This window comes from Balaenoptera musculus, chromosome 20, assembly GCF_009873245.2.
Source record: "Balaenoptera musculus isolate JJ_BM4_2016_0621 chromosome 20, mBalMus1.pri.v3, whole genome shotgun sequence".
Taxonomy (NCBI): Eukaryota; Metazoa; Chordata; class Mammalia; order Artiodactyla; family Balaenopteridae; genus Balaenoptera; species Balaenoptera musculus.
The window spans coordinates 8400379-8543465 of record NC_045804.1 but is presented as its reverse complement, the minus strand read 5'-3'; the positions used below and the strand labels follow the sequence as shown (position 1 = coordinate 8543465).

Genomic DNA, 143087 nt, shown 5'->3' with positions numbered 1-143087 from the left:
AAAAAATAAATAATGGCATCTTCCTCACGGGGTGCCACGGGTACAAAAGGAGCTCAAGTCTGAAGCACCATCTGGTGGAATTCGGGACAAACATGATGATGTTGTGAGGCGTGGGGCTGAGGCCCCCGGTGGGGTGCCCACTGACCCCCTCCCCGCCTCCGCTGCCTCCCCCTCTGCCCCGGCACAGGGAGCAGGAGGCCCAGACCCAGTTCCCAGACAGGGCCTCGTGCAGGGGTCGCCCCTTCGAGCTCTGCGGTGGGCTCCCCATCAGTATTCTCTCAGATCCGCGTCCTGGGTAAGGGCTCGGAGTGAAAGACCAGCTGCTGAGCTGCAGCGATTTCCCCTGAGCCTCTGGCAGTTATTTATCACCTTCACAGCCCAGAGTGATTCATTCTGCACAGCCGGCTCTGCACTCCGGTGTGCAAACCGCCTGAACTTCCTGACCTCATCCCTCCAGGCTTGGAGGCCCTCCACCCTCTCCTCCCTGGCCTCTCCTCCCCCATCCAGGCCAGATAATGTCCCCCAGCGGTCAAGGCTTCATCCTGCTCTTTGAAGGCGATTCATTAAATGGACAATCATATGCGAATTGGCGTGCACACTTCTGCTGAGGCTTTTTATATAAGTAAATGGCTAAATCTGGAAAACATCTTTGGGCAGACCATCTGTCTCAATTTGAGCTTTGAAAAATATGGTCACCTAGCAATGTTCCCATGTCAGACTCTAAAAACGAAAACCGGGCAGGCAAGCGAACATCACTCGTGCTGTCAAAGTGGATCCTCGGCCTCGGCTTCATGAATCACCGAAGACCTCTTTCCAGCCACAGCTGACTGGGTCTGGGGCTGTCCAGAGGAGGGGCCAGCTGGGGGAGGGACTGGGGCTCTTTGTGGAGGAGGGGAGGTGAGCAGCCCCACATCTGCCTCTGGGGCCTCAGTCCGGCCACACTGAGAGGTGCATACACAGTGTTATCAGTGTTCTCCTGTTTTATTTTCTACATCTCTGTGGCTTTCACTGTGGCCAAACCGGGCTGGCCTTTGGGGCACCCCACCTCCCCAACCTGCCTATCCCTCGTGAAATCAGATGCAGCAGCTAGGCATCCTTTAGGGAAGCTGAGGCAGCTCAGGACTGAAAGATATTGAGGGATGTGAGAGAGTTGGGGTGGGTGGCGAGTGGAGGAGTTGAGTTCCAAGTATGGAGGTACGAAAGCATACAAAGATGGCCCCTCAGTGAGAACACAGGAGAGGAGATTCAAGGATGGAGCTTGGGTTGGACCAAATACTCTTTGATAATTTTTTCACTTCCATGACCTTTTCCTTTTTCTTATTATATAATCTGAATATCAATGAGGTCCCAAACAGGAAATAGAAAACACTCCAGGTATTAAAACTGGAGTGTATTTAATGTAGGGAAGGTTGGGAAAGGCAGTCACAGTTTGCCGTCTTTCCCCCTGCACCGTCGCATACGAACAGGCCTTGAGCCTGGAACGTGTCCTCACAGAGAGATAAAGAGCCTGTGAGGGCATCTCCCTTTGTTTGGGAATATCTTTCTCTGCTCTGGGTTTGGTTGTACTTCTTTGTTCTGCTTAAGCGGGTCCGCCATACAGCACGTCGCCAACCCCACTGTTAGATCCGCTCCTGGTGGGGAGGGGTTGGGGTCCCTCACCTGCAGCATGAGAGGGGTGCTTGCAGACCATCGCCCTGCGCTGGCTGTGGGGCGAGACCCACTGGCCATGGAGGACCAACACACTTGAAGCTGATCTTGCCTTCTCATCTCCGTGCACCTGGTGCCCGCGTTAAGTCGTGCCTTTCTTGGCGACCCTGACAGCTGCAAACCCTGGGGCTGCTACTGTTGGTGGCAGATCCCCCAGCAGGGAGCTCCCTCCCCTGCAGGTGCAACAGGCGCCACGTGCTCCAGAGTCAATGTTTGCACAGATGTCAGAGAGCTGAGGATCTAACCGGGGCAGTGAGGCGACCTAGAAGTTGGCATTGATAGGAAGTTGCTACCACCCTTAGGGCTGCAGGGACGAAGGGCAGACGTGGAGCTACAGGACCTCAGGACTGAGATCACTGTTGGGGCAACTGGGAGAAGACACAGCCCCTGCGGAGGCGCCCCCCAGGGCAGAGGAAGAGGGAGGAGCCCTCAGGTATTCCCATCCTCCCGTTTCCCTCCAGTGTCCCCCATGGCCTGAAACCAGTCAGAAGCCCAGGGACATGGAAGCCCAGGAAACAGCCTGCAGGGCTCAGACCCCCGGACCTCAGCCGCAGAAGGCGAGGAACGGATCTAAGTGCACACAGGTCCAAGACTGACCAGGTCATACATACATACTCAGGACAAAACTCAAAAGGTATCAGGACAAGGATAGTTTCCTTTGGCTGTTGTAACGAATTACACAAACCTGGTGGCTTAACGCAACACACAGTTCTGGAGATCAGAAATCCAAGATCAGTTTCACTGAGCTGGAATCAAGGAGTTGGCAGGGCTGCACTCCCCCTGGAGCCTCTAGAGGAGACTGTTTCCTTGCCTCTGCTGGCTTCTAGAGCTGCATCCCTTGGCTTGCATCTTCTCCATCTTTAAAGCCAGCAGGGTAGAATCTTCCAATTTTTCTCTGCTGAGGTTCTCACATCACCTTCTCTTTTCCTTATGGTCAAATCTCCCTCTGCCTGCCTCTTATAAGGATGCTTATGATTACATTTAAGTCCCAACGAGAGCATCCAGTATAATCTTCCCTTCGTAAGATCCTTAACTTAATCACAGCAGCCAAATCGCCTTTGCCATATAAGGTCACATCCATAGGATCCAGGGAAGAGGAGCAGGATATCTTTGGGGGCCATTATTCAGCCTTTCACAGGTACAAAATTGTACAGCCTCCGTAATACTTATCTGTTTCTGTATAACAAACTATGCCCAAATCCAGCAGCTCAAAACAATGAACATTTATTATCTCACACGATTTCTGTGGGTCAGATATTTTGGAGTAGCTTAGCTGGGTGCTTCTGGCTCAGGGTCTCTCGTGAAGTTGCGGTCAAGCTGTCAGCCAGGGCTGCAGTCATCTGAAGGCTTGACCTGGCTGGAGAATCCACTCCAGGGTGGCTCACTCATGTGGCTTCCGGCAGGAGACCTCAGGTCCTCACCGTGCTGGCCTCGGCATAAGGCTGCTTGAGTGTCCTCACAACATGGCGGCTGGCTGGCTTCCCCAGACTGAGTGTTCTGAGTGAGAAAATGGGCTGGACACCAAGATGCCCTCATGACCTAGCCTGTATCAGTTTGCCAGGGTTGCCATGACAAAGCACCACAGATTGGGTGGCGTGAACCACAGAAATATTTTTTTCACAATTCTGGAGGCTAGCTATCTGAGGTGAGCGTGTCAGCAGGGTTAGCTCCTCATGAGGCTTCTCTCCTTGGGTGGCCAACAGTCATCTTCTGTGCGTGTCTGTGTCCAGATCTCCTCTTCTTATAAGGACACCAGTCCTGTTGGATTAGGGCCCACCCATATGGCCTCATAGGACCTTAATTGCCACTTTAAAGGCCCTCTCTCCAAATACAGTCACATTCTGAGACACTTAGGACTTCAACATGCGCATTTGAGAGGGGACACAATTCAGCCCACAGCACAGCCTCAGAAGTGATTTACTTCTGCTGTATCCTCTTGGTCACACAGACAATCCTGCTACAGTGAGGGAGGTGGGAAATACTAGGAGGTGGGGCTCGTTGGGGGCTGTCTTGGAGGTCTCTGCCTTCACTCCAAGGGGAATTCTTGTTATTTATTTATTTATTTATTTTGGCTGCACTGGGTCTTAGTTGAGGTATGCAGGATCTTTGTTGAGTCATGTTTAGTTGCGCATGCGGGCTTCTCTGTTGTGGCATGCAAACCCCCAGTTGTGGCATGCATGTACGATCTAGTTCCCCGACCAGGGATCGAACCCGGGGCCCTGCATTGGGAGCAGAGTCTTACCCACTGGACCACCAGGGAAGTCCCCTTATTTGTTCTGGTATGTGTCTCTAGGGATATCCTACATATGTACAGCTGTGTATGTGTATATATATATATGTATGTATATATATAAACACACAAGTGTTTATATATATAAATATATATGTATACATATATACACACACATATATATACAAATATATATATATATATATATATATATATATATATATATATATATAAACAAATGAAGCGCATAAACCTGTTGTTCTGCTGCCCGCTTTCTTCGCTTAGCCAGGCCATGAAGAGCTGCCTGATTCCTTGCTATATTCCACTGTGTGAATTGCTGCCATTTATTTAACCAGTCCTCTGGATGTTTATGTTGTTTCCAATATTTTGCCATGGCACATGATGCTGCAACAAATATTCATGTACTTGTGTCGTTCCTGGTGCGTGCCAGTGTGTTTATAGGATAAATGCCTGTTGTGGAATTGCTGGGTCAAAGGCCACGAGCCTGTGATAGATGTTGTCTGGTCACCAAGTCGCTTTCTTGGAGGTGTTCCCATTTATACTCCTGTGAACAGTGTACGAGGGGGCCTGATTCCCCACAGCCTGGCTGACTGACACGGGCTGCCATCAACCCTGTTCCTCTTGCCAGTCTGACGGGTACAAAATAGTATCCTGGTGTAGCTTTTTTTTTTTTTTACACAATTGAGGTAAAATTCACATGACATAAAATTAACCATTAAAGGGACTCCCTGGTTGTCCAGTGGTTAGGACTCCACGCTTCCACTGTATGGGGCACAGGTTCGATCCCTGGTCAGGGAACTAGGATCCCGCAAGCCACACGGCACGACCAAAAAAAATTAACTGTTAAAAAAAATACTTTGAAGAGATTAACCAAGATGGCGGAGTAGAAGGACGTGCTCTCACTCCCTCTTGCGAGAGCACCAGAATCACCACTGGCTGCTGGACAATCATTGACAGGAAGACCCTGGACTTCACCAAGGAGGATACCCCGCGTCCAAGGACAGAGGAGAAGCCACAGTGAGACGGTAGGAGGGGCGCAATCAGAGTAAATCAAATCCCATAACTGCTGGGTGGGTGACTCACAGACTGGCGAACACTTATACCACAGAATTCCACCCACTGGAGTGAAGGTTCTGAGCCCCACGTCAGGCTTCCCAACCTGGGGGTCCGGCAACGGGAGGAGGAATTCCTAGAGAATCAGACTTTGAAGCCTAGAGGGAATTGATTGCAGGAGTTTGACAGGACTGGGGGAAACAGAGACCCCACTCTTGGAGGGCACACACAAAGTAATGTGTGCATCGGGACCCAGGGGAAGGAGCAGTGACCCTGGGGGAGACTGAACCGGACCTACCTGCTGGTGTTGGGGGGTCTCCTGCAGAGGCGAGTGGTGGCTCTGTTTCACCGTGGGGATAAGGACACTGGCAGCAGAGGCTCTGGGAAGTTCTCCTTGGCGTGAGCCCTCCCAGAGTCTGCCATTGACCCCACCAAAGAGCACCGGTAGGCTCCAGTGTTGGGTTGCCTCAGGCAAAACAACCAACAGGGAGGGAACCCAGCCCCACCCATCAACAGTCAAGTGGATTAAGGTTTTACTGAGCTCTGACCGCCACAGCAACAGGGAGGGAACCCAGCCCCACCCATCAACAGTCAAGTGGATTAAGGTTTTACTGAGCTCTGACCGCCACAGAAACAGTCAGCTCTACCCACCACCAGAGCCTCCCATCAAGCCTCTTAGATAGCCTCAACCACCAGAGGGCAGACAACAGAAGCAAGAAAAACTACGATCCTGCAGCCTGTGGACCAAAAACCACAGTTACAGAAAGATAGAGAAGATGAAAAGGCAGAGGGCTATGCACCAGATGAAGGAACAAGAAAAAACCCCAGAAAAACAACTAAATGAAGTGGAGATAGGCAACCTTCCAGAAAAAGAATTCAGAATAATGATAGTGAAGATGATCCAGGACCTCGGAATAAGAATGGAGGCAAAGATTGAGAAGATGCAAGAAATGATTAACAAAGACCTAGAAGAATTAAAGAACAAACAAACAGAGATCACCAATACAATAACTGAAATGAAAACTACACTAGAAGGAATCAATAGCAGAATAACTGAGGCAGAAGAACGGATAAGTGACCTGGAAGACAGAATGGTGGAATTCACTGCTGCAGAACAGACTAAAGAACAAAGAATGAAAAGAAATGAAGACAGCCTAAGAGACCTCTGGGACAACATTAAACGCAACAACATTCGCATTATAGGGGTCCCAGAAGGAGAAGAGAGAGAGAAAGGACCAGAGAAAATATTTGAAGAGATTATAGTCGAAAACTTCCCTAACATGGGAAAGGAAATAGCCACCCAAGTCCAGGAAGCGCAGAGAGTCCCATACAGAATAAACCCAAGGAGAAACACGCCGAGACACATAGTAATCAAAGTGGCAAAAATTAAAGACAAAGAAAAATTATTGAAAGCAGCAAGGGAAAAACGACAAATAACATACAAGGGAACTCCCATAAGGTTAACAGCTGATTTCTCAGCAGAAACTCTGCAAGCCAGAAGGGAGTGGCATGATATACTTAAAGTGATGAAAGGGAAGAACCTACAACCAAGATTACTCTACCCGGCAAGGATCTCATTTAGATTTGATGGAGAAATAAAAAGCTTTGCAGACAAGCAAAAGCTAAGAGAATTCAGCACCACCAAACCAGCTCTACAACAAATGCTAAAGGAACTTCTCTAAGTGGGAAACACAAGAGAAGAAAAGGACCTACAAAGACAAACCCAAAACAATTAAGAAAATGGTCATAGGAACATACATATCGGTAATTACCTTAAACGTGAATGGATTAAATGCCCCAACCAAAAGACATAGACTGGCTGAATGGATACAAAAACAAGACCCATATATATGCTGTCTACAAGAGACCCACTTTAGACCTAGGGACACATACAGACTGAAAGTGAGGGGATGGAAAAAGATATTCCATGCAAATGGAAATCAAAAGAAAGCTGGAGTAGCTATACTCATATCAGATAAAATAGACTTTAAAATAAAGAATGTTACAAGAGACAAGGAAGGACACTACATAATGATCCAGGGATCAATCCAAGAAGAAGATATAACAATTATAAATATATATGCACCCAACATAGGAGCACCTCAATACATAAGGCAACTGCTAACAGCTATAAAAGAGGAAATCGACAGTAACACAATAATAGTGGGGGACTTTAACACCTCACTTACACCAATGGACAGATCATCCAAAATGAAAATAAATAAGGAAACAGAAGCTTTAAATGGCACAATAGACCAGATAGATTTAATTGATATATATAGGACATTCCATCCAAAAACAGCAGATTACACGTTCTTCTCAAGTGCGCACGGAACATTCTCCAGGATAGATCACATCTTGGGTCACAAATCAAGCCTCAGTAAATTTAAGAAAATTGAAATCATATCAAGCATCTTTTCTGACCACAACGCTATGAGATTAGAAATGAATTACAGGGAAAAAAACGTAAAAAGGACAAACACATGGAGGCTAAACAATACGTTACTAAATAACCAAGAGATCACTGAAGAAATCAAAGAGGAAATCAAAAAATACCTAGAGACAAATGACAATGAAAACACGACGACCCAAAACCTATGGGATGCAGCAAAAGCGGTTCTAAGAGGGAAGTTTATAGCTATACAAGCCTACCTAAAGAAACAAGAAAAATCTCAAGTAAACAATCTAACCTTACACCTAAAGAAACTAGAGAAAGAAGAACAAACAAAACCCAAAGTTAGCAGAAGGAAAGAAATCATAAAGATCAGAGCAGAAATAAATGAAATAGAAACAAAGAAAACAATAGCAAAGATCAATAAAACTAAAAGTTGGTTCTTTGAGAAGATAAAATTGATAAGCCATTAGCCAGACTCATCAAGAAAAAGAGGGAGAGGACTCAAATCAATAAAATCAGAAATGAAAAAGGAGAAGTTACAACAGACACCACAGAAATACAAAGCATCCTAAGAGACTACTACAAGCAACTTTATGCCAATAAAATGGACAACCTGGAAGAAATGGACAAATTCTTAGAAAGGTATAACCTTCCCAGACTGAATCAGGAAGAAACAGAAAATATGAACAGACCAATCACAAGTAATGAAATTGAAACTGTGATTAAAAATCTTCCAACAAACAAAAGTCCAGGACCAGATGGCTTCACAGGTGAATTCTATCAAACATTTAGAGAAGAGCTAACACCCATCCTTCTCAAACTCTTCCAAAAAATTGCAGAGGAAGGAACACTCCCAAACTCATTCTATGAGGCCACCATCACCCTGATACCAAAACCAGACAAAGACACTACAAAAAAAGAAAATTACAGACCAATATCACTGATGAATATAGATGCAAAAATCCTCAACAAAATACTAGCAAACAGAATCCAGCAACACATTAAAAGGATCATACACCACGATCAAGTGGGATTTATCCCAGGGATGCAAGGATTCTTCAATATACGCAAATCAATCAATGTGATACACCATATTAACAAATTGAAGAATAAAAACCATATGATCATCTCAATAGATGCAGAAAAAGCTTTTGACAAAATCCAACACCCATTTCTGATAAAAACTCTCCAGAAAGTGGGCATAGAGGGAACCTACCTCAACATAATAAAGGCCATATATGACAAACCCACAGCAAACATCATTCTCAATGGTGAAAAACTGAAAGCATTTCCTCTAAGATCAGGAACGAGACAAGGATGTCCACTCTCACCACTATTATTCAACATAGTTCTGGAAGTCCTAGCCACGGCAATCAGAGAAGAAAAAGAAATAAAAGGAATACAAATTGGAAAAGAAGAAGTAAAACTGTCACTGTTTGCGGATGACATGATACTATACATAGAGAATCCTAAAACTGCCACCAGAAAACTGCTAGAGCTGATTAATGAATATGGTAAAGTTGCAGGATACAAAATTAATGCACAGAAATCTCTTGCATTCCTATACACTAATGATGAAAAATCTGAAAGAGAAATTATGGAAACACTCCCATTTACCATTGCAACAAAAAGAATAAAATACCTAGGAATAAACCTACCTAGGGAGACGAAAGACCTGTATGCAGAAAACTATAAGACACTGATGAAAGAAATTAAAGATGATACCAACAGATGGAGAGATATACCATGTTCTTGGATTGGAAGAATCAACATTGTGAAAATGAGTATACTACCCAAAGCAATCTACAGATTCAATGCAATCCCTATCAAATTACCAATGGCATTTTTTACGGAGCTAGAACAAATCATCTTAAAATTTGTATGGAGACACAAAAGACCCCGAATAGCCAAAGCAGTCTTGAGGGAAAAAAATGGAGCTGGAGGAATCAGACTCCCAGACTTCAGACTATACTACAAAGCTACAGTAATCAAGACAGTATGGTACTGGCACAAAAACAGAAACATAGATCAATGGAACAAGATAGAAAGCCCAGAGATTAACCCACGCACCTATGGTCAACTAATCTATGACAAAGGAGGCAAAGATATACAATGGAGAAAAGACAGTCTCTTCAATAAGTGGTGCTGGGAAAACTGGACAGCTACATGTAAAAGAATGAAATTAGAATACTCCCTAACACCATACACAAAAATAAACTCAAAATGGATTAGAGACCTAAATATAAGACTGGACACTATAAAACTCTTAGAGGAAAACATAGGAAGAACACTCTTTGACATAAATCACAGCAAGATCTTTTTTGATCCACCTCCTAGAGTAATGGAAATAAAAACAAAAATAAACAAATGGGACCTAATGAAACTTCAAAGCTTTTGCACAGCAAAGGAAACCATAAACAAGACGAAAAGACAACCCTCAGAATGGGAGAAAATATTTGCAAATGAATCAACGGACAAAGGATTAATCTCCAAAATATATAAACAGCTCATTCAGCTCAATATCAAAGAAACAAACACCCCAATCCAAAAATGGGCAGAAGACCTAAATAGACATTTCTCCAAAGAAGACATACAGATGGCCACGAAGCACATGAAAAGATGCTCAACATCACTAATTATTAGAGAAATGCAAATCAAAACTACAATGAGGTATCACCTCACTCCTGTTAGAATGGGCATCATCAGAAAATCTACAAACAACAAATGCTGGAGAGGGTGTGGAGAAAAGGGAACCCTCTTGCACTGTTGGTGGGAATGTAAAGTGATACAGCCACTATGGAGAACAGTATGGAGGTTCCTTAAAAAACTAAAAATAGAATTACCATATGACCCAGCAATCCCACTACTGGGCATATACCCAGAGAAAACCGTAATTCAAAAAGACACATGCACCCGAATGTTCATTGCAGCACTATTTACAATAGCCAGGTCATGGAAGCAACCTAAATGCCCATCAACAGACGAATGGATAAAGAAGTTGTGGTACATATATACAATGGAATATTACTCAGCCATAAAAAGGAACGAAATTGAGTCATTTGTTGAGACATGGATGGATCTAGAGACTGTCTGTCATACAGAGTGAAGTAAGTCAGAAAGAGAAAAACAAATATCGTATATTAATGCATGTATGCGGAACCTAGAAAAATGGTACAGATGAGCCAGTTTGCAGGGCAGAAGTTGAGACACAAATGTAGAGAATGGTCATATGGACACCAAGGGGGGAAAACTGCGGTGAGGTGGGGATGGTGGTGTGCTGGATTGGGCAATTGGGATTGACATGTATACACTGATGAGTATGAAACTGATGCCTAATAAGAACCTGCAGTATAAAAAAACAAACAAAACAACTAATACTAAACTTTCATTGGGTTATTTGTATGGAAATATGTTAATATAAATGTTTCAGACATTACATGAAATTTCTAAAAATCTTATATTTGTATTTGTATGGAAATATGTATGGAAATATGTTAATATAAATGTTTCAGACATTACATGAAATTTCTAAAAATCTTATATTTGTATTTGTATGGAAATATGTATGGAAATATGTTAATATAAATGTTTCAGACATTACATGAAATTTCTAAAAATCTTATATGTTCTGGTATAATGTTATAAGTAATAATCCTAGTTATTACTTTAAAATGTATATCTCAGAAATAACTAATTTTCTTGTCAACTGCATTATTATGAACTTTCATCAAATCTTTAACCGTGGTCATTTTTAAGTCTTTTGTCATTTACAGACAGTTCTGGGTGTACTCTGATGATTTTGCAAATATGTTCCTATAAAAGGGTTTCATCTTCAAGAAATTCATGGAAAAGACTCTGACAAGTACAGGTTTCTGGTAACTGACTGTACTGCTGAACTGAATGAATAAGCATTTTCAGAACTCTAATGAAAAACTGATGAACTCATAAAAGTGCTAACAAAAGATCAAGATGAAAAAAAAATTAATTACATGGGACTGAGTGAACTGATGAGGATGAGTATAATTTTTGTGACTTTCTGTCTGAATTTAAAAAAAAAAAAAAAATCCCACAAGGACTCAGAGGCAAAGAATATACAAATCAATTTTCACTGCAAAGTAAAGGAGCTGTTACAGTGGAGGATTACTGGACTGAATGTCAATATTATGACATAGTATGAGTGTGTTTCATGTTTGGTAATTGCAATCATTGTTGCTTTTGTTGTGGTCATCCATGTACAATGCTTGGTGTCAGTCTATTTATGTCTTGTAAAAATAAAATACAGTGTGTGTGTGTGTGAATAAAAAAAAAAAAAAAAAAAAAAAAAAAAAAAAACTTTATTTTTCAGAGTAGTTTTAGGTTCACAGCAAAATAGAGCAGAAGGTCCAGATATTTCCCATAAACGCTCTGCCTTGACTCATGCACAGCCTCCCCCATTATCAACCTCCCCCATCAGAGTGGCACATTTATGACAATGAATGAACTTCCACTGACACACCATAATCACCCAGAGTCCATCGTTCACATTACGGTTCACTTTGGTGTTGTACATTCTACAGGTTTGGACAAATGTTTACCAATATTTTCCTATCCCATCACAGCTATTGCAGAGATCTTGAAATATCACTTACACTTATCACTATTAAAAATTACAGTGGTTATTAGGACTTCCACTGGCTCAAGCTTTAATGTGCTAGTAAAAAAAAGTACATAGCTTTCTACTGTTTTTTTAATATTTTGATAAGTAGATTTCAATACAGTTGGAAGTTGCCGCTTCATGGGGCATTGGTAGTCAATAGTTCATTTCTACTATTCCTCAGTATGGGTCCAGGTGCCCATCTACCTAGCAGCACCCCCTCTCCCTCTGTGGGCATGATGCCCAAGAAACACAACTCACCTTCCACCACCCTCACCCCTTGACTCACCCACTCCATTTTCCCTTTACCTTTTCCCCTTGCCTACCAGAAAACTCCTACTCATCCTTCAAAACCCAGCTCACATATGACTGATGATCCCCCCCAAACAGTGTTGGTCCTCCCATGACTCCTCTGTGGGCACACCGTCCGACACCTCCAGAATAAATGTTATAAATGTATAGAGTTGGTTGTATAGAAAATTAACATAATACAGCCTGCAGTAGGCAAATAATCTGCTCTTCCCCTTTCTCAAATAAATGTGCCCTCTTTGATTCATTCGTCACTCATTTGGAATTTGGAGGAAATAAGAGAAGGCTAGACAGGCTCCTTTAGCACTGTCCATAATAAATGACTTAACCTTTCTAATCTCCATGTGTAAAATCAGAGTCATAACCCTCTGCACAGAGGTGGTGTGAGGATTAAAAGGGATAATGTGTTCAGAGTGCCTGGTACGTAGTAAGTGCTCAATAAACAGGAGTTGTTATTAATCCTACAAGACAGCAAGAAGTCATTGGCAAAAAAGTGAAATAAATGAGTTATGAGGGAGTTCACAGGAAGGAGAAATAGCCTCCAACAGAGGGATAGGAAGATACGGGAATAGATGTTTGGATCTGGAAGGTGCCTGGTGGAAACCGCAAGGCTGTTTCCTGTGAAAGCACTCTGCAGGGTTTGGGCTGGTGCATAGGGTACCACCGAGTGGAAGCAGAATTAACTTTCCATCCTTCTCTCATACATGATGGAAATGCTGATTGCAAATTGTCTCTTCCCGTTCACTCCAGCAAGAAATTTGACTAGGCAAATTCTATTTTGTGAGTTATGTTGCTGTGCGTATTTTAGAAGTTCCTGCAAAATCATCCAAAAATCTATAATTCAGTCTTTTCCCATAGTAAGACAGAGCTTGACCCCAGTTAGTCTAAATTAGAGCTGGTTTTGGAGGACGGAAGCCAGCAGCCACCTATAGGGACCACCTGCTGTCCCTGTTCTCTCCTCGGAGATTATCTGGGGAACACGTGCGGTGATGTCAACCTCCCTCCAAGTGTGGATGCTACGACTCCGTGCAAAGCACCAGTTTCTCCAGATAAATGGCTGTTCCTAAGGCTTAATGAATTGTTTTCATTCCTTTTACAAATTTCTGCCAGCCACGATTCCAGGTACAGGGATGTAAAGGTGTTGGCGGTTGGGACCTTGCCTCCTGGGTTGGCGGTCTGTGACTGGGTCAGTCCCCAGTCTGAGCACCCTTCCCCCTCCACCCCTCCTGCCTACTGCCTGCCCCTGCATTTCCTACCCCCGCTCCAGGGGGCGGGAAGCTGCAGCAATCCTGGGGCTCACGGGGCAGAGGAAAGTGGTGCTTGAGGGCACCACTCAGCAGCCTGTTTCTAGTCCTGGCCTCTGCCCCGTGCCTCAGTTTCCCCATCTGTAAAATGGAGACAAGGTAGCTGTGAGCATTTCATGAATTAAAAATTATAAAGTTCTAAGAGCTGTGTCCTGCCCAGAGGAAGCTCCCCCTAAACGTTTGTTAAATTACATTCATTCGGTCTTCATTTATCTATTACGACCCCATTCTTTCATTATTACTTTTGCTCTTATTATTCATTCAGTTATTCTTCTTCATTCATCCCACAGGCCCTGAGCGTGACTTCAATACTGGGGACACGAGGACGAACAGGGTGGATGTGGCTTCTGTCCGGGGAGCACGATCAAGGCCACTCCAGACCCATTCCATCTGCCCCATCCTGAACCCTGGAGAATGCCAGGCCTGGCTGAGGTTAAGTGACAGCCCAGGTTTCACAGCCGACAGATGGCAGAGGAGGATCTGACCCTTGGTGCGTCCACCTTGTTAGGCCCCCAGACCCCTGCAGCCACACACCCAGCACCTCCTGGGTTTTGGCAGGAGGCCTCTGAGTGCACCTGACACATTCCTGGCAAGTGGCAGCAGGAGGGAGCTTCCCTCTGACAGATGGCACCCAGCCCAGCGCCTGGGCGCCTCCCAGCCCACCTGTAGGGCTCCGAGATGTCCTAGGCCCCATCTGGGCTGCTAGCGGGGCATGGAAACCCTGGGAAGGAACACAGTCACAGGGAGGCTGGCCCGGCCCAGCTCCTGGAGTCTGTCCTTGGCTCCTGGTTCCAGAGATGCAGCTGGGAAAGTTATCCACAGGCACACTCTGGAGCAGCCCCGCTGGGCAGGCGTTGATGGCAGAAACACTTGACGGTGTCGGGAAGATTAACCGCCCTCCCTTTGGTATTCAACGCTGTAACTGCCTTGCAGAATCTTCCCTCCATGGAGAGCAGGGGAGCCAACCTCCATCAGAATCCCCCAAATCCCCAACAAGTGGCAGTCCTCATGGGGGTCCCTTGCTCCCAAATCCCTCCCCCACCGAGCTCGCTGAAGTCCCAGGTTTCCTGCAGACCCTTGTCCTGGGTGGATGGGAATGCTCTGGGCAGGCAAAGCTGCTCAGACTCTGAGTCGTGTGGGTGGGGAGCGTGTTCAGGCCCTTCCTGGGAGTCCAGTTTGAGGGCAAGGAGGGGAGAGCCTGCAGGCCCTGGGGCTCAGAAGTAGAAGGGCGAAAAGGTCAAGGTTGGAGACTGTGGGTCTGGTGGTCAGGCCTGCTGGCCCTGGCCTGTCCTTAGTGTGGGAGCCTCTGAGTCTTGGCTGCATTTCGGGGGCCTGAGGAACACCCATCACCTGGAATGTCAAGGATTTGAGCACTATCTTACTTCTCTTCGTACTGACCTGGGGAGGCAGACAATCTAATGATCCCATTTTACAGATGGGGAAAATGAGGCTTAGAAAGGAAGCAATCATCCCAAGGTGACACAGCTGGAATGCAGCAGGGGCAGGGCTGGACCCGTGCTCTGCTCCCTCACCCTCAACGCCCTGTCAATGAGCTGTGCTGGGCTCACAGGGGCTCAGAAGAAACAGGGAGTGCTCTTCGCTCCCCAGAAGCTTCTGCTCATGTGTTCAGCTTGGGACAAGCATTACGTTTCCAGAGACTAAGGTAAGATAATATTTAAGAAAGGAATGGGGAGGGAAAGGCAGAGGTTGTAGAAGCTCAGAAGAGGGCAGCTCCCAGGAAGGGGGAACTTGAGTTGGCCTTGAAGGCTGGGCAGAAGTCAGGAAGACAGAACTAGAAGGACGTGGAGTGTTGAGGGGCAGTTTGAAGAATAAAGGGTTCAGATCTGGGAGCTGAGGGGAACAAAGGGACGTAAAGTCAGAGGGGTGCCCTGGGGACTCGCTGGGACAATTACATCCAGATTTCAAGCCTGGGCACTGGTCAGGCAGAGCTGGGGGCCTCAGGCAGAGGCTGGACTCGGGAACGGGGAGGGGGTGGAAGACAGGGTCCTTGGTCCCCTTCACCCCTGTAGAGGGTTGAATAGTGAGTGTCCCCCTAAAATTTGTGTTCACTCGGAGCCTCAGAAAATGACTGTTATGAAATGAATTGCGTCCCCTCGAAATTCCTATGTTGGGGCCATAACTCCCAATGTGACTGTTTTGGAGATGGGGCATTTAGGCAGGTAATTAAGGTTAAATGAGGTCATAAAGGTGGGGCCTGATCTATTAGAATTAGTGTCCTTTAAGAAGAGGAGGATACATCAGAGTACTCTCTGCACGCACAGAGGAAAAGTCACGTCAGGACACAGCTAGGAGGCAGCCGTCTATGGGCCAGGAAGAGAGGTCTCACCAGAAACCAACTTTCGTGGCACCTTGATCTCAGACTTCCGTCCTCCAGAAATGCAAGAATATAAATTTCTGTGGTTTAAGCCACCCAGCCTATGGTATTCTGTTATGGCACCCCGAGCTGACTAATACAGTGATCTTATTTGGAAACAGAGTCTTTGCAGATGTAATGAAGTTTCAGATGAGGCTCACCTGGATTAAAGTGGGCCCTAATCCAATATGACTGATGTCTTTATAACAAGAGGAGAGGGCACAGACAGACCGACAGAGGTAGAAGGTCATGTGACAACAGAGGCAGAGATTGGAGTGATGCTACCACAAGCCAAGGATGCCAAGAAGTGCCGGCCGCCACCGGAAGCCAGGAGAGAGGAATGGGGCAGATTCTCCACCAGCCCCCAAAGGAACCAACTCTGATGACGCCTTGATGTCAGACCTCTGGCCTCCAGAACTGTGAGAGAGTAGATTTCTACTGTGTTAAGCCCCCCAGTTCATGGCGCTCTGTTACGGCAGCCCCAGGAAATGAATACAGCCTCCTTATCCGTATCGTATGTCACAGCGTGAAGCTTTCGCCAGCAGTGTTGGCTACAAGAGGGGTCTGCTTGTCCTATGGACACTCTGCTCTGAAGGATGAGCCCATCCAGGGCAAACTGGACTCACAGCTCAGAGTACAGGATGTCTGTGGAGTGGAGTGGGGTGCGCTGGGGAGGGGGGGACAGGAGGCCTCCCTTGGGTGCTGGCAGAGACGGCTTGTTCCCCTGGCCATGCAGAGTCTCTGCCCTCTGGACGTCGCTCTCCTAAGCTCAGGTACCAGTCTTGAGAGCCATTGGAGATGAGACTTGATTCCGGAAGAGGGGTCAGCGAGAGCTGTAGATCTGGGAGCCACCCACATACAGGCAGAACGCAGGATTCTGTCCCCTACAGGGCCTCAGTTCCTGCGGGAAGGATTTCTGTTTTGAGATCCAGTAAAAATGAGAGCTGTCTCGGATCTTTCTTGGCCTGTGACGCTCCTGCCGCTGAGTACATCTTTCCGTACATTTTCATTAAGAAATGTAGGAACTTAATCAGCACTGATTTCAACATGATTTAAAGCACTCCAGATTCTTGCAATTTTGATTGATGTGCATTTGTATATGTTAAAAATTAGTGAGATCAGTAGATGCACATTCCTGGCATGTAAATAAAAGCAGAATATACATTATTTTATCTAAATTTCTGTTTGTGGACTCAGTCTGCATATTTTGATTTTTGATCTCTGTACCTCCTTCCAAGATGCTAAAATTCCAGAATTTGTTTAGCTGTAGCCCAAGTTTGGGTGAATGCTTTTATTCAGGGGCCTTTCTGAGGCCACTGCTCAGAACACTGATTCCGGAAGAATACACCCAATGACAGCAGGACATGGAACGCCCCAGGCAAAGACTGGTCTGGGTCTGTGTTAACTAGTGCCCAGAAAACAGTTCCGATGAGAAATGGCAAACCGGATTTCCGGACAAACATTGGCATACAATAGCTTCATAATACAAAGCACTCTGATTTAATCAGCGTACATTTTCACAGTTACTTCTGCACAGTAGGTCACCTCAGCTTCTTTGGACATAGCCTACTCCAGCCCATCACCTAGCATATGGGCGCTTGAAGACAAGCAGTCAGTGATGGGCAGGAAATAATTAATGGGGACTAAGCAGCTGGCTGGGGCCTCTGCCATCAGAACACCTGAGGGTCCTCCTCCCCCCATCAAGGAGTAAAGACCACTAGCTAGGACAGGACAGACCCCAATAAAGTACCTAAATGCCACTGTTGGTGGGGTAGGTAAGTATGGTCCCAGGGAGGGAGCCTGGGGCCAGGAGGAACAATATGAAGGTCAGAAAAGGTCTTTGGGGGTTTTCTGAGCAACCTGATAACCCAGTTGCTAGAATAGACCAGGCCTGGTGAATCTGATGACATGGACCCCTTGCTCTAAACATCAGCTACCTGGCTTCTGGATGGTTCGATCTCCCCTTGGCCAGTGCTTACTCTCAGTCCAGCCGGCCAACGGCACCCCAACCCAGCCTCCTTCCCAGGCCAGGTTCACGGGAGGACCCTGTGCTGGGTTGGATGCTCTACTGTCACCAACTTGAAATACTTAATAATTTTTGAACAACGAGCCCCACATTTTGATTTTGCACGGGGGGCCAGAAATTATGTAGCTGGCCCTACTCCTTCTATATCGGAAATTTCTGTTCTCTTGTCTGTCTCTTCTTCTGGACTACAGACACATAACCCTCTCAGTCTGTTTTATTGACACCTGTGTCCCCAGAAAGGACCTGCTCTATAAGAGGGACCTATAAGTGTGGTTGGATAGATAAGGTTTCTAAGCAGCAGCATGTGACCAGCGGACTGGTCAGGTGGGCCCAAAGCCAGCGCTCTCCCCGCATTCGGGGCCCGAGAAGAACCCCAATTCTCGCTGCAGGTCAGCGCCTCTCCCAGTGGCTGCTGGCGGGCGCCACAACCCATTAGCTGATCTGGGGGGGCTGCATTTCATGGGCTGCGAGTGAGTGTCTGCTTCTGAAGTTCACTCCTGGGGAAGAACTTAACAGCTGGGTTGGCATTTAAATGTCCTAAAATCGCTGCTAGGAGTTTAGTCTAGGGTAGATTTTCATGCATGCAAATGAAATGTGTCTTTGCTTATGTAGAGAGCTTGGCAGGAAAATATTTGGGGAGCAAACTGGGGTGGGCGTGTGGGCAAGAAATGGAGCAGATCCAAATAGAAGGGGCAGCTGTGTGTCCCTTCCTTCGGCAGATGGGGAGGGTCTTTTCTTTTCAGACAAAGCAGGTGAAGGTAATAAACCTGTGCTCTGCTGGGCCTTGTGTGCCAGGTGCCAACAATAAGGTACACACAAGAATAAATTCTTAATTTTGGCACTTTAATTTCATCCTTTCCTCCTGCAGCTCCAGACTGAGCAGCTGTTTAGCAGGAAAGAAAATTCAGAGCAGGGTAATAAAGAAAATTCGGAGATGGGAGCAGCTACCAGCGTGTAACTGTATTAACCATGTTTCTAGTTTCTGTAAACTCGGTGTCTTCACATGCATATGCTGGACCCATCTTGTTCTGGACAACTCAACAATATGCCCGGGTCACGTTACCTTGGCCTCCTGCTCCCTCACCTGTTTCCACCCCACCCCCCTTCTTACTCTCCACCCTGCACCTCCCGCCAAATCAGAGGAAGTCCTCCTCCCTGAGGGCCACGCTTTTCCAATTCAAACCAACCCGTCCAAGAGTCCACAGCCCAACCACCTTCCTTATCAGGCTCTCAACGCTCCTGGCCCTAATCACCCCAGCGCCAGCCCCTATGCCCCAGGCCCAGCTGAAATTACTCAAAGTAGCCAATCTTAAGCCTGCTCACCCTGCCTCGCCCCCTCCTCTCCGTGGAAACCACAATAAAGACTCTTGTTCACAGTTCCTTCCTCTGGATCTGCCTCCTGACTGACCCTGCTGCTTCCCCACGTGACTCCTGGGGAATGCTGTGTACCGCTCTCTTGGGAACCGTGAGTAATTAACTATCTTTTCAGTGTCAGTCATCTCCTGATCTCTTGTCCTTACCATACCTCAGATTTTCTATTAATACACTCTTTTGTTTAATTTTTTAATTTTATTTTTTATTTTTATTTTTTCACAGTCCAAGATCAGCCCTCAGAGGTTTACTTGAAGGATGATTATTATTTCTTTTTTTAAAATTTTTATTGGAGTATAGTTTATTTACAATGTTGTGTTGGTTTCAGGTGTACAGCAAAGTGAATCAGTTATACATATACATATATCCACTCTTTTTTAGATTCTTTTCCTGTATAGGCCATTACAGAGTACTGAGAGTTCCCTGGGCTATACAGTAGGTCCTTATTAATTATCTATTTTCTATACAGTAGTGTGTATATGTCAATCCCAATCTCCCAATTTATCCCTCCCCCTCTTACCTCCAGTAACCATAAGTTTGTTTTCTACATCTGTGACTCTGTTTCTGCTTTGTAAATAAGTTCATTTGTACCCCTTTTTTAGATTTTACATATGGTATTTGCCTTTCTCAGACTTACTTCACTCAGTATGACAATCTCTGAGTCCATTCATGTTGCTGCAAATGGCATTATTTTGTTCTTTTTTATGGACAATATTCCACTGCATATATGTACCACATCTTCTTTATCCATTCCTCTGTTGATGGACATTTAGGTTGCTTCCATGTTCTGACTATTGTAAATAGTGCTGCAATGAAATTACACTCTATTTTATTTTTATTTATTTTATTTTTATGTACTTTTGGCTGCATTGGGTCTTCGTTGCTGCACGCAGGCTTCCTCTGGTTGCGGTGATTGGGGGCTACTCTTAGTTGCGGTGCACGGGCGGTGACTTCTCCTGTTGCGGAGCACAGGCTCTACATGCGTGGGCTTCAGTAGTTGTGGCACACAGGTTCAGTAGTTGTGGCTCGCGGGCTCTAGAGCGCAGGCTCAGTAGTTGTGGAGCACGGGCTTAGTTGCTCTGCGGCATATGGGATCTTCCCGGACCAGGGCTCGAACCCCTGTCCCCTGCATTGGCAGGCGGATTCTTAACCACTGTGCCACCAGGGAAGCCCTACACTCTATTTTAAACAGTAACAAACATTCAGGCTTCTTACCCATTTCCAGAATAGGCAGAAGAACTAATAAACGATTACTTCTCTTTTCACCCACTCATCCTTTCATCCATCCATCCATCCCTCCATCCATACATCCATCCGTCCAGTATTTATTGAGCAATATGGTGGTTTTAAAACATCTCCCAGAATGGAACTTGTCTTTTTACTTTGTTACATCGTCTTTTTAGTTTAAGAGCTTTCATTTTTACTGCAGTCAAATATAATTATCTTATTCTGTATAACTTGTGCTTTTTGGATCCTAAGAAGCTCTTCTCTATGTTAAAAAAGAAAAGATGTTCTATATTTTCTCCTAAAAGATTTAAAGTTTTCTTTTTCACATCTAGGACTTTAATTCATCTGGAATTGATTTTCATGCATAGCATATGGTAATCACAAATTTTATGTTTTTCTTTACGGATAGCCAGGTGTCCTAATACCATTTATTATATGACTCAGTCTTCCCAACACTGACTTGTACCGATACCTCTGTCATTTGCCAAATTTCCACAAACTGATCATCAGCTTCTGGTTTCCCTATTCTGTCTCATTGGTTTATTTGTCTTAGATCCAAACCACACTGTTTTCTTTTTTTTTTTAACATCTTTATTGGAGTATAATTGCTTTACATTGTTGTGTTAGTTGCTGCTGTATAACAAAGTGAATCAGCTATACGTATACATATATCCCCATATCCCCTCCCTCTTGCATCTCCCTCCCACCCTCCCTATGCTGTTTTATTTCTACATATCACTTTATAGTAAGTATTTACATCTGAAACGACAAATCTCTTATCCTTCTGCTTCAACATTGTCTTGGCGATTGTTGGACTTTTACACGTGGACATGGTGGCAGGTGTGGTGGACCTTGGGATGAAGACACTGTGCTAGGGATGGTAAAACAACAAGATAGATGGAGTCTGGGTTCCTGGACAACCTCATGAACCACAAACATCAGCCCTGGACCACATCCAGATACTCACGTGAGGAAGAAATACCCATTTTGCTTAAGTCATTATCAATTTGCATGGATGTCAATTAAGTGCAGGCAAATATTTATCTCAAGTAATAATATTTTTCTTATTTATTAACTTAGCTGAAGATCCTGGTAAAATACTGAATCGAAATGGTGGAGCAGGCAACCTTACCTTGTTCTTGGCTTTAGAGAAAATAATTCTAATGCTTTACCATTGAGTATGATGCTTTTTTGGTAGATGTTTCTTATTGGTTTAAGAAAACTTCCATCTATTCTGTTTGCTGAGAATTTTCTTTAAAGAATTATGAGTGTATATTACATTTTACTGAATGCCTTCCCTGCGTCTAAGAAGATGATTATATATGGACTTTCTCCTTTAATCTTTTTTTTTTTTAATAAATAAATTTATTTATTTATTTATTTTTGGCCGCTTTGGGTCTTCGTTGCTGTGCACAGGCTTTCTCTAGTTGCAACGAGCGGGGGCTACTCTTCCCTGCAGTGTGGCTACTCTTCCCTGCAGTGCGCGGGCTTCTCATTGTGGTAGCTTCTCTTGTTGCGGAGCACGGGCTCTAGGCGCGCGGGCTTCAGTAGTTGTGGCTTGCGGGCTCAGTAGTTGTGGCTTGCGGGCTCTAGAGCGCAGGCTCAGTAGTTGTGGCACACGGGCTTAGTTGCTCCGTGGCATGTGGGATCTTCCCAGACCAGGGCTCAAACCTGTGTCCCCTGCACTGGCAGGTGGATTCTTAACCACTGCACCACCAGGGAAGCCCTCCTTTAATCTTTAATGTGGTGAATGACTTTAACAGATATTTTACTGTTAAGTTTTCTTTATATTCCCGAGTTAAAGACTCTGTGCTCGTGATAAAGTATTTATATATAGATTGCTGGATTTGGTTTGCTAATTTTGATACAGGATTTGTGCATCTGTGTTCCTATTTTTCTTGTAGGTACTGTTCTTGTCTACTTTTGGGATCAAAGTTCTGCTACCCTTATAAAAGGAGTTGTGGGGGGGTCCGTTCCTCCTGCCCCCATCCCACGAAATTTCTATGGAACAATTTGTATCTGATAAGGGTTAAATGCTCCTGGAAGGTTTGGTAAAACTTGTCTTGGTGTTACTATACAAAACTTACAAGTACAAAACTTACTTGGTAATACTGTACAGTTTGGTGCTTTATTTTTTTTGCAAATAGATTTGTGACTATTGGTTTAATAGTCTTAATGCTTACAGGGTTTCTATTACTTTTTGAGATAGTTTTGATTATTTCTACTTTTTCTATGCATTTGTCTGTTTCATCTGTTTTTAAACATTTTGACATAAAGTTGCACTAGGGAATGCTCTCTTTATTTTTCTAAAGAACTCTACTGTGTAGTTATGTCTTTCTTTGCATTCCTGATAATATTCATTCGTGATTTCCCTTTTTTTCTTTCATGATCTTTACTTCTAAGAGTTTATCTACTTTGTCTTCTTGAAGAATCAATTTCGCATTGGTTAATTATTTCTTTTGCAGATTTTATTTCACTAATTTCTGTAGTTATCTTTATTATTTCCTTCCTCCCATTCTTTTAAAAACTTCTCTGGTATTTTAATTTCTTCTGTTGAATGCTTAATTAATTTTCACTCTTACTCGTTAACGAGTTTTTAAAATCACTCATTACTGCTTCAGCTATCTCCCCTGTTTGGAAATGTAGTCCTTTCATTGACATTCAGTTCTAAATATTTGATACTTTTTATTATGCTTTATCTTTTGAGTGATTTAGAAGTATGCTTTTCAGTTTCCAAACACTTGTGATTTCTCATTTCTTTATTTAGTGTCAGGAAGTGATCTAGATGATATCACTTCTCTGGTATTTGTTGAAACTTCCTTTTTGAGCCTAATATCTGATTAAATTTGTTAAGTGTCAGATGCATGTTTGAAAAGAATATTTAGTTCCTGTGTATGTCTAGATCAAGCTTTTATTAATTATGTGGTTCAGATCTTCTATAGTCTTACTAATTAAGCTATAATTTTTCTGACAGAGATATGTTAAAATTTTCCACTGTGATGGGTTTCTCCTGAAGTTTTGCTTTTTTTTTGCCACGCCAAGTGGCTTGCAGGATCTTAGTTCCCCAACCAGGGATTGAACCCGGGGCCACAACAGTGAAAGCGCCAAGTCCTAACCACTGGACCACCAGGGAATTCCCAGTTTTCCTTTCTATATTTGACACTAAATAGTTAGAGGCACAGAGGCTCAGGTGTGGCATATTTTCTTGAAGAATTATGTCTTTCATTATTGAGTAAAGACTTGCTTTCTGTCTTAATGACTCCTTTGTGTGGCAGTAGTACTCCTATACCAGCTTTCTTTTGTATACATATTTTTTTCAACCTTTATTTGTTTTCAACCTTTCTGTGTTGTTTGGGGTCAGTTGTATCTTAAAACATTTTGTACAGGTAGATTTTTTTTCATCCAATCCAGTTAGTCTGGATTTTTTTCATCAGGTTAGTCTGAGTCAATTAACAGGTAAGTGCAATACATTTACTACTATTGTAATTATGGGTATATTTGGATTTACATCTGTTATCTTATTTATCATGTCTCTACCCTAATTTTTCCCTCCTATCTTGCATGTTATTCTCAGCTAGCATTTTAGTTTCAGTTTGTTTTTAACCCCCTTGATTCATCATTATTTTTATTAATATTATGGTTAATTATAGTCAATGCGCATTGGGTTAATTATCATTTAAATCATTCTGGATTTAATTTCCACTCCAAACCTCTTAGTAGTTCATTCAGTGAGGATCCATGAATAACAAACTCTTTTTGTCTCTGTCTGAAAAAGTCTCTATTACAATCCTTACTTTTGGATGATAGTTTAGCTGGGCATATAATTCTAGTTAACAGATACATTCTCTCACTACTTTGCAAACACAGCTTTGTCTTCGGACGTCTATTGTTGATGCTGAGAATTCTGTTGATCAAATTGTCATTTCCTTTTAGGCAGTGAGTCTTATCTCTTTGGTTGCTTTTGAGATCGCTATATCTTTGATGCTCTCTTGTTTCTCCACCATGTGTCTAGATGCCTATTTATTTTTATTTGTCCTGTTTGAATAATGTGACTCTTCACCCTGATGACTCATTCTCTCAATTATGGAAAAACCCTATAATTTTTTCATTTTAAATTTCCCTCCCCCCATTGTCTTTATTCTCTTCTTCTAGACCATCTATAAGATGTGTCTTCAACATACTTGTTCCATCTTCCACATTTATGTATTGTGTTTTCATATTTTTGATCTCTTTATATCTTGTATTGCATTTGGGATGATTTCTATTTATCTTCTACTTCTCTAATTCTTTCTTTAGCATTGTAAACTTTGCTATTAATCTCACAAATTTAATTTATACTTTCAATGAATTTTTAAAAAATTTAGGTCTGTTTGATTTTTTTCATGTCTGCTTATTCTCTTTTCAAAATGTCCTATTCTTTCTTTATGGCTCTGATTCCTTCTTTTACTTCCCATGTCATTTAAAATATACTTTAAATGTATTTCAGATGTTCAGATGTTCTATTAAGTTTAGTTATAGGGGAGCTAATTCTCCTTTTATTATTTCTATTTTTTTTTTACTTTATTTTTATTTTATTTTTCCTTTTTTGGCTGCATTGGGTCTTCGTTGCTGCACGCGGGCTTTCTCTAGTTGCTAGGAGCGGTGGGGTGGGGCTACTCTTCGTTGCGGTGCGCGGGCTTCTCATTGCAGTGGCTTCTCTTGTTGCAGAGCACAGGCTCTAGGCAAGCGGGCTTCAGTAGTTGTTGCACACAGGCTCAGTAGTTGTGGCTCATGGGCTTAGCTGCTCCGCGGCATGTGGGATCTGCCCGGACCAGGGATCGAACCCGTGTCCCCTGCATTGGCAGGCAGATTCTTAACCTCTGTGCCACTAGGGAAGCCCTCCTTTTATTATTTCTAATGTCTCTTTTTATGGTGGTTTGTTTACATACAAGTTTTGTAATTTTTCTATTGTGGGTCCATATTCAGAGTGTTTGCCCCTACCCTGTAGGAGTCCAGTATGCTCTGGGTTGTGAAATTGTCCTTGAAGAGAAGTTTCATATTTGCTTCTGCCAGGGTGCAAGTGTTTAAATGGTTCTGGACCAGTTTTTATGTTATTCTCATGACTTAGCTTTCCTCCACTTCTCGGATTTCATAAAATTATAACTTTCCCCCATTTTTGGCAGAGGCCTGGGGTTTTGATTTGAGACAGGTGGATTTTTTTTTTTTTCTATCCAGGTCCCTAAGTAACTGGCCCAATAGGTGGAGTTTTTCTAGCCCCCTTCGTACCAGCTTCAGGGCAGTAATGGACAGCTCTTAAAGACTCTAGGCTTCAAACTGGGCTTCCATTCCAGCTACATCACCTCAAGTAAGCTCCAAACGTCACCTCTTCTTGACACATGAGAACCTCAGCCCCCATCCCAAAACCTGGGGAGTGTTGGGGTCAGCCTCTGCTATCCTGCCCCAGCCTTTAATGATCTATTTTCCACCCTGGGAATTTTTCTCTCTCTCTTTTGAGTATGAATACTCATTTTAAAAACCTTTTGGTAGTGGCATTATATTCTGTTCTGCTTATCCTTGTGCTAGAAGAGAGGAGAGAAAAGCCCCCATCCACTTGGTCTGCCATGTTGCTAGAAGCCCTTCTCTCCTTCCATTCACCTGCCCTCCACCTGCTTTTAACATAGACACAGACATGTTTCCAAAGGCCCTTAGATAGAGGAGGTAGGGGGGAGGGACATGGGCCAGCAAGGGAGAGGAGGATAAATGATAATGGAGGGATGCATGACCTGAGTGACCCCAGGGCCAGTCTCTACAGGGATGGATTTGGGGAGACCTGGTTTGGGGTCAGGGATGGGCCTATTTAAATAGGCAACTCCGTAGGGCGGTTGGAAAGAGTCCTCCAGAGTAGATGTCCTGTGTCTCACTCTATTACCTTTTCAACGGTAACATGACCTCATGGGAATTAACCCCATGGTTGCCCTAGGTCAGGGCCATGGTCCGGCCAGGTCAGCCACCTCCGTCTAGCAGAGGTCCAGCCTGCAGACCATCTCAGCCCTTGAGCGCCCTGAGACCCGTGACTCTAGCATGCAGGACGGAAAGAGGACACTGGAGGGAAAGCTTCACAGAGAGCCAAAAAAACGCTGGGGAAGAGGCATCAATCTCTCGTAAAATAGAAGCCTGCTCATTTCTGATCTCCAATCAAGCAGAGGAGACAGAAGGGGCAGCTGTCATCAAGCGGCCGAAGCTCCAGAATCACTGCTGAGTAATTGCTTGGAACTTCAAGTCTGGGATGGAGGCTCTTCAAGCCATATTTCATGGGAGAGATACTGAGCCCTCACCGGGAGGAAGAAATATGGTCGTTAAATGACCGCTAATGGTCCATTATTCATCTGGGGGCAAATCAGTGAGGTTCATTAAGCTGACCAGCCCAGCCTTGGAAGAGGGATGTAAAATTAGCTGGAGGATGGAAGAGGTAAGACACTGAAGGGAAGTCGTGTAGAGGAAGCTTGTCTTCCAGGTGGTGACTCTGGAACATGAAAGGGAAGGAGGTGGAGGTTCGTTTTCTTCCCTGCTCCTTGCAAGGAGTGTTTTGACTCTGCGGCACAGACTTCTGAAAAGAATCCCCAGTCCGTGCATCTGACTGGCCAGCCCCCTTCCAAGATCACCAACTTCCACTGTTAAATTCCCACCCCACGCCACCCCCAAAACCTTTCCACAAAAGGCTGCACCATCAACCCGACCTCTGAGTAATCAGAAAATGGAGAACAAACTCCCCTCCCAGGGAAAAAGCTGGAACCTACCTGCCCAGGGAAATCTATATGTAAATTCAGACAATCTGCAGTCTCCCTGGTGCAACACTTTTGGTCTCCAGCCAGGTCGCAAGCAAAGATAAAACAGGCTGGCAGCAGGTTTCTGGTCAGAGCTGGAACTGCCAGCATGAGGGGTTACTGTCTGGGCAGGGACCAGGGGAGGGAGGTCCGTGTCCCAAAACCATGTCAAAAGTTCTCTGCTTTGTCCCAGAGAGCCCCAACTGATAGCTTACTTTCAATTCTTAACATTGTAATTGATGCACTTGAAAAAAATAAAAGAACACAGATGGGAGAAAATTAAGTAGTTTCAGATATTACGAAGCAAAGCTTTCTAAAAGCCTGACACTCGGCAGGGTGTGCCTCACATCACTGTCCAAATTGGCCTGGTCACACTGGCCACACCTGCCGTCCATGCTTCGAGGCCCATGACCTCCTCGCCTGGTGTTACCTAATGTTTAGCATCACTCCAGCACAGGCCACGTGGTGCCGTGGTGCAAAGGCAAACAAGCCCCGAGTCTCAGGGGCTCCCTGTGAATAGTGTGGGTCATCTATGGCCCTGCTCTCAGTGATGACAGAGGCAGAGGTTGGAGTGACGTAGCCACAAGTCCAGGAACACTGGCGGCCGCCAGAAGCCGGGGGGGGCCAGGGCAAATTCTCCCCTACAGGCTTGGGACGGAGCACAGTCCTATGACACCATGATTTCTGACCTTTGCCCTCCAGAACCCTGAGAGAATCCTTTTTCTGTTGTTTCACATTGGTGGTACTTTGTTACAGCAACCATAAGAAACTGATACAAGTTATATCTTCACTCCGGGACCCAGGCTGACCAAGCAGCTTCTACCCAGACCACTAGAGGTTTTCCTGGAAGCAAAAGAAAGCAAGGCACAAAGTATGAGCTGGTTCTCAAAGCTTCCACACAAAAGTGACCCAGTCACTCTGCGGACATTTCATTGGTTGGAGCGGATCACCTGGACACCCCTGAGTTCAGAAAGCAGGGGGATCTAATCCTCCATCGCAGAGGTTGACAAACTTCTTCTGTAAAGGGCCCCGTAGTAAATATTTTAGACTGTGGGCTGCATGGTCTCTCTTACGGCCCCTAAGAGAGCCTTGAAATGTGTCCCCTACAGTTGAGAGATGCGAAGGACAGACACCCAGCCCAGCCCGAAGAAGCTTGCATGAATAGGGGCGGGGTCTGCACCCCCAGAGGCAACACAGCAGGGAAATGGGCTTCGGCTGTTCAGATGGCAGAGCCAGGAGAGGGCTTGGGAGATGAAAGGACAGCCCCCAGGCCCAGGTGTTTCAGTGCGAGCAAGGAGATGAGATGCTCTTTGTGGACCAGAGAGAGAATCTGCCAGGGGCCACACGGGGGCCTGTCCAACGGGGCCGTCTCATGGGGTTAGGGGCGGTGCCCAGCAGGATGCTGCAGGGGCTCCTGATGGCTGTTCAGTCAGAGGAAGGAGTCACATGGGGCCATTCAGAATTTGACGAGCACACCTGGGGTCACAGGTACCCCAGAGACAGGCAGGGAACGTTTAAGGAATCCACAGAAGCCAGGAGAGGAAACTTTTCTTCACAACCAGGTCCTGGAGTGTTATTATAAACTGGCAAAGCTCACTTACCATCCTGCCTGCCTGCCTGCAGGAACCTCCGTGAACCCCGCAAGGCGGCCAGCGGTTTGAGGCTCCTGGATTTCTGCTTTTGAGCTGCATTTGTTCTGCACGCACCCTCCCTCAAAGAGATGGGAACCCGGTTAAAGCAATATGAAGTGGGACTATTGGAGTCAAACTCAAGATAGTGGGAGAGCAAGAGAAGAATAACACCCCATTGTCTTTGAAATTTGGGTTAATTGCGGTGCCAGGGGATCTGCAAAGCACGTTCTCCCACGGTGGCCAGGGAAACTTCCCGAACACTCCTTAATTAATAGATGTCCTTTTCTGCAGTGGTTTCTGGGTCTCTCATCAGCCAATTGAACTGTTCTCCTGGAAACAAAGACCCATTTGGAGGTGCTGGACTTCCGGTAATTTCTTTCTTCCATCTCTTTGTCTGGAGAAGAGTGCACTGAATGGCAGGTCCGATGAATTCCATTTCTCAGTGACAAAATCCCTGGGGGGGGCGGTGGGGGGGGGGAGGAGGGCGGTTGCTATAGTGACTGGGGGTGGGCCACTCTATTAATTTGCAGAGGAACAATGAGGAAGTCACTGACCCTCAGCAGGAAGTCTGAGCTTGAAATGACCATTGTCTCCTGAGTTCTTCCCCATCATCTCCAGGTGAGGGAGAAATGGACCCACAGGGTTAGCGCAAGCGCACGATAAAAAGAACAAATTGGGAGAAACAGCTTCTCAAGGCAAGGGCTGGGAGGAGGGTGGGATGGGAGGGATTTCTTGGTATCATGAGCTGCATTCACAGTCAGGCAGAACTTGTGCTGAGTTTCCTTTTATCTGAGGATGAGGCAAAGCAAAAAGGGAAACTGCTGAGGAAGGCTGGGAAGGACCCCACCTCTGCTGGTCCTGATGCAGGACTGTGGTCATTGTACCCAAATGGCCTTCACCTCTCTAGCCCTCCCCATCCTAGGTCCTGGAGCTCGGGGCTCAGCCTTCCAGCAGGACTGGGGGTGCGCGGGCATGCCCTCCGTCCACAGAGCCTACAAAATTTGGAAGGCAGCTATGCTCACCACTATACCAGCAACACTGCACTCAAAATTTGAATCAGATTTCACTCCCAATTCAGGAGAGGCCTGAGAGCCAGTCACAGAGTGTCCTCAGCAGAATAATGGCTCTCAGAGTCGTCCACATCCTAATCCAGGGAGCCTGTGAATATATTACCTTACATGGTGTGGAATAATAAAATATATATTTCGTTTTTTGTCCCAGGTCCTAGGCACAGAGCTCCTAAGACCCTTGGAATTTCCTGAGTGTCAGGAGTGGCCTCTGTCATTCATAAGGAGCCCTCCCTTTTTTAAAATTGACATACAGCTGATTTATAATGTTTCAGGTGTACAGCAGATTCAGATATTTGTAGATATATATATATATATTCTTTTTCAGATTCTTTTCCATTATAGGTTATTACAAGATCTTGAATATAGTTCCCTGTGCTATACAGTAGGTCCCTGTTGTTTATCTATTTTATGTATAGTAGTGTGTATCTGTTAACCCCAAATTCCTAATTTATCCCTCCCCCCCATAAGAAGCACTTTTTGATCTCACCTGAGTTTATGCTGATGAGGTGACTTCGGGTGCCCCCCCCCAAAGATGGCTTCTGGATGGGGCTGGTCTCCAGAAAGACCAAGTGATTGGAGAGTTGGAACTTTTAGCCCCACCCACTGGCCTCCAGGGAAGGAGAGGGCCTGGAGATGCAGCTCAGTGAAAACTCTTGAAGGAGATTTGATGAGCTTCCGGTTGGTGAGGTTGGCTCATCCCACAGGGACAGAAGCTCCTGCTCTCAGGTCACTTCTGGACCTGGCCCTGTGGGGACCTCCTCATCTGGCCGTTCATCTGTATCCTTTATAATCAACTGGTAAACGTCAGTAAATGCTTCCCTGAGCTTTGTGAGCCATTCTAGCAAATGATCAAACCTGAGGAGTGGTGGTGGGAATCCTGATTTATAGCCAGTAGGTCAGAAGTACTGGTGACAATCTGTGTGTTGCGGGGAGTCCAGTGGGACTGAGCCCTTAACCCGTGGGGTCGGAGGCTATCTCCAGATAGATAGCATCAGAACTGAGTTGAGTTATAGGACAGCCAGCTGGTGCCTGCTTAGGACTGGAGGATTTCTTGATGTGGAAAACACCTGCCCGCTCCACACACACACATCTGGTATCAGAAGTATTGAGAGAGAAGAGAAAAAAAGTTTTCCCTTCACATGACAAAAAAGACTTTGCAGATGTGATTGAAGACCTTGAGATGGGGAGATTATTGTGGATTATGCAGGTGGGCCTAACCTAATCACAGGGCTCTTTTCTTTCTTTTTTTTTATTTATTTATTTATTTTATTTATTTATTTTCAGCTGTGTTAGGTCTTCGTTGCTGCGTGCGGGCTTTCTCTAGTTGCGGCGAGCAGGGGCTACTCTTCATTGCGGTGCGCGGGCTTCTCATTGCGGTGGCTTCTCTTGTTGCGGAGCATGGGCTCTAGGCACATGGGCTTCAGTAGTTGTAGCGCGTGGGCTCAGTAGTTGTGGCGCACGGGCTTAGTTGTTCCGCGGCATGTGGGATCTTCCCGGACCAGGGCTCGAACCCGTGTCCCCTGCATTGGCAGGCGGATTCTTAACCACTGCGCCACCAGGGAAGTCCCCCACAGGGCTCTTAAAATGAGGAAGAGAGAGGCTGAAATTGGAAGCAGAGAGAAGGACTCGATTGGCCATTGCTGGCTTTGGTGGTGGAGGAGGGGGAGCCGCGAGCCAAGGGATGCGAGTGGCCTCTAGAAGCTGGAAAAGGGAAAGACACAGACTGCCCCCCACCCCAGAGCCTCCAGAAGGAACTCAGTCCTGCTGACACCCGATTGAGTCCAGTAAGACCCATGTTGGACTTCTAACCCACAGAACCGTCAGAGGATAAACACCTGCTGTGTTAACCCACTCAGTCTGTGGTCATTTGTTACAGTGACAGCAGGAAACTCAGACACAGGGCACACTTCTGGAGGCTCTTGAGGACCTCAGCCAAAGCTCCAGTCCCTTCAAAGAAAGAGAAGTAAGACAAGGAAAGAAAGGAGCCACAGTTTGTAGGAGAGTAGATGGGCACCTGGTCTCTGAGTTCCAGCCTCCAGAACCATGAGAAATGCATGTCTGTTGTTGAGAATCCTCTCAGTCTATGGTAATTGGTTACAGCAGCCTGAACTAAGAGACGGCATCAGCCCACAGGAGTGGGAGGGGGGCCGCTCTCAGGATGAAGGCGGATGAAAGGAAAGAAGGTTCCCGGGAGGAGGGTTTGGCCTCCATCCTGTGCAAAGAATCCCAGACACACAGAGGCTGCCTGAGAGCACACAGCAGGCGGGACTTCTTCTGAGCAGACTGTCTGGGTCCCCAGAACGCGTGTCACATGGTATACACGGGTGTGTGTTCCCGGTAAGCAGGGAATGTGGTCACACCCACGGGCTGGGTGGGGTGCAGGGGCTGGAGCAAACACCCACCCGTGTCCACTGGGGAGAAGCCAGCCCGAGCTGGGAGAGAAGTCACTGCTCAGAGGGCAGCCGGGAAAGCCAGACCCCCTTCAGAGGGTGATTCTCAACTTGGGTCGGGGAGGGAACAGCCCTTATGCATGTAAACTTTGACGTGTACTCACAGCCAAGCGGTCAGAAAAGGTTTTTTTCTGGAACAGCTCATGTTAAAGAAGCACCAGGCAGGCTTTCGTAAACAGCCAAGACCTTGCTGAGGAGGCAGGGAAAGAGGGCCCGTCCTGCAGTGACCGGGTAACTAAGGGAGAGTCAGAGCCCTCAGGGGCATTAGTACCTTGGGTCCCAGACGGGCAGGACTGATTTGTTCCCTGCTGGGGCGGCTATAAAGAGAAGGCAAGTCCATCTCGGGAAGGCAGAGAACAGGCAGGAAAAATAAACTAAAGGGGCTTCCCTGGTGGCGCAGTGGTTGAGAATCTGCCTGCCAATGCAGGGGACATGGGTTCGAGCCCTGGTCTGGGAAGATCCCACATGCTGTGGAGCAACTGGGCCCGTGAGCCACAACTACTGAGCCTGCACGTCTGGAGCTTGTGCTCCGCAACAAGAGAGGCCGCGACAGTGAGAGACCCGCGCACCGCGATGAAGAGTGGCCCCCGCTCGCCGCAACTAGAGAAAGCCCTCGCACAGAAACAAAGACCCAACGCAGCCAAAATAAATAAATAAATAAATAGCGGTCCCTTTAAAAAATAAATAAATAAATAAATAAACTAAAGAACTTCTATAGTTTCTGAGCCAAAAAATATGCCTGGATTCCCCCCCCTTCACCTCGAGAATGCATTTCCATAAAAAAGATGACGATAGCCAGTTCTGTTCCCTGTGGGCAGCCCCATTCCAGCTCTCCCCAGCCCGGAGCTTCAGCTATTCCTGGTTCCCCTGCACGTCATTCCTTCCAATAACCCCATGACTCCAGGTAACCACAGTGCATCTGGAGCATCGACAAAACAGCCATAAACATCAAGTCACATTCTGTTATACATTGAACAACTCTCTTTTATGGAAAACAATAAAATCTCGTGAGCAGAAATAGAAAATCCTGCAAAAATATATAGCCGTTAATATAGTGAAATTGCAAGGGTTTTTGGAAACCGGGGAAGAATGATGTCTGTCGTCTTGGGGACCCTGCCCCAGGGTGCTGTCTCATGGGTAAGATGCAAACATCTTCCACCGTCACCCCCACTCACCACAAATCATCTTTGGAGTCCGGCTCCACTTCACCAGGCCAGTAGGTGGGGTCCCTGAAACCTGGGAGTGGGTCAGGATTTTGTGAGTTGAATTCTATTTCCAGTGCCCCAGGTGTGCTTGCTATTTGAAAGGGAAACTTTAGGTACAGTAAAAGAAAAATTATTATAAGGCACATCAGCCCTATCTATTCTATCCTTTTTTGGTAAAACTGATTTTGACTTCCGTGTTTAGATCTGGGAAGAGTGTCCATGAGGGAAAGTGCTGGGTGGCTACAGGAGCTTGTCAGTAATGGTCCAGCTGAATGTTCTAGGGCAACAGGCGGTTCACAGGGCATGGACGTAGTGAGAACTTGGCTCTTTTTGCACTTCCGCGGGGAAGGAGCAGCAAGGACTTTGAGCCCTAAAGCCTCAGGTCAAGGGAACCAGTTGGCTACTCTGTGGAAGTGGCCTTTTGCCTGTGACCCCAGGTGACCCCATGTGATGGTTTAGCAGAGCCCTGGCGCTCCCCTTGGCATTTCCTCATCTCTATTCTCAGTGTCAGGGCTATTACAGATGAAGCTGCTATGACTATTTTTGTGCAAGTCTTTCTTTTTCTTTTTTTTTTTTTTAGGCCTTTTATTGTGAATTTAATTTTTTTTTTTTAAATAGGAGTTTTGTTTTTTTTTTTAAAGATTGATTGATTGATTGATTGCTATGTTGGGTCTTCGTTTCTGTGCTAGGGCTTTCTCTAGTTGCAGCAAGCAGGGGCCACTCTTCATTGTGGTGCGCAGGCCTCTCACTATCGCGGCCTCTCGTTGCAGAGCACAGGCTCCAGACGCGCAGGCTCAGTAGTTGTGGCTCACGGGCCTAGTTGCTCCGCGGCATGTGGGATCTTCCCAGACCAGGGCTCGAACCCGTGTCCCCTGCATTAGCAGGCAGATTCTCAACCACTGCGCCACCAGGGAAGCCCCAATTTTTTTTTTTTAATTTATTTATTTACTTTTGGCTGTGTTGGGTCTTCGTTTCTGTGCGAGGGCTTTCTCCAGTTGTGGCGAGTAGGGGCCACTCTTCATCGCGGTGCACGGGCCTCTCACTGTCGCGGCCTCTCTTGTTGCGGAGCACAGGCTCCAGACGCGCAGGCTCAGTAGTTGTGGCTCACGGGCCTAGTTGCTCCGCAGTATGTGGGATCTTCCCAGACCAGGACTCGAACCCATGTCCCCTGCATTGGCAGGCAGATTCTCAACCACTGCGCCACTAGGGAAGCCCCACAAGTCTTTCTTGAGTAAACACATTTTCATTGGGGAATGGAATGATGTGTCACATGGTAGGAATACGTTTCACTTTTTAAGAAACGAACCAGGTGTTTTCCGAAGTGGTGGTTCCATTTTTCATTCCCACCAGCATCATCTGAGCGTTCTGGTTCCTTCACATCCTCTCCAACAGTTATTTTGAAAGGCAGGCAGTGCTATCTCATGATGGTTTTAATTTACTTGCATTTCCCTGATGGCTAACGATGGTGAGCAGCTCTTCATGAGCTTCTTTGCCATCTGCATATCTTCTTCGGTGACGTGTGTGTTCAAATCTTTTGTCCATTAAAAAAAATTGGGTTATTTGCCTTATTATCTCATGGCAACAGTACTTTATACATTTTGTCTTGGGAGTGGGTGGGACACGGTGGCTGGCTCTTCATCTTTTCACACCAATCCATCAACTTTATGTCCTAAGTCCTTCAAAGCTGACTTTTGAAATTCAAAATCCCAGGTCCTTGCCAATCAGAAGCAGACTCACCTCTGCTTTTCTGCTCTATCCTGCTGCCTTCCCTCCATCCCGATGGCCTGGTGAGGGTGGCAATGCCTCTTCCCAGGGTCAGCTGGACGGCTCATTTCCAAACAATTTTGTCTTTGCCCCACCCAGGATCTATGCCTGCTTCCCGAGAGCCGCTAACCACCCCATGATGTGCTTTATGAGCAGAACCTCCCCACATGTCCAGTTGATAACAGGAGAGGTTTCAACACAGGAAGCCTTTAATGTTCAAGCCTAGGAATTCTGGGCTGTGAAATTTGGGGCCGGGGTGGGGTGGGGGACCTGCTGACCCACTCTTGGACCCTATGATTCATCTGGAATCCTGTAATTCTTGCCTTTGCACAAAACAAGCACCTTTCTGGGTCGCATGTCAGCCCGGAAATGGGCAAGTAGGACCCTGTTTATGGGCACCTTGATACCCCCTTCCAAGATGGAGCTGCATTATTACTTCAAAGTAAACCCATGCTTCTCCCAATTGCCAGTACACAGAGCTACTGTTTCTTTTTCCATAACATCTGCCAGCACTATTTATTATGCATGTGCTGTGTCTATGGTAGCTTCTCTGGTTCCCCCACGAGGATGTAAGCGCCTCCAGGGCAGGAATCCGTGTCATACACGTCCATTCCCACATCTCCAGAAGAGCCCCTGGTGAAGAGAAGCAGCAGAATGACTATTGGTTGAGTGAGGATGATCCCAGGAGGCCGATCTCCTTGCGGTCAGCCTCCGGGCCTCTCCCTCCTGATGCCCAGCCTCCCCGACAGGGAGGGGTCTCTAAGGGGTGGGAGGCTGCTGTATCTCCCCATCCTGAACAGGGAGAGAGGCTGAAATTACACCAAGCTGCCTCCCCGCCCCCCATCACTGCCTTTCTCCTAGCACGATCCCCCAGTTCCCTTACTTTGCCAGCAAATGGTAGATGATGCCCTCTAGTACCTCCCTAGTCAGCCTAGGAGACACTGGTGAGGTCTAAAGCTGTTTCTATGGCAACATGATCAGAGATTTGATGCTGCAGGACTTGGTACAAGGGGGCTGCCTCCTGCCCTCCTGGTGAGGGGATGTATGAATTGGGGGGTGAGGTGGGGCCCTTGGGGTGGGACCACATCGTGAGGTAGAAATCACTGAGGCATCGATGCACCTAGATTCTTTTTCCAAATGTGTCACCTTCTTAACTTCCCTGACCCTCAGTGCCCCAACCCTAGAATTGCCACTGGGTCAGCAGATGTGAGGTGCCCAGCATGGGCCTTGCACATAGCAGGAGTCAGTAGATGTCACCAAGAGCCCTGGCATGGCATCAGGGAGGGGATGTCTGGGCAGGCCGTGGGTGGCACCACTTAGGGTCAGGGGCTCAGAATCAGTGTGAAGGACGTTGGTTATGGACAGTTCACCCTGACTCTTTCCATAGCCCGTCCCAATCTCCCAGCTTGTAGGGCCCTCACTCAACGACCCTTTCTTGTCCCAATCTCATCCTTGGCAGCCCAATTCCCCAGAGATATTTTATGTTCCTTCTACTCGCATCATGACAAAACTGCCCAGGGTTGCGTTCCTCTCGGGCCTGCTTTCAGCTGGAGAAAATGCACATGGGGATTAGTCAAGGCACCCAGGTCCCTGCCGGGGTGTTCCTTAGATGGCCTCTTGCCTTTCCCAGGGGACAGCAGGCTGGAATCTGTGTAGCATGTGTTGTCACCCCAGCTCTGAGGAGTGGCTCTAAGGTCAGGGAGTCCAGGCTCCCAACGGGCCAAGGGGCAGACTCTGCACAGGCTGGGGACAGACCTTGGGAGTAAGCCGGCCAGAACATTATTATAAATGTGAATGACACTAGTCTCGTAGGGCTACCTTTTAATCCCTCCCAAGTGGCATGATTAGCCATAGAAAACATCAGTACCAGAAAGGCCCGAAGAAACCACCAGATCTGAGTTCACAGACTCATACAGCTACAGAGCCAGTCAGGTGATGGAAATGGTCAGGGAACACCATAGGGCATGGTGCAACCTGTGGAAAACTGGAGAGCATGTGACCCCTCTAGAGGGGGGCTGCTACCCAGCTCACGAGGGGTGTCACCACATGGGCGCCTCCTAGCTGGGTGACCTCAGGCAAGTTACTTAACCTCTCTGAACCACTGTGTCTGCATCTGTAAAATGGGGCAGATGAGAGAACCTGCTGTGTCTCGGAGGATCCAATGAGACAACGGGTACAAATGGACTGTCCAGTGTCAATACATGGCAGCTGTCACTGTGACTGCCCCTGATGACCTGTCCCATCCTCACTCCTCCCTCTGGGCCTCTTCTGTGTTTTGCTTGCTTGACAAGTATTTATTGAGCACCTGTGTGGTGGGTGCTGGAGCTGCCCAGATCCCTACTCAGCAAGGAAGGACTGGGGGCCTGAGTCACCGACACTCAGCCCTCAGCTGGCAGCTCCTTTTGGGGACTGCCTCGGCTGAAGACAGCAACCTTGTTTGGATGACACCCCCTTCTCAGGGTGACCCGTGTCAAAGGACTAATCAACACAGGGATTTAAAGTCCGGGCCTCTCCTCCCACCTTGGGATGGCTCTGGGGGTCACCCATCTTCGCAAATCCCTGTGGGGTCAGCCAGGGCTTCTGTTGAGACTACATCACATCCCAGCTTTTTCCCCGGCCCAATCTGTTTCCTTCCCTTCCCTTCCACAGGCGTGATTCCAAGAGCACCCCGATCAACCTTGTGATGCTAATCTCTGACTCAGGGTCTGCCCCCTGGAGAATCCAGCCTGAGGTGTCAGAAGGGTCCAAAACACCCACATGGAGTTGGATTTTGGAGCTGGGTCATCTACCATCTAGTTGGCAACAAGGACCCCAGCAGTGGTCAGGGGAGCATAGATCTTTACACAGGTAGCAAACATTGTGAAAATTTTCCCCATGGTGACCTGGCATTTTCAGGGAGGAGAATGCACCAGCTGGCGTGGTATATCTGGCATTTGATAAATACGGAGGAAACACTTATCAAATGAGGACGGCGATGCTTTGGGAAAAGATAATGTAAAGCTGAGAGTGATTAATGGGCAATTAAAGGCCAAGTGTGAAAGATGGAGGGCCTTCCTGGGAAAAACATAAGAGGCTCTAATGTCTTGGGATGAGACCCCAGTTTTGGCCCAAGACCTGACCCCAAGAGTAGCAGAACTCCATAGAAGGCTGAACTCCTAATCCAGGAAGATCTGCCACGCCAAGGTCAGAGTCCTGGTTGGGAAGAATGGGACCCTGATACGTGGGATAGGAACTTATGGGTTGATATCCCCCAAATCTTGAATCTCAAGGTTTCTCCAACTCTCAGCTTTACATTGTCTGCAGAGAGGCCCATGTCGCACCCTCCTACTTGATGACCACCTGGAGGCCTCTCCCCTGCAAAACAACACGCATCCTTTTCAGAAACTGCCCCCTCCTCTCCGCTGGCGGCCAGGGCAAGTTGGCAACATGGCTCAGCTGGGGACACTCTGGGCCTGATGAAAGAGGAAGAAGACCACACTGCAGAGGAGCTTGGGAAGCAGCCGGCTGGTTCCTGCAGAAGGCAGACGAGTCCGCACGGAACTGGTGCCAGACGTGCTTGACCAAGTAGGTGGAACACAGGGCCGGCCAGGGGAGCACTCTTCTGGGCAGGGACCCCTGGAGGTGATGCGAACACCCTGTTAGGACAGCCCCCAGCAGCATAGGAAGGTGATGGCCCACACCAAGAGAGGTAGGAATGCCCGAATTCCATGGGGTCAAAAGGCCAGAGAAGTGGGTGGGTTCAAGGAGATCTACCAGGTAAGGCCAGAAAGCCACCAGATGAGCAGGCACCACGGGAAGTCCCAGAGGACACACCATTTACCAAAGCGTATGGAATGTGCTGGGGAGAGGGCACCAGCATCGCTAGAAGGTGCACCGGTGCCTCCTCTGTAAGCCCAGGCTGATGGTGGGAGGTAGAGTTGCCCAAAGGGCAGAGCTGAGAGCAGTGGGAGGAAGAGGACCCCACCCCACTCTCTACCTCCTCCCCTCCCTGAAACAACAGAGGCCACGTGGCAACACCAACCGTCAGCATCCCAATGGATGCAGTTATCACAGTGAGCAGCAGACTCGGAAGCCACCATATTGGTACCACTCCATGGGGCCTCCATGGCCGTATCCATGGAGATTACAAATGCGTATACCCTTGGACCCAACAAGTCTACTGGGAACGTATCGCACAGCTGTCCCATGTTAAGAAAAAGCATCCTAAACTGGTGGCTGCTTGTCCTTTCAGTGTCCTGTGAGGGTTTTGTCTACCAGACCCACACGAGGATCATCTAATTTCATAGACATTTGCACCTTGGTTTGACCTACTTTTTGCTATGCGTTAGGGTATTTTACAATGCTGAAGGGCAGATGTCAGCTTGTAGAAAACTGTTAGCTATGCAAATGGTGCTTGTCTAATAACAATTCAAATGAATTTTGTCTGGAAGAGATGCAAATAATTTCTATCCTGTAGAAGTACTAATCCCAAAGGTTACAGTTTTACTGCCCTGGAGTTTATACATGAACCAGTTTTCTATGTAACACAGCTGCCTTATTCCAGATTTCTTTCAGTGCCTATATGTATCCAGCCTCTTGAATTCTCTTTGAACCAATTTTGCCATCCTGCTGGTTCCTCCCTTAATGAGTTCAAGGTCTTTGACACACAGTCACTTTATAGTGGTGCAAGAATCATGCTTTTCACTTCTTGAAAATAAAACTTTGACCCCTAGCACATATACAAATAAAAGCATTTGTGGCGTTGTTTCTTGTAAGAGAAAAGTATTGGAAACTAATGTCAATCAGTAAGGAACAGGTTAAATTAATTATGGTGCATAGACACAAAGGCATATTGTACAGCTCGTACAAAGGATGAGGCAAGTGTGGATGTATTTATATGGAAGAATTTCTGAGATTTAACGTTAAATTAAAAAATAGCAAGGTAGGGGCTTCCCTGGTGGTGCAGTGGTTAAGAATCCACCTGCCAATGCAGGGGACACAGGTTCGAGTCCTGGTCCGGGAAGATCCCACATGCCACGGAGCAACTAAGCCCGTGCACCACAACTATTGAGCCTGTGCTCTAGAGCCTGGGAGCCACAACTACTGAGCCCGTGCACCACAACTACTGAAACCCGCGTGCCTAGAGCCCATGCTCCACAAAGAGAAGCCACCATAATGAGAAGCCCGTGCACTGCAATGAAGAGTAGCCCAATGCAGGCAGAGGACATAGGAAGGGGTGTTCTGTCCTGGGAAGGCCTCATAGGGTCCTGCTTGGTTACTCTAGGAGTGGGATGCTGGGTTTGCTTAACTTTGCAAGAAACTGCCAGATATTTTCCAGAGCTGCTGTCCCATTTTGCATTCCTAACAACAGTGTACAAAAGTTCCTGTTGCTCTGTATCCTCGCCAAAACTGGGTATGGTCAGTTTTTTTTTTCCCCTAAGCTTTAGCCATTCTAATAGGTGTGTAATGGTATCTAGTTGTGGCTTTAATTTGAATTTCTGTAAAGACTTATGATGTTGAACATCTTTTCATGTATTTATTGGCCATCTGCCTCTCTTCTTCGGTGAAGTGTCTGTTCAAATGTTTTGCCCGTTTTTTATTGGCCAATTGTTTGTTTTCATATTAAGTTATGAGAGTTCTTCACATATATTCTGGTTACAAGTTCTTTATCAGCTATGTGCTTCACAAATGTTTTCTCCAAGTCTGTATCATGACTTTTTAAAAACTTTATTGGCTTCCTGCTGTAAGCTTGAGGATTTAGCTCACTTCTTTCTCTTCCCCTCTCTGCCTCTCAAAGTTTGAAAGTTGTTGTTGTTATTTTGTTCTCTTGAGTACCTTTTAACTCTAACATATGAACCTCTATTTCATGTTGCCATCAACTTTTGACAGTATCTCCTGACTCCGACTTTGTAACGAGGATATATGCATGCCCACCCTTTTCCCTAACAATCTTTTCCACTCCTTCTGACAACCACATTTGAATCTTTACGTCGTCAAAGTTCTTAACATCTATAATCTGTCTCTGAACTACAACCAAGTCTTGTCTGCTTTATTGATAGTTTGACTTTAATCATATGTCTATCATACTGTAAATTCTATGGATACCCCTGCCCCCAGCAAACCTTGCTCTCAGGATCTTTATTCCTCCTGCTCCACTCTTGACTGGTTGGTCTCGAGGCCTGGGGTGAACAACCATCCTGATTTCTCAGCACATAAATAAGCCTATTAGTGCTAAAAAAATAAAACATCCTGGCAACCCGGAATGAGTTGGTCACTCGATCCTGAAACTTCCGTTGACTCCTAGGTTGAATCCAGCTTTCTGGATACTATATCATCCTCTTTCTTTGGTTATTTCCTGACTTCTCTGATATCCTCCAGCAATTTTTAGAGAAAGGGTGTGTTAAAGATAAACTGTGTCCTTCCATGTGTGAAATGTCTTTAATTCTTCCCTGAGGTTTACTGATGGATAGTTTAGCTAGATATAGAATTCTAGGTTGGAAATAATTTTTCCTTGTAACTTGGAGGAATGTTTCATTTTCTTCAAGCATCTGAGCCTAAGGCAGAGCTGTTCCCCATCATCCCCCACCTGGTCTGCAGGTAACACCACCTGAGGAGTTTCAGAGTAATAGCTACCATCTATTGAAGGCCTCCCACAGTCACGTGCATTAGGTACATCATCTCTAATTTTCCACTAACCCTTTCAGGTAAGGATGACCATCCCCATTCTTCTGATGAGGAAGCTGAGGCTCAGAGGTTAAGAGACTTGTCAAAGAGCAGCAGCTGGTAAGTGGCACAGACATTAACCGATGTCTGAAAGTTACTCACGGCCGTGTGCCCCATACATGGTGACAGGATTCCCACCTCTGCCACAGTCTGGAGTGGCCCAAAGGAGCAGTCAAGTCCCAAAGGCTGACCCCAAGAGGCCCATGGCCTGGGTGTTCCCAAAGCCACTGGGTTGGGAATTTTGGAGGCTGAATCCTGGGCGCCCCCCTCCCCATGGTCCTGTAGAAACAGCCACATTGTTGTTGGTCAAGATTCTGGATCAGTCCTCCCTCGCCTGCATGGCCAGCAGGCCACCCGACCCCGCTCGGCCGCCCACAGCCTTCAAGCCTTGCAGAACTTGATTCTGCCTTTCATCACCTGTGCAGAGCAGGAGGTGGCAGCCCTTACAGAAGGTGGAAAAAACCCAAGGAAGCACGCAGTGAAGGGGGTGTGATGGGAAGCAAAGGAAAGGAATCGGAAGTGAAATCTAACTTTTAAAGGGAAACCGTCCCCCAAATTGGTAGCTGGAGAGAAACTTTTGAAAAGCATCTGGTTCAGTCCCCGCCCCCTCCACTTTCCCAGCAGTAGGTACCAGGGCCCGCGGTGGGGGGCTGGTGTCTTGGCTCAGAGTAGGCACCGGAGGGGCTGGCGGGAATGGAGGGGGCCTGGGGGCAGCAGCCTTCTGGGCGGGGAGGGGTCACCCTGAGGCCCCTGGCAGGTGGGGTAGCAGGACAGAAAGGAGCTCCTGCTTCGTGACAGGCGCCGGCATGCTGAGCTCCTTAAATTCCCCCACCGCCCCCCCACCAACCCCGCAGCCTCAGGACAAGGTCTCACAGATGAGGAGGGAGAGGCTTGCCTCGGGAAATTTCCATTCTCACCCTCAACGGCTGGCCTTGGGCTTTGGCAATCGATCCTGCCCTCCGGGAACCCTCGCCCTGACCCCTCTCCTCCTTCCCCATCCGGGAGGCAGAGAAGGAAAGGGTGAGGGAGCTGCCGGCTGCTGGGCTCCCGGCGTCCCCAGGCGCAGCTCCTCGTGCATAAAGCAGGAGGAACCTTTTCCTCTACAGTTAATCAAAACCTCTGGGCAGAGATTGCAGATGAAGGGCCCCTGTCATTTCCCTTGCAAATGAAGCCACCGCTCCGTGTCTTTTCCTCTTTAAAACCTAATCAACTCAGCGGTCGACCCAGGAGCCCAGGGCTGCTCAGCTCACTGGTCCCCAGGCAGGTAGCTGGCACATTTCAATTAGCTTGACGAGGCCCCATTAAGCATACAGGGCACCTTCGATCCCTGACCACCCACCACCCCGCCCGCCCCGGCCCTGGCTGAAGCCCAGGGAGCTGGGGCTCCCGCCTCCAGTGGTAATTAGTGGATTTTCAAGGCTGGTGCCCCAAATCCAGGCCCAGCTGGAGAGGTCTGCTGCGCAGGTCAGGCTGGACCTGTCACCATGCCTCTCAGAAGTCCAAGGATTTAGACTTCGAGGTGGAGGTGGGGAGGTGGGGTCGGGGAGCCCAGGGACACACACCAGATCTTAAGGGAGACCCACAATGGGGCCCTGGTGGAGGGACCTCAGCTTGCAGAGCTCAGTCCCAGATAAACCAAGAGATGAAGACTCATTGCTCATTCTCTGGGTGCCTGGAGTCCCCCTTATCTGTAAAATGCGATAATACGATTATCTGCCTTGTATGGCCACTGTGAGGAGTAAATGAGATGGTCTGGGTATAGCCCTTGGCACAGTGTCTGGAACTTAGAAAGCATTTCATAAATGTTAGCCACGATTTGTATCAATGCAGTATTCTATCAGCACCAACATCAGACCACCCCTACTGTGGACAGCTGCCATTTTGTACTGATAGAATCAGCCATTCACTGAAGGAGCGGGAGCTTGGGTATGTTACTTAAACTCTCTGTGCTTTCCTGTTCTCATTCCACAAATAATATACCTATTTTGTGGGGTTAATGAGGGATTTACTCAGATAAAAAAGCTCGAGGACTCTCAGAGGCACGCAGACTCTAGAGCCAGGTTCCTGGGTCCAAATCCCAGCTCCACTTAGCTGTGTGACCTTGGGCAAACTACTTCACCTCTCTGTGCCTCAAGGTCTTCCTCTGTAACATGAGGGATGACAACAGTACCCACGTCAAGGACCGTGAGACATAGCTAAGGGATACTTTTTATGAGGGTAAAATCATGGCTCAAATGGAAAAGGAACATGTATCAAAGATTTTCTTGAACTCATTAACTCCTGAGGGAACCAAGATGTTACAAAGGAGAATTCAAAGAACACACACATGTGGGTAACTGGGAATGCTGAAATAAATTTACGAAGCGATGCAAACCTGGCCCCAGAACAATAATCAAGTGCATTCCATCAACTCAGCTCCTATGCATTCCTATGGACAAAAATTACGTGCATTATTATCAGTTTTCCACAACTTAGAGTCGTAGCTCAAAGACAACAAAAAGTGGAGATAACCCCAAAGGTGTGTGAGACAGGATCCACAGTAAGAGGTTTGGGTTTTTTGCCCGTGTCAGGGTCTTTTTCAGCAGAAATGAATCACTACACACAGTGCCCAGTATATAGTAAGTGCTATACAAGTTTTTGTAAAAAATAATGTGGAAATATTGATACGTAAATGAAGGCCAACCAAATGAGAATAAGCAAAGACCATTTATTCAAGGTTGCTGTAGCCCCCATCCCTTTTCTTTCAGCAGAAACTCAAAGGCAGGCAAGGGAGTGGGAAGGCTTTCTAGGGGTGCAAAGAGGAGAGCTCAGGTGTGCGCCGATTGGTGGCTGGAGGCCTGGGCAAGCTGGTGGGGGTCTGCTAGCAGCAGGGCATCCCACTGGTTAGGGGTGCATACTTGGCACTCTCTGGTTGGTCCTAAGTTGGAAGTGGGGACAAAAATTAGGGATGCTGCCGGTTATGAATCAAGTCCTAGCTGTTTGGGGCCAGTTGTTACAGGGCTGGTTGTTAGGCTTCCAGGATGTTTGCTGGAGATAGTGGTCTGAATTCCTCCAAGTCTGACTTACAGCCAGCAGGCCGGCTTCCTGGACTGGCTACTGTAGATAATGGGTTTGTTTCCTGGGCTGGTTGCTGCAGGTTGTGGGTCAGCGTTCTATTTTTATATACAGTCTGGCCGTTATCCATTTGTATATTGAGTCTCTCAATAACCCCAGTGCCTGACACCTTGGACCCGCCATCAGTGGCAATTACCATCAGCTGATACTCACTGATTGCACAAGATAGCCAATTCTGACTGGTTTAAGCAGAATCAGGAGTTTATTGCCTTGGGAGCTCAGAACATCTGCGGAGAGCCAGGCCAGGGAGGACAGGAACCGGAGTGGCTCCAGCCCCCTGCCTGATGCAACCCGTTTCTGCCCTGCATCACTCTTGGAGATAAGGTCCTGGGGGAGGATGGGGTCCTGTTGATCTGCCTTGGGTCATGTGCCACCAAGGGAGAGAGGTGACTATTCCCCCAAGGAAAACCAGGGTGCTGATACCATAAAAACGAGGCTTGGGGGACTTCCCTGGTGGCGCAGTGGTTAAGAATCCGCCTGCCAATGCAGGGGACACGGGTTCGAGCCCTGGTCCAGGAAGATACCACATGCCGCGGAGCAACTAAGCTTGTGCACCACAAGTACTTAACCTGCACTCTAGAGTCCGTGAGCCACAACTACTGAAGCCCGCACGCCTAGAGCCTGAGCTCCGCAACAAGAGAAGCCACCACAGTGAGAAGCCTGCCCACCGCAATGAGAAGCCCACGCACCACAACAAAGAGTAGACCCCGCTCACCGCAACTAGAGAAAGCCCGCACGCAGCAACGAAGACCCAACGCAGCCAAAAATTAATTAATTAATTAAAAAAACAAAACAAGGCTTGGTTACCGGATCACCAGAAAAACACCAGCATCCAATCAACAACCCCAGGACATGGGTGCCATGGAAACATCCACGTTTCCAGCTGGGGACACTGAGGCACACAGAAGGTCAGTCATTTGTGGGATTCAGTCTCAGGGTCTGCTCTCTTCAAAGCCCAGGCTCTTCCCCTGTGTGTCCCTTTGCCTTGGTGTGCGGTGAACTTGGTGTCTCCTGACCCTCAGGTACATATGAGCTCCCACCTGCCCGGCCCAGCACAGTGCACAGAGCCCTCTCCCTCCTCTGAACTTGGGTCCTTCTCTGCATCAACACCCTTTGGCCCATTCACATCACTAATTGCTGTGTGTGTGGCCTCCTTCCCCAGCAGGGTACAAGATCCTGGAGGTCACCTGTCTGTAAACACAGAAAAAACTTTAAAAGGAAATCTTGAAATCCAAGGGTCTCTGAGAGAGGAGCCGTCAGAGCAAAGGAGAGTGAGCCAGCTATCTGGAGTTGCTCATTTTCTTACTGTTGAGTTTTAAGAATTTTTTGTATATTTTGGGTAACAGTCCTTTATCAGATGTGTCTGTTGCAAATATTTTCTCCCAGTCTGGGGCTTGTCTTCTCATTCTCTTGAAATAGATGACACTTGGCTAACTCCAGTTAAATCTTACTCCAAATCCTGCTTCTGAGAGAGGCAAGAAGTTTGGAGTCAGTCATGTTTTCTGCCCCACACCCCACCCTCTCAAAGGTCATACAAGAATGGGGAAGCCCCCATCTTTATCCCTGCATGGTTCCCGTGGAGATGCTCCGCATCCAAGATGCTGGCGGTCCGTTCAAAGATGGGCAGCTCCATCCCTGGGGCAAACTTGGGTTTGGGGACTCCTTTGCCAGGGCTCCCGAGGCCAGAGCTCTTGGGACCTGTCTACATCTGTGCGTTATCCCTTCTGAAGACCTGTCTCCTGGTAAGGATCCTCATGGGCCTGGGACACAGGTTTCCCCACCCTCAGAATCATCCACCCTCAAAGCTCTGATCTTCTTCCTTCCTGGGGAAGCCGCCCCCCAGCCAGTGTCCCCATTCTGAAAGCCCCGAAACTGTCCGCCCCCAGTAATTCAGTCATCTGGACTCAAAGCCCACCCCATCTTGTTCTTCTGGGGTGGACAAGAAAAAAAAGCTCTCTGAAGTCGGATTCTTTTACAGGAAGGACAAATTAGACATGCCACATGGGAAATTATCCTGCCTCAAGTGGTCACCAGGAGCCCAGAATGGTGCCTTTATTCAAAGGGGGATTTCCTGAGTTCTGGAATTCTGCCAGGAGATTCTGCCTCTGGAAGCCTTTCCTTTCCCCACCTCCCAGCCATCCCTTGCCGGCTGAGCCGCACCCCTTCCCCCCCGCCCCCCCTGCCCCCTGTGTTGCCATAACACCGTGGCTGCAGCTCTGATCCCACAGTGGTGGGATGGGGAAGTCACCGGTCCATCTTCCTGATGGGCTGTGAGGTCCCTGAGGGCAGGGCTGTCTTATTTGTCTCTCCAGCATCTGGCACAGATGGAGCAACACATTCCCCGTGCCCGCCCCCAAATGAAGGTGCAAACTCCAAGTGTTGGGTCGGTGCAGGAGGCTCCCCACCGTCGGGAAGCTCCTAGGCTGATGGGGTTGGGGGTAGATGCTGGAGTCCTTGGCCTTTGCGTTCACCCTACTCTCCTAGACTCCTCTTTATGCAACTTTCCTCGCCCACACCCACCACCGCTGGTGAGAGCGGCTCCTTTGTGATTCCTTTTGCATTTTCATTAATTTCTATTGAATAATTGAAACCAGAAAATTAGTACTTTCAACCTAAACCTGAATTGCAGTGTGTGCGCTTTTTATAATTATAATTCCACTGCAGTCTGAAGCATCTGAGTGAGCCCGCCTTCTCCAGGGATGGATGGAACAAATCTATGTCTGGAGAGCTTAAAACACAGTGCTTGGCTCAGACAGCGCACCTGGACATTGCTTTTTAATTAATGGATGGATGGATGGAAACAAGGACCCCGAAGGTCAATCATCAAGCCAGCTGTATAGAAGCTTCCAAAATTAGGGATGATTCTCCTTACTTTCTGAGCTAAAACCAATTTTGTTTCTTTTATCAAAATGAAATGGAGGGACTCCCCTGGTGGTCCAGTGGCTAAGACTCCACACTCCCAATGCAGGGGGCCCGGGTTCAATCCCTGGTCAGGGAACTAGATTCCATATTCCGCAACTAAAAATCCCATACGCGGCAACGAAGACCCTGTGTGCCGCAACTAAGACCCGGTGCAGCCTAATAAATAAATAAATAAATATTTTTTAAAACATGAAATGGAAATTGCAGGACACCAAGGGGCTGAGAACCTGGCCAAAAAATTTTGCTTTTCCTTTCTGCCCTATCCGATGCCAGCCCACCTCACATTCTAGATGTGACCTGCTTCCAGCCTTCTCCTAGAGGCAGGATTTTTAAAGCATTGGCACCATCCTGGGCCTGGAGTGTGCTTACTGATGAGGGGGGAGCAGAGAGCTTTGGTCTGCAGCCCTCAGCACAGCCCCCTTTGGGGACAGCCAGGTGACCACTCTAGCAGGCATGGACACCCTTCTAATACCTTGTACTCTTCTCCCACTCCTGGCAGGAATCGGGGGTCCTCGGTGTCACCTCAGTGCAGTTCCCATCAGCCTTACTTGGGATACAGAGGGATAAGCATCTCTGATTTTAGAGAAACATAAAGAGCAAGCAGGCAGGGCAACTGCAGAGAGAAACGTTCATGTGACCGCTGATCTCTGGGAGGGGCCCTGGCCCCCTGATGCGTCCTGTTAATTCCGTTCTTTCCCCAGGAGAAGGGGAAGGACACAATCATCATCCAGAGTCAGCAGTGACTCATGGCCTCCTGGAGGGGGTTTTCCCAAGAGGGTCTCAACAGGAAAAGAATAAGGCTGATGTGGCCAGGGAAGCCAGGAGAGGACCCGGCTGGAGCGAGATGGAAAGCTGAGTGGGAGGCAGTCCCCAGGGGAAGTTACCTCCCAGGCTCCACCCATCCTTGTTCAAGGCTGGGATGCCCGGGCTCTTAGGGTGGGGTCCCCCACCTGGCTGATCATCACAGGCCCTGGCAGGTTAGGGTTCTATTGCTATATTTTTCACTGCCATCTAAATGCCTCTCCATTTGGGGGTTCAACCACAGTACCTCGAGGGTCTAGCCCAGGGCCAGGCACAGAACTGGAGTTTAGGACTCTCTGTAAAGTCTGATCACCACTCTCCCCATCCCTGTCTTTGCTCCACCCACACTAGCCTCTTTTTTCCGCCTTGCACCTGCCTCAGGGCCTTTGCACAGGCTGTTCCCTCTGCCTGGGACGCTCTTCCTTTTGACTCACTTCCTCCAGCTTCCTGGCCAAATGCCATCTCAGCAAGTGTCTTCTTATAAACCAATAGCCACCTTCCCACCTTCCATGCTCCCTCTCCTTCTTGCTGTAATTTTCTCATTTTTGTTTATTGTCTATCTTCCACCAGCTGCAATATATGCTCGATGAGAACAGGCGTCATTTGTGCACAGATCTCCTGAACAGTACTTAACACATAGTAGGTTCTCAATAAACACTTGCTGACTGAAGGAGTGAATCACAGTTGTTGGCTAGGGAAGGAGCACAGGGTGTTGGGTCTAAAAAGAGAAAGTCTTCACTTTGGGCTCAGCTGGCACAGAGGCCATGTGGTCCAAGCTTGGCACACAGGCTGTGTCTTACCCTTTCATGGAGGGCGGCCACCTGCTTCTAGGCCGTCTGCTTCCCTCCCCACTGGTGGCCACAGCTGCACCAGCCCTCATAGACTTGAGGGCACACCCTGATCTTTGGGGCCCCACTCCCCAGGGCCCTTTCCATGTTTTCTGGCTGCACCTTTATCCCCATGACCAGGCCCCTCACTCCTGCCTTCTCAGGCCCAATCTGCAAAGTTGGGATCACAGAGAGGTGTGGCGGCACTCACGCTGGGCAACAGAGCCAAGCTTTCTGTAGCAAATCAAAGTTTAAAAGATGCCACTTTTAATTATGTTTGAGTGCAACGTACCCTGAGGCTTTTGTGGTAAACGGCTCTCAATAAACAGTTTCTTCGTTAATTATTATTCATTAATTTCTTGAGCAGTGGCAAGGGGGAGGCAGGGCCCTGCTCAGCCCACAGCCGCATGTCAGCTGTCAAACCCTCGGATGAGTGGGGCTCTGAGCAGCTGCCCTGTCGGCTCCATCAGGCTCGCCTGGGCCCAGGGTGGGCAAAGGAGCAGCCTGAGTGGCGCCGGAGCCAGAGCTGGAAACTCCAAACTTTGGGAGGAAAGAAGGCAGGGGAGAGGGAGAGGGCTGTACTGGCAAAAACACCCCTTCCACCCGGGAGAGACCTCGCCTCTGGAGATCCCCTCCATGGGGTAGTGAGGACTTTTGTCTTCTGCAGAGCAGGAAGGAGAAGAGAATCACCACTTACTGAACAACGACGGAGGCGCCTTACACCTGGGATAAACCTGCTTTCTGAAAACAAAATACAAACAAGACCTTCAAAGCCCTGATCTGTAGCACATGCCAATTTCCAAGGTGTAAACACTCCCACCACGGCCAGTTTCAAGATACCAACAAGTTAACACTTGGCTTGTAAAATTCCTGAAAATTTAACAACCATTTCTGCACGTTAGTGGGAGCCAGCCCCTGCACCACAGTGTGTGTGATGGTACTCAAAACTTCCCTGCAAGAAGGTGTCATGGTTAGTTAATTTCATGTGTCAGCTTGACTAGGCCATGTGTACCCAGATATTTGGTCAAACATTAACCTGGGTGTGTCTTTGAGGGTGTTTTGGATGAGATTAACTTTTGAGTGAGTAGACTGAATAAAACAGATTGCCCTCCCCAGTGTGGATGGGCCTTGTCTAATCAGTTGAGGACCAGAATAGGACAAAAAGACTATGCTTCCCTGAGTAAGGCCTGACTGTCTTGAGCTGGAACATTGATTTTTTTTCCTGCCTTTTGGACTCAAACTGAAACACTGGTTCTTCTGGGTCTTGAGCCTCTGATTTTTGGACTGGAACATACTCTATTGGCTCACTACATTCTTAGGCTTTGGATTTAGACTAGAATTACACTATTAGCCCTCCTGGGTCTCCAGCCACCAGATGAAGATGGTGAGAATTGCCAGCCTCCATTTTACATATAGATAGATAGATAATCTCCTGTTGGTTCTGTTTCCCTGGAGAACCCTAATACAGGGGTAGTTGTGGTCACCAGAATAATGCCCCCCACCTACCCGAAGATGTCCATGTTCTAATCCCCGGAAACTATGAATATGTTACGTTACATCATGTGTTGATTAATTTTATGTGTCAACTTCACGGGGCCACAGTGCCCAGATGTGGTCAGACATTATTTTTGGATGAGCTTACCATTTAAATAAGTGGACTCTGGGCTTCCCTGGTGGCGCAGTGGTTAAGAATCTGCCTGCCAATGCAGGGGACACGGGTTCGAGCCCTCGTCCAGGAAGATCCCACATGCTGCAGAGCAACTAAGCCCATGCACCACAACTACTGAGGCTGCGCTCTAGAGCCCGCGAGCCACAACTACTGAGCCCACGTGCTGCAACTACTGAAGCCCGTGCGCCTAGGGCCTGTGCTCTGCAACAAAAGAAGCCACTGCAATGAGAAGCCCACGCACCACAATGAAGAGTAGCCCCCCGCAACTAGAGAAAAGCCCACGCGCAGCAACGAAGACCCAATGCACACAAAAATAAAAATAAAATAAAATAAAATAAATAAATAGGTGGACTTTGAGTAAAGCAGATTGCCCTCCCTAAGGTGGGTAGGCCTTATCCAATCAGTTGAAGGCCTGAATGGAACAAAAGACTGAGCTCCCCTAAGAGAAAATTCTGCCTTCAGACCTGAACTGCAGCATCAGCTCTTCCCTGGGTCTCCAGCCAGATGGTCCACTCTTCAGATTTTGTACTATCCCAGCTCCATAATCACATGAGCCAATTTCTTAAAATAAATCTCTTCCTATATATGTACATATCCTGTATATACACATACATACACATCTGTTTCTCTGGAGAACCCTGACTAATACACATGCCAAGGGAGAAAACAGGGGAGAATTAAGGTTGCAGATGGAATTAAGGTTGTTAATCAGCTGACTTTGAAATAGGGAGATTGTCCTGGATAATCCACAAGGGCACTGTGGAATCACAAGAGCGGGCAGGAGGGTCAGTGTCCAAGTGATGAGATGTGACAGACCTGGCCAGCCATGTAATGGGGCCACAAAGCAAGGAATGTGGGCAGCCTCTAGAAGGAGGAAAAGGCAAGGACACAGATTCTTCCCCAGAGTCTCTAGAAGGAACACAGCTTTGCTGACACCTTGATTTTAGCTATAAGACCCATCTCGGACTTTGACCTCCAGAACTGTAAACTAATACATTTGTTTTGTTGTTTTATGCCACTAAGTTTGTGGTCATCTCTTACAGCAGCCATAGGAAACTAATACCAATATGTATTGTCCGCAGTTAACTAGATGATGAGCCTAAAACTCAGAGAAGCAGGCTGCCCAGGTTGCCATAGTGATGAGCATCAGTGGGGTTTGAGCCTAGGGCTGTCTGATTCCAAGGGCCAAGTTTTGTTCTGCCTCATGAGAAAAGCCATTCTTTAAATGTAAACGCCCTTAGGAAGGTTACCAGCTTAGTCCTATTTCAGCCTAGGTAACTGGAAAGTTTTCTTTACCAAACACCAGAAAATAAACCACCACAAAGAGCAACGTCCAGGTGAAGACACAGCTGAGCTTGCTGGAAGGAGGGAACCCGCCCCCTCCGCGGGGTAGGTGTGGCCCAAATGAAGCTGGAGATGAAAACTACCAGGTGGTCAGTGTATGAGCCTGGCCTTTAAGCCTATGAGGCTGAGAGGCGTTTCCAAACCCTGCACCAAGGGGCTTGGATGTCAACCCCTCCTTGGAGGTGGGAGGCGTGGCCTGGGGATTGAGGTGGGGAAAAGCAACCTCTTAAGGACCACAGCTTCGGTGAAAGGGTAGAGAAGAAAACACCTGTCCCAGGGCAGGGAGATGAGGAGGCTGGTCTTTTTTCGTGGAAGAGGTGAAATACAAGGAGATGCTGGCTGAGCACTTTCCAGAATGGATGAAAACCAAGCGTCATCAGATCCAGGAAGCCCGGTGAGTCCCATTACCCCAGGCCCTGGATGCTGGTGCCCAAAACACAGGCACTAGATGGGAGACTTTGTATCTTCCAGGCCAAACGCTGAAACAAGCACTTGTGCTGGGCCAATGTTTGCTGGATGAATGAGTGATGGGAAATGAGGATGCCAGCTTTAGACAAGCCTGGGAATTCACAATCTCTACCCACTCCTCCATCCCCACCTTCTTAGGACCCCAGAATGGGGTGGACAGAGAGGGGTTCTGGGGGACCGAGGAGGGCCTAGGGAAAGGGTATCAATCGTCCAGGGATATCTCACATGGGTCCAAGGTGCCCTCCCATGACCTAGCCCCCAGCCTGAAACTCCAAAAGCCAAATGCCCAACCCCACCCAAGCCCTGGGGATCCCCGCTGGAGAAGACGCCCCCGAAAGGGTCTTGATAGGAAGAGGTGGCCGATGGTCAAGCCTGGGAAGCCAGGGACAGAGGAGGTAGCTGAGAGTTGAATTGGAAGAACAAAGAGTCTCTATTCCATTCGTTTCACACCCAACTCAGGGGACTCAGCTGCACCGTTTCTCCAGAATCACGCGTCTCTTGAGCCCAGTATTCAAATATATGCAGAAGTCGAGGCTGGGCTATATTTAGCAGAGTCAGGGGGAGATGATCTAAGGCTGAATTGAGCAGAGCCAACCTGGGAAGTCAGGCTGGAGGGACCGCCCCCCTCTTGCTGGAAGTGCCCAGATGCTGCTCCCAGGTGCCCTGAGGGCCTGTATTTGGGGGTTCTGGCGGGGAGGAGAATGGGCATGATCTACAGCCTGCCTATATCCCTGGGCACAAGCGTTGTTTTTCCTTTGGGGGCTTTTATTGAGCCAGCGCCACGCTTTTATGAGAAAAGATGGACTGAGCTGTGCGCTGGGGCCGACAGCCTGGCCAGGGGGCCATTGGGCTCACGACGGAGGGCACTCAGTCTGGTTACCGCTCTCCTGCTATTATCTTTAAAAGCAGCAGAAATCTGACCCCGTCTGTATTAGTTTCCTATGGCTGCTGTAATCAGTGATCACAAACTGCAATGGCTTTAACAACAACAATGTATTCTCTCATAGTCCTGGAGGTTAGTAGTCTGAGATCAAGGTGTTGGCAGGGCCGCATTCGCTCTGAAGCCTCGAGGGAAGAATCTTCCCTTGCCTCTTCCAGCTTCTGGTGTTGGAGGCAGTCCTTGGCGTTCCTTGGTTTGTAGATACATCGCTCTAATCTCTGCTCCGTCTCCAAATCGCCTTCTCCCCTGTGTATGTATGTGTCCAAATTTCCCTCTGTTATAAGGACTCAGGGCCCATCCTAATCCCAGTACGACCTCGTCTTAACTAGGCTTATGAAGACTCTCTCCAAATAAGTCACTTTCACAGGCACTGGGGGTTAGGACTTCAACACAGCTTTGGCGGGGGGATGGGGAGCGGTGCTCAACTCAATCACGACACCTTCCATCTCGTTCTACCCAAGGACAGCCATCCCCCACCCCCAGCAGCTGTGGCTAGAAGGCCCTCCAGGTTGGGGGTTCAGAATACCTGGTGCAGCAGCAGGCTGGGAGCAGCATTTCCCGCAAGCCTTACTGGTCTCACCTGCCAGGAAGGGGCGGTCAGCCCCTCCCACCTGGAGGCACCTGGAGGCGGCCCTGAGCCTTCACAGCCCACTTACTCAACACCCGCCTCATCCCACACATCGCAACCCGGCTTGTACCTGCCTGACCTCGTTTCATCTTCAACCCCCGTGTGTTCTGGGATCATTTTCCTCGTTTCACGCAGGAGAAAAAAAAGGACAAAATAAGGTGAGCCCCACGGCAGCAGGTTGGGTGCCCAGATGCCAGCCCGGGCCTGACTCAGCTCTTGTAAGAGCTGGAACAGGGGCTTCCACACCTGCCTGCCCTTCCGAGCTGGGGTCAGGGCTGCCCAAGCAGAGGCCATGGGGGGCAGGGGGAGCCTCTCCCGAGCGCCATCCTGAAAAGAGCCCCCCCCCAATTAAGGAAATGTTGTGACCACTTTAAAGGTTACTAGGATAAGATACTGGAGGAACCAGCGTGACCCCCGTGGGCCACCGGGACTTCCCTGGCGGTCCAGTGGTTAAGACTCTGTGCTCCCGGTGCAGGGGGTGTGGGTGGGCCTTTTTTCTTGAGACCTCACCCCTGCCCTGGGCTCATTCCCCCAGACATGGCAGGAGGAACACATGGGGTTTCAGGGGACTTTGAGTCAGCTAAAGGGAGGGGCTGCAGCTGCGGTGCCGGGACATGGGGGAGGCATATCTGCCAGGCCCAGCCCCAGCCCCAGCTAAGAGGGTCCTTGGTGACCGGGAGAAGAAACTGGAGTTGGGAATGCCTTTCGGCGCTCTGCAGAGACTAGAGGAGACCCTGCCCCTCGGCAGCCCTCCCACCTCCCTGGTTCTGGGCAAGCAAGCCGGTCAACAGCCTCCCTGCACTCTCTCTCCTGCCCTTGATCTCAGGATTCTGTCTTGGAGCCTGTGTGCGCTCTTGGCTCCAGGCCCAGGCTGGACCCAGCCTCTTCCCTCTTCATTCCCAGGCTTGGCCGCCTCCCGAGCCCTGGGCTGGAGGGAGGAGCTGCGTTTGGCCTGAGGGCTGCAGGTGGGGATTGGGGCGGGGGGCAAGCCTTCAAAGGAGGCCTCCTCCAGCGCCCTCGACCTGATCACAGTCTATGGGAACAAAGCTGGGAGGTGAGGGAGCAGGGAGGAGCCATCCAGGCATGATGGGGAAACCGGTGGTTCACGCTGGACGCACATTAGAAACACCGGAGTGCTTTTTGGTTGTTTTGTTTTTTTAATTCTGATGCCTGCCCCCGCCCAGAGATTTCAGTTTAATTAGCCTTGGACATGGGGATGGCTAATGCTCCCCAGGTGACTGCAAAGGCTAGGGCGGGGCCTCATCACACCTGCTTCCTCACCTGTAAGTGGGGCGAATGGAGTCGCCTTGCAGGGTGGTGATGAGGCCGGTCCGTGCCTATTTCAGCAGTGGTAGGGGTGAAGCAGGGGGTGGCCAGCTTCGGTTTTAGGGAGGAAGGGCCTCCTGGCACCAGCATCTGGTCTTGTATCCGGGCTGCAGTTTCTTCCCAGGGCCTGACTTCTTTCTCTTGCCTGCCCCTCCGGCTTCACCTGCCCCTCCAGCTTCACCTGCCCCCCCCCCCAGCTTCACCTGCCCCCCCCAGCCCACCCATCCACCTCATTAACATTTTAAGAGAATTCAAACGTAGTCTCCTATACAAAGAAGCCTCAAAACTCAACAATAAGAAAGCAAACAACTCGATTTAAAAATGGGCAAAAGACCTGAACAGACACCTCACAGGGAAGATATACAGCTGTCCAGTGGGCATATGAAAAGATTCTCCACATCCCGTGTCGCCAGGGAATTGCAAACTAAAATTCTATTAAAAATAAGTAAAATAGCTACTGGTACCCACTTGATCTAGACCAGCGGTGTGTAACGTGTGGGCCTTGGGCCTGCAGCAGGAGTGTTGCCTTGGTAAGAACTCAGATTCCCAGCGCCCACCCCAGACCGACTGAATCAGAAACTCGGGGGGGTGAGAGCAGCCTGGGTTTTAATAAGCTCAGGCTCAGGTGATTCTGATGCCCTCCAAAGTTTGAGAACCGCTGGCCTAGAACGGGGTGTCTCCCCCTCGGCACTGCTGATGCTTTGGGCCAGATCATTCATGCTGGTGGGGGCCGTCCTGTGCACTGTGGGAGGTTGACCCACATCCCTGGCCTCTACCCACTGATTGCCGGGAGTAGGCTACTCCACTGCCCCTGTCGTGACAGTCAAACACCTCCAGATAGTGCCAGGTGTCCTCTGGGGAGCTAACTGCCCCCGTGGAGAACCCCTGGCTAGGCGAGCGTCTCACACACAGGATTATGTAAAACCATGAACACATCCTGTGGCTTGGGCGCCACGCTGGGCTGTCCCTCTGTTGGGTCCTTTGATCCTCACTTTATAGCAAATCCCATCTCACTGCTTATAAGCTGTGTGACCTTGGGCACGTTACTTAAACTTTGTGCCTCAGTTTTCTCAACTGTAAAATGGGGATAGATTAGTACCTACCTGATAGGATGGCTAAGCACATAAAATGACAAATCGTGGTGTATCAAACTCTCAGCACGGTGTCTGAAGTACAGTAAATGCTCAGGAAATATGTCTTTTTTTTTTTAATTGAAGTATAGTTGATTTACAATATTGTATTAGTTTCAGGTGTACAGAAAAGTGATTCAGTTATATATATGTATACATATTTTTCAGATTCTTTTCCATTATAGGTTATTACAGATATTAAATATAATTCTCTGTGCTACACAGTAAATCCTTATTGCTTATCTATTTTATGTATAGTAGTGTGTATCTGTTAATCCCATACTCCTAATTTTCCCCCCTCCGCCTTTCCCCTTGATAACCATAAGTTCGTTTTCTATGTCTGTGAGTCTGTTTCTGTTTTGTAAATAAATTCATTTGTTATTTTTTAGATTCCACATATAAGTGATATAATATTTGTCTTTCTTTGTCTGACTTAACTTCACTTAGTATGATAATTTCTACATCCATCCATGTTGCTCCAAATGGCAAGGTATTATTCCAATATACCTCTTCTTAAGCCAGTTGTCTATTGATGGGTACTTGGGTTGTTTCCGTGTCTTGGCTATTGTAAATAATGCTGCTGTGAACATTGCGGTGCACGTATCATTTCGAATTAGAGTTTTCATCTTTTCTGGATATATGCCCAGAGTGGGATTGCTGGATCATATGGCAACTCTATTTTTACTTTTTTAAGGAACCTCCATACTGTTTTCCATAGTGGCTGCACCAATTTACATTCTCACCAGCAGTGCAGGAGGGTTCCCTTTTCTCCACACCCTCTCCAGCATTTATTATTTGTAGACTTTTTGATGATGGCCATTCTGACTGGTATGAGCTGGTACCTCATTGTAGTTTTAATTTGCATTTCTCTAATAATTAGCAATGTTGAGCATCTTTTCATGTGCCTGTTGGCCATCTGTATGTCTTCTTTGCAGAAATGTCTATGTAGGTCTACTACCCATTTTTTTTTTTAATTTATTTTTTATTTTTTATTTATTTATTTATTTATTTTTTTTACTACCCATTTTTTGACTAGGTTGTTTCTTTGATATAGAGTTGTATGAGCTGTTTGCATATTTTGGAAATTAACCCCCTGTCGGTTGCATTGTTTGCAATTTTTTTCTCCCAGTCCATAGGTTTTTTCATTTTGTTTATGGTTTCCTTTGCTGTGCAAAATCTTTTATGTTTGATTAGGTCCCATTTGTTTATTTTTGCTTTTATTTTGCCTTGGGAAACATCTAAGAAACATTGCTACGATTTATGTCAGAATGTTTTGCTATGTTCTCTTCTAGGACTTTTATGGTATCATGTATTATATTTAGGTCAAACCATTTTCAGTTTGTGTATGGTGTGAGGGAGTCTTCTAACTTCATTGATTTACGTGAGGCTGTCAGCTTTCCCAACACCATTTGCCGAAGAGACTGTCTTTTCTCCATTGTATAGTTTTTCCTCCTTTGTCGAAGATTAATTGACTGTAGGTGTGTGAGTTTATTTCTGTGCTCTCTATTCTGTTCCATTGATCCATATGTCTGTTTTTATGCCAATACCATGCTGTTTTGATTACTGTAGCTTTGTAGTATTGTCTGAAATCTGGGAGGGTTATATCTCCAGCTTTATTCTTTTTCCTCAGGATTGCTCTGGCAGTTTTGGGTCTTTTGTGGTTCCATACAAATTTTAGGATATTTATTCTAGTTCTTTGAAAAATGTCATGGGTGATTTGATAGAGATCGCATTAAATCTGTAGATTGCTTTGGGTAGTAAGGCCATTTTAACAATATTAATTCTTCCAATCCAAGAGCATGGGATATCATTCCATTTCTTTGAATCATCTTCAATTTCCTTTATCAATGTTTTATAGTTATCAGCATATAGATTTTTCACCTCCTTGGTTAGGTTTATTCCTGGGTACTTTTTATTTTTAAGGGGATTTTTAAATGGGATTTTTTTTTTTTAAGTTTCTCATATTTCATTTTTAGTGTAAAGAAATGCAACTGGGGGGCTTCCCTGGTAGCGCAGTGGTTGAGAATCTGCCTGCCAATGCAGGGGACATGGGTTTGAGCCCTGGTCTGGGAAGATCCCACATGCCATGGAGCAACTGGGCCCATGAGCCACAATTACGGAGCCTGCGCGTCTGGAGCCTGTGCTCTGCAACAAGAGAGGCCACGATAGTGAGAGGCCCGCGCACCGCGATGAAGAGTGGCCCCCCTTTGCCACAACTAGAGAAAGCCCTCACACAGAAACGAAGACCCAACACAGCCATAAATAAATAAATAAATAAATAAGTAAATAAGAGAAATGCAACTGGGACTTCCCTGGTGGTCCAGTGGTAAAGAATCCGCCTTCCAATGCAGGGGATGTGGGTTTGATCCCTAGTCAGGGAACTAAGATCCCACATGCTGCGGGGCAACTAAGCTCACGTGCCTCTACTAGAGAGCCCACATGCTGCAAACTACAGAGCCCATGCACTCTGGAGCCTGCAAACCATGACTACAGAGCCCATGTGCCCTGGAGCCCACGCGCCACAACTAGAGAGAAGCCCGCATGTTGCAAAGAAGAGCTCATGCACTGCAACGAAAGATCCTGCATGCCACAACGAAGATCCCACATGCCGCAACTAACGGCGCAGCCAAAATATAAAATTAATTAATTAATTTAAAAAAATAATCTGCCTTCCAATGCAGGGGATGTGGATTCGATCCATGGTCAGAGAACTAAGATCCCACATGCCACAGGGCAACTAAGCCCATGTGCCACGACTACTGAGCTCACGCGCCTCAACTAGAGAGCCCACTTGCCACAAAGTACAGAGCCTATGTGCTCTGGAGCCCGCGCCACAACTAGAGAAGAGAAAACCTGCACACGACAACTAGAGAGAAGCCTGTGCACCACAGCAAAGAGCCTGTGCGCTGCAACGAGTGCCACAATGAAGATCCCGCATGCTGCAATGAAGATCCCGCATGCCGCAACAAAGATCCAATGCAGCCAAATAAATAAATAAATAAATGTTTAAGACAAAAGAAATGCAACAGATTTCTGTATGTTAATCTTGTATCCTCCTACCTTGCTGAATTCATTTATTAGGTCTAATAGTTTTTGTGTAGAGTCTTTAGGGTTTTCTATATAGAGTATATCATGCCATCTGCATATAATGACAATTTTACCTCTTCCCTTCCAACCTGGATATGTTTTATTTCTTGTCTGATTGCTGTGGCTAGGACTTTGGATATTATGTTGAATAAAAGTGGTGAGTGTAGGCATCCTTGTCTTGTTCCAGAATTTAGTGGGAAGGCTTTCAGCTTTTCACTGTTGAGTATTATGTTGGCTGTGGGTTTGTCATAAATGGCTTGTATTATGTTGAGATATGTTCCCTCTATACCCACTTTGATAAGTGTTTTTATCATGAATGGATGTTGAATTTTATCAAACGCTTTTTCTGCCTCTATTGAGATAATGTGGTTTGTGTATTTTGTTGATGTGGCGTATCACATTGATTTGCATATGTTGAATCATCCTGGTGACTCTGGAATGAATCCAACTTGATCATGGTGTATGATCCTTTTTATATACTGTTGGATTGGTTTGCTAATATTTTGTTGAGTTTTGCATCTATATTCATCAAAGATATTGGCCTATAATCATAGGGCTGTGGTCAGAAAAGATGCTTGAAATAATTTCTATCCTCTTAAATTTGTTGAGGCTTATTTTTTATCCTACTTTGTGGTCTATCCTAGAGAATGTTCCATGTGCACTTGAAAAAAAATGTGTATTTTTTTTAATATATAGTGTCCTGTAGATATCAATTAAGTCCAACTGTTGTATTGTGTCATTTAGGACCTCTGTGGCCTTATTGATTTTCTGTCTGGAAGATCTGTCCATTAATGTCAGTGGGGTATTAAGGTCTCCTAATATTGTATTCCTGTAAATTTCTCCCTTTATGTCTGTTAGTATTTGTTTCATATATTTAGATGCTCCTATATTGGGTGCCTATGTTAATGAGTGCAATATCCTCTTCTTGTATTGATCCCTTTATCGTTAAATAGTGTCCTTCTTTGTCTTTCTTTATGGACTTCGTTTTAAAGTCTATTTTATCTGATATGATTATTGTTACCCCTGCTTTCTTATTTCCATTTGCATGAAATATCTTATTCCATCTCCTCACTTTCTGTCTATGTGTGTCTTTCACCCTAAAGTGAATCTCTTGTAGGCAGCATATTGTAGGTTCTTGGTTTTTTTATTCAATCTGCCACTCCATGTCTTTTTTTTTTTTTTTTTTTAATTTATTTTTGGCTGTGTTGGGTCTTCGTTTCTGTGCGAGGGCTTTCTCTAGTTGCGGCGAGCAGGGGCCACTCTTCATCGCGGTGGGCGGGCCTCTCACTGTTGTGGCCTCTCTTGTTGTGGAGCACAAGCTCCAGACATGCAGGCTCAGTAGTTGTGGCTCACGGGCCTAGTTGCTCCGCGGCATGTGGGATCTTCCCAGACCAGGGCTCGAACCCGTGTCCCCTGCATCGGCAGGCAGATTCTCAACCACTGCGTCACCAGGGAAGCCCTGCCACTCCATGTCTTTTGATCAGAGCATTTAGTCCATTGATATTTAAAGTAATTATTGACAAGTATGTATTTATTGCCATTTTAAACCTTGTTTTCCAGTTGATTTTGCAGTTCTTCTTTGTTGTTTTCTTCTTTTGTTTTTCCTTTAGTGTTCTGATGGTTTTCTTTTGTATTGTGCTTGAGTTCCTTTCTTTTTGTTTTTTTGTGATTCTATTGTATGTTTTTGATCTGTGGTTACCCTGGTTTTCAAGTATGTTAACCCATAACTATATATGCTTGCTGTAGACTTGTAGTCGTATAAGTTCAAATACATTCTACAAGATCTACATTTTTTTACTCCTCTCCCCCATATTTTGTGATTTTGACGTCCTATTTTACATCCACATGTTTATCCTTTGCTGTTAATTATAGTTATAATCACTTTTACAAAAATATTTTGATTGTTTTTTAATCTATGTACTGGCTTATTTAAGTGATCTTCAGTCCTTTGATATATTTGCCTTTCCTATTGTGTTTTTCCCTTTCCTATTGATCCTTCTTTTCTATTTAGAGAAGGTCTTTCAATATTTCTTTTAGGTTAGGTTAAGTATTGCTGTATTCTTTTAGTTTTTGCTTGTCTGAGATATTCTTAGTGTCTCCTTCTATTCTAAATGATAATCTTGCTGGGTAGAGTATCCTAGGTTGCAGATTTTTCCTTTTCAGAACTTTGAATATATTATCCCTGCTGGCCTGCAAGGTTTCTGTAGAGAAATCAGCTGATAGCTGTATGAGGGTTTGTCTGTAACTGACACTTTTTCTCTTGCTGCCTTTAGAATCCTCTATCTTTAACTTTTACCATTTTAATTATGACATGTCTTGGTGTGGGTCTGTTTGGGTTCATCTGTTTGGGACCCTCTGTGCTTCCTGTACCTGGATAACTGTTTCCTTCTCTAGGTTTGGGAAGTTTTCAGCCATAAGTTCTTCAAATACATTTTAAATCCCCTTTTCTTCTCCTTCTGGAACCCCTATTATGTGTAGGTTGGCACATTTTATATTATTCCATAGATCTCGTATATTGCCTTCATTTTTTTTAAAAATTTGTCTTTCCGTCTGCTGTTCTGATTGGGTGATTTCCATTATTCTATCTTCCAGATCACTTATTTGTTCTTCTGCATTATTTAGTCTGCTATTCATTGCCTTTAGCTCAGTTTTTATCTTGGCAATTGAGTTGTCTAATTTTGACTGGTTCCTCTTTATAGTTTCTAGTCCCTCGTTACAGTGATCTATATTTCTATCAATAATCTTCCTTCATTCCTTTAACATTTTTATTACCTCCTTTTTGAATTTGGGGTCTGGTCAACTGAAGAGGTCTGTTTCACTGTTTGTTTTTTCAGGGGATTTCTCTTGTTCTTTTAATTGGGAGTAGCTCCTCCACTTTTTCATTTGACTTAAATTCTCTGTCTCTGAATTTAGGAGAAACAGTTTTCTACTGTGGTCTCTAAGGGCTGTTTTTACGTGGGAGTGACCCGGTATAGACTGTGTGAGCCCAATATTTTTGGCGTGAGGGCTGTTTTTGGTACGGATGTCTGCCACATCTTTCCTCAGGTTGTGCTGGCTGCTGTCCCTTTGATAGGGGGTGTGTTTGGTGTTGTGGTGACCAGAGTCTGCACTGGATGTTGGGTGGGTCCTCCTCTTTGCTCTGTGGTTGTCACAGCTATGTTGGGGGCAGGGTCTGCTCCCCAGCTGTTGGAATAGAAGCCCCCACATCTGGCTCTAAGCTGCAGTGTGAGGTAGGTGGGACTGGAGCACTCCCGCTGGGAAAAGAACCCTTGTGTATTCCTCCCCAGGGGTTACCCACAGGGGACATGCAATTCTGTGATGCTGCCCGCCACCCAGTGTGCCTACCAACAAAGTCGGCTGCTGCTGGACCTGCCCCTGGACCTGCCCCTGCTGAGGGAGTGCTGATAATAGGCTCAGATGTCAGCCCTGCCCCGCAGTGCATGCACTCACAGAGCCCATGGCCACTGTAGTCACGCCCCACCTGAGCACGCTGACAGCAGGGGTCTTATATGGCAGACTCGCGCCCCGTCTTGCACGTGTTAACAGTGGTGCCCAGACCACATTCCAGGCCCTTTGGGCTGTTTCCACACAGCTAAATCAAGTCTTCTCCCTGGGTCTGTCCGCTGAAGCCCCAGCCACTGTGCATATTAGCAGGAGCATGTTTCGGGCTGAGAAGTGTGGAGACGTGGCAGCTGTCGGTGCTGGTCTCTCTCTACCCTGCCTGGCAGCAAGTCAGCACCCACACACACCTCCCGAGTAAAGTCCAGGCCACTCCAGCTCCCTGTCTGCCCCAGCGGGCCTCCCAAATGGCGAAGGGGGATCCCAAGACAAGGGACCCTTTCCTCTTTCAGAGCTCCCTCCCAGGGGCCCAGTTTCCATCCTGTTTTGTTTTTTTTTTCTTCTGTCCTACCTGGTTACAAAGAGATCTTTCTTACAGCTTTGGTTGTGAAAGATCTTCTGCCAGCTTTCAGTTGGTTTTCTGGGAGAACTGTTCCACATATAGATGTATTTTTGATGTTTGTGGCGGGAGGTGAGCTCTGTGTCCTTCTACTCCATCTTTTTTTTTTTAATTTTTGGCTGCATTGGGTCTTCGTTGCTATGCGCAGGCTTTCTCTAGTTGTGGTGAGCGGGGGCTACTCTTCATTGTGGCGTGCGGGCTTCTCATTGCGGTGACTTCTCTTGTTGCGGAGCACGGGCTCTAGGCGCACGGGCTTAGTAGTCGTGGCTCGCGGGCTCTAGAGCACAAGCTCAGTAGTTGTGGCAAACGGGCTTAGTTGCTCCGCGGCATGTGGGATCTTCCCAGACCAGGGCTCAAACCCGTGTCCCCTGTATTGGCAGGCGGATTCTTAACCACTGTGCCATCAGGGAAGCCCCTACTCTGCCATCTTGATCTCCCTCCCCTAGTCAGTCTTCTTATGACGACCTGGCTCAGGCTCTCATCAAAATGCGTTTATGTTCTCTGACCTCACAGCAACCACAGCCAGCAGAGGCCAGCCCCAGGCGAACAGAACTGGATCCAGCCCTGCTGGTCAAGCAGGGTCCCTGGAGTCACAGTGCCAGAGTGGCAGGAGGGGCCATGGACTTCTGGCACCCGCAGTGACTTCCTTTAGGCAGGCTGACACAGCACCAACTTTGTAGATGGAATGACAATGTGGAGGAGGGGCCCGGGGGCCCCAGATATTCAACCCCCCCACCCAGGGTGTTCACACCCCCTCACTCCACCAGGCCTGGGCATCCCAGGAAAAGACGAGAAATAGCATAGCTCCTCCTCTGCACCTCACATCCCAATAAAATATTTATTATTTCAAGAAATCTTTAAAAAAAAGAGAGAGAAAAGAGTATCTCTATTGCTTTCCCCCCACAGGTCAGGTCCTTGGTGACTGTTGAGTTTCTGTGGCCACAGGAGCTGCCCAGGCCGGGAGGGCTCTCTGATGGGAGGTATCCACCTTCAGGCCCCGCCCTCTGGACTCAGGGCCCTGCGGCTGCCTCCCTGGAAGGGAGGAGGGGCAGGCCTAGGTGGGTGGGGCGGGTTGCCTGGAAGGGAGTGGGATTTAAAACGGGGGTGGGGTGGCAGTGTTTCTGACGGCCCGATCTGTTTCCTCAGGCAGCGCTCAGGGTGAAGGGGAAGGCATGCCACACGGATGGACGGCTGGATCCAGAGGCGGTTTGAGGCTGGAGGAAGCTGGAGGTTAGGGACACGGACGCAGCATTGATGGGGCAGGGGTGGCTACGTGGGGGTAGCAGGCCTGGGCATCCAGGAACTGGGCCACGTGTGCCATGGGGCTGAAGCTTCATCCCAAGCCTACAAAAGATGCTTAGGAGGTGGGGGTAGGGTAGATTCTAGAGCCTGTTCTCAGAGGCTGGGGTGGGGACTGAGGCTTTGGAAACAAATCCACGGTCTGGAATCGCAGTCATGCTGGGATAGGTTTCAGGAAATGCCCAAAGTGAAGAAAGTTGGAATAAGCAAGAGGGAAACAATTCAACCCAGGGTCTAAGTGGTCCCTGCAACCCTAACTGTGGTGCCCAAGTGTGGAAAGGAGGGGGAATTTGGGAAAGCAGGAGGGGTGGGGCTAAGGAGGAGGCATGAACAGGGTCCCCCAGCCTGGCCTTCCCCCAGTCCCCGGCCCTTTCTGTCCACACCCCAAACAACTCCACAGGGACAAGGCTGGCCCCTCACGCATCACTCCCCACTCTGTGGACCCTCCAGTGGGCCACTGGGGCAAGCATCACCCTGCTTCCTCTATCATACGCCCAGAGGCCCCATCCTTGAGCCCAAGAAGGACAAAGGCCCTCACTTCATCTGGTCCAGATCTGGTCTTGCACAAAGCAAGGGGCCTCCGACCACCTGCTCCCGGGCCAGTGGGACCCTCTCACCAACCCCCAGCTGCTTGGCCACAATGCTGCCACGAGCCCTCGGGGTGAGAACGAGGAGCCTGCCTAGGGCGGGCACCAGGCACTCGGCGGAGTTGCCTCCCTCCCCAGACCTGCGCACCTATCATGGGCTCGGCCCACATCCCGGCCAAGAAAGGAGGCTCCAGCCTGGGGGCGTTGAGCGGGTAGGGCGGGTCGCTGGAGCTCGGAATCTGCTGGTGCTTTCTCCTGCGGCGGGGAGGGCCAGCCGGGTGGGCGCCCTCACAGACAGTCCTGGCACAAGGCCACCTGGCCCTTGCGGAAGTCTCGGCAGGGGCAGAGCCGGCGGTACTTGGTGCTGGAGCCGGCGCAGCTGAAGAGCAGAGGCTCTTTCTGCAGGAAGCACTCCTGGCCCGGCTGGGCAAAGGCCGGGTACAGGTGGTTCATCTCCGACTCGGTGCCATCACAGGGCACCTGCAGCCTGGGTGGGCACCAACGAGGTGGTCACTCAGCGTGCGGGGTCGGGGCCGCCCCAGCCTGGCACTGCCCACTCCCTCTTCCTGGCCCATCCCATTCCAGACCCAGGGAGATGTCTCTAGGAGGCGCCAGGACAAACGCTGGGCTGCAGCTCCTTCTCCCCGCTGCTGTGAGAGAGGAGAGTGGGCAGGAGGGCGGGGGCCCCAGGCTCACCCATCAGGAGGAACCTGGGGCAGCTTCTGTGGCCTGGACCTAGAAGATGCCCAGACAGGCTGGGCAGGGGGCTGAGGGAGGGATGAGGAGGTCAGGGACTGGGCAGGGAGCTTCCCCTAGTGGTTTGGGGCAGAGGCTTTGCCAAGAGTGGGCAGCTGTGCTGTGGATACCTGCCCGGAAGGTCCCTTCTGGATCCTTCCTGACTCACTGGAAAGCACTGCCTGCCCCCACTGCTGGCAGGGCCGGGGGCAAGGCGGCCACGGGAGCAAAGGAGCTACAGGTGAGGTCAGCTGGGCCGGGTCAGGCCGGGGCTCACTCACGTCTGGAAGGCGTCCTGGCTGTTGAGGAAGGGGAAGAAGGAGGGCTCGCAGATCAGCCCGTGGTCCAGGCAGGCGTCCGTGCAGGCCCTCCCAGCGGCGGCCAGCCAGGCCCGGAGGGAGTGCGCTGGGGGCCAGGCCCCGGGGGCCAAGCTGGCGTTGCGGGCCCACTTCAGGTGAGTGGCGTTGGGGGCCAGGATGAAGGGGCTCTCCGGGGCTCGGGACCCTGGGGGGGCAGGGCCTGGGGCTGCACAGAAGTCCTGCCCAGAGGAAAGCAGTGTCAAGAGGGGAACTGGAATACCTCACTCCCAACTCATCCTGTGGGTAGGGGTTGCAGGGGGAGGGTCTGCCCTACTCCCCACTCACTCACTACTAAACTTCTAAACAACTTTGTAATAAAAATGAAAAATGAGTCTTTGCGTTTCTGTGCTGTGATATGGGGGGGTGGGACTCAAGCTGGGGGCCCAGGACAGGGGCGCCCCAGGCCTGGTCTCTGAGCAGTACTGCTTGGCCCCGCCCATCTCCAACCCCACGGGGAAGGAAACAGACTGGAGAAGGACCTGGAGGTTAAAGCACGCTGCACCCTGGGCAGAGGTGGGTCCTCAGACGCTGGAGCCAGCTTGGCCCCTGGAGACAGAGAGCGGGGGACCCACCTACCTGGTGCTGGATGTAGGCATGGACCCGCTCCAGCATCCCCTCACACGTGTACTCGTAGGGCAGGTAGGGGTCCACCTGTGTGAGAGACAGGCAGACACATGGGGCAGGAGAAGCCCTGGGCCTCCCCAGACCTGGCTGCTCGGCCCCGGGCGCAGAGATCTGGGGGCTCTCACAGCCTGCACCCAGGAGCCGACCATCCTATCCACGCAGATGCCCGCTCCCCGGTGCGCCCTTCAGTGGCCCTCGGGGGGGCTCACGATAGCTCATTCCCTCCCTGGCCCCCTCCCAGTTCCACGGAGCTTCTCCTCTTTCCGTAAAGCTCAGCATTCCATCCCCTCCTCGGCTGTGATGCCTGCTCTTCCCCAGCCAACCAGTGGACGCACCATCCCCTCTTAGACGTCACCTCCTCCAGGAAGCAGACCCAGAGCTCCACCCCCACTCCTGTTAAAGGACCACTTTCCTTTGCACCCACCCCAGACTTCCCCAGTAGAGAATTAGTGCCTGTGTCATCATTTCTGATTTATCCCTTGTCTCCCTCAGGTCATAAGCCCCATGGGCTGTGGGACCACGACTTGTTCACCATTGAATCCCTGGTGCCTGGCACAATGCCTGGTACACAGCGGTCACTGAGGAACTAGTCATGGAATGAAAAAGCATCCCCAGCTCTGCCTGTGTTCTGCCCAAGATGTGGAAGTTTCACGCAAAGCAACACAGGGCATCTCCCAGCCTGATGGAACGAGATGACATTTGTAAAGCTTCCTGCCCAGACCAGGCACCGGCAGCTACATGAACTAGGTGCCCCCAAACGGAGGCCACATACCGTCAGTCTAAATATCAGAGTTACAGGACAGCGCACGCCGGGGCCGACGGGAACATATGGATTTGGTAGCTGGGGCGCAAGGAGCAAGGGGGACGGAAGAGGTGATGAGGAGGCCGCCTCCCCAGCGCGGGGACCCCCCACCTCCTCTCCACTCCTCTTACCTGGCCACCCCCTCCCTGTTTACAGCAACGCTCGGTGGCCCAGCACACAGCCTCTTTGGAGGAAACTGTCGGCCAGGTGGGCGGGAGGCGAGATCGCGGTGACATGGGAGATGGTCCATCTCAGACTCAGAGGAAGGTCTGTTTTAGCCTTTGACCCCACCTCCCACTCCCCAACATGTGTGTTGGCACCATACCCAGCCCAGCCGCCTCCTGTTAATGCCATTTCCCTGCCAGCAGCTCCAGAAATCAGGCAGTTTCAGCCCAGGTAGTGAAATCTTGCTGGTCTGCCCAAGTCCTTTCTCCTCATCAGAGATGGGTGTGTCAGAACCCAATCAGGCTGCGCTGGGTCCTGCCTCCTGTAGACCCCACCTCGAAGGGCTGGAGGCCCACCCTGGGCCCTCTGGCCAAGGGGACATCCCCGACTTCAAGCTGAGGAGGGTCTCAGGGAAGCAGCAGCTGCCACCAGGACCGATTCTCGGGACAAGGCCCCACCCATCTGACCTTGCCCCGGTTCTGACTTCACCTACACTGTGAGCAGGTGTCCTTAATCCTGGGGCAGTTCCGGGGTCCCAGAGAATCCCCAGGTCCACATCCAGCCACCACTTCACAGCCCATCAACCAGCACAGCCTTTCCAGCCCTGAGCTCCACACAGCCAATCCCAACCCCAGCGGATGACCACCGAGGCCCCGGCCGCCGGCTGCTGCCCCAGGGGATCCCCAGTCGCCTCGGGTCCAAGACTTCAAGTCCTGGTTATAAATAAACCCCGCAGAGAAGAGACTTCCCCTCCAAATATCACTCTGCCTGCTCCTGGCGGCAACCAGCGAGTTATCCCCGCGTGGTCTGAAGCCCGTCACGTGGTGATTCTAAGCACCCCCTCCACCCGTGCGAGGGAGGGGACCATTCGCAGCGCCACCTGCCGTGGCTCTCGCACCGGAGGAGCCAGCCTGCCTGGAAATCACCCCCATTAGGTCTAATTACAGGTGTGCACGGTGATCCGTCTGGACAGAATGGCAGCTCCTGGTCCTGCCGGGATTGCTGGCCTGTGATAATGAGAGCGGAAGGGGGCGGGAGCAGGTGCTGGCATCCCTCCCCCCCCCCCACCTCCTTCCTCTCACCTCGAATGGCCTCACCCTAGACCAAGGGCAAGCCCACCCCCACCTGGAGCCTCCTCGCTGCTTGCTGGGTGGGGGACAGCTGGGCTGGTGTCTCAGATCTCTCTCACCCCCTCCTCCTCCCTCACCCTGCAAAAGGCCCCATGACTTGCAGCAGCTGCGTCCCCTGATGCTGGCCCTCATTCGCTCTCTCAGTTCCTGCCAGCTGTCTCTAAGTCAGTTTTCTAAAACAGGATGATCAGAGTTACCCACGGTGCTTGTTTAAAACACAAACTCCAAGGCCGCACCGGTCCTTTTAAATCAGAAGCTGGGGATAGGCCCAGGAATCTGCATTTTAAACACCTCCCAGGCAATTCTTGGGTAAAGGGTTAACTGCCCAAGAGTCAGGGTCGGGGGGGCGGGGGATGGCTAAAGGCCGGGGGACCACGGGCTGGTTTGGGGTCCAGCCGCAAGTCAGCCTGACGAATTTGCAGTACCTTGGTTCCTGGACCCTTTTGTTATTGATTTTTAATTAACTAACAATCAAACAGATGTTCACGTTTTAAAAAATCAAGAGAAAACAAGGCAAAGTAAGTTCTCCTCTGACCCCAGATGCCCAGCCCCTTCCCCAGGGCAGGCACTGTTGTCAATTTCTCGTGTGTCCAGCCAGAAATAACGCGTGACTAGATGATCATGCTCACACGCACAGACGCCCCCCAACATACACCCCTGTTTAGGTCTGCAGCGGGGAACGTGGCCCTCCACAGGGCTGGGATCTCGCTCACTCAGCCTCACAAGGGATCTTGAAGGTGGAGCCAGACCTGAGGCCTGGGGGTGGACAAAAGCCTTCCTGGTCCCCTTCCCACGCCGCCCCTGCCCCCCTGGGGTGGAAGCCCCAGAGGGCTGCTTTTGCAACGGGTGGGGAGAGGGAGCAGGAAGAGAGTGCAGGATGGGGGTCCCCCAGGGCAGCTTCCCACAGCGCCCTCCCCCGTACCGTCTGTCGGGGGCTGGGGGGCTTTCTCTAGCTTGCTCAGCTCAGTGTTGAGAGCTGACACCTGGCCCCCCCGGTTCAGCCTCAGCCAGCGATGGATGGAGTTGGGGGAAAACCACCCCGGTTTCCTCATTTCTCAGGACAATCCGGGATGCGAGTACCCCACCTCTCGGAGGTCCCCGCCGGCATTGAGCACCAGGTGCCTGAAGGCAGGGGTAACCTTCTTGATAACACACCCTGACTCACTGGCACCCCAGGACCTTCCTTCCTGGGCTCACCCCCCAAATAAACTACTTGTGCTCAAATCCCTGCCTGGGGTCAGCTCCGGGAAGAACCCAATCTCAGTCCGGGACCCGGAGGAACTTCCAGCAGAGGAGGATTTGTTTAAGCGGATGCTTAAGAGGGGGTGGAGGGCTCTCCCTGCACCACTGGTGGAGGTCCAGGGGTTCAGCCACTTCGCGGGTCAACCTGGCCGCATCTGCCACAACCAGAGATGCACCTAGGCTGTGACACAGCAGTTTTCTTGGTACTTTCACTAGAGAAACACTCACACCCAGACAGGAGGGAAGGACGAGGGTGGGGTGGGTAGAGGAAGGGAGTGGGCAGGGTGGGCAGGGATTTTCTGGGGTCATTTGCTGAGGGGGTGGGCTAAGGCTGGGAGTGCTGAATGGGAGGGACTGATCCACGGGATGCAGGAGGGTGTTAAAAAGAAAAAAAAATGCAGGGACTTCCCTGGTGGCGCAGTGGTTAAGACTCTTGAGCTCCCAGTGCAGGGGGCCCGGGCTCAGTCCCTGGTCAGGGAACTAGATCCCACATGCCACAACTAAGAGTTCACATGCCACAACTAAGGAGTCGGGGAGCCGCAACTAAGGAGCCCGCCTGCCACAACTAAGACCTGGTGCAACCAAATAAATAATTTTTAAAAAAACCCAAAAACTGGTGGTCCAGTGGTTAGGACTTGGCACTTTCACTGCCGGGGCCTGGATTCAATCCCTGATCAGGAAACTAAGAACCTGCAAGTTGCATGGTACGGCCAAAAACAAATTTAAAAAAATATGCAACGCTGCCTCACGGTCAGGACAACCAGCAGGGCTCTGGACCCAAAGCTAAGCCCTTAAGACCGTATGGGGCATCGATGCACGCTGGCCTCTGCCCCGAGCCCGGAGTGTCCCCAGCTCCCCAGACAGCTGTGTGTCCTCCTGGGCAGGGCTCTCCCTTGTGGTGGCCCCTGCCCCAGCAGCCTAATGCTCTCTGATTCTGCCACAAGTCCGCCCAGAGCAGCACAACCACCCCCAGCACCCCCGCCAGGGAGGGCACGCTCGGTGACCTTGGTGATGGGCAGAGAAGGGGACCTGACAGGAGTGGGATTTTTTGCTCAGCCTGGTGTCCGAGCTACAGCAAGAAATGGGTCCAGAGGGATCACGGCAAGCAGAGCCGCCCCTCCCCATGCTCACACAGTCCGACCGCTTCTCAAAATGAAGGCCCCACGAGAGCGCACACGCACAGGGAGCCATCAGAAGCCACGGAGGTGCCCACCGAGGAGAGGAGCTGCACAAACCCCTCCTTGCCCTCCGCCCACACCCACCAACACTTACACACTTGCTGGAGGAAACGCAGAACGCTCTATCCACTTGCTTCGCAAAGGCGGCACCACCCAGACCTGGTTTGAAATGCAGGGCTTCAGCCCCACCCAACTTGCTGACTCTGAACCTGAGCTTTAACAAGATCCCCAGGTGATCTGTGTGCACATTATCGTCTGAGAGGTGCTGCTCAAAGACCACAGAGACAGCGGAGTTCGAAGAACCTTCACGCATTCATCCTGAAAACATTTACTCAGCACTTAACCTGTGGCGGGAGTGCTCACAGGCCCCGGCCCCCAGAGACGCGCGATAAATGATTCTGGATCCAGGGCTGCCGTGTACGGTTGTGCAGGTTGCTCACGGCACAGAGGCAGGTTTTCCCCCCACTCCCTCAACAAACACACACGCATCCAAGTTGCCAACCCAGGCCTGCAAGTCTGAATTCACCGAGAGGAGCATCTTTTTTTCCAATTGTAGCGAAGACCCGAAGTCCAGGATACTGGTGGTCCCGACTGGATCCGAGTCTCACCTGGGTTCTCATGATGGCCTTGACAGCCGCTTCAAGCTCCTCGGAGTTGTTGTAGTTGACGGTCCACACGTGGGGCTTGCCAATGAACTTCTCCGCGTAGGGGTGCTGGGAGAACACCTAGCCAGGGCACAGAGACGGGACGCTGCTCCCTCTGCCTGCCAAGCTGGGCTGCGTGAAGAGCAGGAGCCCCCCACCCACCTGTCCCATCTCTCCCTTCACCCCATGTCTCAGTCTCCCCCCTTCCAGGAACTGCAGGGGTCCCATCTCGGACCCTCCCGATGTGGGACCGGGCCCTTCCCACTCACCTCTCTGGAGGTGGGTTTGCCCCGGAAGAACTCATGGTTGAGCGAGCTGTGGGGCGGGCTGAAGCGAGACTGCAGGAAGACGCAGCCGTTGGCGATGGCCTCCAGCGGGGCAGGGCCCTCATAGGGGAAGCCAAAGCCTACGAAGAGCTGCAGAACCGAGGCGGCACGATGGTCAGGGAAGGTTGGGTATCACAGCCCAGGAGCCCCAGGAAGCTGGGAGCGAGGCTGGGGTTGGGACATTCACAGGAGGCAGCTGGGGCAGCAGAGAGCCCAGAGCAGCTGTGTGCCTCAGCCATTGTGAAATCAGGACGTCTAGTTAGGTCATATCAGTGGCCTCCTCCTGCTCTAAAGGCTATGATTCTGGAGGGGAAAAGAACAAGGGTTCCCAAGCTTAGAAGGCTTCAGGCCACTCCTACAGCTGACCTCAAAGGACCTTTAGTCATTCACCCAAAAAACATTCATTCAGTACCTGACTTGTACTAGGAGTGCTCATAGGGTTGGCCCCTGAAAGGTGATCAATAAGTGCTTCTGAATCTGGGGTTGCCATGTAGGGTTGTTCAGGTTGCTCACTGCACAAAGATACCCTCTCTCCACCCCGACACACACACACACACACACACACACACACACACACACACATCCAAGAGGCCTGAAGAAATAAGTTATGGTGAGAACAGGAGAGGACCTGGCAGCTGGCTAAAGACCCTCCAGCCTTAGCTGATGCTTCAGGGCCCAACAGCAGGATCACGCTCCAGGGACACAGCTCAGGGAATTCCAGAAGCAGTTCGTCAGAACTAGTGCCCCGAGGGAACTCCAGCCATTTGCCCCCAGCCTGCCCTTCCACCCTCTCAGTGGCTCTGAAAGCCAGGTCCAGGAGTCAGCTGGGCTGGACTGGTGTTAAGGGTGGGGTGGGGGCAGGTGGGCAGCCCAACTCATCTTCACCATCACTGAGCCCCACTCAGGTCCCTTTCACTGTGGGGCCTCCCCTGCCTGATGGGCATCCCCATCTCCGCCCCCAGCTCTGACCAGACCCTAAGAGGCCCAGACACGAGGCTCAGGGCAGCAGAGTGTGCTGCGCATGTCCACACGTAAAGGGGGCCACAAGTGATGGTGGCAGGCATGGCAGGCACGTATGGGCACCTCCTGGACATCTATGGCCGGGCTGGGGTGAGGATGGAGGACGGGGTGGGGCTCACTTTGGCCTTGCGCAGCAGCTGCTGGAACTCAGGCTGCGGCAAGAGGCCGTGGTTCTTCACGAAGGCCGGGACTTCGGGGGGCCGCTGGCTCTCGTAGTACACGGTGCCGTGGATCTCCATGTACTTGTTCAGGATGCTCAGGAACTTCTCCTTCCCCTGGAAGAGGAGGAGGAGGGGATGGGAGCCTTGCTCCAACCTCAGACGGCAGAGCCAGCTGAAGAGACACCCCTGGTCAGGAAGTCGGAAAACATGGGGCCAGTCTCAGGTTGGCCCCTAACCAGCTGTGTGACCCTGAGGAGGCCCCTGCCCTCTCTGGTCCTCAATTTCTTTATCTATGAGTTACAGAGGTTGGATTAGACCAGAGGCCTCCGGACTATTTTTAGCCATGGACCTGTTTTCTTTCCAAAGGTCTCCTATAGAGACCAACGTTTAATTGTATCCAGCTGGAGCTACTTGGCCTCCCCTGATTCCCTGATGACCTCCAAGGACCTCTGAGGAGGCATGGAGCATAGGTGAATAGATAACACCTCAGCGTCTGGGCACCCATCTGACCCTACGGCCAGGGCTCTGAGCTGGGAGCTGTGGTCAGTGTAGGACCTCAACAGGAATAAGCATGGGATCGGCTGCCGGGTTCTATTTTTTAGAGCTTTTCTGAGGCTTGCAGAAGAGAGGGAGGGGAAAGTAGCTTCGAGATCACGGAGAAGGGTGGGGCGTGGGGCTCTCTTCAGGAAGGATTAGTTCCCAACAGGCCAATGGGTCAGAGGAAAAGAACTCATGGTTCCCCACGTCCCGCCGGCCAGCATGAGATCAGACAACCAGGAGCTCCAACCCAGGTTTACTTTACAAACCACAGCTCTTGAAGAATATTATCAATGGACATCAGAATAATTGTTAACAATTCACATTTTGAAACTCAAACTGTATACATTTTTCACAAGGAGGCCTTCCACTTTGGGTAATGCAGATCAGCCCTGCCTCTGAGAACTAGGAAAAACGGGAAAATGTAAAAAACATCTATGAAGGCCCTGAAAAATCTAACAAAGAATGAAGAATTACAAGGCCAAGACCTGGGAGAAGGAGGAAAAGAGATTGCTGAGGCCAGTGTTGGGGTTGGTTTTCCTCCTGGGGGCACCTGCTGATTCCAGAGGCAGCATCTAGGCAGCTAAGTAGACCTGGGAGACAGAAGTCAGAGTTTGGGGCCTGCCAAAGATGGGGAGCCCTGACGGAAATCCACACTTTGTGTTGGAACTCTGAGGAGTTACATCCTGGAAGAAAGGGCAGGCCAGAACTAGAGCAGCTCTTGCAGGGGCTGAATCCTTTTAAAATTGTCTCAATCACTATCATTGGTTGAGGTGATCTGGGATTGCTAGGGCCCCAGCTGTAATCTAAGAATAAAAGTAAATCCTGGGGCTTCCCTGGCGGCGCAGTGGTTGGGAATATGCCTGCCAATGCAGGGGACACGGGTTCAAGCCCTGGTCTGGGAGGATCCCACATGCCGCAGAGCAACTAGACCCATGAGCCACAATTACTGAGCCTGCGCGTCTGGAGCCTGTGCTCCGCAACAAGAGAGGCCGCGATAGTGAGAGGCCCGCGCACCGTGATGAAGAGTGGCCCCCGCTCGCCACAACTAGAGAAAGCCCTCACACAGAAACGAAGACCCAACACAGCCATAAATAAAATAAATAATTAAAAAAAAAAAAAAGCTCTATGCAAAGGTCTTTAGGCGTTGCAGCCCACTTATTAAAAAAAAAAAAAAAAAAGTAAATCCTCTCTGGAAGAAGAGAGCATCATGTTTGACCTCAAATTATTTCTACAGTTTTTCATATTCACTTTCCAGAACTACCTAGAGGTAGTTTTTCTCAAAAATAAAAAAAAAGAAAAGAAAAGAAAAAGGAACCAATAAAATCCCAGTCAAAATCCCAGCAGGCTTTTTAAAATAGGAATTGACAAGCTAATTCTAAAACTCATTTGGAAATGCAAGGACCTAGAAGAGACAAAATAACTTTGAAAAAGAAGAAGAAATTGGGCAGACTTATATCACCTGATTTCAAGACTTATTATAAAGCTACAGTAATCAAGACAGTGTGATATTGGCATCAAGAGAGACAGATCAACAGAACAGAACAGACAGTCCAGAAATAGACCTACATATGTAGGGTCAATTGAATCCTGACAAAGATGCAAAGACATTTCAGTAGAGGAAGGATAATCTTTTCAACAAACAGTCATGGATCACTCTATATGCAAAAAAAAAAGGAAAGGGAAGGGAAAAAAGGACTTCAACCCATACTTCATATCATATATAAAAGTTAATTCAAAATGGATCACAGACTTAAATGTGAACCTAAAACTATAAAACTCATAGGAGAAAAATCTTTGTGACCTGGGGTTAGACAAAGATTTCTTGGATACACCAAAAGCACAATCCATAAAAGACAACACTGGACTTCATTAAAATTAAAAACTTTTGCTCTTTGAAAGATGCTGTTAAGAGAAAGACAAGCCACAGCCTGGGAGAAAAGTTTTTCAAAGCATCTATTTGTTAAAGAACCTATATCCAGAATATGTAAAGAACTCTAACCACTCAATAATAAGAAAATAAACAACCCAATCTTTTAAATGGGCAACATTTTTGAAGGTATTTCACCAAAAAAGATAAATGGAAGACAAATAAGCACGCAAAAACATCTTCAACATCCTTAGTCATTAGAGAATTACAAATTAAACCCACAATAAGATACTACCACACACCTGTTAAAATGGCTAAAATTAGAAAGACTGACCATGCAAAGTATTGATGAATTTGTAAAGGAATTGGAACTCTCATACATTGCTGGCAGGATTGTAAAATGGCAAAACCACTTTTCTTAAAACATTAAACATAGTTCTACAATATGACCCAGCCATCCACTCCTAGGTATTTACCCACAAGGAATGAAAGCATATGTGTGTACAAAGATTTGTACGTGAATGTTCATAACAGCTTTATTTGTAATAGCCAAATACTGGAAACAACCCAAATGTCCACTAACAGGTGAATGGATAAATAAAGTGTAGTCCATCCATGCAATGGAATACTACTCAGCAAATAAAAAGGAATGAACTATCGTTACATGCAACAGGATGAAGGAATCTCAAAATAATAATACTCAGTGAGAAAATCCGGACAAAAATGAGTATATACCATATGATTCCATTTATATAAAATTATATTAATAGAAAATGAAAACTAATCCATAGTGACAGAAAGCAGATCACTGGTTGCCTGGAGATGAGGAGGAGAGGAGAGATAGGAGGAAGAGATGCCAAAGGGAAGGAGGAAATTTCAGGGGTGGTGGATCTATTCTCTCTCATGAGTGTGGTGATGGTTTCACATAAGTCAAAAGCCATAAAATTATACACTTTAAACAAGTTTAGTGTATTGCATGTCAATCTTCCCCAATAAAGCTGTTAAAATAGATTTTTAAATTTAAAAATTTAAATACCTTGATTTTTTTAAAAAAATCATGTACATAAAGAGACAAGACTATATGATCAACACCCAAGAGAAACGACAATAAAAACAGATTCATACGAGATCTATATGCTGGAGTTACCAGGCACAGACTTTAAGATAAATATGCTGAATATAGTCTAGGAAATAGAAGATAAAATTTGAAATCAAATGGAAAAAAAAAACCACAGTGGCAGAAACTAAAGACTAAATGGATGGATTTAACAGCAGATTAAACACAGCTGAAGAGAAACTTCACTTACTGAAAGAACAAAAGAAAACATCCAGAATGAAGCATAGAGAAACTAAAGGATGGAAACTGCAGAAAAGAATGTTGGCGACAAGGGGATATAATGAAGATTTAATGTCTGTGTAAATGGAGTCCCAGAAGAACAGGAGAGAGATCGGGGCAGAAGAAACATTTAAAGAGAGAGTAGCTGAGAATTTTCTAAAATTAGTGAAAGATCAAACCACAGATCCAAAGAGATCTACAAACTCCATGTAGGATAAAAACAAAACAAATAAACAAGCAAAAAACCACACTGAGCCTTATCATAGTAAAACTTCTGAAAACCAAACGGAAGCCTTAAAAGCAGGCAAAGGAAAACACAAAAAAGAAATTACTTTTAAAAGGAACAATCAGACCTACACTGACTTCTCAACAGAAATGACAGAAGGCAGAGGACAAGCTAGAATTTGTACATAATGAATATATCCTCTGAGACAATTTTAGAAAATCAAAAACAGCAGTCCCAGACTAAGTTGGTTTCTTCTGGAGACAGACAATGATTCCAAATGGAATCTCAGAGATGTAAGAAGGAACACAGAACAATACAAAGGGTAAATGTGGGTAAATGTAAATGAATATTGACCTCGCAAAACAACAGTAGCAACAACAACAATAATAATAATTATGTATCGTGGGGTATAAAATATTTGGAGAGTATTAAAATACCATAAAACATATAAGTTGGGGCTGGATAGAAATAAAACATTTTAAAGTTCTTTTATAACCCAATGAAACGTAAAAGTATTGGCTTAGACTTTGATAAGTCAAAGGTGCGTGTTATAATCTTTAGGGTAGCCTAAGAGTATAAAAATAAAGAGTAAAAAAATATTAAGAAGATCAGAACCAAAAGAATATGAAAGTACAATTAGCTAAAGAAAGGTGGATTTTTAAAAATATATCAATGTAAAAAGATAAGAAATGAGCGGAAAAAGAACATGGAACAGGTAAAAAAAAAAAAAAACCAACTAATAAAATGGTAGATTCAAAGCCAAATAACATAAGTAATCACACCAAAATTTTAAAAGGACTACTTATTATAAAACTGAATTATGGCCCTAGAAAAAAATCAAATCAAGGACGTAAAGTGTTTAGAAAGTATCTCCAAAGCCCCCATTCAACTTCCTGAGCCCATCACCAGAGCAGCTATTATTAACAGTTTCTTGCGTGCCTTCCTCAGATTTTTTATGCATTATAAGCAGATGTACATTTTCTTTAAAACACACACATACATGCACAAATGGGTTCACGTTACATGCACTGTTGAGCAACTTTTTTTCACCTAATCATACACGTGTGTGTATTTATGTATGAAAACTTAAAGTTTTACAAAACAATAATTACTCTTAATACATATAAAGTCCTCTGATATCCTTTTATTCTATTGTTTCTATGTTATTCTGCTTCATTTAAAAGGCTAATCAAGACTCTCTGAGTTAAAAAAAGACAAATACTGCATGATCTCACTAATATGCAGAATTGAAAAGAGTCAAACTCATAGAAACAGTAGAATGGTGTGTCAAGGGCTGGGCGGTGGGGTGGGGTGGGACATATGGGTCAAAGGGGACAAACTTTCAGTTTTAAGATAAATAAATTCAGGGATTTAATGTCCAGCATGGTGATTATAGTTAATAAACCTATATTGTATACTTGAAATTTGCTAAGAGAGTCAATCTTAAATGTTCTCACCACACACGCATGATAACTGAGGTGGTGGATGTGTTCATTAGCTTGATGGTGGCACTCGTTTCGCAATATAAATGTTTATCAAGCCATCATGCTGTACACCTTAAATACATACAATTTCTCTTTGTCAATTATACCTCAGTAAACCTGAGGAGAAAAAAAAAAAAGAAAAACAACCAGAGCCAAGTTGCAGTTTGAAAAGTCCACCTTAGCTCCCCCAGAAGCACGTCTGATGTCTGGAACGTTTCCTCCAACAGCGAGGCTGGGTTTGCTGCGTCCGGACAAGCAGCCTCTCTCGCATCCCTCACTCCCGCTCCCTGGGACAGGCTCTCCTAAAACAGCGGCATCTAAGCCCTAGCCTCCGGCTCTGGGGACCCAGGATAAGACAAGCCTCCTCGGCACAGCATTCACCAAAACCCTCTCCCTGATCCCGGCTGCCGCTCCCCTAAGGATGTGACGACCCTCCTCCCTCCTCCGCTTCTCGCCACCTGGTCCCCTGAACTCTAGATGGCATTTGTCCCAGGATGCTGCTGTCATTCCTTTCTTCATCCGGCCACCTGTGCCTTCCTTGGGTCACAAAGACCAGAGCAAAGATGTCTTTTTTTGGAAGCAGCTGCTTTGAGGTCTCTTGCTGTACAGCGTTGCTCCTGGCTATCCCAGAAGCTCCTGAGCTAGAGATACAACTGTTCTCTTCCCGGTCCTCATAACCTCTCATTCTCTTGGGGCAGTTTCTTAACGGTATCTTCTGGTACAAGCAGACACCGTCTGTGCTCGCTCCCTTGCCCAGCACCCCGGGTATCCTGGCAGCCAGCTCGTTTGGCATCAAATGAGGATGACCCCTCGCCCCTCTCCCCACACCTGGCAGTGGGCACTGATGTCTCAGCCAGGGCTTGGACCCGTAGTCCAGCTTAATCCAGAGCTTCTCTCTGCCTCTATCCAAGGCGTCATAACTGGGGAGGCTATGTAGAGTCGGAGTTAAGTGTTCTGGCTCTTAGAGTTAGATGTGGGTTCGAATCCCAGCCCCACCACTTAACTAGCTTGTCACTCTAACCTCATAGTTGATGGTCAAGTGAGAAAATATATGCGAGCACCTGGCAATAGTAAGCTCTGGATGGACCAGTGTTAGCCATGGCTATGACCTCATAGGGTTGTTGTGGCACAGACCATGAGATGTCCCATAATATCGCTTTCCTCCCCCTTCCTCAGTCACAGAACTCCAGGGCTGAGCTGGGCACCTGGTTGCCGGGGGCACAGCCACTTCCAGCATCCCCTGAGACTGGGCATGGCCATGGGACCAAGACCTAGCCACAGGGCCATATGGGGAAGAGATGCGCATAAAACGGTCAGGAGATGTCCCTAAACCTGACCTTCCCCTGCCCCTTCTTCTTCCCCCTCCTCCTCCACCTCCCCCACCCCCTCCCAGCTGGAGGGCAGATGTAATGACTGTGCACTGTTTGTGGTCATCTTAAACGATGAGGCAAGACCAGGGTGGGAACTAAACAGGGCGGGTCAACCAGGGGAGAAGAGCCCCAGGTGTCAGGCCAGGACTGACACCTCCAGAGTTTGAAAACAGAAAAGAAGACATACTTCCATCTTGCCTCAATCACTATTATTCAGGGTTTCTCTGTGACAGCTGGACTTAATCCTAATCAACACAGCATGAGAATCATTAACTAAGATGGTCATGTGACAAGCTCGACATGGGGTACAGGGGCTGCTCAATGTTCCCCACGATCGGCATCTTTATTCTTAACCTTTAGCCTCATGCCGCCTGCCTTAGGTCAATAGCCCATCCTAGGAGCTGCCCTGCGCCACGCGCAGCTGGACCCTGACCTCCAGGGCCTGCCTCCCCTCAGAGGGCCCCGGGAAGAGCCTGAGACCCTGCTGTCCCCATCACCCTCCTCCCACCTAGGTCTGGTCCATCCACAGGAGCCACAAACCCCGGAAAGCCCACCTTGGGAGCACCCCCAGGGGAGACCCTATAGAGAGCAGAGGGGGGCAGGAGGCAAAGGGAACACGCGGCATACCTGGAGCTGCCTCGTTGCCAGGGGGGCAGAGAGAAAAGAGGAGAGAGAACAAGTCAGTGGCCGGGTGAGTGGGTACCCTCCCATGCTGGTGGTGCTTCTCGTGGGACCCCCGCCCTGAAGATGGGGTTCCAGTTCCTAGTCCTCTCCTGCTTCTCCACTGCCTCCCATCCCACAGAATCCCCGCGTCTAGCCTAAACCCCCTTTGCGGGGTTAGAGTGTCTGTTGATCCACCCGAGGGAGGGTGCAAGGTTAAGCCATTTGAATTTGTTGCAAAGCGTGGGAGCAGGGAGAGGGGTGAGGCATGAGCCCCCCGGCTGGTATTTCCAAAGGCAGTTAGAGGCCTCTTTTCTGACCCATTAGTGGGGGCTGTTTTCCACCGTCGCCCAGTGCTGGGGGCGGTGGATGGGAGCCGAATCCTGGGGCTGGGAGCCCCGGGGGGCCGAGGGCTGGTGCTTGCGGTCAGCGGGGCTCACCTTCCAGATACTCGCCTCCTTGCCGTACACCACGGCCATGTTGCTGGCCTTGCCGCCTTTGATGAGCCGCTTCTCCGTCTCGTTGAGCTCCTCGGACACGAAGCCCATGAAGGAGTTGTCCGGGGTGTGAGCTGCAGCCAGACCACGGGGTCAGGAAGAGGGTTACCAGACAGCCAAGGGCACGCCCTGGGTCTACCCGGCCCAGTCCCATCGGAGGGCTCCCTGTTTGGCACGGATGGGGAAGGGGGCTGGGAGGTAAGGGGTCCGGTTTGGGGCGGGGAGAGCATCCACCCATCAGTGCCCTGGCCCCCTCCCACGGCATCTCTTACCACCTCCCCAGCCCTCTCTCCACGCGGCTCTTTGCTCACAAGGCCCTGCTGAGAGGTCTTTCCTGACCCCAATCCCACTCTGTCTCCTTTCCCTGCGTTATTTTTTGTCCCAGCACTCACTGACCAGATGCGATAGTATATATTGATTTGGTTGTGTATCATCATCAGAATCTAAGCCCCATGAGAGCAAAAGCTCTGTCTGTGTCCCCGGCACACGGGAGCGCCCGGCCGGCTGGCTCACAAATGCATGGAACATCTTCCCTTTCACACCTTTCAGCTTCTGCCCTGCCCTTCCCTCTGCCTGGAGCGCCCACCATCCTTTTCTAGGATGAGAAAATCCTATTCCGCTCCAGGGTCCCACTCACATGTCACCTCCTCTCCTCCCAGAAGCCTTCTCTGGGGCCCACGTGCCCTCCCTTGTGGCCCCATCCACTGCGGTTAGGTCTCCGGCAAAGCGCGGATCGTACCCTGCCTCACCTCCCAGAACCGAGCACACCAGGGGCAAGGAATGCGTTTCAGCTAGGGCTCCAGTTCCTCGGCCATGCTGCAGGAATGTCACTGATTGGCTCTGTCTGCCGTGGCACAGGGTAGAGGTGTTGGCACAAGTGCCATCCATTTGCAAGTCACATGATCCCTCCCTTCCACGTAGAGAACCTTGAATAGAATGCTTATGGAACCCAATTAAACCTACTCTACCTTCCCAGGTGGGAGAGGCTGCGGGGAGTAGGTTGGTTACAGCCATACACCCTTGATTTCCCAGAACAGTCCCGATGCCAAATACCCTATTTCTTCGTTTCAGATGCACGTTTTTTCACATTTTAGCATGTCTGAAATTGGGATGCATACTTTAATCAAATGTGTAGATTTAACACAATATGTCTACCCATCCCTCTCAATACCCACAAAACTTATAATCAATATCTGGCGCACCTTAGAACAGGTGGTGGTTTTCTGTCGAAGTGCCCCAGAAAGCTCACGGATTCTTGAGTCTGAAAATCCGACCACTATAAAGACGGGCTGCAGAACAAAATGATCTCTCCTCTAGGGCTTCAGAGGCATAAGGGGGGGCCCTGGAGGCCTGGAGTTGTTTCTGTGATGGTCAGAGCTCAGGCAGCTCTCCTGTCTCAGGAGGCTCTGCCAGGCCAGGGAGAGGCCCCAGGAGGGTAGACCAGACCCTCCCTGACCCAGTTTGCCTGCCCAGCCCCACCCTGGCCTCTGTCCCTACCCTCTGGCTCTAGCTGGGGCTGCACCCAGGTCTCTCTCCCGTTCGCCATTTCCTCCCTATTCTCAGAGATGAAGAAAATCTCATTCCACCAACTCCACCAGAAGGGACAGGTTTAGAACAATTTGCTCAACTAGTGGGCGTGGGACAGCGAAGTATTGCAACCAACTGAAATAACAGGGACCATTAAGCAAAGAGCTCCTGGGGGCAGGGCGAGGCAGGGCGAGGCAGCCAGCCTCCCAGTTAGCTCTTCGGGGAAATCAACCAGCTATCAATAGCTGGGGAAAGAGGTCTGCTCATGAATTCCTTCCTGGACTTGGTATATCATTAAGACAGGCAAGTCTGTTTCTTGTTCTCTCTTTCTTTAATTGATTCAGTCAATTAACATTTTTCTGAGGACCTCGATAGGCTCCAGGGAAATAAAGATAAATCAGTCAGTGGCTCCTTTTTGAGTGATTCATACATAATCTATCAGTGGAAATAAATGTATAAGCAAATAACTCTATTTCAATATATGCTTTAACAGAATTAGGTTTAAGAGTTGTAAAAACATTCTGCCTGGAATAGATAAGGGGATCAGTGAAAGTGACAGTAAAAAGAAGAGACATTTGACATGGGGTTTTGGAGGATGAGTAGGAGTTTGCCGGGTTTGGAACTCTAGATCCAGTGGGTTTTACTCCAGGGCAACTCCTCATTTTCTCACTGTAGATTATCGCAGAGGGCTCTTAACCCATCTCCTGCTTCCCCGTCCTCTACCACTGTCCCTTTGGCCATCTGCAGTCTGTCAGAACAATGTATCTCAAAAAATTTGGGGGGGGAATTCCCTGGAGGTCCAGTGGTTAGGACTCCGTGCTTTCACTGCCGAGGGCCTGGGTTCAATCCCTGGTCAGGGAACTAAGATCCCCCAAGGCGCCCGGTGTGACCAAAAAAAAAAAAAAATTTCTCCATGATATTCCCTAGCTCAAGAACCTACAGTGAACCTCGAATTACTATATCCAATGTAAACTCAGGAGTCTTTGCTAAAAGACCCCACCCCTCTGCTCCCAGATCCTCGATGGTATTTTTTCTGCTCTGCTATCACATACGCTGTTTCCACAGCCTAGAGCATCACCACCACTCCCCACCCCCACTTCCTTTCCTTCCAGAAATCTCCTCAGGACCCATCCCACGCCAATCACTCTGCTGGGAGCACAACGCCACCAGATGACCCGTTAGGACAGTCACTCTTCTCTTGGAGAAGCCTCATACAACCTTGCAACGGGCTATGGGGAGGGAGTCTGGTCCCCACAGAGCCATGTGGCCTCAGACAGGACATTCCACCTTTCTGGGCCTCAGTTTCCTCATCTGGGCTCCAAGGAAACTTCCCACCTTCCCAACCTTCTGGGATCCAATCAAGCCGTTACTCATGTATTATTCAGAAATCTTGTCTGCCTCTAATACAGCCTAGAGCCTGAAGAGTAATAAAAAAGCAGTCCCTAAGCACCCAAAAGGGATGCATTCATTTGACAGGCTCAGCAGAGATCAGCTACTTTACTTACGAGCAAGTTCCTCGGGACCCTGCTTGGAACCAAGCTCACTCTTAATTTAGAGACAATCCTAACGAGGGCGCTTATCCGGCTTTCTGACCCACAGCCTTCAAAGAGCCGCCAATTAGACATCCAAGATGCTGCTGGATGCAGATAGCCTGACGACGATTAAAAGTGACAGCTGACAGTCTCCCAAGTAGGAGAAAAGGCGCCACACCAAACAGCGACAGGAGAAGGGACCACTCAGCAGGGGACGCGGCTCTGCACACCTCTGCCGGCCCTGCAGGGCAGGCCCCACACCAGAGAGATAGAGCATTGACCCTGAGTTGTCAAGAAAAGGTTAAATTATTTTCAGCACGCTGCATGTAAGAGGGGAGGTCAGTGTGTATATATTTTAAAGTCTCATTAAAAATCGCGAAAGCGGGCTTCCCTGGTGGCCCAGTGGTTAAGAATCTGCCTGCCAATGCAGGGCACACGGGTTCAAGCCCTGGTCCGGGAAGATCCCACATGCCGCGGAGCAACTAAGCCCGTGCGCCACAACTACTGAGCCTGCACTCTAGAGCCCGCGAGCCACAACTACTGAGCCCACGGGCCACAACTACTGAAGCCTGCTCGCCTAGAGCCCGTGCTCTGCAACAAGAGAAGCCACCGCAATGAGAAGCCCACACACGAGAGTAGCCCCCGCTCACCGCAACTAGAGAAAGCCCACGCACAGCAACGAAGACCCAAAGCAGCCAAAAATAAATAAATTAAATAAATTTTTTTAAAAATCGCAAAAGCTTAGCTCAAATGGCATCCCTTGCCCGAAGCCCGTCACCCACAGGGGCCCCAGCCACCCCACCTCCAGCCTTACTTCCCATCATCCCCAACGCTGGAGCCTCCCGGAGCATTTGCATTTCCAGAACCTTCCGTTCTTTCCATATCCATCTTCACTACGTCTGTTCCCTCTGCTTAGAAAGCCTCCCTATGCTGCCCCCTCGCCACTCACTGAAGTCTCCCTCCACGTTGGAATGTCTCTCTTTCTCAAAGGCCACGGAACCCTCTTTGTTCTGCAACCCTGTGCTGAGCCCGCTCTCGAGAACAAGAGAGCAACGTGTGCTCCAGGAGGACAAAGGCTGCATCCTCCGGGTGTTGGAAAGGTCACCACGCTTCCCCCCGCACCCAGGCTGCCCCCTCCCTACACACCACCGGAGGCTTCCTCTGTGGCTCACACATTTGCAGAGAGGGGATCGAGGCTTTCCCGTCCGAGGGGACACGCCAAGGGGGTGTGTTCCCCTCCCCGCACAGGCCCCAAAAGGAAGGAATGGTGGCCTCCTCCCGGGCCACCTCGGAGAGGCCCCCACCACCGCCCAGCGGCCGGACACTCACGGAACATGGTCATGAACTGCTTAGGGTTGAGGTTCCAGTAGCCCCAGTTTGTCCGGTAGCCGTGCAGCGTGGCGTACTCCTCGTGGTTGTACGCAGGTTCTGTCCCGAAGGTGTCGATGACCCGGATGCGGCACCTATCCACCCCCCCGGGATCAGGAACCAGGGTCACCAACCTCCCTGTGTCTCCCTGGGCTGGGATTGTGCCAGCCGTGGGCTCTGTAACCCGAAGGTGGCTGGTCAGGGTAGTGTGATGTGTGGTCAGGGCTTGGGCTCCAACACTAGCTGGCTGTGTGACCACAGGCAAGTGCTTTAACCTCTCTGGGTCAGCTTCCCCATCAGTCAAATGGGGATAACTGTCTCAGAGTCTTAGTGATACACCTGAACCAGGGACCACTAACTCAGATACTGTTAGTTTTTATAGCTGCCCCAAGGGAGCCTAGAAGGGGAGGCCCAGCCTGGAATGGGATCCCTCCCCACTGCCCCAGGGGTCACTTGTACGATTTCTACTTTCCTGGGCAGGGAGTCCACAGTCCCTCTGCCCAGGAGCCTGACACCCGCAGGATGTGCCTGGGTTATCTGGGCTGAGACGCAGAAGAGCAGGGCCCCAGGGGTACCAGCCACTGCCACGGGCCCATCGTGCCCATCGTGCCTCAAAGTCTCCTGCAAGTGTGGCCACTTCAGGTGGGCCTCCCAGGCGGTGGAGGCTCTGTCCCACCCTTTGGCCCATTGAGGCTGCTGTCAATGGGCCAAAGCCCAGAACCTCTCCCTCCATCTGGGCCACCCCGGAGTGGGCACCTGAAGAAAACCACTGAGACTCAGATGCCCCTACAAGGCGTTCCCTCGCCCAGAGTCCTTGCCGGTGACCCATAATTGTCCAGACTGCTGAGGTCGGCACTCCTCCCCCGGAAGAGGCGGGGATGGCAGGAAAAGGCCCCCAGTGCATGGAGAACATGCATTAATAATAAAAGTAATAACGCTGCCTGTCACTTTTTTTTTCCTAATAAAATCATGTGGGATAGTCAATGAGACTAGAGCAAACGTAATAAATAGCAGGGCTCTCTGTGCTAAATTAAACCCCTTACCCAGCTGGCTGCAGAGAGACAGAGCTATGGCATTGTCTTTCCTCCTGCCCTGGAGGGGGTGGGGTGGAGGAGGGAGTGGGGAGGGGGCTGCTGGGTCCCCACACACAGAGGTCACGCCCCGTTACCTGCCTTGTTCCCCTCCACCACTCCCTGCAATTCCTCTGCCCCCTCCATCTGGGTCAGCTCTGACCCTGCCCCCCAGCCTGTCCAGCAGCAGAGGGGCCTGGATCGCCTGGCTGTGGTTTATTAATCGTCATCTGAGTCAGCCTTAGTCAGGAGGCAGAGCTGTCAGAGAAGGAAGGCAGTGGGGGAGGGGGAGACTTCTCTTCACCGCGGAACCTGGGAAAGTGCAATCCCCCACCCTGGGGACCAGCCGGCAGCCAGACCCCGGGGGCTGCCATGGGCCATCACCACCGTCCCGCTGCCCTCTCACCGGTACTTCTTGAAGGAGAGTCCCATGTGCTGCTTCATCTGCTGCAGGCCGTGGTAGTCGGTGTAGATGAGGTCGAAAGGCAGGGGCATGGTGAGCGGGCAGTTCCCCCGGCCTGGCGGCACCCCTAAGTTACTGAGAGAAGAACCCTTCAGAGTCTGAGCCCTGAGAGGGACCCACAGACAGCAAAAACCCTCTTCCCAAACAGGCTTGCGTTGGGGGGGACCTGGAGCCCACCCTGGTTCCTATAGCCCAGAATAAGTGGCAGGGAGAACACTGTAAAGGAAAGTGAGGTCAGTGCATGAATCCTGGCAAACTCTTGGAGAGGAAGCAAACAGGGCAGCCATGTACGGTTGTATAGGTTTTTCACTGCACAAGAGACCCAACGAGGGGCAAATGGGACTGAGATCCAGCCCCAGCTAGCTTGCCAAGACTGTACCTGGCCTGGGTTACCTGCCAGAAGGAAGGAGCACCTTCTGTTAATTTGCACAAACTTGATCCCTGCAGGGCTGTGTCCACCCAGAGGGGGCACCTTTACCCAATGTTCACAAAGTGCCATAAACACCCGCCGAGGTCCTCAGCACAGCTTCAGCATTTGTTAGGAGCTGAAGGGTCCCCAAACCTGTGCCCCAGAAGATATAATCCCGCTCTGTTGACTGGCTCCTGGCCCACGGAGATGCCTAGCCCTGCCGCACTGGCAGACCCTGCCTGCTGGGTCACACTCGCAGGCTTTCATATGGGAACAGGGCTGCCACTGGTGACCCAGGGTGGACACTTTGGATCATCTCACTGGAGCCTGAAGGACATGTCCTCCCATCTGCCCAGTCCACCTCCCGGGAGGCAGGCCCAAAGCCCCCTGCCTGGCCCCCACAGTGCCAGCGTGAACTTTGTCCTGGATACCCCCGCCCACCATCCGGGAGCCTTTGCTAAGCCTGACTACACACCCCCTGCGGAGGTGATGAGGCTTTTAGATCAATGACTCAGTAAGTCTGTACTGAGCGGCTGAGCCAGGCAGGGAGTAGTGTCGGCCCCCAGGGAAGCCCCCCCAGCAGCTGCCCACCTCCCCCATTCCCGCCTCCCTTGGATTCGTGGTCCAGATGCTGGAAGGCATCCACGAGACCTCCCAGGGAGCCCCTTCAGGGATCCACATGGCAAAAGGCCACGGTTATCATCAGTTCCCTGGGTCGCATCTCCGGCTCCTTGAGACAATTCAAGCCACGTGGAAAAGGAGCACCTGGACGCCTCTGCACTATCTCGCTCACATTCAGCAAGACACCCTCAGAGGCTCGGTAAACACTGTCCCCTGAGCAAACTGCCCTAACGTGGCCTTTTCAGCGATGTTTATGATAACCTGATGACAAGGCCATGATGGAAAGATGTCAAGGGGAGCTTCGGGCGACGGGGATCAAGGCATCAGGGCTTGGCCTGTGGCCAGCAGAGAAGGGCATGCCCTCCCCCAGCCAGCGCACCCAGGCTCACTCAGCTTCCCCACGCTGGCTCCCCCAGTGGTAGAACCTTTGCTGCTAAGTGGGGAGAGAGGAGTGCAAAAATCTTATAACCATTTTCTCCCCATTTCTTATCTATAAACTTAAAAATGGCCAAGCACCCCCCCCCACCCCCGTCTCCACCCGTCCAACCCTCCAATGAGTCCCTCTTTCCAACCAGACGGCCACACAGGATTCTCAAACCCAGGGCTTCTAAGGCAGGGCATGCTTCTTCAGCTTTTTTTGCTGAATTACTCAGAAAGCAAAGGGGAATAAGCCCAGGACCCCAGGGGTCTGGAGCCATCACAGGAAACAGTTCCCACAACCTGGAGACTTCATGAAATATTTGGTGGTATTTTTAAGTGTCGAGCAGGTTTTACATCCTCCTCTGTAGGATCCCTGTTTTCTTTCCAGTGTGGCTGGACCCCAAAGTCGTCCAGTCAGATGGAGCATCGTTTTTGTCCTGGGCTATAAAGCTCCGGGTTTAGGACAGACCCTGGTCCCCCTCCCCACTTCCTCCACTCAACTGAGAACCGCAAATAGAAAGACAAAGTGATGATTCCTCTTGCAGAAGTGAGGAAGGGGGTGGCTGCTCTTCCCTCATGGAATCTGGGTCTGAGAAAACTAAGACGATTCTGAAAATATAAACCGTAGGTGGGTCTAGTTGCTGCTACCTGCACCAGTCACATGCTTGATTTTCCCACACTGCCTTTCCGGCTGGTTACCAGGCAACATGTTGTCCCTCTGTGGCCATGGGTGGTGCCAACAAAGTCATGGGGGCTTCCTTTGGTTGCCTCAACCCTGACGACACCCCTGGCCCCAGCCCCAGACCCCAGGGCCACTGAGAGGTCAGATGAGCAAGTCACAGCCCTCTCCTGGGAAAATGACCCCACACTGACTTCCTAGAGCCTGTGTCGTCTTCCTTACCTTCATGGCTACCATTTTGAACACAGGCACCATTCTACGTGCTTTCAACTCATCAATTCTTCAATTCCTTTCATCTGGGCAACTACCCTATGAGATCAGACCCATTCCCATCCTGCTCCCCTCTTTACAGATTAGGAAACAGAGAGGTTTAGTCATTTACCCAGGATCATATAGCCAGGAAGGCGTGGAGCTGGGATTGGAACCCAGGCAGTGGGCTCCAGCGCCCACACTCCTACCCACTGAGCTCTCCTTCCTCCCCAGGGCCACCGGGCATCAGACAGCACAATGGTAGGTCACTGGACCACAGTGACATCCTGAAATTGGAGCCCCAGGCTGCCAGCAGAGATTGGGCCCCAGTCCCAGTTTTGTTGCTAACTTTGGAGGGGCCATAAGCCTCTAGGGATTTCATTTTTCTCATCAGCAAAAGACAAATAAAAATGCCTACCTCACAGGGTTCCTGGTAGGATCAAGTGGGGCAAGGAGAGTGAAAGTTCCATTGATTATTATTACTTTAGTCATAAGGTTCACCTTCTGAATTTCCGAGTCTGGCAACTCCTTACCCCATCCCCACCCCCAACACACACACCCCTCACTTAAGGTCCCGGTCATTTTTCAGCTAGAATCTTGAGATAATTTCCTCTCCATTCTGCCTCCCTCCTGTCTTGCCTGACTCTTTTCTAGAGAGATCTTTCCACAATGTCCACCTGGTCAGTCATCCCTGGCTCCATCTGATCCTCTCCAGAGACTTCTCACCTCCTGCTCCTGGACTCAAACCTTGCCTCCTCCTCCAGGAAGCCCTCCTTGGACCTGTGGTCAGAGTGAGACGCCCTTCTCCCTCGATCCCCCTGCCCCAGCATCCCACTCCCCTCCCTACCATCCCTCTGCACTGCCCTGAGTCACCTCCTCACAACCGGGACCCCTCCAGGGCAGGGCCAGGTTATCTTTGAAAGCCCAGAGCTGGGACAGGATCTGACCCAATAAGTATTGTGTTCATGAACGAATTAACAAGGTAATGAACCAGGTGTACCTGCCCTCCCCCTACCCCCGGAAGAACTGGTTTAAAGGTTGAAAATATGGTCAAGAAAAGCATGTTAGGAGAGAGGGGGTGGGTGAGTGAGAGGGGCCCAGGGCTGATGGGCGTCACCGAGGGTTATTAGCTGAGTAGCCTCCTGGTCTGGACTGGACACAAGTGGCCCCACGGGTCCCAAAAGGACATCACAGCAGGAAGAAGAGGAGGAGAGACAAATTGGTCCAGAGACGGCAGGTCCCCTTCCCAGGAGGAGTTAACAAGGAGGCCCACGGTCCCCCCAGCCCTAGAAAACAAAGATTTTCAATTTACGGTGACTGCACTGGAAATGTATCTGAAGCTTCCTCATTACTCTTGTCACAAGGAATCTGAGCTCCTCCCGAGGAAAGCAGAGAGGGTCAGCCGAGGGGAGAGGGGGTTGTGGTTTTATCACTTGTAATTTAAGTTCACTTTTATGGGCAATTTTACTCTAAGTGGTTGGTTGGAGCAGTGACATGAATTGAAAAACGCTGTCTCCTGACAACCTTCAGACAAAGGTGCCCAGGGAGGCTCAGCTGTACAATTCCACCTTCCGTGCTGACTCCTCAAAAGGCCCCTGTCCAGACATCTTCCTAATTCCAATGTCAAGTTCACTTCTCTTCCGACTCTTAGCCCAGGGCTGTGTCGGGAGGGGCTCACAGAGCCTCCCCACCCCCCTGGCCCTGGTGAGAGGGGCACAAGCAGCCTCTCAGCATGAGGGGACTTCAGATGCACCCACTTAGCCTCCCCTGCCCGCCCACTACCACCCCCAACGCTTGGGAAGTTTCCGTGCAATTGCCAAATTGGGTGGTTGGAATGAATTTCCAAATGTCCCCAGGCCACCTGAGTGGGAGTCTAAATACAGATGAAGGGGGTGTGGGAAGGGGTGATCTAGGGAAAAAGAGCCTTTCTACAGGTCACCTGGTCATCTGGTCCTGGTGCCCAACCCAGATTAATCCACCCTTGAAAGCCAACCTGTCAGGGGCAGTGGGGGATGGGGACCGTTTCAGTTTGGGAAGAGGAAAAGGCTCTGGAGACGGATGGTGGGGATGGTTGTACAACCATGTGAACGTACCTAGCGTCACTGAACCGCACACGGTTAAGATGGTAAATTTTACATTGTATGTACTTTACTACAATTTTTTTTAAAGAGCCAAAACCACACTGTCCACACTCACGGTGTCCGTGCCCAGACGCACAAGTGCACGCCCAGCTCTCTGTCTCCCAAAGGCACCCATGTCCCCATCTTCTCCAGGGCCCCCCACAATGTAGGGGCTCAACAAATAGCCAGAGCAGGATGACTGTTACTCTTTGCTAAAAGATCAAAAGGTGAATGGGTAAATGGGACAAGGCAGAGAAAAAATATAATCTACGCCCAAAAGAAAAAAAAAAAAAAAACCTCAGCTAGGAATCAAAATGCTGAGTTCTACACGGTGAAGAGCATCCCTGGGCGTCAGCTCCAGCACAAACTTGCTGGGTGACCTTGCACAGACACAGAATCGCTCTGGTATCCACCTCCACTCCCATTCCATGACACATGGACAAATCTCCACGGTTCTAGGCTAAAAATTCTCCGGTTTTATTTCTCCCTGTGCCTTTGGTCTGTGGCTAGAAATAATCTCTCCAGGTAGTGCTCAAATTCTGGAACAAACTATTCTCTCTCCCTCTCTGTCTTCTCTGTGTGGGATGGACCTAATTAAAAAGAATCCTTACCAAGCGCTCAAAGATCTTTGCCTCCAGGCGCTAAGTGCCCATGGGGAACTTCAGCTTCCCTGGATCCATCTCATTACTGGGAGCACCCCGCCTGGGCAGCCCAGGACCTTTGTCTCCTCTGGGGCCTGCTAACCCTCTGACCCCGTCCGGTGCCCACCCCCTGAGCACTAAGGCACTGCCCCCGTCTCTCTCTCACGGCCATTGTTAGAGCGGCTGCCACCCCTTCCCCAGAGCGTGAGGACCACAGAGAAATAAACCCAGAAAGTTAACTGGGCTTCTAACGAGCTGCTTTAGCAGGTAGGTTAGGATCACTAACAAGGAAGGAATTAAATTCTCCTGCAGGGTTTCCTTCTCTTGCCCAGCGTGAGCTGACCTTCCTGAGCCAACGAAAGCAGCCTTACGAAGCCCTCACGATGGGCTCACCCGCAGCTTCCGTCTCCCGAAAAGGCAGGTGTCCCAGTGCCCTCGGAGGGTCAGGGATCACAGCTAAAGAGAACGGTCAGGTCCCCAGTGGAGTCAGGGCTCAGAGGAAAAGGGAGTTCAAAGGAAAAGCCACTGCTTAGCCAAAGCCCAAAGCAAACCCAGGCAGGAGGATTCGGACATGGAACTGGGCGGCCCGCATCGGGTCTGTGGTCCAAAGCCGACACTTTCTTCCCCCGCGCTCCCTCCTAGTAAGCAAACTCGGGGCTAAAGATATGGCTGCTGCTCCCAGGAGAGCTGGATGAAACGACAGACTCATTCTTCCAGCTCGCTGGGGGCCGCCGGGGCAGGGAACACATCCCTCTGGCTGTCCCCTGCCTCCTTCCCCCTTTTCTGTAACAATGCACGTGAATGCTGAGCACGAACCAAGGCTTCTCTCATCCAAGCCAGGATTTCAGCGAAGGTGCATCTCAGGCCCGGGTGCAGGTTAGGGTCACCGAAGCCCGTGTTGGCTCTTGATGGCCAGGTCGGTCCCAGAGGTGCCACCTTTTCGCTCTAGGGTGGGGCCTGCCACTGGGATGTTAGTTTTCAGTTTTTCCGGGGATTCTCAGGTCCTAGGGGCTCTCGCTGTTCTATCCAGCTCCACAAACCTTTGTGAGGAACCAACCCGTGGAGGAAACAAAGATGGGTGAGACTCTGCTCTCAATCCCACTGGAACAAGCCCTGTGGGGGACTTGGGTTAAAGGAAACACACAGCCCTGGAGTGCCGCCACGAACCGTAGGGTAATCTGGGTCCGTTCCAGAACAGCCGAGGAAAGAAGAGTCTGGTTCCCAAGATAAATCCTCTCTTGACCAGAGCCCTTTTATGATTTCAGGGAAGTCAGAAGGAGTGCTAGGGGTTATTTGTACCATCCTATGCTTCTGCCAGCTTCACTAGGAATAAAAGGAGTCCCAGGCCGGCCCTGCCCCTGCTCTGAGCCCAGAGCAATGGAGTTTTATCCTTCCTGTGGGGGGCACTTCAGTCTCCAGGAAGTTCCTCCCACTGTCTGCCTTCCTCCTCTCCAGCCGCCATGGGACAAGATCTCCTCTTGCTCAGGACCCCACCTCTGTTCACAAGAACCCATGGCTCCTGAGATTTGAAGATGTACTGATGCATCCCTCCCGCCGCCCCCCGGAAGGAATCCCACCTCCTTACCCTGCCTTCAAAAGCCTTCAGAAGCCAGCCCTCCTCTTCATTTCTTCTCTGACTCCCCCCAAGTTCTCCCCACCCCACTTCGGTTGCATGGACCTTTCCTGAGGGCCTGTGATTTCTTTTAAATCACTCTTCCTTTGCAACCTCCCAGCCCCAATGTGGACCAGGCCAGAGCTGGAAAAGGTGCCTAGGCCACTACATCCGTGAGGTCACACTTACGGGCCAAGGTCAAGGCTTAGGGGCCTTGATTTGCAAGAGACAGACTCCCACTCTTTGTGGCTCAGAGCAGCATGGAGCGGGAGGTGCAGGGAATCATCCCTCCTGGATCCCGGGGAAGGATGAAGGTCAGGGACCAGCGAGGCTCTGGGCCCCCAGCAGCAGAGGCCCTCATCTTCCTCGGTGTTCAGCTACACCGAACATGATCCTGCTACGCGGATTTAAATGCCTCCTTGGAACCCAAGGAGGAAGAAGGCAAAAGAAGGGAGAGGCGGGAATTCCCTGGCGGTCCAGTGGTTAGGACTTCACGCTTCCATTGCAGGAGGCACGGGTTCGATCCCTGGCTGGGGAACTAAGATCCTGCAAGCCACGTGGCACAGCCAAACAAACAAACAAACAAACCAGAAGGGAGAGGGGATGCAGTGTTTTAGTGTAAATTAGTCATTTGCCTCTCATGCCTCCTCTGGGAATAGGTGGGGGAGAAAGAACCACTGAGTACAGGGTCTGCTAAGTGCCAAGCAGATGCTGGATGCGGCTCTGCCTCCCCTGTTCTAATTGAACAATAAAATATTTCGAGCATCCAGAAAGTTACAGAAAATAATACAATGATATAATGAATACCTGTGCTCCCACTTCCCAGCCTTGTCAAGTCATAAGATTTTGCCATATTTGGTTCAAACCTCTTTGCTAAGGGCTAACACATCACAAATCCAGGGCGGCCTACAGGGTGTTCTGGTCTCGTCCACTCTCCTCACACCTCCCGCCCCCTCCACCTCACTCCCAGCAGATGTTCATCCCTCCTACATCGAAGATAAAATAAAAAGCATCAGTGGGCATGCTCCAAGCCCTGCCTCCATCCCTGTAGCCCCATCGGTACCCCCACCACATCCTGCCCTCTTCTCCTTCCTCCTGGGGGCCATCCTCTCGGGCCACCATGCATGATACTATCTTCCCTCACGTGGCTTCAACTCCTCCTTTTTCTGGTTCCTTCACACCAGCATTTAAACACGCTTACAACTCTCCCATCTTGAAAAATAAACATGCAAACCTCTGTTATGGGTTGAATTGTATTCTCCCCAAAAGATGTTAAAGTCCTAACCCCAGTATCTGGGATGTGACTCATTTGGAAATGGTTTTTGCAGATGGTCAAGTTAAGGTGAGGTCATTAGTGCCCTCACAAGAAGGGGAAATTGGACACAGAGACAGACACAATAGAAGACCCTGGGAGAAGACAGACATCTACAAGCTGAGGAAAGCCTGAGGCTCCCAGCATCTAGAAGAGGCATGGAACAGTCTTCCACCAGCCTCAGGAGGAACCAACCCTGCCGACACCTTGATTTCGGACTTCTGGCCTCCAGAACTGGAAGACAATAATCCCCCAGTTTGTGGTGCTTTGTTTCAGCAGCCCCAAGAAACTCACACACCATCTACGGCTCCACTGTCCCCCCACTTCTCTTTCTCTCTCCTCCCGCTCACAGCTGAACTCCTTGGAGAAGAACCTAACTCGCTGCTGGTTTCCGCAGCAGCCCCCTCATTCCACAACCCACAGATTTCTGGCTTCTGTCCCCACAAATCAACCAAAATGGCTCTTTCTAGGGTCAACAGTGACGCCCATGTGACCAAATGCTTTGGACATTTTTCAGTCTCCTTCTTAGTTCTTGTGAGCATGTGACATCATTGGCCACACCCTCCTTCTAGAAGCATCTTCTCCATGGGTGCCCACTCCTTCTCAGTCCCCTCTGCCAGCACCTCTCTCCCCAAGAAGCCTTTCAGTGTTGCTGTTTCTTAAGGCTTTGCTCTCAGGCCTTTTCCCCTATCACTTGGCAATTTTACTCATGCTTGTGTTCAGTTACCAGCGGCTGCCGAGACGCTGTCTCCATTCTGAGCCCCCGCGGCCCATCACTCAGCTGCCTCCACGTGGGCACCTCTAATTCAACGTGTCTAAACCCAAATTCAAGGTCTTCCCCGTGTGCCCCCCCAAATCAGTGCTTTTCTCTTCTCTCCCCTCCCCCCACTCCAGAGAATAGCAGCACCATCCCCCCAGTGGCTGCCTTAAGCTGGCTAGGTCAGGCCAGTTTGAGCCAGTCACAGACAGATCTGAATGGGTTCAAACCCTGAGGCCTGCCTGGACTGGCTCTTCAGAGGGTTTACTGGCTGCAGCTTGGTCAAGCTGGGCTGAGCACGAGGGACAGGATGTGGTCCCTGCCTTGGTCATTCTCCGGGGACCCTCCCCAGTATGTCCCTTGAACAAACACTGAAAAGACAAAAAGGCCAGGAGACCGATTTCCACAGGGGCCGGGGCCGAGCTTCCCCTCCTCGTCCTCCTTATTTAAACATTCTCTTCTCAAACTTTCATTATTTCCCAGTTAAGGCAACTAATTTTCTCCTAAACCCAATTGCACTCATGGAGGGAGGAGGAGCTTGGTAATCTCTCCTCATGCCAATGTACTATTAATGATGCTTGAAATTATGCAAATAAAATGGATGAGCACAGCCGATTCTGGGCAGGCAGGAAGGGAAAGGCTTCACTTTAGGATGCCCACCGTGGATCCGGGCACCCGTGACGATGTCTCAGATGCAGCTGACGGGGGCTCTGGCTTCATCTCTCCTCCCGCCTCACGCGCAGGGCACGGGCGAGACTGTCCGACATGCCCGAGCTGCAGTCTGATCAGGGCCCATTGTCCCTGCACGCCACCGCTCTCACCCCGGAAACAACTTGCAGCAGCAAAGCCAGATGTAGATTCTGTGCATTGCCCCAAACATCACTCCAGTGAGTCGGTTAATTAAAACACCAAAACACGAGGAGCAGAGAAAAGAGGCTCATCCGTCCAGCCTCGTTGTTGAGTCAGTGGCCAAGACATCTGCCGTGAACATCTGTGAATGAACTACAACAAATGTACAGGCGGCGTCTTTGTCCTGCTGTCTTCCCCACGCGGGGCATTTTGCCAGCCCAGGGAGATGTTCTATGGCAGGAGCCAAGCTGCGACTCTCAGAATTCGGATTATCTTCACATCCCGTTGACCTGTTTTCACGTTACCCTGGTGCCACCTGCGTGGAACAGCTTCACAAGGCTGGGAGAGGGGGCCCCCGTATGATCCCACCTCCCGCAGAACCCATGGCAGTGCCATGCCTGTATTCAATGGCATCTCTGCCCACAACCCCTTTCTAGGCTCAAATGGTCACCATCTTGTTATGGGTTGCATTGTGCACCCCCCGCCCATCATATTTTGGAGTCCTAACCCCCAAAACCTCAGAATGTGACCTTATTTGGAGGTAGAGCTTTTACAAAGGTGACCAAGTTGAAATAAGGTCATTAGTGTAGGTCCTGATCTGATATGACTGGTGTCCTTATAAGAAGGGGAAAATTGGACCCAGACACATACACAGAGAGAATGCCATGTGCAGATAAAGGCAAAGATAGAGGTGATGCTTCCACAAGCCAACCAACGCCAAAGATCACCAACAACCGCCAGAAGCTACGGGAGAGGCCTGAGACAGATCCTCCTTCACACCCTCGGAACCAACCAACCCTGCCAACACCTTGATCTCGGCCTCCAGAACTAGGAGACAATACACTTCTGTTGTTTAAACCCCCCCAGTCTGTGGTACTTTGTTATGGCAACTTTAGCAAACTAAATCACATCTGTGTTTTAATCTCCACTCAAGGAAAGGCTTGCATTTATGCAGCGTCCGGGTGGTCCCAGCAAAGAATCAGTTTGAGGAGCTCATAGCCCCAGCCGACAGCTGTCACCAGGAAAAAGTACATCCAGGAAAGGGCGTGGCATGAAGTACATTCCAGGGCAGAGGTTCGCACGGATGTCCTGGGCGGGCTGCGAGAGGCCCCGCTACCTGGGCCACCTCCAAGGAGTGCCTGCCTGGCCTGTCCCTCCACTTGACCCCGACCCTGCAACCAAGGGTAACATTGGCGCTTCTGAGTGTGCAAATGCAGGCTCGGGAGGAATCCACACATCTTTAAGGCACTGAGCCCTCACCCCAGGCCCTAATCCTGCTCCTGGGGCCCGTGCACACATTCTGCAATGTCCTAACCCCACAGCTATCCTGCTACCCAGACTGGGCGGGGGCGGGGGGGGGGGGCGGGCGTTGAAAAGCCACAGCCTCAACTTTTCTACTTCCCAACGGTCACTGCTCATTAGATCATAGATTGCCTGGGGGAGCTTTGAAGACTTGATACCAGGCGCCACCCCAGATCAATTAAATCAGAGACGCCAAGAGTGGGGCCCAAAGGTCGGTATATTTCTAAGGCGGTTTGGCTACAGCCAGGGTTAAGAATTCCCACCTGAAACGAATTTCAACACAGCGGGTGCTGTTAATTTTATAGATATAAGTGTGTTATGTCTCCTGGGGAAGGTGGTTTTCTTTTTTTAAATTTTTATTCGTTTAGTTGTTTTAAATTGTACCTGCTAACAGATTTAGAAAGAGCCTTCCTGAGACTGTTTCCTGAGGTGGCTGAGTTGTTTACACAGTTCTGCCCTGTCTGAGCAAGAGTCTTTGCTTGCACCTACACCCCACAGGGAGCCAAGGGCAGAGCTGTCTGGGCACAGCCTTGGGCCTGCCCCTTTAACACACTGCAAAGCGGAGGTGGGGCGACCTCTCCCTAGAGCCCCTGCTTCTGGGAATTTCAGATCCGTACAGGCTTGGCAGGAAGTGACACACTGGTGGAAAGATATGGATTCTCTGTGGGGTGTGTGTGTGCGTGTGTGCATTGGGGGTGTGCCTGTGTGCATGTGTGTGCATGAGTGTGCCATGGGCTGCATGTCATGCACAGGGGTATGTGCATGTCCATGTGCAAGGGTGTGTGTTTGCGTGTGTGTGGAGGCGTGCACCTGTGTGCAGGGGTGTGCATGTGTGTGCATGCATGGGGTGTGCATATACAAGGGTGTGCATGTGTGGTTGTGCACAGGGGCGTGCATGCACGCATGTCGGTGCATGTGTGGAGTGAAAGAAATGGCAGCAGGGGCATATTTCAGATTCTGGCACTTTTCACCAGGGTCTCACTTTCAGGGTCTCCCAAGTGCAGTGACCCCCATCTTCACTGCTCTGGCCCTACGATGGGCAAAAGCAACCTCACTGACCACAGGCTCAGCTCCAGCCGGGCCCAGAGTGGCCAGAGGAAGAGGAAGTACTCTGGGCAGGTAAGGACTCAGGGTCCAGGTTGGAAGAGGAGACGCCCCAGCACGGGCTGAGAAGCAGAACAACTGAGTTAAATTCCTGCCTCTTAGGGAGACTTGTCATAACCTGCTCTCTCACGGAAGGACGGTTCTCTAAGTGTGATGTTGGGCTGTCACAAATGCATGGGAGCCTTCCCATTCCCTGAGGGAGCAGTAAAGGAAGGAAGTTCTCACCTCTCTGGCCCCAGAAGATGCACGGTCAGAAGGGAGGAATCCAGCTCAGGGCTGTTTGATAAACGTGAATTCATCTAACCCTTGAGGTGGAGCTGGGTCCGTGGTGTAGACAGAAGGATGCTTCACACTGACAGAGGACTTGTGTGTGGCAGAGCCTGGGATGAGGGCTCTGGACAGTCCCCACCCCCAGGATTCTTCCCACTGCATCTTGGGGTCTCTGGTGACCCAGGGGACAAGGGTCCCCGACCCTTGCCTGCTGTTCTGCCTGAGGCAGGTCTGGCTTCTCACAGCACTGGCTGTGCCATCCTAAGTTGCCTAAGACTTCTTTGGCTTCCCACACCTCGGGTCCCTTTTCTCCTCCCTCCTCCTCCCCCACCACCACCCCATCTGAGTTTCCCGTAGGAAGCTTTGAGGCCAGGGCGAGACACCTCTTTTCATTATTTGCAAATGTTAGCTGCCTCTGCAGTGTTCTGCTCCACACACAGTGTGGACACCTCTCCTGAGCTCTCTGTTCGGGGGGAGCAGGGGCGGGCACAGCTCAGCGAGCAGCAGCGCGTGCTGGTGGGCAGCAAGAGGGCACACCGCTCCCAAGTGGCCCGCACAATGGGAACAGCTTGTCTGACAACAAAATGCCACAGGGTGAGAGCCAGCCTGAGGGACGTGCCGGTTCCCTCTCCCAGCACCGGGTAGCTAGTTTGACGGTTCAGCACCGGCATACGGGGACAGCTCCCAGCCTAGTTCCTTCCCACTCTGGTGACATTCAAACAGATGGGGCAGAGGTGCTATTTCAAGGTGGCATCTCCTCCCCCAGAACCTGCTGCCCCCCCAGCTGGGATGGGCTTCGCAACACTGCCACAACCATGCAGCCCCTTCGTCAGTCCCTGTCGCCTTCTCCCCCCTTCAAAGCGGACCCTCTTCCACATCCACACTTACATGTTCCGTTCCCCTCTGAAGACACTTTCCGTCTTTACTAGGCCTACTGGAGACAAGCGCATCAACTTAAAAGGATGACTCCAGAGGGGTGAATTTCAAGCCATGGGGATGTAAACCTTCAAAGCACACCCCAGTCTCAGCCTCCTTCTCCCCCTACTCTGTCTCCGACTGAGGTCACAAGAAGTTCTACCTGAGTCACTGGCAGACTTTAAGCCGCAGGGGAAAACTGCAGAGGCTGATTAGCTGCCCGAGGCCAGTGCTGCCTGGGCCCTGTCGACCTAGGATTGTCGATGGCTCTGTCCCCATCGGCATCCTCCTCTCTCCAACACTTCCACGCTACACAGCATCAGCACTCGTGGTCGGGACAAAATGCCAATCAGAAAAAGAGAACGACTTCTAGAACAAACAGACCATCCAGCTGGTGGGAGGGCTCTGGAGAGGAATCACATTCTAGCTTGAAAAACCACCTGAGAGTAAGTTAACGGGCTGATGGAGAAAAGTTCATTTGCAGGCAAACAACTCAGAGGCCTTCCTTAGTTATGCCCTGGCACAAAGTTAAGACAATCTTATCCCAATGCCAGTGAAAGGAATAGGAATTCACCAAGCACAAAATCGCAGGCCGTAAAGAAAATACTTGATAACTTTGATTACATTAAAATTAAGACCTTCTGTTCCTTAAAACAAAAGACCATAAAGAAATTACAAAGACAAGCCACAAATTAGCCTTAGAAGATTTTAAAACACATATAACATACACAGGATTTATACCCATCATATATAAAGAACTCCTCCAACTCAATATGGAAAAGATAAACAACACGGCAGAAAAGTGAGCAAATGACATGAAGTGGCATTTCATCAAGAGGAAAGAAGGAGGGCCAAAAATATAACAAACTGCTCAGCCTCATCAGTTGCCAGGGAATACAAGTTAAGACCATAACAAGATATTCTACCACTCCACACCCCTGATGAGAAAGTCCGATACCACTAAATGCGGGTAAGAATGTATCCCACTGGGAACCTACACACGGTAGGACTGGACTGGTACAGTCACTTAGGAAAACAGTCGGCATTTTCTTGTCAAGCTGAATTTTCAGACACCCTAAGTCCCAGCAACTGTACACCAAAGTCTATACCAAAGAAAAAACTCAGTCTATACCCAAGAGAAACTCTGACCCAGGGACACTAGGTGACATGTACAAAATGTCCACCACAGCATCATTCAAAATAACTTGTAAAGGACTCCCCTGGTGGTGCAGTGGTTCAGAATCCGCCTGCCAATGCAGGGGACACGGGTTTGATCCCTGGTCTGGGAAGATCCCACATGAAGCGGAGCAACTAAGCCCATGCGCCACAACTACTGAGCCTGCGCTCTAGAGACCGCATGCTGCAACTACTGAGCCCATGTGCTGCAGCTACTGAAGCCCACATGCCTAGAGCCTGTGTTCCGCAACAAGAGAAGCCACCATAGTGAGAAGTCCACGCACCACAATGAAGAGTAGCCCCCACTCGCCACAACTAGAGAAAGACCGCACAACAAAAGACCCAATGCAGCCAAAAAAATAAATAAAATTAAAAAAAATAATAACTTGTAAAAACAGGGGAAAATGTCCACACAGGAAAAAGTGATAAATAATTATGGTACATTCGCACAATGGAATATCATACAGCACTGAACATGAATGAAATAGAGCTACAGGCAGCAATGTGGAGAAATCTTTAAAACCTAATAATGGGTGGAGAAAACAAGTCTTAAAGGCTACAGACAGCAGATGTCATTTTTACAGAGCTCAAACCAAACGAAAATAAAACTAAACAATATATTGTTTAATGATACATGAATTTGTAAAAAAAAAAAAAACTAGTTTTTTTTTAAAAAAGCAAAAGAGGGACTTCCCTGGCTGTCCAGTGGTTAGGACTCCGAGCTTCCACCGCGAGGGGCAGGGGTTTGATCCCTGGTCAGGGAACTGAGATCCCACATGCCTCACGGCCAGCCAAAATAAATAAATAAATAAATAAATAATAAAAAGCAAAAGAATGATAAACACAAAATCCAAGTTCCAGGTTTCCTCCAGGGCCGGGGCAGGGGGGTGGGGGGCGGCGGGCACGACAGAGGGATGGGCAAGAGGAGTCCCCAGGCGAACATGAGAGCCCTGGTAATATTCTCACTCTAAAGGTGAATGGCAGAATCATGGGCGATCACTCCAATCTTGTACTTCATGACATACGGTACATATATTTTTGTATGTATCAAATATCATAGAATAAGTATTAATAAATAAAAGAAGAAAAATCTTACATATTTCTACAACCCACAGATACAGTGGTTAAAATAAACCCCATCATACACACACACACACACACACACACACACAAAATCCTACCCAGTCTAATCACTAGTCTCCCACCTCCAACAATATCAGAGGGACCCTGGAAAGCAAGCACTGGAAGGGGTAGGCATCACTGGCCCACCTCACCACCCTCCAGGTCTTCCTGGCCCCCAACCCCCAGAACAGGCCCAGGAAGGAGCCCCGTTCCAGAAGGGGACTCCTGAGGCTGCACCAAGTCCACCAGGACAGCAGGCAGAGGGGACCCCATCTGCATGACACGGCTCAACTCCACAAGTCAGTATTGGCCAGTCCCTGAGCACAGACACTAGGACCCCTGTCAGCCCCGAGATGGGGAACAGGACCCTGTTTGAACAGCACTATGCAAATACACGCCCTTGGTGCATCCCCCAAAATGACTAGGCATCAGCGTTGAGGACGGAAGGGCAGGAGGCAGACTGAGCAGCTGGAGGAGGGAATTAGGAATGTCACCATCCGACAACAGCAGGAGCGCAGAGCTCCTGGGTGACGAGGGACTCCCCTTCCTCCCCTCCCCTCCCCCGGCACTCACCTCTGCAGCTCCTTCAGGGACACTGTGATCCGGAGGCCGTGGCCCAGGACGTAGAGAGCAGCCAGGATGTCTGCCCACTGCACCATCTCCCCCAGAGGCCCGCCCTTCAGCACCCGCGGGCTGAACACGTCCCCAGACTCCTCGGTCAGGAAGCCGATGTGGACAAGGATCTGGGGGTGGGGGGGCACACAGAGGGTCGGCACAGAGGAGCAACAGCCCTCAGCCCTGCCACCCCCAGGGAGACCCGGCCAGCAGAAGACACTGTCTCCAGGCTGTGCCTGGAAGGGCGCTTTCTGGCACCAGAGCACAGCGGAGGGACCAAGAGGCAGAGTGACCTCGCTGGAGACACAGGTGAACAAGACGGTCACATCCTGCCCTCTAGGCGCTTAGGTTCCAGATGGAAGAGGTAGACAACAGTAAACACAGACAAGAGATAATTTCATGAAATGATAAGGACTCTGAAAGAAATAAACAGGGTGATGAGAGAGTCAGGTAAATATTTATTGCATGGATGGATGGATGGACAGACAGATGGACGAACCAATGAACCAAGGAACTTCCCCCAAACTGGCTACATTATTCCCAACATTCCAGGCAAATGCCATGACTCTTCTGCCTGTAAAGAACAAGATGTCTACAGACTGCAGGACTCTTAAGGCAGAGGGGGTATCACTCTGCCCCAGACGTGAAAAGGGCCAGGGCTACCACATGCATCTATCCAGACTCTGCCTCCCCATGCCCGCGGCTCAAATTCAAATAAATGCAATAAAACTTTTGTAAGGGTAGACCCCGTGTCCACTTGGCAGCCTGAGGCCCTGAGCTCCCTTCCTAAGCTCTCTGAGCTCAGCTGCTTCAATGCACGTAGAGGATAAGGTACCTGCTTCTGGTCCCTCCGGACGCCCCCCAGCTTCTGCGCCAGGCGCTGGGCAGCCAGTGCCCACTGGGCCGTGAGCCGCTTGGTACGTTTCTTCATGAAGATTAGAGACTCCTTCCCGCTGCCCATCAGCTCCAGGAGGTGGGATAGATTGCTCCGGAAAACTGCCTGGAGGAGGGTCCAGACCTCAGTTCTCTAATCCTCCACCCAGCAGCCACGACACCGCCATCACCCACTGCCCTGGGCACAGGGGCTGGCACCTTCCCCGTGAGGCTGGGCCTGTTCTAGCTTCTCCAACTTTTTCTGTTTTCTTGTTTTTTGTTTTTATTTTTTGGCTGCGACCGCCTGGCGTGTGGGATCTTAGTTCCCTGACCAGGGATCGAACCCGCACCCCCTGCATTGGAAGTGTGGAGTCTTAACCACTGGACCACCAGGGAAGCCCCTCCCACTTTTTCTAAGAGGCCCACCAGTTCCCACAGTCAGGGAGCCAGGGCTCCTCCCCCCAACACTCACTCCCCAGCCACATTGGTCTGTCCCAGCCCAGCTCCAATCAGCCACCTGTCCCAAGCCCTTCGTGAGGGGGTCAGCTATGACAGTTCCCAGGATCCCAGCTGCGACAAGGAAGCAGTAGGTAGTGGTCGGAGCCGGGGCTCCAAGGGCAGGGAAGCCAGGCCGCCTTTCAGTGGAGCCAGAGTAACTATATGCCTCGAAGAAGTTAACTCAGCTCTCCAGACCTCAGATCCATCATCTATTAAATGCGATTGCATAAGGACTGCTGGGAGATTTAAGTACAAATAAAGTGTCTGGCACACAGGAAGCCCTCAATGAGTGACAGCTATTATTACCATTATTCCAGTGCATTAAGGGGGCACCTCCAGGGCCCCAGCCGGCCCCTTAAGCAGTCTCAGCTTTGCAGCATCCTGCAGAAGTTGGGACGGGCACCCGCAGGCTGGCAGGCTGGGACCAGCCCACCCACCTGGCAGAGCTGGCTGGCAGCCCCGTGCCAGCCCACTCACCTCCCACACCTACCTGGACTTTGGGGAGGGGCTTGCGGGCTCTCTGGGTGGCCGTCTGGTTCCTCCAGGGCAGCGGGGGGCAGAACCACTCGACCTCACTGAGGTAGATGAGGAAGGAGCACTCGGTGCCGTCCACCCCGAAGAAGGCATAGCAGGGGTCAGAGGTCCAGCGGGCACGCATCCACTGTGGAGAGGGCCAGCCTGGGCCAAGGAGCCAGCGCCAGCCCCATGTGCACCCTCGGTGAGCCCCCTGCATGCATGTCCCTGGGGACCCCGAGGTCCCCCAGGACAGGGTCTCTGGGGCCCACCCTAAAGATGCAGCAAGGCTAGAAGCAGAGAAGAGAGACTGGACCAGGGCCCTAGGACCCAGCCCTGTGTCCTGGCTGCTGAGAACCTCAGGGAAGGCCAGACAGGACCACCATCCCCCAGGCCCAGAAAGAGAAGGACCCTGGGGGAATGAGGCCAGTCCAGGACACATGCGGCCAAGGTTCCAGGGGCAACAGTGGAGGTGCAGCAGCTCAGGGCCTGGCTGGTCACTCTTCCTTTGTCCTCCACCCGTAACCAAGAGCAGGGTTCAGCTGAAGCCAAGGTCAGGGAGCAGCCTCTGAGGGGGGCCAGGGCTGCGGCCAGGGCAGGACTCATCCACAGTGACCCCCACCTGGTCCCTAAGGAAGGGGTCTGCAATGCCAACACCCCACGCTCTTAGGGATTTCAGCACCAGTGAGGGGGCTGGCTTTTATGCCTGTGGACTGGCTCCCCAGATGGACAGACTTCATGCAGCCAGAGGTGGGACCCTGGAGGTGGGGACAGGGAGGGGCTCTCTCCATCCAGCTGGTCAGCTGGGCCAGGAGGGAGGGGGAGAGAGAATGAGGTCCACACCTTGTCTGAATTTGTTGGGAATCAGGCTGCTGGTGGTGCCATATGTATACTTAATAGTTCGTCTGCTGTAAGAAAGTACTGAAAACCCTGCAACATGACCCATCCTGGGACATTTGGGTTGGTGCCCCAGGCAGATGGCCCAAGCAGAGAAGTGGTTTCCCTGAGGTGGGCCTCTGCCAGCTAGTGCCAGGTTCAGGGTCCAGAGGTCAGGCAGAGAGGCCCTTGATGGTGGATATCCCTGCCAGGAGCAGAATCCCAGAGCTAATCTGGGGTATGGCCTACGTGGAGGAGGGGCCCCTGGTCATCCCCACCCTCAGGCCCAGGCCTCACCTCTACCTTCCCTGAGCAGTCAGGGAACTTGGGGTCGCTGGGTGCCTCACACTGGTCCCGCCGGCCTTCAGACACTGCAGGGAGAGAAAGTCACCTTGCTGAGGACCTGGGTCCAAGGAGGAGCCCGGTAAAGAAAGCGTGAGGCAGGTGGGCTGGTCTGGGGTGGGGCAGTGCAGGAGCCCACTCTGCCCTTGGCCTGAGTTTTCTCCCCTGAAAGGCCACCACCAGGGGGTCCCTGTGTCTGGGGTGTCCCCTCTTCCAACACTCCCACCCTCCTTAGGGGGTGCAGAACCAGTGCGGAGCTGGTCTGAACGGCTATGAACCAGCTCTCTGGACGGGCAGACCTCGGGCATCCACCCAAAGGTACTCCTGACTTTTTGACGGGGGCAGAGGTAGGGCTTCCCAGCCTGATGCCCCCATATCAAGAGGAATGGAAGGGGCCACCTAGGGACAGTGGGGGGAACCCTGAGGTATCCCGCTGAGAGCCCGACGCAGGGCCCCCGGGAGCCAGGGCAGCTGCCGTGGGGAGAAATCAGGGCCCCACCCCGGACGTCCCACCCTGTACTCTGGCCTCCTGGGAGTAGAAGGGTGCCCCCGGCCCCCACCCTTGCTGTGCAGGAGCAGGCTGTGGCGCAGGATCTGGTCCACCTTCACGGCGATGTCCGAGACGTTCTGGGCTATGGCCTGGATCCGCTCCATGAGGCCGGCCCCGGGGGGTAGCCTAAGTGCGAGAAGCCAAGGTGAGCCTGCCACGGTCTCCTTCCCGGGCAGAGCAGGCCTCAGCCTGCCAGCAAAGGCAGCGGGACTGCAGGGCCCCCGGCCCCCAGACACCGCCCCGCACCAAACGGAAAGGTAGCGATGGGTAAAGTCAGGCCAGGAAATGGAGCCGCTGCTGCCCCAGCCCGGGCTGGAGGGGCTCGCTAACCATCAACGCACCCACGTGGCATGCATCCGGGAAAGCCCACATCTGCAGGTGCCAGGCGTGTCTGCACACGTGTGAAGGGCAGTGCCTGAGGCTGACATGGGCAGAGGAATTCCATTCAAGAGCCTGGTCAAGATCTGTCTAGGGATCTCCAGGTGATGGAGGTCCTTTTCCTGAGCACAGCCGGCTGCCCTGAGTCTGTTTCTCTATTTTCTCCCAGAGGAGTTGTATCTTGCCAAAGTAAATTCCACCCAGAGCAGCCTGGGGACTTGCCAACTATTAAACCTCTAGTAAATTATTGTTGGGTTCCCAAGAATGAATTCTTCCCAGGATCTTAAATGAGTTTAGTGCCATAAACTTCACAGCCCTCCACCCCATCATCAATACTCGTGCTGCCTTTATTTTTGGAGAATTTATTTCCTGGTGTTGATTACTACTCCCCTCTCAGAGAAGTTTATTAGACATCAGATGCAGTATTTATCTCATTGCAAAAACTTCTATTGAGACAGATCCCACTCGGCTGGCACGTGGGTCTCAGAGCAAGGAAGGCTCTGGAGGCCCTTCTCCAGGAAGCTGCTTACTTTTTCTGAAGACAATAATTCCATTTCCTTTGATTTTCACCACCTCCTCTGGCTTCGCAGGCCCCATTTAAGCTCCATTTATCCCTTTACAAGGACTTTATTGTAAGGTCTTTATTGCCGCACATAATGAGAATTATACGAAGGAGGATTTTTCCAACCTGGGCTCCTCTGGGGTCTGTAAACCCCACCTCTCACCAGAGGAGGCACAGTGGTGCCCCTTGGGCCGCCCCCCGCCTCCCCCCACCTCTACTTTCTGTAAGGAGAGGAAGGGCGTGGCCCCATCCACAGAGAAAGGCAACTGGTATGGGAGACATGGAGATGGGGGTGGGGACAGAAGGCAGAGGTGACAGGAAGGGGGTGACAGATGAGCCCTCCACACACATATACACACATGTGCACACACATGTGCACACACATATACACATGTGGACACATATACACACGTGCGCACATACACACATGTGCACACATATACACATGTGCACACACGTGCACACACATACACACGTGCACACATATACATACACACATTGCACACACAGTCCAGTCCACCCTCTCCAAACTCTAATGGAAAATGGCCTTGCCTTTTATTCACTTCCTGCTGTAACAAATGACCACATACTGGGGGGCTTAAAGCAACACAAATGTCTTCTCTCACACTTCTGGATGCCAGAAGTCTGAAATCAAGGTGTCGACAGCGTTGGTTCCTCCTGGAGGCTCTGAGGGAGCATCTGTCCCAGCTTCTGGCTGGGACCAGCGGTCCTCCGCGTTCCTGGGCTAGTAGATGCATTACTCCAGTCTCCGCCTCTGTCCTCACTGTCTTCACTTGGCCTTCCTCTGTGTGTATCCGGATTTCCTCTCTTATAGGGACACCAGCCATTGGAGCAGGGCTTACCCTGATCCAGTATGACCTCCTCTTAATTTGATTCCATCTGCCAAGACCCTATTTCCAAATAAGATCGTATTCATAGGTACCGGGGGTTAGAAGGTCAACATATCCCTTTGGAAGATACAATTCAACCTTCAACAACCTTCTATGAAATTACAAATAAGAATGAGCAAAGACATATAAGATGATGTTTCTTTTGCTCAAAAAAGTCCTCAGGCAGGAAGTAGCAATATTTCTTCTTGGTCTTCAGATTGTCAAGGAATGCTGTAGGGAAGAGGACAATCAGCTCATCTCCAATTTACAGTAACACACAAGGAAGTGAGCTGAAGCTCTGCCTCTTATGAGCTGTGTGACCCTGGGCAAGTCACTCAGCCTCTCTGTGCCTCCAGCTCTCATCTTTTAAAACGGAGGAGAAAGGAACTTCTCTGGTGGTCCAGTGGTTAGGGCTCCGCACTTTCACTGCAGGGGGCCCGGGTTCGATCTCTGGTCAGGGAACTAAGATCCTGCAAGCCGTGCACACGGCCAAAATAAAAAATAAATAAAAATTTAAAAATAAATAAAAAATCAAATAAAATGGAGGAGATAGTGGCACCTCCCTCACTGCACTGGGGGACTCAGTGAGGAAAGGTGTAAGGCACACAGAACAGCGGTGCCTGCGTGAAAACAGCCCTGTCTCTGTTAGCGATCATTATTGCGGAGGTGGGGTTGGAGCTGCAGCAGAAGGGATTTGGGCTGGACCATTGTTTCTCAACCTTTTCTCATTATCACTCCCTTAAGGAGTCTTTTTAGACATCGTTTCCCCTTCTCAGCCTCCCCCCTTGAAATGTCAACTCCACGGATATTCTGCAGATCTGTTTACACACTGTATCCTGTGGAGGGCCACAAACCATTGTAGTAGCTAAAATTACAAGAGCCAATTTTCACCCTTTAGGGGGTGATACGCACCCATTGACAACGCCTGGGCTGCAGCAGAGAAGGAATGTGATGACCTTGATGTCCACTGGGCTCTGAAATAAATTCTGAATGAGGGTCGTGGAATGCTTTCCCCACTGACCTCCAGGGACAGGATGGACACGGCACCGCCTGGAAGGAGCATTCTGGTGATGGAGGGAGGCGGCCACAGGGCAGAAGGCCAGACCTGACAGCTGCTGGGTCAGGGCTGGCCCAGAGCACGGGCGGCCGAGGCCCAACAGGAGGGGCTCCCAGGTGGAGAAGGACTGACTGCGTGCCCTCCAGCTTCTAACCAGAGACCTTAGGGCACAAGTAACCCCTGTCTGGGACCAGTGGGGGTCCTGCCAGGTCCCTGGAAACTTTGGAAGGGACCCCACCTCACTTCAAGCCTTCCTGAAGGCACCTCTCCATCCAGGCTCTGTTCCATCCACCTCTCTGAGCACCCCCATGCCTGGGGGTGGTTATGAGCGTCTGGTTTAAAACCCCCAAAGGAGTCCTGCGCCTTCAAGAACAGGGATTTGCTTTCATAAGTGGAGCCTGGTACTGCCCCACACGGGCCACATGCCCAGAGCTCCATCACTGTGCTGGGTTGAATAGTGTCCCCCCAAAATTCACATCTACCTGGAACCTCAGGATGTGACCTTATTTGGAAACAGGGTCACTGCAGAGGTAATTAGTTAAGATGAGGTCACACTGGAGGAGGGTGGCCCTAAGTTCAGTTACTGGTGCCCTTATAAGAAGGCCGTGTGGAGACACCCAGGGAGAAGGAGGCCACGTGACGATGGAAGCAGAGACTGGAGTGACGTGTCTACAAGCCAGGGACACGTGAAGCCACCAGAAGCTGGAAGAGGCAAGGAAGGATCCTCCCCCGGAGACTTCAGAAGGAGTGAGGCCCTACTGATACCTAGATCGTGGACTTCCAGCCTCCAGAATGGAGAGAAAATAAATCTCTGTTGTTTTAAGACGCCTGGTTTTGTGGTCAGTTTTTACGGCAGCCCTAGGAAACGAACACAATCACCATCTGCAGAATTGAGGGGAAACGGTTTTGAATCCATTACAGAAAAAGAGCCCAGGTTCTCCTGCCACCCTGCTGTCAGGAACGTCTTATCTCCCACCCATCCTCCTCTTGCAGAAGTCCAGCCTCCATCCTGCTGCTGCTTTCATTGGAGGTGAAGAGCAACGGGGGGCGGGGGGGAGCCCTTGACTCCTCACACTTCTAGGTCCATGACTCTCCACATTATTCGGAGACTTATTGGACCAAGAAAGGGCCCCAGAGTCTGAGGTCCTGGATTCAAATCCTGGTTCCACTGGAGAGCTGTGTGACCTTGGGCAAGTTATCTAACCTCTCTGAACCCCTTTGATTTATAACCCTTTATATGAGGGTTAGCTCATATAAAATCTGAATAATCTCAAACTCACAGAGTGATTAATTGCAAGGATTAAACATGAGGCTGACTGTCAAGTGCTCAGCATACAGTAAGTGCTCAATAAATGCTTGAGATGCTTTCACTCCCTACCTATAGTGGTCACCCCATCCCTGAGAGGAAGTCTCATAAGTCTAACTACGGAGCAAAGCAATTTACTTTTGGGGAGATTCAGCAATTTTCATCTGATAAGCATTTCTTGCATAAAACATATCACCAGCCCCGGCTTTAAAACAGTGCAGATGGCATCTGTCTGATTTAACAAGTTCAACTTGTTCAAAACAGAATTACTTGGCATCACCATTATTATACTGGACTTAGCATTTGCACAGCACTTTCTATTTTCAAATAATATAGGATTAGGCTTCTCTCCCTGGGAAGCTTTTTTTAAAATGACAATCAAAGTAGATGTCGCGAGACCTCAAACCGCAGCACATCTATGACTTGGGAAATGCTTCCCTGGAAAAGAAAAAGGGGGGATGGATTGGGGAGACGGTGTGCAGCTGCCTGCAGCTAACAGTGTTGTCACCATGGGGTCAGGGTGGTGGCAGGGGTGGCTTCTCCATCAGGCCCAGGCAGTTCAGTACCAGGGCCCATAGTGCTTTTAGGGGTCTGCGGAAGTGTTTCCATTTCTTTAAACGTCGGGAAACAATTGTAGGTCAAAGAAAAGGTTTTAATATGCAATGTTACTATATGCATCTTCATGCCAATGCAGTCATAAAATATTATTTTGCTATTGGTTAAACTGTGTCCCCCCCGGTCCCACCCACGTTTGCCCAGGGGATCAGCCTTGCGCTGTCCCCCGCCAGGCCCGGGACTCTGTAGGTGCCTGGGCTCCAGGCTGAGGCAGGTTTGGCCCAGGCCTTGCACTTCCTCCAGTAGCAAAAGGTTCTTCCTGAGCCAGTGTGGGAGGGGCCCCACGAGCACCCCAGCAAGAGGAATGAGGTTCTCTGGCCCCAACCTGTAATCTGTAGGTGCCAGGCAGGGGCAGAAAAGCTGGGGACATTCTGCATCATCACGCCAGCCCTAAGGGTCCCGCCATCCTCTCAGCCGGGGGAAGATTCCACCTCGCACCCCTCCCCCACCAATGTGATAGTCACGTGGTTGCCCTGCTCTCAGCACCACGGGGCAATGCAGACAAGGCAGGCAGGCTCGGACCCCTCCAGCCCTAAGACCTGGGCCAGTCCTTTTCCTGTCTGAGCCCAGTTCCCTCAGATCTGTCAAATGCAGACCTGGATAGGATCTTCCTCATTGGGCCGCTGGCCAAGGTCAAAGTTCATAATATGTACCCAGTAGGGGGTAGCCGCTTTTATTATTCTCATCATTAATCATTATTACTGCTACTTCAGTCAGCTCTGAAACTGGCCCAGAGAAGGTAAGATGATTTCCCAGGGTTGCACTGCAGGCTGGGGATGGGGCGGAGGCTCAGACACTGGTGCTCTGTGCCAGCCCTGCTCCCTCCCACTGTATTTGCAAAGTAACTAAACATGCTCAGACTGTGAGCCCTGGGCCTCTGTGCACACATACTAAGTACCAGGCATTCCACCAAAATGACCAATTCTTACTTGGAAAGTAAAAGAAGGCCAAGACAGGCCCCTGGTCACCCGCCCACCCCACTCCTCAGCCCCAGGGAGCCCCGCTGGGGTATTCGAAGCATTCATGGTTCTCTAAAGCCTCAAACACCTGCCTGAGCATCCCTCACTCACGCTGACAGACTGGCCACCAGCCCCTCCTACTCGGGCGTAAGTGGCTTCCTGGAGCCAGCCGGCCTCCAAGGTGCAGCCAGCCTCGGAGCACTGGCCCAGGGTCCCCTGAAGAAGCAACCAACACCACAGGCCACCCAGTGGCCTCAGGAGACTCTGCTCCCTCCACCACCCAGGGCCAGGTGCCAGGGGCCAGAGCCAAGCCGGGAGCTCTGGCTCCAGCTGGCAGCCAGTGGCCACCTCCCCCCAGGACACCAGCTCCAGGCATCACCTCCCATCAGGCCAGGCCCCCAAAAGGCCCCCTTGAGGCTCGGCCCCCTCCTCCCAGCCCCACGAGGCCATCGCTGATTCCAGCCCTCAGTCCCCTGGCCCTGAGCGCGAACTCTCCAGGAAGCCGCGGGAAGGAGGTTTAATTTCGAGTTCCTCCCGTGATTTATGAGGGTTGCATTCAATTAATGAGATATTGATTTCTGCGCACCCAGCCAGCATGCTTGCTGGGAGTTGTTATTTTATTATGAAACTGATCGCTTTCCTTTTAAAACACAGAGACTCACGCTCACAGGTGCCCGCAGACACACGTACCAAGACACAAACACTACAGCCAGAAACACAAGCACCACAGACAGGACATGCGTGCTTTCTGGGTTTGTCTGTCTGTCTGTCTATCTGTCTACCTCTCACGCACACCACACAGGACACAGGAAACCCCCAGCCTGGTGTCCAGCCTTCCCTGCATTTTTACTGCTCTCCTCCTCTGCTTCAGCCCCTTCCTCATTCCCATCAGAGGTCCTGATGCTGTGAATACTCCCAAGAGATGACTAAGGACCTGCCTGCCCCTCCCCAAGTTAAGAGCAGGGAGGACTCCTTCTCTCCTGCACCAAGAAATATATGTACACGTACATGTACACATATATATTTATATTAGATAGATAGATGTAGATAGATAGATGTCTTCCCACTATTGATAGGAAGAGAGCTGGAGTTGGACTGCGTGTGGTTTCATCACTTGGGGAAGGGAGTGGTACCCCATGGGCCGGGCAAATCTGGACTACGGGGGACGGAGCCCCCACTCACACCCCAGGGCCCAGACTTCCCCTGGAGGATTTTCCTTTTTAACATCTCATATGTTTATTCTATTTAAGACACATTGAGATCCTGCTACATACGCCTTGTATCTTGCCTCTTTTACTTAGACTGTATGAATAAATACATTGCCAGTCAGTAAATATTTTTTAAAACATATTTTTTAGTGGTTACATTTTATTCCATCACGGATATCCCTACTGTACTGGCCCTTTTCCTATTGTCTTCTTAATAGTAGTACTTTTAAGTCTCTTCAAAGTACATGTGTCTATTTGGCTGCACCCTCAAGGATAAAAGCCTTATGATTAAAACATACTTGTCAGTTTGATAAGTTAAACCATTTCTTAAGGGTGGGATTTTTATTATTAGTGAGGCTGAATTCTTTGTCCTGTTGAATGTTCTTCTGCCTCAAATTCTGCTTTGTTTGCTGTAAACATTGCCATCTAAACTTTCTTTCCGTTTGTGTGTCCTGGATACATTTCCTTTTATTCTTAGTTTCTGAGTCATTTGTTTTTAGGCCTGTCTTACAAATGGCATATAATTGGCTGTTGAGAACCTCTGTCTTTGTTAGGGATGTTTAACCCTTCACACTTATGTCACATTTGATAGGTGTCTGCCCTGGAGTGACCTTCTCACCCAGCCGACAACCACCCCCCACCCCCACCAGTCTGGCCTCTCCCCAACCCAGGAGCCAGATACTCTCCCAGATCTGTCCTGTTAGGAAGGGGCAAATCCAGAGGCTGGGCCCAGCACAGGGCCTGAGAGAAGTGAGGCATATCTTTCAAAATTGAGCCCGAAGTCATCTTAACCGGTAGCGCCTCCCCACCCTCACACACAGAACCCCGGGGAAGCTACGTTTCCCGGCACCTGGCCCCGCCAGCACAGAGACGGCCAGGAATGTCTAGAAGCGTTTTTGAGTTTTTAAATAAAGCTTAAAAAAAATTGGGAAAAAAAACCTCGACTCCTTACCCACAGACAGGAATTTTGATGTATCTTCCTTCCTGCCGTCTCCTCTGCACAGGGACAGGGTGCTGGCTCTCTCTCCCTAAGAGGCTCGGACACTCTTTGAGGACAGAGCTCTCTGCCTTCTGTCTCCTGGGTCTTCTTCACTCATTCCTGACGCTCCAGCCCAGACCCCGCACACAGTAGGCACTCAACAAATACGGACTGGCTTGAGCGCAGACAGCCTCAAATCCCGGCCGTATTTGCCGCTGCAGAGAAGCCTTATGGAAAATTCAGAGATCACTACTATTTGGTTTTAGGATACATAATATGATGCCATTTGCAACAAATCTGCAAATAATCCCAAATTTTGTTTTCCTAGGCTAAAAAAGGCAAATTTGTTTTCCCTGAGGATAAACCAGCCATGAGTGGGAGGCACAGCCCAGAAGCTTCCAAAGGGCAGAAGGAGGGCAGTGGAGGTTGTTCTTTTTTAAGCCACAGATAATTGCAAAGTGAGAAATCCAAGTGCAGGTCACTGAAGAGTTTGCTAGAAACACAGCAGGGTGCGTGTCTGCAGGATTCTCGCCCGCCAGCTCCATGTTGACAGCCCGGAGGGGGATAAGGTGGGGAGGGGGCTCCGGTGTTTGTGCACATGGGAAGTGGGAGCAAGCAGCCTCAGCGTGCCCTGGACACACCCACTGCTTCTCGCCCTGAAACCAGAAGCAACAGTGTCCCTGAAATTTATGGCTCTGCCCTTGGGGTTTGATGGGCTCTGCTGGTCATGATAGATTGTTGCTATTTCCTGGGATGGAGCTGGAGGGGGTGGAGATGAAGGGCAGAGCATGGGAGGGAGGGAAGGCCAGGACTGGAAGAAACCAGAGCCACTGAATATGCTGGCAGGAGCACTCCCAGCCCAAGGAGGCAGGCCCGGACCCTCTGCCCTCACGCTGATGAACAGACCTGTGGACAGAGGCTGGATCCGCAGCCCAGACAGGTGGGAGCACAGCTGGGGGCAGCCGGGAAAGTGGAAAGGATGAGAGGGAGGCGAGGGGCTGAATCAGAGGGGACACAGCAGCATGGGAGAGAATCGCCCTGTGCACGTGGAGAAGAAGCAGTCTCATGCCTCCGGGGGCGTCCAGGGGAGCCCAGCAGCTTTGCCTCCATCTCCTGTCTCTGCCACTGGCCCCTCTGCTTCCCCTCTTCCCACCCTGCTAATCCAGAGACTCCCCACAGCTCTAAGAATAGTGTCCCAATGCTACTTACCACAGCTGACCCCTCCCAGACCCCACCACGCTCCGCCAGGTTGGCCTTCACACTGGTTCCTTTCCTCCAACACACCAAGCTTGCTCCTACCCCAGGGCCTTTGCACTTGCTGCTCTCTCTACCTCAAATTCTCTGCCCCCCAGCTCCTCACGTGGCTGGCTCCTTCCCATCGTGCAGAATTGAGCTCAAATATCACCAACCCCCAAGGGCCTTGCCAGACCGCCCTGTTTGAATAGCCCCTTTCCCAGTCACCCACTGCCTCATCCTTAGAACATGGCTCAGTATCTGACTTTATCTCATTTCTTTCTTTTTCTCAGTTACTGTCTGTCTTCCCCGCAGGAAGGAGGACAAGGCTCATCACGGTGTCCCCAGCACCGGGAGCAGTGCCTGGTGCTTAGTAGGTGCCAAGACGTATTTCATGAGCAGACAGACCCCTTTAGTTTCTTCTGTCAGATGCTCAGTCCCTGGAGGGTGACAGCATTTAACCGGGGACCCAGCACACAGCAGCACAGCCCACCCAGGGGCCCCAAATTCCCATGGGTGAAGAGCTCCCACCTGGAGCCAGGCACTGAGGTGGGCTCCTCACACCCACAACTGCATTTAATCCCAGGCTCCAGGACTGTAATTTTAGTGCCTACATTTTCCAAAACAAAAAAATCAGAGCAAAGGTCTAACAAAGGATTTGTTTCCCCTGAGCTGTGAATTAATCGATATGAAAAGTCTTGCAAAGGGATAAAAATGAACCCCTACGTAGCCGCATAGTTAATGAACGGCCATTAAGAGCACACTGCTTAGAAAGGTGGGGCTCTGGGGCCATCTGACCTGGGCCCCAGCTCCTCAGCAGCTGTGCAACTTTGAGCAGGTTCATGAACATCTCTGTGCCTCAGTTTCCTCCTCTATGCAACGGGGATTAAAGCCCCCCATAAGGTGGCTGTGGGATTGACAAGATCACGGAGGTAACTCAATAAGGTGAGCTTTCAGTAAATGGCGCCCATTATGAGGACAGGGAGGCTGACATCGGCTGACCTGACTGGGCATCCAGAACATTCGATCAGCAAGGCCTGTTTGAGTTGGGACCCACGGCCAGTAGTCCAGCCCAGGCAGCCTATGGGGCAAAGGATCCCCCACTAGACCAAAGAGGTGGGCTGTGCTTCAGGATCCACCCAGCCAGGGCCCCTCAATGACCAGGACTCACCACCATCACTTTCTTTGATTTTGCCCAACACCGAACTTCAGAAATGCCTGGAACTTTGGCTTTTACATCACACACATTGGCTGAGGTATAGCTTTCCCACAAATTGTCTAAAACTGTGGATTTCAAACATATTTTTCAGCAGTAAACACTTTTAGCAAATCACACTGGCCGAGGTATAGCTTTTCCCAAATTGTGTACAAGTGTGGGTTTCAAACTAATTTTTCAGCAGTTAGAACACACTGAGCAATTCCATCTCATCAAGAACCTCAACATCTAAAAGGTCAGGTGCAGAGTGCCTCCCTGGGATGGGTGGGGTCCAAGCCTCCTCCCTCCACATCCAAGTCTGGGGGCCAGGACTCCCAGCTGGGACGGCCCTGACTTCACGCCCCCTCATTCTCTGGGATTCAGGAGAACCCGACACTTAAGATGCACCACCTGGGTTCCTGGGGCTGCACAGAGGCACGTGGGGCTGCAGCACAAAACCTTGGGGAACTTTGCACATTCTGGCCTCAGTGGGGGAATATTTAGAATGAATAAACCAGGAAATTCTTCTTGCAAAGATGGCCCATGTCGGGGCTTCCCTGGTGGCGCAGTGGTTAAGAATCTGCCTGCCAATGCAGGGTACCTGGGTTCGAGACCTGGTCTGGGAAGATCCCACATGCCGCGGAGCAACTAAGCCTGTGTGCCACAACTACTGAGCCCACGCACCTAGAGCCCGTGCTCCACGACAAGAGAAGCCACTGCAATGAGAAGCCCGCGCACCATGACAAAGAGTAGCCCCTGCTCACTGCAACTAGAGAAAAAGCCTGCACGCAGCAACAAAGACCCAATGCAGCCAAAAATTAATAAATAAAAAAAAAAAAAGACGGCCCATGTCCATGGGAGGAGGACAGATGATCACTACGGCCATCACAACCACGTGCATATCCACACATGCCCATCGACATGGACAGAGCTCAAAATCACCACAGTGAGTGAAAAAAGCAGGGGCAACATATGTACAATGGGAAGCCACTTAGGAAAGATTTATAAAAACCACACAGTATGCATTTTGGGGGTGTGTGTGTATAAAATGCATTTTGAGGCCGAATCCCCAGCCCAGCACACAGTGGGGTGCCCCTCTCCCTCCCGGGGCCCCCTCACCTGTCCACAGGGAAGTGCCTGTCGCCGGCAGCCCGGTGCAGCTCACTGCTGTTCTCCAGTCTGGCCAGCGTGTCCATGCGCTTCACCATCAGCTCCAACAAGTCACTCATCTTGCGGAGGACACCGCGGGACTCCGGCCCACCCATCACTGCAGGAAGAGTGTGGGTGCAGTCAGGCACGGCCCAAGCAGCCCGGAGGCCATCTGAGACCACCTGGTGTCTGGCGGGGTGGCTCAGACCCCAGCCCCACCCCCATCTTCTCGGGAAAGGGAGGGGTCAGGATAGTGACCCCCACCCACCCCTCCCCCCTGCAGGACAGGAATCCAGAGAGGCCTGGGCCCACCCTGCTCCCTAGCAGCTGTGTGACATTGGGATGACCTTTTAACCTCTCTGGGCCTCAGTTTTTGTCACCAGCAAAATCTGGCTTTAGACATAATCTCAGGTCTGTGAGAAGACAGGGAAGGCCCAGTAGTGGGAGAGGAACCCCAAAACCCCCCAACAGCAACTTCCAGACAGAACCTGTAAAACAGGGTTTCTAAAAGTGTGGTCAACCATCCACCCGCACCTGAATCTCCTGGCCAGGCTGATAAAGTCCAGATTCCTGGGCCCTCGCTGTCTAGATCTGCCAATTCAGATCTCTAGGGCATGGCGCCCAGGACCCTGCATTCTGCTTGCTCTTCACGTGGCTCGGATGCACAGGCTGTGAGCCCGTGTTCAAGGGGTTCGGGGCCCCAGCCACCTCCCGTCCCCACCCACTCCCCCAGCCACCACTCTAGAAAACCCACTGTGAATTTGTCCTGACTCTCAACCGGGTCTTTGGGTTCCCAGAGATCAACTCCAGGGTTGAGGGGCCGGGAGACCTTGTGAAGAATAAAATTAAATGAAAACGAGGTGCTTCAACCAAGATCCCATTAACCAGCCCGAGATTTTCCACAATTTCCTTTCTAATCACTCCCGATCATTAGCACCGCACGTGCCAGTGTGGGAGAGCAGCTCTTGCCTTCCTTTTTAATTAAATTTTGTGACGGTTTTAAGCAGCCCCTCCAAACCATCCACAGGTGCTCGGTTCCAGGCACTGCAAGCCCCAACCAGGCTGCCTGCAAACCCCAGGGGCCAAGCTCTGAGCCACTCTTAATAAATGAGCTGAATCCATGGGGACACAGATGCTCCCAGGGGCTCCCCAGGCTGCTGGAGGGGCGGGGGTGTCAGGGGTGCCTTGGGTGGGGCTCCCCAGAATCAGACCCTGAGACAAGGGTTTGAGGGCAAGTCGTTATTTGGGAGGTGAAGGGAAGTGGGGAGGTGACCCAGGGACGGGGAGGCCGCCCAGAGAGGGCATGTCATCAACCTGGGGAAACCAGCAGGTGTAGATCCGGCCTCAGAGTTCTCCCCCGGGGGGCGAGGGGGCCAGGCATGTGCACACCACCTCCCGCCAGTCACTGCTTAAGGGCTGCTCCCAAGGACGGCCATGTTCTGGTACTTGCCACCTGCCGTGGGGTGGCAGAGCCGTCTCCAGCACGTGACAGGAATCGTGAGGGCTGACGACGTGAACACCAACAGCATCTGCTTCTCAGGAAGGAAAGGGTCAGGGCCCAGCGGACTGAGAGGGGCTACAGTGGACACCTGGCCTCTCACCTGCCTCTGCCAGCACCCCCTGCATGGCCATATGGCCAAGGGAGTCGTCATACTGCTCTCAGCCTCAGTGTCCCAAACCCAAGGCAATAACACCAGGCCCTGTCTGTAACCCAATGTCAAGGTGCCAGGAGCGGGGCAGGAGAGACCACGGCTGGCCACTGAGAGCCAGAGGCAGAGACGGGTGGGGAGAGAAGTGGGGAGGGGGGCAGGAGGGGGCCGGTCTCCTCTGCTCCATGCTTGGGACTGAGCCAAGGAGGGGGGCCTAGAGAGGCTGCACGTCACCAGGGCTGCTTGTGACATTTCTGCTTTGCTTGTCCCCCATATCCCCTAGCACCAGGCCCGTTCCAGTGACTGCCACTGCTTTCTCACACCAAGTCACCTCCTGGCTGGGATCCCCTGCCAGCTGAGCCCACCTGAGGTCAGATGGGAGGCCATGGGGAGCTGGGGGGGGGGGTACCCAGCCAGGCATGGAATCCAGAGCAGGGAGGAGTTGCAGGTTCCTCAAAGAGCCTGGATCCCTGACTCCAAAGAAAAGAATGGGCATGAATGGGGGGTGGGGCGGGTAGGGGCCAAGGGTGGGGAGAGCAGAGGAAGCGGAGGAGAGACACAGGGTGGGGTTGGGTACTGGAGAAACTGGGCATCAGAAGGAAGGAAGGAAAGAAATTGTCTCCAACCCCTCCCACCCGAGTAGCTGAAAGAGCTAATGGTCTTCCCACTTTCCCCTCAGAAAACTGGATGGATTTTTCAGTTGGGATCAGGAAATTTCACCATAGTGTTAAATGAAGCAAAACTGAGGTCTCTCCCACCACTCGGCCCCTCCCGACTCACTCATGGCCTCAATCCGTTAGTCAATCAAAAAGCAAGATATAAATAGCTCCTTCTCTCTTTCAACTCCACAGAGCTGGGGACAACAGTTGACTCTTTCAAATCACTCTCGTCCTGAGGACACCCCCCAAAGCCCGTCATCCAAACGCAATACCTTGCTTTCAACCAGTGCTTGGAGCACAGAGTAAAACAAGAGGGGAGTTCCCTTCATTTCAGCTAGAAAAATAGGAGCCCATCAGATGATCTGGCCTGGCAGCACTTTGCACAGCCCCAGGGGAGCCGCTCATGTTGTAGGCCACCTGATGGATGTCCTGGAGTTGTGCAGTGCACAGCCTGGCCGGCCTCCCTGGGCTGCCCTGATCGCTCGTAGCTCAGGCTGGGGTGGCCCCTTCCCCAAAGGAGTAGGATGAAAAAAAGGAGAGTGAGGCCATGGCTGGGAACATCCTCAGGCCAGAGCCTGAGAGGCCCCCTAGCCATGCGCTCAGGCCCAGCTGGACCACAGAGCCTGGGCGGCAGCTGGAACTTGAGACACAGCACTCCAGCAGTGCTGAGCCACATCACTGCTCCTGGGGCGGCGCTGCGTTCCCACGATGCCTCAGGCCTGGCACCTGCCCTGTCACACGGCTGCCCTCTCTCCGGGCTCATCCCAAGCTTCCTTTTCCCCTCTGAGCTCACCGTCCGCGCCCCTCCCAAGATCTCGCTGACAACCATACCCCACCCCCACTCCCACCCCCATCCCATTTCAAAAACTGCAAAATAGCTGATGGAGCCAGTAACTGCAAGATCTGGCCTAGAGCTACGGCGGCCCCAATTGCCAGACAGAGCCTGGGGGCAGCACTGTGGCCCAGGAGAGGCCGGAGTGGGAGTCAGGAAGCCTCGACTCCAGACCTGCTCTGCCCCCACTAGATGGGGGAAGGGGCATGTCACTTTCCTTCTCTGGGCCTCAGCGCCCCCGTCCCCTCCGGTAAAATGCGAGGGTTTGACTTACTGAGCCCCAAGGGTCTACAGTCCGGGACTCCGGTTTCTGCTCTTCCCCTAATTGCCCCCAGAGATCAGGGTAATAGAAAAGGAAAGAAGTGTTCCTATAAAAGCCGTCAGAATCTCCTTAGGGAGAGAGCTCTGTTTTGTTTTGCTAAAACCCCTGGGTGGGCCAGAGCGTCATCTAGAAGCCCGGAGCAATGAGACAGAGAGAAACCTAAATGACACTGCATATTCAGCTAGGAAGACTGGAGTTTTCCAGCCCAGCCTAGGGAGACCAGGAGGACAAGGCCTGTGGACATGGGCAGGGGGCAGGACAACGACCCAGAGGGGCTAAGCAGGATGGGGGAAGCTACGCTGCCATAGGGACGACCCGTGGGGAAGCGTCGGTGGGGGGGGGGCTGCGAAAGGCAGGGGTAAAAGAGAGAATTGTCATCTGTTTGCTCTGCTGAGCAGTGGTCCGACCCCCACCCCAAATCCCCCCATCCCTGTGGACGGTTTAGGGAGGAAGGGGTGTCCTTCCCACTAGGTCAGTGTAGGGGACACAGAGGAGGCAGGAGGGGAGACATCCAGTAAGATAATTCAATAGAAGCAGGGGATCAGAGCAAGAGGTGACCAGGGAAGCATAAGCCCCCTAGAGTATTTGGAGATATCTAGGGGTTCTGGATTGCCCTTCATACAAGGGATGAAGCCAATTCTTTAAGAATGTCAACAGAGGGACTTCCCTGGCAGTCTAGTGGTTAGGACTCCGAGCTTCCACTGCAGGGGGCACGGGTTTGATCTCTGGTCGGGGAATTAAGATCCCGCATGCCACGTGGTGCGGCCAAAAAGAAAAAAAAGAAGTCAACAGAAAGAGGGACCCCAGAAGACCTGGGGCTTATAGACTGGGGCTAAGGAGACAGATCTCAGATGGGTCTGTAAGGCCACCTCCATCAGACTGGACGAAGGCCATAAGATACCCTCCCAGCACCTGGGGCTCGGGGGCCACTCCCATTGTCTGCAGATGGTGCAGGACTCCAGGAGCTCCTGAGACCTCAGGAGACGGCCCCCCACCAACCCTCCACCCCCATCACTTCCTGAGGAGCTCCAGGACACTAGGCACATCTTCTGCCCTGGACGGGGCAGGGCGTGGGTCCCGGGAGGGAAGCAGGCCACACACAGCCAGTCCAGCCGCTCAGCCGCATGATGGCTCCCCGGATGTCACGGCCGGCCAGGACCATCAGCAGAGCAGCCTCCTGACGTGGCTTTTGCCCTGAGTCACCGCACCGCTCTCAGCGGCGGCTAAACTGAAATGTATTTAACGTGAGGCTCCAGTGACACATCGCAGAAGTCACACAGGTTCCCTCCATATTTCCATATAAATAAGGAAAGCTGGGATGCTGAGAGATACAAATGGTCCTCACATATATCGACAGGGGTGCTTTATCACCCACCGAGGCCCCATCCCCTCCCCAGACGTGCTCTCTGTTTCTCTCTCCCGTCTGCCCTTGTCCCCTTTCTTGTCCCCACCCGCCACCCGTTCCCACTGGTTCCTGGAAACTGAAGGAGCCCCCGCCTTGCCAGACAGAAGAGACCTCCCCGGCACTTGAGAGGGGGCTGGGACTCGGTGTTTGCACAGCTGGAGGAGCGCACACTTGTCTCTGCACACGGCCAACGCGGGAACCAGCTGAGGCCACGGGAGCTCTGGGCAGCGTGGGAGACAAGGCCAGGCCCTGGCTCGCCCATCCCCTGCCAGCCTCTGAGAAGAAAAGCCCCCCTGAGCACCGAGATCCAGGGCCAGAGCCAACCACAGAGCAAGGAACTACGTCTCTGATTTTCCCCAGGTTCCAAGGCTGGCCAGGGTCCAGGACGCCCGGCAGGGCCAGTCCACGGGGGAGCCTCAGGGCGGACACAAGCAGCTGAAGCAAGGACCTGTGGCCTGCAGCCCTCTCCCCGGAGACAGCCTCTGACCTCTACTTCAAGACAAGACAGAGAGCCAGGAACAGCCACACAGGCTCTGGGGGATCTGCGGGGACCCCAGGAAAGAGGCCTCAGACGTAAGTTCAAGTCCCCTCTCATTAGGAGGGAAGCAAGTTCCTCTTAGGACAAGAGCAGGAAAGCAGAGGCAGGAGGCAAGGAGGAGGGACTGGGGTGGGGAGGGAGGACTGGAGAGGGAGCATATAAAAAAAAAAAATCCTCCCCCAAGGCCCAAGCTGGGCCCAACTGCAGCAGGAGGGACTTAGGTTAGCCGTCCTCCCACTTATGATTCTCTGCTCAGTCTCCTGCTCTCCTGAATCTTAAGATGAGTGTGCAGAATATACAATGAGATGTCTGTCACATTTTTATCCCCAAACTAGAGAACTTTATCACAAAATAGGAACCGGCCCACAGGGGAAACCAGAGCCTCCCCAAGGAGACCACAGTCCGAAAGAGGCTGTGGAAGGCTCTCGGCTTTTTAGAGAAAACCCTTCACCCTGCCCCTCCCCACCCAAGCCATGTCCTTCACGTCCTCACAGGCTTGACAGGCAAGGAGAGGAGAGGTTATTTCCCTATTTGTACTCAGACAGTTTTATAGACCAATGGAGGATTTTTCTTTCTAAATCTTTTTTCTAACCCTTAGTGGGTTTCCTTCTCCTGGTTCTGCCTTGGGGCTTCACAGACCCCCCAGAATAAACATTATCCAACATCCAACCCCCACTGTGACCTCCAGTATCGCTCCCCAGACCCCTTCACAACTGCCCCCCAGTTCCAACCCCATCCTTCCCTGGGCGGCTCCTAGGTAGAAATGCTGGCACCTCCTAGGTTGTCTGCAGGGCCACCCCAGGTCCGGGGTGGGGTTCTCATTTGAGGGGTCATCTGTTACAGGATTGGGATTCTAAACCCACAGAGTCAACTTAGGGCTTTTCCAAGTCTCTGCTTTGGGTCTGTCCAAGCAAATCAACTTAATCCAAGGGCATGAAAAAATTGAGGGGACAGTGGGACCTGGGATGTGAACCGAATTGGGGTCAGTTCCCAGGGGCTCTCAGAGGGCTCCCTCCTTGTCTAGCTCCTCCTCCTGGCCTTGACTTCCATATTCCAGGCACGAAGCTTCCAGCACAGGGGCCTGGGAGGTGTGAAAAGACTTGAAAACACTTGGTCTGAGAACTAATGTCACAACACACAGGAGACCCGGCAACTCCACCCCAAGGTGCACCCAACGGAAACGCCCACATGTGTCCACCACAGACATGTGCTGGAATGTTCACAGCAGCACAATTCACAAACGCCCCAAACTGGAAACAGCCCAATGTCCGCCCCGGGGCAGAGTGGATAAATATATTGTGACGTATCTGCACAATGAATGCTGTGCAGCAGTGAAAACAAACGTCTGCAACCACACACCACGAGACGGATGAGTCTCACAAATGTACTGTCGAGAGAAAGGGGGGCACGCAATGGAACACCTGCCATAGGATTCCATTCTCATAAATTCAGAGAACCAGGCAACATTCCTCTGTGCTATTAGAAGTCAGGGTCCCGGAGTCCTTGGGGAAGTAGTGAGTGGAAGGAGGCCTGAGTGCACTTCTGGGGATGGATCACGCTCTGTTTCTTGATCCAGGTTGCTGGTGCATGGATGGGTTCAGTTTCTGGATACTATACTCCGACAGGAAGCTTAGCCACGTGCACGTGCGCGCGCACGCGCGCGCACACACACACACACACACGCCTCTAGTCTAACTGCATGACCCTGGGCAAGTCCTCTGCCCTCTATGGCTCCGCCCACCCCTTAGACACAACATCTAGGTTGGAGTTGGACCCTTTCTCCCTCTGCCAGGCAAAATTGCACAGCGCAGAGCATGGCAGGACCCCCACAAGCCCCCGGTCCTCTGGGCACTGGGACCACCCCCTGCCAGGATGGGCCCCCCCCATCGCCCCCCCAGGCAGATGAGCAGAAGAAACAGAGCCCAGCCATACCCCCCTCCTCCCCCAGTCCCTGATTCCCACCTCCTGGGGCCCTGACCTTGCTGAAGGTCAGCTTGCCCAAGCCCCCTGCAGCAGCCCACCCAGACAGACACGCCCCCTTGCCAGGGGTGGCACCCAGGTAGCCTGAGCATCGCTCCCTATACCCCCTCCCCCACTCTCCACCTCCCTCCGCACCTCCCCAAGCTACCCCTCAAGTGCACCTTCACAGCCGCACCCCCCCCCATCCTCAGGGGTCTCCCACGTAGAGACGTCGGTACCTCCTTGGTCCTCTTTTCCCTAAACATCCTTTCCGGCAATGCCCCCGTCTCAGACTCACCACATCCAGTAAATGTTTACAGAGCTCACAGTATTTGCCAGAAGCTGCTCGAGACCCTTCATATACGTTATCTTCACACCCCCTCATGACAATCCTGGGGAAGAGGGTGTTGTTAGCCCCGTTTACCAGAGGAGAAAACGGAGGCTCCAAGAGACCGAGGGATCTCTGTGAGTCAGAGAGGGGATAGATTCGTTTACGTTCAGGCTAGAACGTCTAATAAATGTGAAATTCCTGCTGGGAGCTGTTGCAAATTTAAAGAAGTGCGTGTTAAACCAAAGGCATGAATCTAAGGAGACACCAGATGGCAGAGTAAGTGCCCCTCGGAGCACCGACCCTAGATGACAAGCCATCCTACTGGAGGGTTTATCCGTTGCTGGGAAGAGGGGAGCCGGATAAGGCCTGGGGGTTTGAGAAGGTGGACTTCAAACGGAGACTTCCCCAGAGGGGCAGGGGAAAGCCCACAGAGCAGCCCCCTGAACAGTTCCAGAAGCCCCCTTTGCCCTAGTTTCCCCACTATGTGTCTCCTTCCCACAGTTACTGGGAGACCCCCATGACACACTGAGCAGTTCTGAACTGTTCTCCATTCTTCCTTGAGTAGGATGAGGGGGGGAGCAGGACCCACCTTCAGGAGGAGGTCTCCCAGGCCACCATCCCATCACACCCCCATGCCACGTGAGCCCATTTAATCCAACCCCTGAAAACGGTCACTGCTTTCCTTCTCTGAAGGTGAGTCAAGTGATGTGGCCAATGGCACACAGCTAGTAAATAATGAACCAGGGTACAAACCAGGTCCATCTGGTCCCCACAGCCCATGCTCTGAACCTCCATTCCACTGCCTTGTAAGTATCACGTGGGCAAGAATGAAGGACAAGAGAGCTTGGAGATAAGACACGTGAGCCCACGGCAGGCCTGCCCTCTCCCTTGTGCCTGGGCCAAAGGTACAGAATATGTGTATCTCAGAGAGACAGGTGTCATATCCAGAAACCTCAAACCACCCCACTAGAGAAGCAACACAGGCAGCCTCTTCTGATGCCTGGGAGACCCTGGCTCAAAGGCACTTCCTGGCCTGAGAGGCCTGATTACCACAGCCAGGACAAGAGCCAAAGCAGTGTGCAAGGCCCCCACCATTCACACATCCATCAACGAGGTGGCCAGATGCCCAAGACACAGCCCCAGAAAGCCTCTTGCAGGGTTAGGTTCAAAGGCTTCCCTCTCCTCTGACCCCCAAACCCCTGCACCCTTTTCTGACTCCCCTTTCCCCACCAACATACCTTCTGTGCGGACAGTGAAGGGGGAGTCCCCCGGGCGCCGGGCTGAGAACTGGCCCCCCAGAGACGTCATCAGGAAGCAGAGTGAGAAGAAGCCGATGCCCAGGACAAAAAGCCTGTGGAGAGCAATAGGGCAGGTCAGGGTTAGGTCAGCACATGCACCCCTATCCTGTAAGGGCTCCTTACGAATGAATGAGGAAGGGATGGATGGATGGAGGAATAAAAGACCAGGGGGTTGAGCTCCCAGACCAGTAGGTCTCCCATCACACAGGATAAAGAGAGCTGGACTACAAGGAAGTGGCCACATGCAAAACCATGCAGGACAGTGAGGCATCCTTAAGGTACAAGGTTGGGCAAGTTCTAGCCTCCAGACGGAAGCTGGCTCATTGACAGCAGAGGTCCTCAGCGTGTGGTCCCCAGACCAGAGGCATCAGCATCACCTTGGACATATCAGAAATGCTCATTCTTGGGCCCTAGTCCCAGGTTTACGGAATCACACACTCTGTGGGTGGGATAAGCAGTGCATTTTAACAAGCTCTCCAGGTAACCCTGATACACGCTCAAGTTTGAGAACAACTGGTATAGATGGAAACAGCAGGACCTGATGCCAGCCAGAGGGCAAGTAATTGGTCTAGACAAAACCCACCTGGAGCCCATCAATCACCTGGGCCCTGATCAGCACTTGTGTACACAGGCCTTGCTGCAGCAACCAGCTTGAACACATCCTGGTCACGTTCAGGGCAGGGGGTGGGGAAGGGCTCCCATCACTACCAGATGGTAAGATCTAGAAGGGCAGGGTCCTGTGGCTGCCTTCTGTGTCCAGACTCCCCCTATCCACATCTTCACCAGGCAGGCACACGGTAGATTACACCACAGCTCAGAGCGAGCCAACACCTGTGCATGGGGTGTCATACAAGTGTGTGCCGTCACAGTGGTCAGGGGAGTTGGCCAAAACACGATTGTTTATACTTCAACACCTAGTTTTTGATTACATCCCAAGTGCCAAGAACTAAGGTATCCCCAGGGGGACAGCAGGGAACCCACCCTCAAGTCTGGGCCCAGGCTCCTGCTGCTTCCGTACTAGATTCTGGGCCAGCATAGCCTTAGGGCAGCAGAGGTGGCGGCTGTTCTGGGATTCTGAATCTACCCGAGGACTTGATGAACTGGCAGAGCTGAAAGGGGAGCCCCCCTAGGTCAGGGTGAGGAACCCCATCCCTGGTGGAGCCAGGCTCACCATGGGGGGCCCCCCCAAATCATGCCAGAGACCTCCAGCCTTCCCACCTCCACCTCCATCCTCAAACCCCACATTTGTTTGTATCTATGCAAGACTTGTTTATGCATTTTAATCTTCATTATTTGAAACTGGCAGAGCACTATTTAATTAAAATTTGATTCATTAAAGAAAACACACAATTGTAGAAGAAAATAAAAGCACAACAAAATTCCCAACCCATATTTAAAGGAAGCTGTTAGAGATTAAATCAGAGAGGGGGGCAGAACCCCAAAGCAGAGATGGCACTGGGAACTTCTGCCAGGAGATGGCACAAGGAACACTGCTCCCTCACCTCCCAGGGACCCCTCACTGAATTCCACCAAGCCTGGGGGTGGGACTCTAGCCCTGGGATCCCCAAGATGAAGTCAGGCTGGTCTCAGGCTAGCAGCCAGAAGGACAGTGTAGGGGGAGGGTGGTCACACATCCAGGAAGATCCTGGGGGAAATCAGCAGTTTGTCCCCCCAGCCTGAGGACAAGGATGGGTCTCTCCAAGTTTCTCGTCCCCACTCCCTCTCCCCTTCCCCACCTATGGGGTACTTGTATTTAGAGCTGGGGACCTGAGCTGCCAGGGTCCAAAAACCTGCTGTGAGAAAGATATCTAGGCCTTTAGCCCAGAACCTGAAGCCCCAAACACCTCATCTGCGTCTCTGTCTGCCAGACCCAATCCTGGGGCCATTTACAGTAGATTCAAGTTAAAATGGTTTCATCCACCCATGCATCCATTCAAGCAACATTCCAGAAGCAATTATGGAATAAGGACCCTGCCAGAGGCTCTGGGAAAACCATCGGGAATAGGGCTCCCAGCTGCCCTTGAGGATTAACAAGGGCAGCTGGGAGTAGGGCTGATATGGTTGGAGGTGGTAAACACCCCCCCTCCAATCTGAAGGGGACTTGAAGACTTCACTGGTGGCTGTGGGTCTCTGGGAAGCCAAGGGATACCCTGAGAGGAAGTTACATAACCTGGGGGTGGGGAGGGGAACCTATGCAACCCCACCTCTGCATCCTGCTTTCAGAAAAGAGCGTGAAAGAGCCACAGGGGCAGGACCCAAAAGGAAGGAGCGCTAGGGAGCTGGCGCTGTCCATGGTGCTGGCGCCAGCCACTACCTCCAATCGTGCCGGGAAATGTCCAGCCAAGCTGGGGTCAGAGGCTGGGCTTCCCGCGGCCTGGAGGCAGGGGTCAACACTGGGTGGGAGAGACAGGGCTGACGACGGTCTCGGTTGGCTAGGGATCTGAGGATTTCCCCTGAGGAACAAGGCCCTTTCCAGAGATGCTAGCTTCCCACCTGCTTCCCATGGGAACTTTAGGGCGTGGGGGTTCCTGACACCCCCAATCACCTGCCCAAGGCTCTATTCTGGGGACCCCCAGCTCTACGGTCGTCCCGAATCCTCTGGACATTGGTGGTCCAGCTTGACCCCTGCCGTCCTAAAGGTTGTCTCCTCAACTCTGCACCCTGCGCAGGAGGATCCAATAGCTGGAGGCAATGGCGGGGCGGCAGCCACTTGAGCCACGGTCTTTCCATCAGAAGGAAAACCAGCGGGGGGCATGGGAGGGGCCGGGTCTCCGCCTCAGGTCTGGAGGGGAGGGCCTCAAATCTGGCCCCTCCCGCCCCCCAAACTTCGGGCATCTCTGCCTGTACAGCTCCTGCCTTCGCGGGCTCCCTCCCGCGCCCGGACCCCACCTGTGGCCGCATCCCGAGTGCGGCCCAACCCCGTCCCCCACCCCGGGCCCCGCCGCCCCCTCGGCGCTCTCCGCCGCTCAGCCCCTGGGCGAGATGGCATCCTGACTCCGCTGGGCACCCATCGCTTAGCGCCCCTCCCCAACCCCGGCTGCAGGCCCGGCTCCGACGGCGCTTGGGAGGAGCGGGAGCTGCCCCGGAACCGCCGGGCTCTGGGGGCCCCTGGGGTGGGACTAGCAGAGCTCAGGCAGACCCCAACGGCCGTAGCCCTGCCTGGCCTTGACCGCCGAGGTTGGGGTGGGGGGGTCGGTCTTCGCTTCCATCCCGCCTCCACGCTCTCGTCGCCCTTCCGCCCCACAGCGCCGCCCCTGCCCCAGCCCCTCCAAGGCCCGCGATCGGGGATCGAACTCCCATCAGAGGGGGTCCTTGCCGCAATCTCGGGGACCCTCCCGTTGGACAGAGGCCCGCACCCCACGGAGAGGAGTGCGCGCAGAAGGCGGGGTCAGAGAGGGTGGGACAGGCAGAGGGGGTGGGCGGGCCGACTCAGGGCTCCACTGGCCCGCCAGGTGGGGGTACCGCCCCGCACAGAGCGCTAACTTTGCCGCGGGGGTTGGGCCGTCCGCGAGGTGGGGAAGGACCGGAGGGGCAGGGAAGGGGCACCCTGGCTGGGGCGACTTCCAGGGCCCAGGACCACAACATAGGTGACTTCTGCCCCCATTCCCACCTTCGCATCCCGAGTCCTCTCCAACCTAGACCAAACTCGGTACCCGTCCCAGAATTACACACCCTCCCCACCCGAACCGGAACCCCAGCTCCATCCCTCTCCCAGCCCCACTAGCCACCACCAAGGGTTGAAGCACAAACCGCCCCCTCTGCTAACGGGACAGGCAGCCTTGGGACAGACACTCTCGCCGGGGCTGACCTCGCCCACCCCAACCCACGCCCCCTTGGAGAAAAAGACCTCCCCGCGCCAACCGGGAAACAACTTTACCGAAAGGGTCTCAGGGTGACCAGGCATCTTCTGACCATTATCTTCCCATCGGGGTTGACTGTGATCATTGTTCAAACTTGTCTGGGCGAGGAGCCGCGGGCGAGGCCGGACGCACCGTCCCGGGCCCTGCTCCTACCACGTCCGGGCCACGAACCCGCTGCGGGCCGAAGCCGGGTCCGAGCGACGCGGGGGACGCGGGGGCTCGGCGGCTTCGCTGCCCGGGCCGCGGCCCGCGGGGTCGGCGCGGCCTCGGCGGGCAGGGGAAGGGGAGCGCGGCGCGGCTGCCGGAGGGCGGCGAGGGCGCCCGGCCGGGCCGTCTCTGCGTCTCCGCCCTCCCCGCTTCACATTCTGGGGGCCGGGAGGCGGCGCGCCCCCAGACCGCCGGCCGCGCGTCTGCCTGCTCGGGCTCGCTCTCTGGGCGGGACGGCGCCGCGGCGCGCAGACGGGCTCCCCGCCGCGGTCGCCTTCATCCCCGGGCCCGCGCCCTCGGTGCCGGCTAGAGGCGGACCCGGGCCCGTGCCCCGGCCCCCCGCGCCTCCGGGCCGCGCCGCTCCCGGGCCCCGCGCCGCGCCGCGCCCATGGCTCCGGGCAAGGACGCCCCGCGCCCGCCCTGCCTCCCGCTCCCTCGTCTGCCCGCGCTCGGGTGTCCGGCGTCCGGCCCCGCGCCGCGTTACGCCCGGAGGCGCCGCATTGTTTCCTCGGAGGAGGCGGCCAAGCAGCGGCTGGGGCGGCCCAGGAGCGGCCGCCGCGCTTCCTCGGCGCGCAGGCGCCACCTCGTGGCTGCGGCCCAGCAGCGCGCTCTCCCGGCCCGGGGCGGGGCGCCGGGGGCGGTGGGCGGGCGGCGCGGTGGGCGGGGGTCCTTGAGCCTCCCTCCCGCTGTGCAAGTTTCCCGGGCTGGATTTCGGAAGGATCCCGGGTGCCACCAGCTCTGAGGGCCGAGGGCTGCTTCGGCTCCTGCAGCGCACAGAGGAGGTCGGCCTTGGGAGGAGAGCCCCCCTTCCGCCCGGTGCCAGGGCCCTCCCTCCGGTCGCCGCCGCTGCCTCTGCCGCCGCAGTGGGCTTCTGCAATTGCCCCTTCACACCCACAGTGATTTCGCTTTGCAACCTTCGCCCATCCTCTGGCCCTCTCTGAACAGAAACTGCAGCAGCTCCCCTTTGCTTTCTGGTTTCAAACTCGGCCTGTGACACTGAGGCTCTTCCACTGATCCCAGAAGCAGTGGCGCGCTCTGTGGTCTGGGTTCTAGTTTCAGACCCTCCATTGACCAGTGGGTGATGCCTGAGAGTCAGGGGGACTCCCGGGCCTCGGTCTCTCTGCTATGAAATGAGAGTGATCCGAGGTTCACTAATGCTCCTTCCAACTCTATAAAGCATGCACGTCCCCCCTTCACCCCCACCCCACCCTCCCTCCACTTCTTGACTCTGGAGAGGTGTTTGCCACTGCAGAGAGGGGTCAGCGGCCCCTGTGAGCACCCAAGGCAGGGCAGCTCCCAGAGCCAGGCCTGGATCTGAGGGTGCTGCTCAGTCAGGAAGAGCACTTGCCAGACCAGCTTGGCCAGGCACAGACGGAAGGCCCAGGCTGGGAAGAGCCCAAGGCCTCAGGCCACGTGTAAAATGACATGGATGGGGCTTCCCTGGTGGCGCAGTGGTTGAGAATCTGCCTGCCAATGCAGGGGACACGGGTTCGAGCCCTGGTCTGGGAAGATCCCACATGCTGCGGAGCAACTGGGCCCATGAACCACAACTACTGAGCCTGCGCGCCTGGAGCCCGTGCTCCGCAACGAGAGAGGCCGCGACAGTGAGAGGCCCGCGCACCATGATGAAGAGTGGCCCCCACTCGCCACAACTAGCGAAGGCCCTTGCACAGAAACGAAGACCCAACACAGCCAAAAATAATTAATTAATTAATTAATTAATTAATTAATTAAAATGACATGGATGATGCTGAGAGTCTTTCCACAAGACAAAACCTTTCTTCTGGTCCATCTGGTCCTTGCCTGGTCCAACTAGGCCCCCGGCCCCCAGCCCCTTCGCTGCCCGCCTAGCCCACCTCCCAGCCCCTTCTGAGCCATTTCTCACCAGCTGTGACTCTTGTTCGGCTTTTCCTGCTCGTTCCTCATCAAAATTCACCTGCCCCATGTTCCATTACCTCATCGCCTTGCTCTCCGCTGATATGAAAACCGATGGTGAATGGGTGTTGGCGGATTAATATGTTAACTCCAGCTAAGTAGCCAATTTACATTGAACAAGGACACGCTGACCAGGCCTTTGTGCCGAAGAGTGACAAATGGTGACGGGTAATTTGGGCATCACGGCAGGCTGGCCAAGGAGATCTCTGAGGGCAGGGGGGTCTCTGCTGGGGTCCCACTTGTCCCTGGGCACCTACATCTGCTACACACTCAGGCAATAACTGAAGCCTTGGATGTCAGGGCAAAAGCCACATCTACACTCGGGCATGAAATGCCCCTTCCCATTGTGTGCACCTCTCCCGTAAGTTCAGGGGGTCACATTTGCTCCTGGTTGGCAGTTAGGCCAAAAGGGAAGGGAGAAGATGGGGGTCTCCCCAAAGGCACAGCCATGTCTGGTGTGGCGGCCTTCTCTCGGCCGGAAGCCAGATTTCAGAAGGTGGGAGAGGGTACCCCATTGCAGGCTCGAGCCAGGCAGGGAGGCTTGGGGCAGACAGTGGAAGACACTGAACCAGACCACCCTGCTGCCTCTTCCTTTCAGAGTCCATTTCCCCTTTGCCAGCCTCTTGTCTGGGGCGAAATTCAGTGCATGTGGCCCTGCTTGCTCTCCGCTGTGCTGCAGACATTAGGAGAGAACTTGTGAATTGCCGGTCGTGAATTGCCTGGCACCTTGGAGCCCTCCCAGCAGGTGGTTATGATTTTTCTTGCTATCGTCCACCTGTAGCAGCCGCTGCTGGTGCCTCGTCCTACTCCCCGGGCATTCACCTCTACATGCCAGAAGGCAGGCCACTGAGAATACGTGCAACGCTGCCTGAGGCTTTTTTCCTGGCTGTGAGAATATGCTCGAACATGCAGGGGCAAGATAGAAGTATCAGGGAGTTCATGCCCTGGAAGCAGCCCTCAAGGGCTCCCTCTACCTCAGGTGGGATACTCGGTTCCCAGAGTTCCCTGAGCTCCCTCTGCCCACAGTGGGAACCGGCTCTCTCATGTACCCCATGTTGGCTTCCTTCCTTCCCTGCCTCATCCCCTACTCCTCCATCCATGTCCCTGAGGCCACCTCCCAAATAAACTACTGGCACTTGAACCCTTGTCTCAGAATCTATTTCTGGGGAACCCAAACCAAGACCCTGGCCTATAGGCCAGTGGTTTTCAGCCCTGACTCACAGCAGAATCACCTGCAGAATGCAGTCCTTATTTTGATTCGGTACCTAAGATGGGCCCTGGGCATTTTTTTTTTTTTTGCCATGTTGTGCGGCTTATAGAATCTTAGTTCCCTGACCAGGGATTGAACCCGGGCCCTCGGCAGTGAAAGCACAGAGTCCTAACCACTGGACCGCCAGGGAATTCCTGGCACATTTGGGGGGTTTTTTGGGGTTGTTTTGTTTTGTTTTTTAACATCTTTATTGGAGTATAATTGCTTTACAATGTCACATTTGTTTTTTAATGCCACAGGTTATGCCCACATAGCTGGCCAGGGTGGAGAACCATTGGAGAAACACCGACGTTCTAGATACGTACCCACAGCCTTCAGATAAGAAGCAGAGTGACCCTAAACAAATGAGAGGAGAATAGGGGCCACTTCTGCTGGGGGGCACTTTCAAGGACCCAGGATGCCGGGTCACACCAGATTCCCAAACCCTCCCCTTTCTACTGTTTTTCTCTTTTGAGGCTATAAACAGAACCACAAGCTAGCCCAACGTGGGGGTCGGGTGCAGACCCTGCATCAGCCTGGGTGCTCTAAATGTGGCACTTCCTGGCTCTCTCCCACTGCCCTCTGCATGACCTGATGGTCTGGCTAGAGGGGTCAGGAGAAGCTCAGCACCAGCAGGAGGCCCTGGCCAGGCAGGGGAAGGCCTCTGTCCGAAAGGGGAGCAGGGCCCCAGGGAAGGAATTTGGGGAAAGTGGGTGATGTACTACTGCTCAGGGGCGTCGTAGTCAAAATACCTAGCTGGTGGGCCATGCAAAGAAGGGAGGGGAGCTATGGTAGTCTCCTAGGGATGCTGTCACAAGCGACCACAGACTGGGGGGACTTCAAACCATAGACATGTATTATCGGGACTTCCCTGGCGGTCCAGTGTTTAGGACTCGGCGCTTCCACTGCAGGGGGCCTGGGTTCGATCACTGGTTGGGGAGCTAAGATCCGGCATGCCGTGCAATGTGGCAAAAAAAGAAAAAGAAATTTTTTCTCTCACAGGTCTGGAAGCCAGAAGTCCTAAATTAAGGTGCTGGTAGAGTCAGTTCCTTCTAGAAGCCCAGAAGGGGACTGTCACGTGCTCCTCTGCTGGCTTCGGGCGGGGCCCAGCACTCCTTGGCATCCTCGGCCTGTAACTGCATCTCTCCAGTCTCTGCCCCCGTCTCCGTGTGACCTTCTCTGTGTGTGTCTCTCTGTGTCCTCTCCTCTTCTTATAAGGACCCCAGTCATTGGATTCGGGTTCACGCTAATCCCGAATGACCTCATCTTAACTAATTACATCTGCAAAGACTTTGTTTCCAAATAAGGTTATGTTCTCAGGTTCCAGATGGACATGAATTGAGGGGGTCACGCACTGTTCAACCTACTTCAGGGACCGGGAGAAAGGGGCTGGAGTAATCAGAGAATGCCAAAGACTGGAGGTCCCTGAGGGGACGTGCCGCCATTGCTTTGTGTGACTCTGGGCCCAGTTATTTCAAGGGAGTCAGAAAACTGGGCTTCTCACGTGTGGCCACAGAATTTTAAAATGCAGACTCAATATTTTTAGAACACTGCAAGACCGATAAAATCCGTTGGAGGTCTGCCATCTGGGCCCTCCTGCAGATGCCACCCAAGGGCAGAGCAGGGAGCCCACCAGCCCTGCCCACGCAGCAAGTCCAGCTTCCCTGAGGCCAGGTCCCCCTCCCCGCAGCAAAGACACAGTGCTGCCCCCAGGAAGGTCAAGACTCCTAGTGGTTCTAGGGGCTCCCTGGGGACCTCCCTGCCCCCTCGAGGGCCCCCCTGGAGTCTCCTGGGGCATCACAGCTTTGAGTACACGCCCACCTGCCCAAGGCTTCAAGGTTGCTTCTGGAGCTCACAGCGGCCTGGGGTGGGAAGAGGAGAGGAAGAAACGTGGTTTACGGTGTTTGAAATCCCCATTTAATGTGCTCCGACTGCCGCAGCAGACAGCACATTAAGAGGCAATAGGCCATTGTCCTTTGTCGGAGAGCGGAGCATTAATAATGTCATAACAGCGTTTACTGACACTGTGCACAAATCATCAGCAACCTCGCTGGGCGGGAACAAGCAGCCGCACGCAGCCTAGAGCCGGGCAGGGCAGCTGAGAAGTGGGGAGAGCTATTGCTCCAATTCATCTTTCATGCTTTCTGTTTCACAGTTAGGCTAATCCTCCGATTGAAAAGCAGCGTCTGGGGTTTATTTTTATTTATGACAGAAGGCCATTCTGCCGCACAGCTTGTGAGAGCAGGGAACACAGCCATTGTACTTCCCTGTTCTACAGGGAAGTTAGCTGCTATGTCTGTGTCTGTGTCTGTGCATGTGTGTGGATGGGCAGGGAAGCCCAGGACAGACTAGACAGGGGACCCTCCCAAGTGGACCCCATCCCAGCGCTGGAGACAAAGGCAAGCTCTTCATTTAACATGACCTTGAGACTCCATTTATTGAGCACCTACCAGGTGCCCAGAAATGACTCAGGGATTCTAAATATGTCACCACAGCTATATGGCTATTTTATTTAAATTTTCTTTAGCAGGGCAACTTGAAAAAACTGACCCCCAGGACTTCCCTGGTCGCAGGGGGCACGGGTTCGATCCCTGGTCGGGGAACTAATAAATAATAAAAATTTTTTAAAAAGACCCCCTTTCTTTCTGGACAGTTTCTCCAGTCGCATCACAGGTCACTGCAGGAGTATGGGAGCAGCCGGCTGGCGTGAGCAGAATCGCGGTCTCCCGGAGATGACCATGTCCCAACCCCCATAATCGGCGAATATGTTATGTAACATTGCAAGAGGAGATTAAGGCTGCAAGTGGAATTAAGGCTGTAAATCGGCTGACCTTAAAATAGGGAGATCATCCTGGATTATCTGGGTTGGCCTAATGTAATCACAAGGGTCCTTAAAGATGGAAGAGGGAAGCAGCGTGAAAAAGACTCAACCGGCCACCTCTGACTTTGAAGATGGAGAAAGAGGCCACAAGCCAAGGAATGCAGGTGGCCTCCGGAAGCTGATTCTCCCCAGAGCCTCCAGGAAGAACACAGCCCTGCTGTCACCTTGACTTCAGCCCCATGAGATGCATTTTGGACTCCTGATCTCCAGAACAGCAAAATGATTGATACATTTGTGTGGTTTTAAGTCACTACGTGTGTGTGGTTATTTGTTATAGCAGCAATAGAAAACTGACATACCGTTTTTTAGAGCCACCACTGCCAGGCACTGCAAAGGTTGACGCTCCCCGCACACAAGCTCATATCTCCACTTCACAGATGAGGAAACAGAGGTTCATAGAGGTGAAGTATCTTGCTCAAGGGATCACTGCAGATCCAGCCTCCAATCTCAAGCCCAGCAGACCTCAGAACCTATGTCACACATTGTGTTCAAAACCCTGGTCCAGGGGTCCTGGGGGGCAGGCATGAGCAGCTGTCCTCCAAAGAGTTCAGCCCCCAGGAAGAAAGCTCCCTCCCTCCAAGAGCTGCTGCGGGACATGGGAAGCCACCCAGCTGCCTCGGTTTCCCCCTTCTTCTCCCCAAATACCCCTGGATCATCTCAAAAGAGCAACTGCCCAAAGGCTCCCCTCTCTGGTTTCCATTCAGGCAAGGGTGATGCAGGATTTCAAGTTTCGCTGGGTTGTGTCTCAGACCACTTTGGAATCTGTCCCTTTTTAGCAAGATCTCCTGGCATCCAACCCCATGTGGCACCGTCCCCTACTGAGAGGCAAGGACCTCCCAACACCCGGCAGGTGTGGAAAGCGGTCCCTCCCCACTTCATCAGTCCCACTCTGCCTCTGCCTCCCATGCCCCAGCTTGTGGTGGGAGAGCCATGATCCCTTCTCGGTCCCTTGAGAGGTTTGAGGAGGAGGCAGATGAGGGAGGGTGAAGATGCACTCCCCCAGCTAGGAGAAGGATTTTTATCTCTTGTTTACCGATGTGCCCCAAATGTCCTGGACAGTATCAGACACAAGCTACATCCAGTAGAGAAGTCTGGGCAGGGAAAAGTAGAAGGGCTGGTTCTAAGGACCCCAGTTTCCAAGCCCAGCCTGACATGTCGTCAGCTGGGGCCATTTCTCACTTTGCCTTCTGCACCCCACTTCTACTTCGCAGGCCCCCTCCTCTCATGAAGTATTCACTCCCACGCCATCCAAAGAGTTCTTGCCCCAAACCTTCCCTACTTTCCACTGTCACCAAATCTGGTTCCTTTGTGCAAATCCCCATTCACTCTGAGTATCACCGCCAAGGTCAGCCTCCCCGAGCTATTCCTGGCTTTTTGGGGTGTATATACACATAGTTCCCAGGGCATGGCCTGGCCCCTGCCCTGCATGCTCACCTGTGCACCTGAAGGGCAGCAATGTCTGCAGGGTAGGGGGTGGTGGTCTTCTCAGCCCCAGATCGAAGCTGCCTCATTCTGGGAATTCCCTGGTGGTCCAGTGGTTAGGACTCAGCTCTTTCCCTGCCATGGCCCGGGTTCAATCCCTGGTTGGGGAGCTAAGATCCTACAAGCCACTGCCTCACTCACTGCAGGAGTCTGGAGTTAGAGGGGCCTGTGCTCCAATCCTGCCGCCTCATCCCTGCCTTAATCGGGCAAATTACTCTCAGAGCCTCAGTTTCCTCATCTCTAAAGTAAGGATTGCACCTACTGTATAGCACAGGGAAATATACCGAATATCTTGTAATAACCTATAACGGAAAAGAATCTGAAAAAGAATATATATATATATATATATATATAGCCCTACTGAAAACCTGAATGAACTTTTGGCCCACCCAATATGTGTGTATGTATAACTGAATCACTTTGCTATAAACTTGAAATTAACACAACACTGTAAGCTATCTATACTTCAATTTTTTAAATGGTTAAATAAATAAATAAAGAGTGAGGATTGCACCTAAGGACTTCTCACGGGGCCTGATACATAGTAAGTGCTGATTTTTGTCTGTCTTATTTTCCTACTAAATTATAAGCTCCTCAAGGACTAGATTCAGGCACAGAGAAAGATACAATCATTGTTATTATTAGCTCCCATTTCTTGAGCACCCACCTTGCACCAGGTACGTGTCTCATCAATGTACACTAAGCCTGCAAGGTCACAATTACTTTTTCACGAACAAACACTGAGACTCAAAGGATGAAGTAATTTCATTCCTAGGTCTGTTCCCAAGAGAAACAAGAGCACACAGCCAGACACAAGCCAGTACACATGGCTTGTGTACTGCCAGCATGATTCAGAATAGCCAAGGAGTGTAAAAACCCCAAGTTGCTCATTGATGGATGAATGCATAAACTGTGGTGTGTCCTTATGATGGAATGCTATTTATTCAGCCTTAAGAAGGAATGATCCTCAAAAAATTAAAATAGAATCACCATATGATCCAGCAATTCCACCTCTGGGTATATACCCCAAAGAATTGAAAGCAGGGTCTCAAGAGCAGTGTTATTCACAACTGCCAAAAGGTGGAAGCATCCCAAATGTCCACTAACAGAAGAAGGAAAAAATAAAATGTGGTCCATCCATACAATGGAACGTGATTCAGCCTTGAAAAGGAAGGAAGTTCTGACACACTACAACATGGATGGACCTTGAGAACATTATGCTAAGTAAAATAAGCCAGTCACATATTGTATTATCCCATTTATAAGAAAAGTACAGAACAGGCAAATCTATAGAGACGGAAAGTAGATTGATGATTACTATGGGCTTGGGGGAGGGGAATGGGAGTGGCTGCTTATGGGCAGGGGGTTTCTTTCTGAGGTGATGAAAATATATAAGACTGGATAGTGGTGATATTTGCACAGTCTTACGAATATACTAAACCACTGAATTGTACACTCAAAAGGGGTGAATTTTATGTGAATTATATCTCAATTTTTAATAAATGAAATAACTTGCCCACAAGTACACAGTTAGTAAGGGGGAGAACCGAGATTTGAACCCAGATTCCGTCTCCAAGCCCGAGCTCCCTGGTTGCTCTGTGCTCTTGTGTATCTGCAGACACAGCACAGAGGGCGCTGTGGACCAGACACCAAATAAATGCTGCTCTGACTGGCAAATGCTTAAGAAGTGAAGGACGGGGACCAGGCCCCAGGGTTCCCAGCGTGAAGACAACCCTTGTTCCCGGCCTGTGACCCACCAAGCCCCCCCACCGAGGGTCTCCAGCATGTTATTGCAAGTACTTAAAACTTTCCTCCTAGAATATGGGTCACAAGCCCTGTCTCCCCGCCATCTTCTCTTCTCCAACTGATGATAAAGAATCTTAATTAAGTGCCCCTTGGCTTCTGGTTTAATTCCATAAATATAAAATTGAAGCAAGCTAATAAAGCCATCAGTCATCCCAAATCCCAGCAGTTCTCTGAGCTGAGGGCTTTTTTTTTTTTAATAAATCCATTTTTAAGATGATAATGAATTGAGTCTTGTTTGGAGTATCCGAGAAAGCTGTGGCCCAGTGAGGTGACACTGGGGAAAAGGGACTTGTCACCCCTGCATGAAATCTCTCACAGGACCCCAGAGGGCACACACCCCCTCCCACCCCCTGTGAGGCCAGGTCACCACCTCTCCACGGGGCCCCATCCCCGCAGCCTATTCCTTCTTGCTTCTGCCCGGGGCGGCTGGGGCCCGGGGTGGGGTGGGGTGAAGAGGGTGAGGGTGGAGGGGTGTGGGGAGATGGGGGGCTAGAAGTGCGCCCCCTCCTGGTCCCACTCTCTCACTTCATGGAAGTCAGAGGTATTTTGTGTGACTTTCCAGGAACACGTTGAGATGTCTCAGATGTCTCAGAGAATCCTGCCCTGCTCCTGAGCTG

At 50.8% G+C, this 143087-nt stretch overlaps 1 protein-coding gene and 1 long non-coding RNA gene across 3 annotated transcripts; one reads left to right on the top strand and one right to left on the bottom strand.

The window, feature by feature from the left end:
- Positions 1-19443: 19443 nt before the first annotated feature.
- LOC118887168 lies at positions 19444-39120 on the top strand. Its single transcript, XR_005017905.1, has 3 exons — positions 19444-19517; positions 38223-38420; positions 38843-39120. It is a non-coding gene; the product is annotated as an uncharacterized LOC118887168 (long non-coding RNA).
- A 26170-nt stretch (positions 39121-65290) lies between these two features.
- MGAT5B (alpha-1,6-mannosylglycoprotein 6-beta-N-acetylglucosaminyltransferase B) lies at positions 65291-133037 on the bottom strand. Of its 2 annotated transcripts, XM_036837108.1 has the most exons (18): positions 132928-133037; positions 128991-129103; positions 120028-120175; positions 108537-108652; positions 107932-108005; positions 106736-106906; positions 105710-105874; positions 104833-105002; positions 88645-88776; positions 87130-87263; positions 82685-82815; positions 82212-82217; positions 74720-74875; positions 73524-73670; positions 73219-73335; positions 68046-68120; positions 67392-67648; positions 65291-66862 (listed from the first exon to the last, which is right to left on the bottom strand). In XM_036837108.1, exons 1-18 carry the CDS (start codon positions 132993-132995, stop codon positions 66664-66666), a joined length of 2379 nt encoding a protein of 792 aa, XP_036693003.1. In that variant the 5' UTR covers positions 132996-133037; the 3' UTR covers positions 65291-66663. The 2 variants fall into 2 exon arrangements, with proteins under 2 accessions (XP_036693003.1, XP_036693004.1); XM_036837109.1 differs by lacking the exon at positions 82212-82217.
- Positions 133038-143087: the final 10050 nt, after the last annotated feature.

Coding starts and splice junctions, on each gene's coding strand:
- MGAT5B (XM_036837108.1), bottom strand. CDS start 132,995: ATGATCACAGTCAACCCCGATGGGAAGATAATGGTCAGAAGATGCCTG. Junction 108,006..108,536: donor CCTGCTCCTGCACAGCAAGG/GTGGGGGCCGGG, acceptor CTCTCCCTGCAG/TGTCTGAAGGCCGGCGGGAC. Junction 87,264..88,644: donor CTCTCCTTCAAGAAGTACCG/GTGAGAGGGCAG, acceptor GGGGGTGGATAG/GTGCCGCATCCGGGTCATCG.